A 106,067-nucleotide genomic window follows, 5' to 3' on the forward strand; every position below is an offset into this window, starting at 1 on the left:
CATCTACCTGACGGAGTAATGTTACTGGTTACGTTGCAGATTCAGATTTGACTCAAAATATAAGCTTTAAAATATGATGCGTTATTATGCGTCTCCAGATAACTTCTGTTATGATTTGACACTATATAAAAATAAATTGAATTGAATTATTCATTAAACTATCCAGCATCATGTTAGAACAGATGTGGTACAATGTCACAGAAGGCCTACTCATAAAATGCACCAACTTCACAGATACCCAATCCAAACTAAATTGAAGAGACAACCACTAAACAGGCTAAAGGGGTCACATTAAATACAAATAAAACTGTTTAATTATTATTAAAAATACTCAAAAAAGTTCACAAAAATCCAACTTTGTTACAGTAACGAGAGTAAATTTAATACTTCCACCTCTGGGTATATGAAGGCAAAAACAAAGGTGCAAGCAGTCAGCAGACGTGTAGGGACTCTGGCTTAACCATCAGCATCAAAAACACAAAGATGATGACAGTCCTCCTCACATCAGCAGAGAATCCTACAAGTAGCCTCCACGTACCTCGGTTGGGTTCTCTCAGACACCGTCTGAATACTTGGGAAGCCTCAGCGAAAGGCTCGGACACCTGGAGGTCGGAAACCCAGAGAGGGTCGCAGAGCTTCGAAGGTCAATAGCTGCTTCGCTGGGACGAGAAGAGGAAGCCCGTTTGAAGGACCTGCCTCTCACCATGTGCTGCTTTACAGTCACAGGAGACGTTGCTCCGGCACCACAGTGGGCAACCAAGAGTTCTGATCCAATGGCCCGCAGGACTTCAGGGTGCCTTCTAATATATTACAGTATAGTAGTGTATAATATAGAATGGTGTAAACTACAGTATACTTACTAGTATAAACTAGCGTATAGTATATGTATATTACTGATACAGTGTGAGCTCCAGGCACAGAGTAAGAACATGTTATGTCCTCTTAATGAAAGTCTTCTTCATTCTCTACTAGGAGCTACATGAAGAGTTACTACCGGGGCCACTGAATGAGCTCACTGGGTATTTAAAGATCCAGGAGCCATGGGTACATCATCACATAGTGTAGAGTATACCAGCATGAAAGGGAATAGGATGTATGAGTGGGTGTGAGAGATATCACAAGTCTCCATAGAGACATATCAGGTGAGAAGATGAGGAGAGAGAGAGCTATGGAGGCCATCCAGGGCAGAGAGATGTGAATAATAAGTAGAGCAGATCCAGGAATAATGAAGACACCAGAACATGCTCTCACACAGCAACAACAGCCTCCTCTCTGATGGCTTCTGATTAACAGGCACACCAAGGCATCCCATTCACAGCTCACACATTAACTCCTTTATATCAAACACTCAGCAGACTATGAGCTCTGTGCATTGTGATAGTAACATGTAATAAAACCCTCCAGGCACTCAAAGGCTGACACCAGCACATAAAAGAGTTATTACTGTCTCCATTAGTAGAACATCATCATAACTCAGCTGCTACCAGAACATGATGATGAGGAGATGGAGAGTTTTCTACTGACTTTACCATCTTAATTCTCTGTCTCTGTCTCTATCTCTGTCTCTGTCTCTGTCTCTCTCTCTGTCTGTCTCTGTCTCTGTCTCTGTCTCTGTCTCTGTCTCTCTCTCTGTCTGTCTCTGTCTCTGTCTCTGTCTCTCTCTCTCTCTCTGTCTGTCTCTGTCTCTGTCTCTGTCTCTGTCTCTGTCTCTCTCTCTGTCTCTGTCTCTGTCTCTGTCTCTGTCTCTGTCTCTGTCTCTGTCTGTCACGGCTGTCAGCGTTCGTTACCGACGTGCAAGGCACCCTTCAGAGTTGGTATGAGGTTCACCGGGCATTCCATTACCTACAGTGTAACTCCGTCCACGTCAACAGTAAACGCTCAGAGAATGTTCAGTGGTGACGTAGTTTAGCGTTTAGTTGGGAGTGGAGGTGGATGGGTCCAACAAACAAAGGGCTTTCATCCAGCAGACCGCTGTTCATGTCCCGTGTGTTAAGTTTCACTTTCACGTTACAATCAGCTGTTGGTTCGTGTCCCCTTGTTGCCTGATACTAAGCAAATGTTTTAGTTTTATTCACATTGACATTAAGTATGTGTTTAAAGTGACACCGAGGGGTCTGACAAAGAGTCAGTATGTGACGAGTTCAGATGAGAACGTGTTGCAGAATCTTCCCCTGACTTAAACCCAGGACAAGAACTGCTAAATCAAGCGTTACCGGACCAAGCCAAGCACATCCAATTTAAATATGCAAATGTTATCGCAGGGAAGAGGACGGAGAAACAAGGTAGCAATGAGGGAGAATAATGTTATTAAATGTTTACTATTGTTGACTTGCATGATCGAGAAATCAAATTAGAAATGATAGAAAACGGGAACATTGTCTCTCGTCAAGAAAGATCAGAGATTAGTAGACATTAAAATGTGAAGTGACATGCTGTGAAAAGGTTAATTTGTTCATATCAGATAGGAAACATCAGCAGTCTCAGGAGCTGCTAGAACACAACCAGCCAGCTTCATGTAAAGCAGCTCATTTCCGGTGTCTGCTATGAAGAAATGTGGAGTTAAAGGAAGCAGATCTATCTGCGTTCCCCTCTGAAGTCAAGCAGAGACATGGACTAGTGTGCACGGCTCAGATATGAGCAACAGCACTGGTGTTAGAATGTAAATCTGTCAGAGGGCACGTTACATGGATTTGTTAAGCTCTCAGGAGCTTGTTTTGACCCCTTCCCCAATCAGGAACAAAGAGACTCAACGGTAATCCAGCGTTTCATATCAGTCAAAGCAAATCATCCCTGAAATGAGTTCATCCAGGCGGAGGCCACGACTGCAACCAGCCTGCAGACTCATCCCCTGCTCTCCATTGTCTTCCGCTTCATTGGCTCAGAGCCGGTAACCAGATTGAGGGAACAAAGCAGGGGGGACCAAGCTTTTAGCCCCCAAGAGTCCCCCCAAAACAGAGGATTTAACTGGGTTACTACACACAACATGAGAGCATCAGAGCAACCTCTGAGGAACCACACTAACAAATACACAACATCATAGCAACCTCTGAGGAACCACACTAACAAACACACAACATCACAGCAACCTCTGAGGAACCACACTAACAAACACACAACATCAGAGCAACCTCTGAGGAACCACACTAACAAACACACAACATCACAGCAACCTCTGAGGAACCACACTAACAAACACACAATATCACAGCAACCTCTGAGGAACCACACTAACAAACACACAATATCACAGCAACCTCTGAGGAACCACACTAACAAACACACAACATCACAGCAACCTCTGAGGAACCACACTAACAAACACACAACATCACAGCAACCTCTGAGGAACCACACTAACAAACACACAACATCACAGCAACCTCTGAGGAACCACACTAACAAACACACAACATCAGAGCAACCTCTGAGGAACCACACTAACAAACACACAATATCACAGCAACCTCTGAGGAACCACACTAACAAACACACAACATCAGAGCAACCTCTGAGGAACCACACTAACAAACACACAACATCAGAGCAACCTCTGAGGAACCACACTAACAAACACACAACATCAGAGCTAAAGGGATAGTTTCTCTAAAGGGTCGTATGAGCTACTGATCTATAGCAGGTGTGTTACTGACAGTAGATGACCGTCAGCGTCAGGAGCACCGACACCACAGCAAAGCAACACAGTGACAGACAGAGCATCACATTCTCACTCCCAACCCATCAGATATCACCGCTCGGTCAGAGCCCCTCGGACCAGGACGGCGTGTCAGAATACGCTCGTTACATCCATAGTGTCCTATCAAAATAAAGGTCTAGGCAACACAACCACGTAGGTAGGGTTAGGAAACGGTCGGAGTTAGCTTCACTGACTAGCAACTCACGGGACTCACGGGGCTGACGATACCGACGAGTCACGTGACTCACGGGGCTGACGATACCGACGAGTCACGTGACTAAAGAACTGACGTGACAAAAAAAGTCGACATTACTTTTAGTTTCACACGGGACACGGAAAGCGGTCTCCTGGTTGAAAGTCTTGTGTTTGTTTGACCCGTCCACCTCCCCTTCTGCCCGCCCGTAGCGGATTCTCACGCTTTAAACGCTACCTCACTACTCTGACCGTTAAATTACCCCGCGGGTGGGTTTACGTTGGAGTTAGTTGAAAGCCCAGTTTGTCTCATCCTGTCGGTAAACGGGGCCTCCGTGCATCGTCTCCAATGCCGAGGGGCGCTGACCAAACGGCGGTATTTGGCGAGTTGGGAGTGAGACCGGGTTGGACAGAGCTAACATTGTTTACCTGGGGGGGGGGGGGGGGGGGGGGGGGGGGGGGCAGAAGGTGGTTGCTACTCCCTCTCACAGGTAACGCTGCTCTCGAAGTTGAATCCTGCTCGCACCAATCAACCTGACTTCTGACAGTTTGGGGGCGGAAACCAAAGGAGACACTGGCCCTCGTATGATATGTTCAATTTCTCATGTTTATAAAAAACTCATTTCATGAAAAAGGGTTCAGAATCAGTCGATCTTCCCTCTCCAACATGGCGGACTCGAGGTCAGGACAGGGTGATTCTGTCTTGATTTATAAGCTCCTTTCATACCCTGATTAGGATCATTAGGATCAGGGTTCAGGTTATAGGGTACAGGGTTCATGCTATATCATTCAATGAAACTCTAGTGTGCTGCCAACGTTCATTCCAGCATCATTAAAAGCACACAAGGAACTGTACACTCATTTTCTGTATCTCATCTTCCACATGCTGCGGTTGATTGATTGATTTGTAATTGCACAAACAGCGATTACAGCCAAAGCAGCGTGGGTGAAGAGGCCGTCCATCACGGCCTGCTGCGTGCACTAATTCAATTCTTACCAAGCTAATTAACACCATTACCAGGACGGTTTGCAACTGAACATGAAGCGCCGGCATCCGGCCTCAGATCCCCAGTGGGTTCTGGAGAGATGCTGATGTTGTAAAGACAAAGATGGACATGTCTGTGACGCAGCAGCTGTCAGTCAGCTCTCTGGGACCCTCGGTGATGACTACTACAACAGGGCAGCGTTAATTACGGCTGATGGGTTACTAGCTGTAACGAGGTTGGAGGAACCACGCAGGCTTGTTTTTTTTTATCTTTCCCTACCCCCCCTCCTTTCCCCATCCCCCAACACCCGAACCCCCCCCATCGCTGCACTTCCCGCGACCCCCCAGGATCTTCAGGGCTCTACCAATGAGAGCTCTACAGCGGCATTCCTTCCCAGAGACAAGAACCTTCGGGTCTGGTGCAGTCCTTCCCTCTGCCTGTCATGCCTCTTAACACCAATCACATGTTTCCACATCACAGAGGTACCCAACTGGCAAAGTGCACAATATGTGGTGTTCATGGTTCCTACCTCTGGGCATGACTACTGCCTGCCTGGTGAAGCCATGTACACAGAGAAAAACACATCTACCATATTTATTCTTAATTCTACAGAGATGAGATTTTAAATCTCAAACCAAAGACGGCGTCAACCCCGACGGCGTCAACCCCGACTGGTCAACGCCGACGGCGACTGGTCAACCCCGACTGGTCAACCCCGACTGGTCAACCCCGACCGGTCAACGCCGACCGGTCAACGCCGACCAGTCAACGCCGACAGGTCAACGCCGACAGGTCAACGCCGACAGGTCAACGCCGACTGGTCAACGCCGACTGGTCAACCCCGAATGGTCAGCGCCAACCCCGACTGGTCAACGCCGACTGGTCAACGCCGACAGGTCAACGCCGACAGGTCAACGCCGACAGGTCAACGTCGACAGGTCAACGCCGACTGGTCAACCCCGAATGGTCAACGCTGACCCCGACTGGTCAACGCCGACCCCGACAGGTCAACGCCGACTGGTCAACGCCGACAGGTCAACGCCGACAGGTCAACGCCAACAGGTCAACCCCGACTGGTCAACGTCGACTGGTCAACGCCGACTGGTCAATGCCGACTGGTCTCACATCTCCAGTCCTCACCGTGGGAATCAGAGTGAGGATGAGGCCGGGGTGGATTTGCAGAGGAACTTCAGCTCAGCATAATGTCCATATCAGTGTCACAATATGCCGGTTTGTGGAGCTCAGATTATATTAATATTAATATTTACAGCCTCAGTCAATCCAATTTCTCCAAATGATGTTGATGTGCAAACCCAGAATAAATCTGCTAATGAAAAAACATTCTAGGGTTTTTAAGCTGTAAAATCATGTCCATGTCCTCTTTCCAAAGCATATTGACACGTGGACATCTACATATATATATGTATATTGTAAACACAGCTGTTCTTCCATGGCCTATTACAACCTGAATAATAATGTAAGGACTAGTCCATAAATAAATGGGTCATCAGATTCTGCAGGTTTTATTTGGGCTCTTTATACAGTAAGATGAAGAATCCAGGTCATGAAAAGGAAGAAGTGGCCCAAGTTGTTCATTTCTGGAATTGTACCTCACCAGAGACCAGAGACCGAGGGGGGGGGGGGGCTGTTTGTAACTGAAAGAAGGCCAACTCCAAAATGGGGGCAACCGAACCATTTTCCTGACTTGAAGTTCGAGGGTAAAAAGGATCTGTTGTTTTGATGCGAAGGATTAAATGATGAATTACAGGCACTGAAATCTGGCCTTTAATTTCACTCACTCTTCTTCTACCTCTTATCCGGGTCGGGTCGGGGGGGCAACAGCTCCAGCAACGAACCCTAAACTTCCCTTTAACCAGCTCTGACTGGGGGATCCCGAGGCGTTCCCAGGCCAGTGTGGAGATATCATCTCTCCACCTAGTCCTGGGTCTTCCCCGTGGCCTCCTCCCTAGGGAAGGAACCCATCCTGACTGGGTTCTCAGAGGTTTAATAACCTCCCGGGGAGGGAATGAGTCCTCAGCCCAAGTGAAGGAGTTCAAGTACCTCGGGGTCTTGTTGGCGAGGCCAACAGCTCCAGCAGCGTTGGACAAGTTCTGGACAGAAATGAGCAGAAAGTAGGAGTAGCTTTTTAAATCTGTATATTACGGACCACTTCTCCTTTAAGCTTCAGCACACTTCTTCTTCTCCGGGATACGAGGCGTGTGATGAGGTGGAATCGATAAAGACAAAAGGAATTATCCATTTCCTGAGTGTCTGACTCCTGCCAGGTACGCGGCTTTAACAACGAATTACCTCTCAATCTCAGAGAGGATGCTGGGAAATGGGAGAGCACAGCGGGGTTAATAGGAGTCGCCTGTTTCTGCGTGCTGTAAACCAGTAAGTGATGTCCCCGGTTGGTCGGCTGCTGGATTGGAAATGTCACGCTCTTAACTAGCGCTACCGTGGAGGACTGGTGGAGGACTGGTGGAGGACTGGTAGAGGACTGGTAGAGGACTGGTGGAGAACTGGTAGAGGACTGATAGAGGACTGGTGGAGAACTGGTAGAGGACTGGTAGAGGACTGGTGGAGGACTGGGACTGATAGAGGACTGGTGGAGAACTGATGGAGGACTGGTGGAGGACTGCTGGAGGACTGGTGGAGGACTGGGACTGATAGAGGACTGGTGGAGAACTGGTGGAGGACTGGTAGAGGACTGGAGGAGGACTGGTGGAGGACTGGCAGAGGACTGGTGGAGGACTGGTGGAGGACTGGTGTCAGGGGAAAAGAGGCTGAAGAGACGAGGAAGAAAGTGTTAAAGAGGCGATACGAGATAAAAAGTGCCGATCTGAATCTCTTCAGGCTGATCTCTGACCTGCCCCCCCCCCCCTACCTGAACAGCGTCTCATGTGTGAACGGCGTCTCGTGTGTGAACGGCGTCTCGTGTGTGGACGGCGTCTCGTGTGTGAACGGCGTCTCGTGTGTGGACGGCGTCTCGTGTGGACGGCGTCTCGTGTGAACAGCGTCTCGTGTGAACGGCATCTCATGTGTGAACGGCGTCTCGTGTGAACAGCATCTCGTGTGGACGGCGTCTTGTGTGAACGGCGTCTCGTGTGAACGGCGTCTCGTGTGTGAACGGCGTCTCATGTGTGAACGGCGTCTCGTGTGAACGGCGTCTCGTGTGAACGGCATCTCATGTGTGTCTGTGACGTTATTCATTATTCAGGTTCTGAAGGGTGATATTCACAGAATGTGGGTCAGATATGTTTTTCTTCTGCAGCTGAAGCAGTGAAGCCGTGGACCACTCCCACTTCTACAGACTGTACGGAGGCTCAGTGGAGACATCCAATAACAACAGACTGTACGGAGGCTCAGTGGAGACATCCAATAACAACAGACTGTACGGAGGCTGAGTGGAGACATCCAATAACAACAGACCATACGGAGGCTGAGTGGAGACATCCAATAACAACAGACCATACGGAGGCTGAGTGGAGACATCCAATAACAACAGACCATACGGAGGCTGAGTGGAGACATCCAATAACAACAGACCATACGGAGGCTGAGTGGAGACATCCAATAACAACAGACTGTATGGAGGTTGAGTGGAGACATCCAATAACAACAGAACATACGGAGGCTGAGTGGAGACATCCAATAACAACAGACTGTATGGAGGCTGAGTGGAGACATCCAATAACAACAGACTGTATGGAGGCTGAGTGGAGACATCCAATAACAACAGACCATACGGAGGCTGAGTGGAGACATCCAATAACAACAGACCATACGGAGGCTGAGTGGAGACATCCAATAACAACAGACTGTACGGAGGCTGAGTGGAGACATCATATGGCCTATGTGTCCTCATGAGGAAAGGACAATGAGACACTACTTGATGAAAATATTCAGTGGTTAAGTTCAGTTTCTGAAATTGTTTAATTAAAGTTCAGAATTATTCTATAAATGTTACTTTAACAGCTGCACCCCACGGTGCACCCAGCGGTACACTCCTGCGGTACACCCCGAGGTACACCCCGCGGTACACCCGGCGGTACACCCGGCGGTACACCCCGCGGTACACACCGCGGTACACCCGGTGGTACACCCCGCGGTACACCCCGCGGTACACCCGGCGGTACACCCGGCGGTACACCCGGCGGTACACCCCGCGGTACACACCGCGGTACACCCGGTGGTACACCCCGCGGTACACCCGGCGGTACACCCCGCGGTACACCCCGTGATACACTCTGTGTATAATTGTGACCTAAATGTGAGGGGAGGATCTCAGGGAGCTATTGGGACTGATTAGGACAGTTCACCATCTCACTCTGCTAGTAGAGTCACTCCGTCACCGAGCTTCTAGAAGACAGGAGAGCTGAAGACATGAGAGCTGAAGACAGGAGAGCTGAAGACAGGAGAGCTGAAGACAGGAGAGCTGAAGACAGGAGAGCTGAGGACAGGAGAGCTGAAGACAGGAGAGCTGAAGACAGGAGAGCTGAGGACAGGAGAGCTGAGGACAGGAGAGAAGGATTATCTGTTAATAACAGCATGTCTGAGTGACAGTTATCATCACAGCTCATTAGAATCACTGGAAACTTCCATATATACTACAGTCCTTTATATTCCACCTTCAGTGTGGGACATGTAGGAGACAGTAAGCGTCTCTGTCCTCATGTAGGAGACAGTGAGCGTCTCTGTCCTCATGTAGGAGACAGTAAGCGTCTCTGTCCTCATGTAGGAGACAGTGAGCATCTCTGTCCTCATGTAGGAGACAGTAAGTGTCTCTGTCCTCATGTAGGAGACAGTGAGCGTCTCTGTCCTCATGTAGGAGACAGTAAGTGTCTCTGTCCTCATGTAGGAGACAGTGAGCGTCTCTGTCCTCATGTAGGAGACAGTAAGTGTCTCTGTCCTCATATAGGAGACAGTGAGCGTCTCTGTCCTCATGTAGGAGACAGTAAGTGTCTCCGTCCTCATGTAGTAGACAGTGAGCGTCTCTGTCCTCATGTAGGAGACAGTAAGTGTCTCTGTCCTCCTCCCTGAGGAATCCATCCAGACGCTGATGATGCAGTTTGCTGGTGAGCAGCAGTGTTTAACATTTCATTCCGTGTTTGCAGAGCTGTAATTGTGTCTTTACCTCGTCTAATAGATGGTAATTACCTCCAGCGTTGTTCAGGTGAAGCTAACAGCATTAAAGACGCTTCTCTAACTGTGATTAATGATGAAATAAAGCTCTTACAGCATGGTAACAATAACTCATAAAGACATGTAGATCATAATGTCAGCAGTATAAATGAAGAGATATTCAGTTTAATCGACACGACACATCACATCTTAAACAATACCATGACCAGCAAAGGATCATGGGAATCAATAGGACCATGGGAATCAATAGGACCATGGGAATCAATGGGCATTAATAATGGAGCCAGCAGTGTCTCTTGTTCCAGCGCCGTGGGGATGCTGGGACGCACGCCGCTTCTCAGGAATCCCACGTGGAACGATGTCAGAGCTGCACAAGAAGAAAAGTCATTACTGTCCACCGGTGTGTGTGTGTGTGTGCGTGTGCGTGTGCGTGTGTGTGTGTGTGTGTGTGTGTGTGTGTGTGTGTGTGTGTGTGTGTGCGTGTGTGTGTGCGTGTGTGTGTGTGTGTGCGTGTGTGCGCGTGTGTGTGTGTGTGTGTGTGTGTGTTCAGACATGCTGTAGATCAGATTAACACGGCAGACACCTCTGATGAAATGACATCATTTTATATCTCAATTGATCTGGCTCCATCTGAGCAGAACGTAATTAACACAGTTAGTTGTGCAGCACACTGTTAACCATGTTGTTACTACTCTATGTAACATTAGACTGGATGTAATAGATTACATCCACGTCTGCCTCTGTCCTCCCCCCTGTCTCATCCTTTATTACGGTGGGTCTTAGAAACAGAAGGGGGCTCCATGTCCCTACTAGAGGTCTAGACCTCTACAGGGAACTTGTATGTAGTTACTTAACTTGTACTCTGTACATCCATTCCTCTCCTTCCAACATCTGTATCAGTCTGTATATGACATGCCAGGTGACAGCCAATCACGTGTGAGCAGCGCAGCAACAGATACGCTGCTGGTGTGGACGCCACACGTGAGACGCAGCAGTTCAGCGAAGCGGCCGCCACGTGCTGCTGACGTGCCCAGTCTGTTTTGATTAATTATTCTACACAGTTCCTTCTGTGCATCAACAGGCATTTCACTCCTCTTAGAACTCCCTCAGGACCGTCTGTTCCTGTCCGTCTTTCACCCGGTGTCTCCATCCTGGACAAAATATCCTCTGAGCTCCACATTTTAATTCTAATAGCCTACAGGTAGATGTGTGGCTGTGGCGAGTAACATGAGGTGATAGAGATTGTTCGGGGTTAAAACTAAAGTTGAAGAAAAATTTCCGTAGTCCCAGACAACAATAAGTGTCCTCTGAGGAAAACTCTCTACAGGACTCCCAAACTGTGCGTCATGACGGGGACAGCTCTCTGATTAAAGGAGAAAGTAGTGAATGAGATGAGTCATGATTCTCACAGCCTCTAATGCACCCCCCTATAATAATAATATAATAATACCTTCTTTCTGATCCCACCCCGTGATCAAATGCACCACAGGTGTGCCGAGTTAGCCATCCTGATGAAAACAGCTATGGTGCGTGCATATTAGCGCATGCCCGTGTGAGCGTGGATTCATTTTGTTTAATATGACCTGTATGGAAACATCTGGATTCATGATGTTTAATATGACCTGTATGGAAACATCTGGATTCACTTTGTTTTATATGACCTGTATGGAAACATCTGGATTCATTATGTTTAATATGACCTGTATGGAAACATCTGGATTCACTTTGTTTAATATGACCTGTATGGAAACATCTGGATTCATTATGTTTAATGTGACCTGTATGGAAACATCTGGATTCATGATGTTTAATGTGACCTGTATGGAAAATCTGGATTCATGATGTTTAATGTGACCTGTATGGAAACATCTGGATTCATGATGTTTAATATGACCTGTATGGAAACATCTGGATTCACTTTGTTTTATATGACCTGTATGGAAACATCTGGATTCATGATGTTTTATATGACCTGTATGGAAACATCTGGATTCATCATGGTTAATATGACCTGTATACGGAAACATCTGGATTTATCATGGTTAATATGACCTGTATATGGAAACATCTGGATTCATCATGGTTAATATGACCTGTATATGGAAACATCTGGATTCGTGATGTTTAATGTGACCTGTATAGAAACATCTGGATTCATCATGGTTAATATGACCTGTATATGGAAACATCTGGATTCATCATGGTTAATATGACCTGTATGGATACATCTGGATTCATCATGGTTAATATGACCTGTATATGGAAACATCTGGATTCATCATGGTTAATATGACCTGTATGGAAACATCTGGATTCATCATGGTTAATATGATCTGTATATGGAAACATCTGGATTCATGATGTTTAATGTGACCTGTATATGGAAACATCTGGATTCATGATGTTTAACCAGGTGTTTATTGAGGGAGACACCAGGTGACGTGTTCCTCAGTATGATCATTCACTACGAGGTGTCTCCTGTAGAGCTGACAGCAGCTAACAGGACCAACACCAGGTTTTGTGTTTCAGAGCGTTTCATCACTATTCTTAGTGATCACGGGATCTCATCCTCTTTATCTCAGTAGCTGATTATGAAATCTGGTTGTGTAAACGACAAGCAGCTTGAAGACTGAGCAGGAGTGATGTCACTAGTGGGCATCCTAGTGGCATGGCAGTGTAATCAGTAGCAGATACTATGAGAACTAATGTCTCTCTCTATATATCTAAGTCAAAATGATCTCAGTGAGAATGTCCCCAGCTGCATTTCCAGTACAAGGTTGTCTTGTAGAACAGTATGTGCCTTGTTCTACCTCTATGAAGCATATAGGCCTAAATATATATCTTATTATTACTGACTAGAGATCACACTTTAGAAAAACCTCAATTATTACTTCCTCAACACTGCCACCAAGTGGATGAATCCTCAAACCGCAAATTAACAGCTTCACATTAAATGTTAGAAGACACTGATTGTTCTCTTATTGTACTAATATCTTGATTCTTACAAAATGTATATAAATATATACATATACACAAATATACTCCACCACCTATATATACATATATCATCATCATCATCATCATCATCATCATCATCATTTCTCTGTATAAGTGTAAACTTTTAAACCATTTGGATTGATTGATGCTTTCTGTTGTGTTTGCACCATCATCATCTTATTATGTTTTACAGAAGACTAAACATGTCCATGAAACTGTCCTCCAGCCAGAAGTCATAAAGACACGTGTGTTCACAAACACTGCATAATGTTTGTGTTGGTTATATTAGAAATAATTGCGTGTTTGAAATTGTATCCTTTAATTGTTTTTCCTAATCCTTACTTTTACTCTGCTATTTTTTATTATTATTATTGCACATTAGCCTGTTAGCACCTCCAAACTCTAGATTATAACTCACCTGCATATCACTGAACATACATGAAAGATTTATAAGATTTATATTTATTTATAGAGTCTTTATTGCACATTAAGTATTTTCAGTGCTTACAAAATCAGCTACATCGACTTTGTAATACAATTACAATCCTGAACGCATCATCTCTCCCATGCTGCTGAACGCATCATGCCCCTGAACGCATCATCTCTCCCATCATGCCCCTGAACGCATCATCTCTCCCATGTTCCTGAACGCATCATCGCTCACATGCTCCTGAACGCATCATGCCCCTGAACGCATCATCTCTCCCATCATGGTCTTGAACACTTCATCTCTCCCATGTTCCTGAACGCATCATCTCTCCAATGTTCCTGAACACATCATCTCTCCCATGTTCCTGAACGCATCATCGCTCACATGCTCCTGAACGCATCATGTCTCCCATGCTCCTGAACGCATCATCTTCTCCATGCTCCTGAATGCATCATCTCTCCCATCATGGTCTTGAACGCATCATCTCTCCCATGCTGCTGAACGCATCATGCCCCTGAACGCATCATCTCTCCCATCATGCTCCTGAACGCATCATCTCTCCCATCATGCTCCTGAACGCATCATCTCTCCCATCATGCTCCTGAACGCATCATCTCTCCCATGTTCCTGAACGCATCATCTCTCCCATGTTCCTGAACGCATCATGCTCCTGAACGCATCATCTCTCCCATGTTCCTGAACACATCATCTCTCCCATGTTCCTGAACACATCATCTCTCCCTTGCTCCTGAACGCATCATCTCTCCCATGCTCCTGAACGCATCATCTCTCCCATGCTCCTGAACGCATCATCTCTCCCATGCTCCTGAACGCATCATGCTCCTGAACGCATCATCTTTCCCATCATGGTCTTGAACGCATCATCTCTCCCATGTTCCTGAATGCATCATGTCTCCCATGCTCCTGAACGCACCATGGTCTTGAGCGCTTCATCTCTCCCATGCTCCTGAACGCATCATGCTCCTGAACGCATCATGCTCCTGAACGCATCATCTCTCCCATGGTCCTGAACGCATCATCTCTCCCATCATGGTCTTGAACGCATCATCTCTCCCATGGTCCTGAATGCATCATCTCTCCCATCATGCTCCTGAACGCACCATCTCTCCCATGCTCCTGAACGCACCATCTCTCCCATGCTCCTGAACGCACCATCTCTCCCATGCTCCTGAACGCATCATGTGGTGCGCATGTGTGTGTGTTTCAGCAGATCAACAACATCAGCTGTTAGAGGACCAGCAGAGGACCCATCAGAGGACCCAGCAGAGGACCCAGCAGAGGACCCATCAGAGGACCCAGCAGAGGACCCAGCAGAGGACCCAGCAGAGGACCCTGCAGCAGTAATCTGAAGATAATCAGCAGTAGTAATCAGTACTCAGGTGAACTGAGAGTCTCATTCAGGTAATTGTCTTGTTGTTATCTCTCACTAATGTCTGATGGACTCGGTTGATGTTAAACTAGCTGGTGAAGCTACTGCAGTACTGCTGCTAGCTGTTAGCTGTTAGCTGCTAGCTGTTAGCTGTTAGCTGCTAGCTGTTAGCTGTTAGCTGCTAGGTGTTAGCTGTTAGCTCCTAGCTGCTAGCTGTTAGCTGATAGCTCCTAGCTCCTAGCTGCTAGCTGTTAGCTGCTAGCTGTTAGCTGATAGCTCCTAGCTGCTAGCTGTTAGCTGTTAGCTGCTAGCTGTTAGCTGTTAGCTGTTAGCTGCTAGCTGCTAGCTGTTAGCTGATAGCTGCTAGGTGTTAGCTGTTAGCTCCTAGCTGCTAGCTGTTAGCTGTTAGCTGCTAGCTGTTAGCTGTTAGCTGCTAGCTGTTAGCTGATAGCTCCTAGCTGCTAGCTGTTAGCTGCTAGCTGTTAGCTGCTAGCTGCTAGATGTTAGCTGATAGCTCCTAGCTGCTAGCTGTTAGCTCCTAGCTGCTAGCTGTTAGCTGTTAGCTGATAGCTCCTAGCTGCTAGCTGTTAGCTGTTAGCTCCTAGCTGCTAGCTGTTAGATGTTAGCTGCTAGATACATCCTGTTGATATGTTACTAATGTTAATAATGTAGTCAGTTACATCCTGTTGATATATTACTAATGTTACTAATGTTAATAATGTAGTCAGTTACATTCTGTTGATATATTACTAATGTTAATAATGTTACTAATGTTACTAATGTTAATAATGTAGTCAGTTACATCCTGTTGATACGTTACTAATGTTAATAATGTAGTTAGTTACATCCTGTTGATATGTTACTAATGTTAATAATGTAGTTAGTTACATCCTGTTGATATATTACTAATGTTACTAATGTTACTAATGTTAATAATGTAGTCAGTTACATCCTGTTGATATATTACTAATGTTACTAATGTTAATAATGTAGTTAGTTACATCCTGTTGATATATTACTAATGTTACTAATGTAGTTAGTTACATCCTGTTGATATATTACTAATGTTAATAATGTTAATAATGTTAATAATGTATACAGTTACATCCTGTTGATATATTACTAATGTTAATAATGTTACTAATGTTACTAATGTTAATAATGTAGTCAGTTACATCCTGTTGATATATTACTAATGTTAATAATGTTAATAATGTTAATAATGTTAATAATGTAGTCAGTTACATCCTGTTGATATATTACTAATGTTAATAATGTTAATAATGTTACTAATGTTAATAATGTTAATAATGTTACTAATGTTACTAATGTTAATAATGTAGTCAGTTACATCCTGTTGATATATTACTAATGTTAATAATGTTAATAATGTTAATAATGTTAATAATGTTAATAATGTAGTTAGTTACATCCTGTTGGTATGAATGTTAATAATGTTAATAATGTAGTCAGTTACATCCTGTTGATATATTACTAATGTTAATAATGTTACTAATGTTAATAATGTAGTCAGTTACATCCTGTTGATATATTACTAATGTTACTAATGTTAATAATGTTACTAATGTTAATAATGTTACTAATGTTAATAATGTTAATAATGTTACTAATGTTAATAATGTTAATAATGTTAATAATGTTAATAATGTTACTAATGTTAATAATGTTAATAATGTTAATAATGTAGTTAGTTACATCCTGTTGGTATGTTAATAATGTTACTAATGTTAATAATGTTAATAATGTAGTCAGTTACATCCTGTTGGTATATTACTAATGTTACTAATGTTACTAATGTTAATAATGTTAATAATGTTAATAATGTAGTCAGTTACATCCTGTTGGTATATTACTAATGTTACTAATGTTACTAATGTTAATAATGTTAGTAATGTTACTAATGTTACTAATGTTAATAATGTTACTAATGTTAATAATGTTAATAATGTTAATAATGTTACTAATGTTAATAATGTTAATAATGTTAATAATGTTAATAATGTTACTAATGTTAATAATGTAGTCAGTTACATCCTGTTGATATATTACTAATGTTAATAATGTAGTCAGTTACATCCTGCATGAAACAGCAAAGCCCAAACTTATTTTAAATTCCATTTCAATGATCTCATGGTTAAGGTATCTTCATTTGTAGTAGTATTTTGATAGTATTATATGTTTTAAAATACATTTTATTTAATTTCTCTTTTCAATATTTCAGAGATTCTTCCGCATACCACCAGTGGTACACGTACCATAGTTTGAGAACCACTGCTTTATATTAATAGAAGATTCTCAAAACCAGCAAAATTCACATTTGAGAAGCTGGACCAGAGAACGTTGTTGCTGATTAACTTACTATCGATCAATTAATCGATTAGTCGACTTGTCATAGCAGCTCGGGTCTCGTCTCCTACCGTTTCCTCTTCATGGTTGAACTCCGGTACAGATTATGGACAGACCCGGCTGACCGTGTGAATCAGTCATAGCAGCTCGTCCCTCGTCTCCTACCGTTTCCTCTTCATGGTTGAACTCCGGTACAGATTATGGACAGACCCGGCTGACCGTGTGAATCACAGACTGGTCTTTTCTAGTCATAGCAGCTCGTCCCTCGTCTCCTACCGTTTCCTCTTCATGGTTGAACTCCGGTACAGATTATGGACAGACCCGGCTGACCGTGTGAATCACAGACTGGTCTTTTCTAGTCATAGCAGCTCGTCCCTCGTCTCCTACCGTTTCCTCCTTCATGGTTGAACTCCGGTACAGATTATGGACGGACCCGGCTGACCTTGTGAATCAGTCATAGCAGCTCGTCTCTCGTCTCCTACCGTTTCCTCTTCATGGTTGAACTCCGGTGCAGATTATGGACGGACCCGGCTGACCGTGTGAATAACTGACCTGTCTTGTGTTTTCCAGGTGTGACTATGGGGAAGTTCTTTTCTCTTCTCCCTAAGCAGACGGGCCACGATGAGGGTCAGGATAGCCTGACCTCTCCTCTGGAGGACACCCAGACCGAGGACGGAAAGGGTGGAGACGTCTCCCAGTTTCCTTATGTGGAGTTCACAGGACGGGACAGTGTGACGTGTCCCACGTGTCAGGGCACTGGGAGGATCCCCAGAGGTAACACCACTGTGTTCATAGTCAACATGTTAGATAAGCATGCTGAAGACTCAACAGTTAGCCATCTGTCCTCCACAATATCCACTGATAGTGTGTATATATATATATATATATATATAATATAGTGATAATAATCCTTCAGTAAAGCAGGGGGATGATTAGACACACTTAGTTTAAAGAACAGCTGACAGTGACTCATCATTGATTTGTTTCAGGACAAGAGAATCAACTGGTGGCTTTGATTCCATACAGCGACCAGAGGCTGCGACCCAGGAGGACGTACGTACTTCTGTCTTTGTGTGTTCTTTCAGAGCCACTGACGTCGTTTAAGGTCTTAATAATGACAGCTTTACAGCTTTACATCAGTATTTGCATGTATATGTGTAGTTATACAAGTTTAGCAAACCCACTCAGAAATGATTGTTTGTGTTTAGAAAAGTGATAGTGACGGCTGGACTGTGTGCATTATTCTCATATAACTGTCCAGCTCTGAAGGACTGTAGCATTATACTGCTATTCTAAATTAAAATGCTTTGTCTTTATTAGATAATCTATTTAAACTACCAGCTATTAAAACCATTACATGGATTTTAACAAACATAAAACATCTATTAGAGGGAGGAGAGTAACGGAAAATAAAAGATTGATGGAAAATGAAACAAGAAAACTCAAGAAGAAGGTAATTGATTTTGTCAGAAGGGTTCTAATATATGAACTGACAACAGTTTCCTCATGAGGAGTTACGTGCTGAACTATCTCTCTGCAGTTATTTATTATCTGCCCAGTATTTCTGTGCCGTGTCTCTGGCTGTAGTGCACGTTACCAGTTATGGTTGGTGAGCACAGGGTCTGGTGTCGGTCTCCGTACCATCCTGGCTCATCATTTGCTGCAACGCAAAGTGACATCATCAAGCAAAGCACTGCATTGGTCAATCAAATACATTCCTGTAGATTCCTATTCATGTGGATTCCACTGTTCACCTGGTAGTTGTCAAGATGGAGGATAGAGGTGACACACGGTGATTTATGTTGCTGTAAATGAATATGTTTCATCTATAGAGTGATGTGACAACGTTGATACCGGCATAAAATACTGAGCGCCAACATTCTTCTATTCATTTAGAATATGACAGTCTGGTTAAAGCTCTGTAGCAGTTAGTAGTTTACAGTTTAGTAAAGAAATGATGTGGTTGTCTTGTTTCCTCCTCAGGAAGTTGTATGTCTCAGCGTCAGTGGCGCTCTGCCTGTTGCTGTCCAGTCTGGCTGTCTTTTTCCTCTTCCCTCGCTCCATCGATGTGTCCTACGTCGGGGTGAAGTCTGTTTTTGTCAGCTACGACCAAGACAAACGCAGCGTCTACCTCAACATCACGGTGAGCTCCAGCTTCAGTCAAAAATAGGACTGAATGATTGGATTTAAGGGCTTCAGTAAGGTTTCAATAGGACTAAATGATTGGATTTAAGGGCTTCAGTAAGGGTTCAATAGGACTGAATGATTGGATTTAAGGGCTTCAGTAAGGGTTCAATAGGACTGAATGATTGGATTTAAGGGCTTCAGTAAGGGTTCAATAGGACTGAATGTTTAGATTTAAGGGCTTCAGTAAGGGTTCAATAGGACTGAATGATTAGATTTAAGGGCTTCAGTAAGGGTTCAATAGGACTGAATGTTTAGATTTAAGGGCTTCAGTAAGGGTTCAATAGGACTGAATGTTTAGATTTAAGGGCTTCAGTAAGGGTTCAATAGGACTGAATGTTTAGATTTAAGGGCTTCAGTAAGGGTTCAATAGGACTGAATGTTTAGATTTAAGGGCTTCAGTAAGGGTTCAATAGGACTGAATGATTGGATTTAAGGGCTTCAGTAAGGGTTCAATAGGACTGAATGATTACAGAATGTATCTGAAAAAACAACGGATCACATCCAACCCAAACTGAGCCAGTAGGTGGGTTAATTCATAACAGCAGAGGTGAAATCAGCGTCTTTATGACATATGATATATGATATGATAACCCTAACCCTATTTATGATATTTATGATGGGGCACGATAGAGAAATGTCACTTGGGGGTGCAGATGACATATATAGTAGCTAATAATACAGACTTTTTTCATTGTCTATGTTCAGTTAGTTGTAAGAGAGGTAAAACAGACGGATTTAACTTAAAGCTTCTATTTTAATCATGCTTTTAATTAATTGTGATATTAAATCAGGTTAATTCACTCAGCACTAGTTGTCAAGCCTTTGGATTATATGACATACTTAATCAAATCAGTGGTTGAGATCGTACGTTAATACCGATCAGCTTCTGATTTAGAGGTTAAATGGTGACACCCCTCCCCCCCTTTAATATGTAGTGAAAGGGAAGCTGTAGCGTCCGCATCTTCTGTGATGTGACACATTTCAGAGTAAACCAAGATATAAACCCAGATATATCAGAAATCAACATGACATAACCTAGTAAACACAGCGTTTTGGTGGTATCATGAGTTAAAGAAACATGTGTCCTCCGTACTAATACTGATGAACTCTACTCCAGAACACTCTGAACATCACCAACAACAACTACTACTCCGTGGAGGTGGCCAACATCACAGCTCAGGTGCAGTTTGCCAAGACGGTGATCGGTAAATCTCGCATCAGTAACATGACTGCCATCAGTCCGCTGGACATGAAACAGGTAGAGTTCACCGTCTGTTCTCCAGTCAACCGTATATTTTTATATATATATATGTATATATATATATATACAGTATATATGTTTCTGAGCGGGGACAACTCTGACTCTTTGTTTCTGTTTCAGATTGATTATATGGTCCCCACCATCATCGCAGATGAGATGAACTACATGTAGTAAGTTACACAGTTATTGGTCATTTAACAACAATGGAAGTTGTTGCTCCTTCACGCCACACAAACATAGAACATATATACAAATATAGAATAGAATATATACAGTAATTTATATGCAAATCTGTATACACATACAGTATATACCTATAGAGAGACTTTGGTTTATAGTGGGAATGAGATTAAAAGGTAGAGGTATGGTAATGTGCACAACCAGCCCAACCGAACGTTGTATGTCTTATCTTAATGGACCCACATTCCACGTTTACTATCACTTGTTTTATTTTCCAGTGACTACTGCACTCTGCAAACCATCAAGGTCCACAACATCGTCGTCATGATGCAGTGAGTCCTGTTCCTTTATTCTAACCTTAATCTGAGAGTAGTGAGTGTTAATCTGAGAGTAGTGTGTGTTAACCTGAGAGTAGAGAGTGTTAATCTGTGAGTAGAGAGTGTTAATCTGAGAGTAGAGAGTTAATCTGAGAGTAGTGTGTGTTAATCTGTGAGTGTTAATCTGTGAGTAGAGAGTGTTAATCTGAGAGTAGTGTGTGTTAATCTGAGAGTAGAGAGTGTTAATCTGTGAGTAGTGTGTGTTAACCTGAGAGTAGTGAGTGTTAATCTGAGAGTAGTGTGTGTTAATCTGTGAGTAGAGAGTGTTAATCTGAGAGTAGAGAGTGTTGGTGGCTTCACCTCGGTCCTCTCCATCCTCTGCAGAGTGACCGTCACCACCACCTACTTTGGTCATGCGGAGCAGGTGTCTCAGGAGATGTACCAGTACGTGGACTGTGGAGGGAACACCACCTCTATCAGAGGGATGACCCAACCGTTCAGTCTCCCACATCCTGCTGAGTAACTGTCCTCTGTCCTCTGTCCTCCTGACCCTGGGAGCTAAAGCCTTCCATGGTTCACTGTGTTCCTCTTCTCCTCCACCTACAGTGTCTAACAACCAGAGTTTACTTCAGTTCCCACACTGAGATCAAATCGTGATGTTTCTTATGGAAGCACGTTGCATTCAGCAAAGAAAAAAAAACTATCTAGTAATAATTATAGCTTCTCATGTCCTCATTTTAAGATGCTAAACAATTATCTCACAGTTACAAGATTTATATCTTCTTACCACGATAAACAGTATGTGAGATGAGATCCATATCTCATCATTAGAACAGAAAACTCCTAAAATCTGCATCTTCTAGTTACAGTAAAACTGTTTACTGCAACCAGAAGAGACACCAGAGGGCGGAGCTAAGTACACTGAACACTTAAAGGGACTGTTTGTAACTTCTTCCGTGTCTCATGGTCTCTCGTGTGTCTCCGCTGTTCAGACTCAGACTCCAACACAAACTCCAGTGAAGCACCAAAACCTCTTGGTTGTATCTAGTGAAGCTGTTAAACAGTGTTGGTCGCGGTCGGAGGACGCGGGGGAGACCGTAGCTTTGGTCTCCAGAACCGGAGTCTCTGCTCCTCTGCTCCTCTGCCTGTCTTCACTCACACACCACGCTCCTTCTCTCTCTCTCTCTCCACCTCTCACGTGCATGCTGCTCACTCCACACTGCAGAAGAGTTAGTTTAGCTCTGAGAATATCTAGTGAATGTTCAGTGGACGTTTGTGCAGAAATAACTGCTGCAGCTCCTCCAGACCAACAGAGGTTTCCCGTGTCTTGTGAAGTGACGGGGCTCCGCAGAGAGAAACGTTATCGTCTCCGACCAAAACTCCGGCGTCTCCCCCGTTCCCTCCGGCCGCGGTCGGGAGGCTGAGGCGGGAAAAGCCAACACTAGGATCAGCATTGATTCATGGAGAGACCTTGGTCTGGTCAGCTAACATTACTGCCAAGCAGCTGAAATATAGAGTGATATTGTGCTTTTAGCTGACGTGTGTCTCCTCACTGTGTTGAGTGATGCTCCTTCATGTCTATGTAGAGCGAGCACAAGCGCCAGCAACCGGACGCCGACTTTAGTTGACCTAACGGACACAGGTGAAGCTGTTAACAAGACATTTCTGATTCTTACAAACAGGCCCTTTAAGTTATGTTCCAAAGATAACTAATTTGAAACTGATCAGGACTGATGAACATGATGAAAGTATAATTTATATAATTTAGTTTTGGTCCAACAGTGTTGAAGTGGCATCATCATTTCACTGTGACAGGATACTGTGTTATAACACCATAGATGATGGTTTATAACACAGTATTGTGTTATAAACCATCATCTATGGTTAATGCAAGAGGAGGGAACAGGAAGGCTATTTGTTAAAATAATAAATGTAGAGTTGAAAACTTGATGAATATTTTCCTACCAGACCATAATGCACTTTATGAGTATATTTAAATAGCAGCTTTATTAGCAGCTCCCAGGTCTCCACCATGGTGTTGGGCTCTATGGAGATAGAAGAGGTGTTGTTCCATTACAGGATTTAACTACTGCTGATCAGAGAGATAAACTCATGTTGTTCAGAATGTTTCTCTCTGACTGAACTCTGCTTTCAGTTGGTTTGATCGTTCATTACTATAGTTTATACATTTCAACTCTTTCTCTTTAACTTTGTAATGAAATGAAGGAACCAGCGTCTCATTTTAAAGATACGAGTGGAACATTGTTCTCTGCTTGCCAGCTAGGGTTAGGGTTAGGGTTAGGCCTAGGCCTGAACTCCTCTTTAGACTGAGGATCATATAGATCACTACATTAATGCTGCACAGGGTGTGGACAGAGCAGGAAGGCACCACTCGTTCTCACCACCGGGGGCGCTACTCTTTCATTAAAGAGGATTCATCACTTCAGAGGAGTCACATCTCTGACCGTCTCTGTAATTTTCAAATTGTTGGTGATGACTTTCCTGAAACATCGGTTCCTCTCCAGCCCGCTGTATTAACTCTTTAGGTTCTCAATATTTTAAAAGCTGTACAAAACTGGAGATCAAATTTCAAAGTATTTATTGTATTCAACACACGTTGCAGACCACTGAAGCCTTTTGGTGGCTAAATCATGAAGGGCCGTTTTGTTTTTTAAATTATTATCATAAGTAGTAGTATTTTTGCTATCATGTAGTATGTCCAACATTTCTTGAGTAAATCCTCATATCCTGCTGATACGTGTTTATCTGACGTCATCCTGTGGTTTAATGATCTTTATGACTTCACATGTTGATTTGCATATTAATTGTATTAATCATTACCTGTTCTACCTTACATGAAAATAAGCGCGCACTATTTTGTCCAGCATTTCACCTCATAATATATTTTGATGATGAAACATGTATATTTTTTCATCTTTGACCAGAAATCGGAGAGTTGTGTATTCACAGCATTCATGTCAAAATCCTGTAAATACTTTTGGGATTTAAAGAGAAGCACCTTGTTTTTATCCTCACATGCTCCATCAACAGTCCCTAAATACCTTTCAGTTTTAGACTCCTACCTCTAATATCATTCTATTCTGTTGGTCTCTAATATCATTCTATTCTGTTGGTCTCTAATATCATTCTATTCTGTTGGTCTCTAATATCATTCTATTCTGTTGGTCTCTAATGTCATTCTATTCTGTTGGTCTGTAATATCATTCTATTCTGTTGGTCTCTAATGTCATTCTATTCTGTTGGTCTCTAATATCATTCTATTCTGTTGGTCTCTAATATCATTCTATTCTGTTGGTCTCTAATGTCATTCTATTCTGTTGGTCTCTAATATCATTCTATTCTGTTGGTCTCTAATGTCATTCTATTCTGTTGGTCTGTAATATCATTCTATTCTGTTGGTCTCTAATGTCATTCTATTCTGTTGGTCTCTAATATCATTCTATTCTGTTGGTCTCTAATGTCATTCTATTCTGTTGGTTTCTAATGTCATTCTATTCTGTTGGTCTGTAATATCATTCTATTCTGTTGGTCTGTAATATCATTCTATTCTGTTGGTCTCTAATGTCATTCTATTCTGTTGGTCTCTAATGTCATTCTATTCTGTTGGTTTCTAATGTCATTCTATTCTGTTGGTCTCTAATATCATTCTATTCTGTTGGTTTCTAATATCATTCTATTCTGTTGGTTTCTAATGTCATTCTATTCTGTTGGTCTCTAATGTCATTCTATTCTGTTGGTCTCTAATATCATTCTATTCTGTTGGTCTCTAATGTCATTCTATTCTGTTGGTCTCTAATGTCATTCTATTCTGTTGGTCTCTAATGTCATTCTATTCTGTTGGTTTCTAATGTCATTCTATTCTGTTGGTTTCTAATGTCATTCTATTCTGTTGGTCTCTAATGTCATTCTATTCTGTTGGTCTCTAATGTCATTCTATTCTGTTGTTTTCTAATGTCATTCTATTCTGTTGGTCTCTAATATCATTCTATTCTGTTGGTCTCTAATGTCATTCTATTCTGTTGGTTTCTAATGTCATTCTATTCTGTTGGTCTCTAATGTCATTCTATTCTGTTGGTCTCTAATGTCATTCTATTCTGTTGTTTTCTAATGTCATTCTATTCTGTTGGTCTCTAATGTCATTCTATTCTGTTGGTCTCTAATGTCATTCTATTCTGTTGGTCATTATTGACAGTAACTGTTTATTGTGGGAGCATGAATAAAGTTTTAAAACAGGATTATCTGCTATCTGAGTTTTATTACATTTTACATTAGATTCTAAAAATGATCCAACCTAAAAACCTAAAACCGGCCCAGTGTTGACAACTCTTCTCCAGTGAAAGCAACTAGCAGCACCAGCTGCTAACCAGCTGCTAACTAGCTGCTAACTAGTTGCTAACTAGCTAATACCTAGCTGCTAACCAGCTGCTAACTAGCTAATAACTAGCTGCTAACTAGCTGCTAACCAGCTGCTAACTAGCTAATAACTAGCTGCTAACTAGCTAATACCTAGCTGCTAACTAGCTAATACCTAGCTAATAACTAGCTGCTAACTAGTTAATACCTAGCTAATAACTAGCTGCTAACTAGCTAATAACAGCTGCTAACCAGCTGCTAACTAGCTAATACCTAGCTAATAACTAGGTGCTAACTAGCTAATAACCAGCTGCTAACTAGCTAATACCTAGCTGCTAACCAGCTGCTAACTAGCTAATAACTAGCTGCTAACTAGCTGTTAACCAGCTGCTAACTAGCTAATAACTAGCTGCTAACTAGCTAATAACTAGCTGCTAACTAGCTAATACCTAGCTGCTAACCAGCTGCTAACCAGCTGCTAACTAGCTAATACCTAGCTAATAACTAGCTGCTAACTAGCTAATAACCAGCTGCTAACCAGCTGCTAACTAGCTAATACCTAGCTAATAACTAGGTGCTAACTAGCTAATACCTAGCTGTTAACCAGCTGCTAACTAGCTGCTAACTAGCTAATACCTAGCTGCTAACCAGCTGCTAACTAGCTAATACCTAGCTGCTAACCAGCTGCTAACTAGCTAATAACTAGCTAATAACTAGCTAATAACTAGCTGCTAACCAGCTGCTAACTAGCTAATACCTAGCTGCTAACCAGCTGCTAACTAGCTGCTAACTAGCTAATACCTAGCTGCTAACCAGCTGCTAACTAGCTAATACCTAGCTGCTAACCAGCTGCTAACTAGCTGCTAACTAGCTAATACCTAGCTGCTAACCAGCTGCTAACTAGCTAATACCTAGCTGCTAACCAGCTGCTAACTAGCTAATACCTAGCTGCTAACTAGCTAATAACTAGCTGCTAACCAGCTGCTAACTAGCTAATACCTAGCTAATAACTAGCTGCTAACTAGCTAATAACTAGCTGCTAACTAGCTAATACCTAGCTGCTAACCAGCTGCTAACTAGCTGCTAACTAGCTAATACCTAGCTAATAACTAGCTGCTAACTAGCTAATAACTAGCTGCTAACCAGCTGCTAACTAGCTGCTAACTAGCTAATACCTAGCTAATAACTAGGTGCTAACTAGCTGCTAACTAGCTAATACCTAGCTAATAACTAGGTGCTAACTAGCTGCTAACTAGCTGCTGCAGGGATTTGGCAGGAACAGGTTTGGTTATTAGCAAATTAATAATAAATAATATAATTATTAATATTAATAAAAATGATCAATAAACATTAATAATAAATGGGGCACCACCCTGGAATCAGGGACCAATAACCAAAACGTTTATATAGTCTCATTAAATATACTAAACTATCAATTTGGAACGTTGATTAATAATTAAATTAATAACTATAACCAAAATAGATAGTAAAGGTTGAAGGATATCGGAGTTCTTGACATAGCAGAGGTTGGCATTATTCACTCTTGTGCAACATTAAACAGACCAGCATGTATATTCCACAAACATTTATTTACAAGATTATAAAGGTTTAAAACACAATATTAACCTAACTAAATAACTAAACTAAACAAACAAAGTGTGTGTGAGAGAGAGAGAGAGAGAGAGAGAGAGAGAGAGAGAAGATAGCTTCTTGTCTCAAGATGTCTGCCTACAGACAAAATGGCCAGCACTGTAAAACTACAAAGATGGCGGGATCAAAGATGGCCGCCAACATGTCACCACATGGCCTCTTTGTTCTTCGGAGCACATGTGCTCAGGAAGGACAGAGAGGGGGGGTGATGTGGGGGTTAAGATTATCTGAAGTTGTATGTTTATGTTTAACTAATTCACAGATTATGTATGTGATTTTAATGTGTGTTAGATAATGCAGTGGGTTAGAAAAGATGGTTAGTTTGCATGCAAGACCTTGTCTATGTGAAGCATAAACTAAACACATCAGATGTGGCGAAGCCAGCTACCCAGATATCTTAACTACAAATAATATCACACAGTCAAACTCAATGAATAACATTAAACCAAATCAATACAAGTACATTCTAGAAATCAAAGTTGAACAGTCTTGCTCAGCCATGTGTAATTGCTACTGCTAAGGTAAGCCCAGTACGTTACTAATCCATGGAAGAAAAGGGTTTGTAATTCCATGTGTTGAAGTTGTGGTTCCAAGTCAAAGATGTCGTCTTTGCTGTGCTCAAATCAAGTTATGCAGATTGGAGGAGGCTGATCGCTCCAATACTTTCTTCCCAACAGCTTGATAGCTTGGTGCTAACTTCCTTGCAGTTGTGGCTTGAAGTTAGTAGGTAAAAAGGCAGGCTCTCGCGTCTTCTGCCTTAGAAGTTCCTTGTGTTCCTATGGCTGTTTCCTAACAGGCCATAGATCAGAGCAGCAGCTCACCTCCACAGGTCAGGAGGTGAGGAGAAGGAGCAGAAAGAGAAGGAACAAAGAGATTCCTCTGGTTTTGTCCTGAGTGAATTTCACACCTATGTGTGAATGCTACAGTAGCCAATGGCTACTGAGCTGAGTCCACAGTCTGAATATACCTGTATTCACCTGTCTGTCTGTCTGAATATACCTGTATTCACCTGTCATTCTGTCTGAATATACCTGTATTCACCTGTCTGTCTGAATATACCTGTATTCACCTGTCTGTCTGTCTGAATATACCTGTATTCACCTGTCATTCTGTCTGAATATACCTGTATTCACCTGTCTGTCTGAATATACCTGTATTCACCTGTCTGTCTGTCTGAATATACCTGTATTCACCCTCTGACTGAAACAACAGGTAACAGTTTGGGTCCATGTTTACTTCCTGTCAGCTGATGTTATTCACATCCACTGCAACAGGAAATAAACTGGGAAACATTTAGAATGTTTATGTTTAAATCTGTGTAATGATCTATATAATATATATATATTGTATATTTGTGACATCACAAATGGACAGAAATCCTGACGGCTTGTTTCAAACGCACAGTTTCTGAATACGGGCTGTGCGTATTTCTCCGTATGTTGAGCGATTTGATAGTTTAACAGTATTTATATAAAGCACTTAAACCTGCTTTATAATATAAAAGACATGAAAATCTCACTTTTTACAATCTGGGAGCTTTAATATTAGTTATTATTATATCAGTGCTGTGTAATGTGAAAGTCTCTCGTGATGAACCTTCAACACATTATCACAGTGAGTTCTCCTCTCTCACCAACCTCCAACAGAGAGGTAGGCAAACCACATCATTGTTGGTGTGTATAATTGATTTTAATATATTGTAAAAAACATAAATAAACAATATATTCATTAATTCAACAGTTATTTTTATATGTGTATGTTTGTGTGTGTTTATGTATTGAAATGTAATTATTTTTATATTTAGCTCTTTGTTTTCTTTCTTTCACCATGTGAGCTGAAAAGCTCAATTCATTTGAGTTCATGAGTATTTGAGGATCCTGATGTGTGTTACATGTGGACACACCCAGTTTGTGTGTGTGTGTGTGTGTGTGTGTGTACAGCAGCTACACACAGGAACAGAGCAGTAGTGTGTTCTAGCTCTCAGCCGCTCCACCCTCATCCTCCTCCAGCAGACATGGTGCTCCACCCTCATCCTCCGAGCCTAACAGCAGCCTGACAGCAGCCTAACAGCAGCCTAACAACAGCCTGGCAGCAGCCTGACAGCAGCCTAACAACAGCCTGACAGCAGCCTGACAGCAGCCTGACAGCAGCCTAACAGCAGACATGGTGCTCCACCACCAAGAGTTCACCAACGCAGGGAAGACGGCCGGCCTGCAGATCTGGAGGGTCGAGAGTCTGGAGCTGGTTCCTGTTCCAGAGAGCTTGTGTGGGAACTTTTACACTGGAGATGCTTACGTGATTCTCTCCACTGTCAGACAGAAGAACAGCTTCTTCTACCACCTGCACTACTGGCTGGGTAAGTGAGGGAAGACATGAAGTCAACTTCTCACTCAGATGAAGGGAAACGATGTTAACTGGATGTAATAAGAGTCAGGAGATGGTCATTAAGAGATATGTAGAACATCAGACTCTAAACAACCACTCAGGAGCTTCCTCAGACTCGTCTTAAGGAAACAATAGAGACGGATATAGTTATTATCTTTATGTTATCATGCTAGAGTCAAACTCAGTGGTGTTATAACTGTTTTTTCAGATTTAAATATTAAAGAGGTAGATTCAAGAGTTTTATTTGTCACGTACTCAGCGACCACTCAGTGGCAGTGCTCACGAGATTGTGCAAAACATCAACTATACAAATATTTTTAAAATGTAATAAAGATTGTAGGGACAATGGCAATATTCACAGTGAGAGGGGTCTATATACAATATGGAATATAAATATTTAGGTGCTGCACACGTCGACGTGTTTGAGCTGTAAACTAAATGATATGACTGAACTGTGATGAAACACATCAGTGTTTGGCTGCTAAGAGAGTCGACTGTTCGGGACGAATCTACATCATGAAGTCGATGTTAAAGGTGCTAAATACGGGATCGGGAGCATTTCTATTGCCTCTCAACGGCTCTCAACGTGGCGACGGTGCTAACCGTGCTAACCGTGCTAACGGTGCTAACAACGTAGTGCTGACAGAGATAACAGTGTTTACCTGTCAGGACGGCGTTATCACCTGGAACCGCCGTATGAGAGCGGTACAGAGCGGTGGCCGTGAGCTAGCCAGTGGGGCACGCTCACGTGCACTAACATGCATTAAAAGCACGAGCGGCCGACCCGGCGATGTCAACAAAGCACAGAGAAGCTCTGATTACAACACACACACAGAGGGAGCGAGACTTCATTCTCTGCTCAGGTAGAGCCCCCCCGTCCCTCTTTAACATTGTTCAGATGTTTCAGAGTTCTGCAGCGGGTGGAGTCTGGCTCGGGGCTCGGGGCTCGGGGCTCACACCTGGAGATGAAATTACACTTTAACAGGTGAACTTTTCCAGTCTGACTGGTCCTTCAGCCAGAGACTCCTCCTGGCATGCAGTCAGTCAGAGTGACACAACAACAGCCTGACGACGACCCTACAACACTATATATACAGTATATATACTACAACACTATACTGTATATACTACAACACTACAGATACATATATATACTACAACACTATATTCATTAGTTTGTTTTTTAAAATGATTCTGTTGAACCACAATCCAAAAGCAATGTCTGATTTACATTAGTTAATTTTCAGTACATTTTTATTTATTATTACTTTTGTCAGTTTCCAGTTATTTCAGTGACCATTGTGGGTTTTTCTTTCTTTAACGGAAGGGTACCAACAATTTTGTCCACGTCTGTATATGTATATACTACAATACTATATATGTATATACTACAATACTATATATATATACTACAACACTATATATACTGTATATATATACTACAACACTATATATATATATACTACAACACTATAGATACAGTATATACTACAACACTATATATATATATATACTACAACACTATAGATAAAGTATATACTACAACACTATATAGATATATATTCTACAGCACTATATATATATATACTACAACACTATATATATATGTATATATATATACATATATATATATATACTACAACACTATAGATACAGTATATACTACAACACTATGTATATACTACAACACTATAGATATATATATACTACAACACTATATATATATATATACTACAACACTATATATATATATATATATATATACTACAACACTATATATACAGTATATACTACAACACTATAGATATACACTCACCAGCCACTTTATTAGGTACACCTTGCTAGTACCGGGTGGTCTTCATCAGCTTCCAGGTTGGATGTGTTGTGCGTTCAGAGATGGTATTCTGCATACCTTGGTTGTAACGAGTGATTATTTGAGTTACTGTTGCCTTTCTATCATCTCCAACCACTCTGCCCATTCTCCTCTGACCTCTGACATCAACAAGGCATTTCCGTCCACACAACTGCCGCTCACTGGATCTGTTCTCTTGTTGGGACCATTCTCTGTAAACCCTAGAGATGGTTGTGGTGAAAATCCCAGTAGATCAGCAGTTTTTGAAATACTCAGACCAGCCCGTCTGGCACCAACAACCATGCCACGTTCAAAGTCACTTAAATCCCCTTTCTTCCCCATTCTGATGCTCGGTTTGAACTTCAGCAAGTCGTCTTCACCACGTCTAGATGATGTAATGCATTGAGCTGCTGCCATGTGATTGGCTGATTAGCTATTTGTGTTAACAAGCAATCGAACAGGTGTGCCTAATAAAGTGGCCGGTGAGTGTATATACTACAACACTATACTGTATATATATACTACAACACTATAGATGGAAAAATACATCCCCAGAATGAAACCTTTTAGATGAAGTAAATGCATTCTATTGTAACCCATAGCCGTACATTAATTTATGTATTTATACTAATGTTGCCTGAATTGATAAAAAGATTAGTATCAAGTATCAAGTCTGACAACTACCAGTAATTATTATTAAGTAAAACTTTGGTTCACCCAAACCTCCCCGGTAGTATCTAATCATTATTATTTAATATCTGTCTCTGATATTTGTATTACAACTACTTTGGTTGTGTTGAATTTAAAATGTAATGTGTCGACGCTGTGAGCAGCGTGAACGTGGTTAAAGCTTACTGAAGCTCAGAGAGTCCTGGAGCTGAACGTGAAACGAGGGATGTTGATATCGATGTTCTCTAACTTTGTTTTAGCCGTCAGGGTCGGACAGGAAGTCGTTATTAATACTGAATGACTTCAGGGCATGCTATAACCTGTGTGTACACCAGAGCACCTAAAGGGTCCTGAGACCTCGTTCAGAAAATGAGATGTGATTACGCAGCACGTAAGAGAAAACACTGAAGAGGCTCATGGAGAACATATTTATAATTACTGTTGTTATATTCAGAGCGTTTTCTGTGGCGTCAGCAAACCTCTTTACTTGTGCTCAGGAAATACCACAGAGTGCTGCTGGTTTTATAAGATCATGTGTTGTAACCTTCTAATGGACAGCAGCTTTAACGTGGATAGTCACAGTCAGGATTTACCACCTGCCCAGAGGAGCTTTAGTAGAACTGGTTCTGGTTCTGGTTCTGGTTCTGGTTCTGGTTCTGGTTCAGGGAGATCTGGGCTCTTTTTAAGGGCTGCTCCTGTCATGTTCCTGGGTTTTTGTAGTTTGTTTCCTGTTTTATTTTGAAAATTCACCCCTCTTGTGTCTCTTCCTGCCTTTTTTTGTTTCCCGCCTTTTTGTGAGGCTGTATTCGAAACCGCATACTATACTAGTAGTACGTACTGATTTGGCCAAAATGTAGTATGTAGTATGCAGTATGCGAACAAAAGCAAAATCTACAGTATGCCAAAAATACCCGGATGACGTACTGATTTGGAAAAATTCTCCAGTATGCATCGGACCAGTTTATCTCGCCTACTGTATCCCACAATGCAAAGCGCCGGAACAGCACAGGCTACGGGTACAAAAACAGCAGCCAAAAGCTGCTCGTTTTTTACGTTTTTTGTAGCCATTTCATCACTAAACTCACTTCTGAAAGTTTTTGAGGCGAGAAATCAACTGTGTAGATTATTAGTATCGGCAGTTTTACGAAGTTAGATGGCGAATCGAACATTTGTTCCACCGTTGTCGGAGTTTAGAAGCTTCACAGAATACCGTGACAGCCAGTGAGCGCCTGCCCGGGTCGCTGCCAGCAAGCCGGGTAGTCACGCTCAGAGACCGCTATGAGCTGCTGGAGCTCACTCCGGTCTCGTAGACAAGAGGCTTTTATTTCCTTGTTGACGGATAGTTTGTTTAAATATCACAACACAGATGTCCATTATAAATTAACAGGAACCTGTGTTTATTTGCCTTTTTTCGAGTGAAAAAGTTCCACAATCGCCCGCGGGCGTAGCTTGCTGGAGAGCCGGCCAGTGACGCTCACAGAGCGGCTGCAGAGCAGCAGAGTGGCGAGGGAAAGAGCAGCTTCTGACGGGGCAGAGAGATTCCTGATGAGACAACATGACACTTTTTTAACATTTCTCTAATATCTGGAGGGAGATCAGTCCTTTTGCTGCAACTGAAAAAGCAGTTTGAGTAAAGTAAATGTTGTGGATGAATGTTTTATATTTCCCGTCTCTCCTCGTTGATGATCCTGTTTGTCGGACTTCTTTATGAGCTGTCAGAATAAATAGTTTAAACCTGCAGTATCTTATAAAGTAAACAAGCATAACATAAACAACAAAATCAAAGTTGTATTTTTTGATAATATTGTAATAGTGGTACAAGTTTGTTTTTTTGTCCTGTGCTTTAAGAGCTGGTTTGAAGGTTTAAGCCTCGTCTAGCATACTGCTAAATACATCACTTTAACTGTCACATACTGCATACTACTGAGGAACGCAGTATACATTATGTACTGCATACTGCGCTCCTCAGTAGTATGCAGTATGCGGTTTCGAAAACAGCCTGAGTATCTGCCTCGCCCTGATTAGTTCCACCTGTGTCTAATCAGCCAGGTGTGTTTAGTCCCTCAGTGTCAGCTTGTGTTCCTCGTGTGTCTCCTGTAATCCTGCCAGTGTTCCTCGTGTCTTCCGTGACCAGTTTAAAAATTAAAGCTCGCTCTTTGTTATATTTATCTGTCTGCCAGAGGTCTGTAGTACGAAGCCAGTTCATCATCTCCAGGGTATCTTCATCATCTCCAGGGTATCTCCTGGTTATCTGGCTTCACTAACTCTAACAACAGAGATGAAACTAAGCGGTCCTACGAAGCTGGTTATCAACTCAGTGAATCAACCCAGAGGTTCTCAGTCTGGCTGTGAGCGCGTTCACATGAACGGAGCGAAGTTAGCAGCATCTGACCAATCACAGACATGGACAGGTCTACAGACCAATCACAGACATGGACAGGTCTACAGACCAATCACAGACATGGACAGGTCTACAGACCAATCACAGACATGGACTGGTCTACAGACCAATCACAGACATGGACTAGTCTACAGACCAATCACAGACATGGACTAGTCTACAGACAAATCACAGACATGGACTAGTCTACAGACCAATCACAGACATGGACAAGTATACAGACCAATCACAGACATGGACTAGTCTACTGACCAATCACAGACATGGACATGTCTACAGACCAATCACAGACATGGACTAGTCTACTGACCAATCACAGACATGGACTAGTCTACTGACCAATCACAGACATGGACTAGTCTACAGACCAATCACAGACATGGACTAGTCTACTGACCAATCACAGACATGGACTAGTCTATTGACCAATCACAGACATGGACAGGTCTACTGACCAATCACAGACACGGACAAGTCTACAGACTAATCACAGACATGGACCAGTCTACAGACCAATCACAGACATGGACTAGTCTACTGACCAATCACAGACATGGACTAGTCTACAGACCAATCACAGACATGGACTAGTCTACTGTCAGCAGACAGACAGGCAGAGAGACGTTTAACAGAGGAAGAGTGAACTATATTAGACAGATATGAAGAAGTTAAACTCTTAATCAGACTAACAGTAACAGTTGAAGCTGCCAGATGCAGGAAAGTGATGGTGAAAGAAAAATCTCCAGATGTGTGAATGCGTAAATTAACAGATTTATTAATTTAACGGAACACTCAACAGTCAAATATAGTCGTCTAGATATAAATAGCTTTTAAATGTATAACGGATGACTATTACACCTAATCATACCCAGTAACAATGAGATGGCGTGTTTGACTATTTCAACCTTCTTTCAGCTGCGTCCTCGTCTCCGGCGGTGTGAAACGGACTCAAGAGGAAGTGAAAATAATAAATATAAAAATATATTTCAAAGCAGTAAACACCCACAGCATAAATCCAGCTGTCCTTCCTGCATCTGTCAGTTTAAACTGAGTTGTGTTTAGTCTGATTATGACGGTAACTTATTCATATGTGTGTAATATTATCTTACGATCACCACACTGAGCTCTGATTGGTCAGTAGGAGGTGCTTTTATACGAGTTGATCTCTGATCTGGAACATAACCTTCTCCGGAGCAGGTCAGCTGTTCAGCATCAGTTACCATGGCGATCTACCCAGCATCAGTTACCATGGTGATCTACCCCGGTAAGAAGTGATCCATCTTCGTAGGACGGAGAACCCTGAAGGGTTAACCCTGAAGTTACCTCACTAACCCCAAATCCTGCTTCGTAGTACAGACCTCTGGTCTTTCTGCGTTTGGGTCCTCCTCTTAAACAAAAACCTCACAACTCCATCAGTTTTAAACATGGAAATAAATTTACCTGTCATAATGAGCCCTACTCGGGCTGTGACAACAGTTCTATTATTATATATATTTATATCTCCTGACTGAGACTCATTAGCTTTAGTTAGAAAGTTAGAAATAAATAAAGTCAGAGATTCTTCAACAACAACAAAAGAAGCTATTTCATACATTTATATATTTATATCAATCTAGCAAATAACATTATATTGGAATTAGTTATCAGGCTTTTCAAATTCCCAGTGGCTTGACAGAGACCTAAAGATGAACGTATCAATATTTTGTCTCCTCTGGATTTTGGCAGCTGGACTGTGAGAAATAATAGTGTCCACATTTTACTCACAACACTGTAAAAGGTTAGAAGTGTTTCGGTCAGTGAGTGCTTCCTTCCTTCAGTACTGAAACGCTCTCCGTTTCCTCTGAGAGGAGAAAGTCAGTATGACTAAGATGTTTTCTTGCTCTTTCTCTCCGTCTGAGAACCCATCAGCATGAATCATTAACCATCACACACTTCCTTCCTGTCACACTGGACCGCAAAAACATCAAGCAGAGTGGCTGTCAAAACCTGTTCTCATATCTGCCAACGTGCACTACAGCCTGAAACACTACAGGCTGAAACACTACAGCCTGAAACACTACAGGCTGAAACACTACAGCCTGAAACACTACAGGCTGAAACACTACAGCCTGAAACACTACAGCCTGAAACACTACAGGCTGAAACACTACAGCCTGAAACACTACAGGCTGAAACACTACAGCCTGAAACACTACAGGCTGAAACACTACAGGCTGAAACCCTACAGGCTGAAACACTACAGGCTGAAACACTACAAACTGAAACACTACAGCCTGAAACTATACAGGCTGAAACACTACAGCCTGAAACACTACAGGCTGAAACACTACAGGCTGAAACACTACAGCCTGAAACACTACAGGCTGTAACACTACAGCCTGAAACACTACAGGCTGAAACACTACAGGCTGAAACACTACAGCCTGAAACACTACAGTCTGAAACACTACAGCCTGAAACACTACAGGCTGTAACACTACAGCCTGAAACACTACAGCCTGAAACACTACTATTTTGTTAAGGTTTACCTACAGCAATATAATTGTAATGATATAAATCTGAAACATGGTAGTGGCAGGAAATCAGAGAATGAACTGTAGTGACCTGATTAGAAGGCAGCCATGTGATACACACAGTGTCTGACGCTGCAGCCTGAAGACTGTTCTGTGGTCAGACCGACGTCTCACAGAGGACATCCAGTTGTTCCTCATGTCTGAAGTAGAGTCAGGATCTGAAGACTGTTCTGTGGTCAGACCGACGTCTCAGAGAGGAAATCCAGTTGTTCCTCATGTCTGAAGTAGAGTCAGGATCTGAAGACTGTTCTGTGGTCAGACCGACGTCTCAGAGAGGACAACCGGTTGTTCCTCATGTCTGAAGTAGAGTCAGGATCTGAAGACTGTTCTGTGGTCAGACCGACGTCTCACAGAGGACATCCAGTTGTTCCTCATGTCTGAAGTAGAGTCAGGATCTGAAGACTGTTCTGTGGTCAGACCGACGTCTCAGAGAGGACATCCGGTTGTTCCTCATGTCTGAAGTAGAGTCAGGATCTGAAGACTGTTCTGTGGTCAGACCGACGTCTCACAGAGGACATCCGGTTGTTCCTCATGTCTGAAGTAGAGTCAGGATCTGAAGACTGTTCTGTGGTCAGACCGACGTCTCAGAGAGGACATCCGGTTGTTCCTCATGTCTGAAGTAGAGTCAGGGTTTCTCTTCTTCCAGCACGGAGGAGGGAAACAGTCTGAAGAGGTCAAAACTCCAGCAACACTTTTGACCTGTTATGTTTTAGTATTCAGCTGTGGAAACTTCTTCATTTAGACATATTTATTATTTGAAGCTTTTAGTCCTACTTTAGTTGTATTTTGGACGCAGCTATGAGTGATGTTTCAGGGAAAACTCTGTCCTGGGCTTCAGGTATCTAACTTGTGTCTGATCCCTGTCCTAAATAAGGAAGCTTTGTTTCTTGTAAAAACTTCAATCAGGTGCATGAACTCTAAATGAACTTAACCTAATTACTGATGTGCACGTACATGCAGTGAATGGACATGTGATTCCATGAACATTCAGTGGTGTCGCTCAGCAAATGCACTAATGAAGAATGGATTGTCGTAAATTGATAAATCCATAATTCCCCATTGCCTGTCTTTTGAGCCTGTGCTTGTTCTTTAAAGGAAAGGAGTGCAGCCAGGATGAGAGCACCGCCGCGGCCATCTTTACTGTGCAGTTGGACGACCACCTGGGAGGAAAGCCGGTCCAGTACCGAGAACTGCAGGGAATCGAGTCAACAGCCTTCAGCAGCTACTTCAAGGGAGGGATCACCTACAAGGTACAGATCATATTCAGGTCATGGTGCTACTCCCTAACCCTGAGGGTAGTGCTGGAGGAAAGGTCATGGTGCTACACCCTAACCCTAACCCGGACTCAGCGTGGCACAAAGTACCTGACGGGCCAGATGGTTTGTTACTCAGAACCATCCGAGAAGCCGTTATGGGAAACTGTTTGGAAAAGAGCGGGCTCTTTCAGAAAATACTTGACAGGTCATTGGATGAACCATCTGCCAATCAAACTCTTGCCTGGAGAGTGCCTAGAGTATCATGAATGTTATATTTTAGTGTATTTATAGTTACGATGGAAGTCCAAGAGTAGTAGAAGACATCCAGCTGCATCACTGTCTGTGGGTTCTTGGTTTTAATGCTGATATTGACTTTGAAATTAAAATTTTATTCTAGACAAGGATGATTATCTTATTCTTTCTTTTTATTGTATCTCCATTGTATACTCCATGATAAAATAGTTTAGTTTACTTATAATTTATTCATATTCCTTAGCTTCTTACCTTTCAAAAGAGACCAGATATATACATATAAGCTTTATGGTTGAGGAGCTAGTCCCGATTCATTTTGGGTCGTTATTTTAGTTTTTCTTTCCGAGGAATAGGGCGGGATACTGTTTCAGTTGGTGTTCCAATCTGACAAGTGAAACTCTGGAAAAACACTTGATTATGTTCTTACAATTACAATTACTTTCTTGCCATTTTAAGGAAAAAGATGAACCAATTAACTAATGTTATATTAGCGATCTGAGAGCTCCAATGGAAGAAATATTGACATTAGGATTGTTTTTTCAACTGGAGCATCACGACTTAATCACAGCAGCGTGATAGTTGGCTACAGGGAACAGAACGACAGGTTCGAGGGGTTGACGGTTGACGGTGTTCTCTGCCCCTCAGACAGGAGGTGTGGCCTCAGGTTTCCACCATGTGGTCACCAATGAGCTTTCAGCACAGAGACTCCTCCACATCAAGGGCCGGCGGGTCGTCAGGGCCACCCAGGTCCGTCTCAACTGGACGAGCTTCAACAGCGGAGACTGCTTCATCGTTGACCTCGGAGACGTAAGGACACGGTGTTTCATGGCCGTATGTTTGCAGAAGAAGGGTTGATTTATATGTCTGCTTGTGTGTTTACCATCTTCAGAAGATCTATCAATGGTGTGGATCCAAGTCTAACAAGTTTGAGCGCCTGAAGGCAACACAAGTGGCCAGAGGTATCCGTGACAACGAGAGAAACGCCCGCGCCAAACTGGAGGTGGTAGAAGAGGGAAGTGAACCATCCCAGTTTACTGACGTGAGTCTCACGTCTTTTGTTGTGTCTCATGACTGACAGAAAAAAAGAATAATCACAGCCATAATAATAATAATAATAATAATCCTAACAATAAAGGACTCAGAATATTTGATGTGAACTCAAGGTCAACTCACTAAATCTTTTCAGGGCTTTCAACCGCATCTCAACAGATGGAGTGTAGTTCAACAAATCAAGGTCCACTTAGCAAACTCATCCACCGAGGAAGACCATGGTATTTGTTTTATTTCTGAAAGTGGGACGTTCAGATGGATATCAAACTCATGCCTGTGTGTTAAGTACAGAGCTGAAATCAGGACAAGGTTAGCCTAGCTTAGCATAAAGACTGGAGGCAGGGGGAAATGAAATAAACCTATCAATATCTCTTAGGCTCACTGAACATGTCTGTATCACAGAAATCACACAATGCTCCTGGCTGTTAATTGATCCATACATTTCTGTGAGTGTACAGCGTGTTAACTGGTGAGCTTTACAGATGTCTCTCTTTGGACAGAGGCAGGCCAGCTGTTATACTAAACTAGGCTAACCACATCCTGATGACAGCTAATCTTCTCATGAGTGTTGAATTATTCCTTTAAAAGCCTGCAGTAATCCATTTTACCAAGGAAAGGCAGGTGACAGCTGACCTAGTTACTGAATATTTACCATGATTATTATATTATGCTGCTGATTGAAATGGATGCTGTTGTGTTGTTCTGTTTAGTTGTGGTTTAACTCGTTAGCCTGAATTACTGACTTGTAATATCTTTCAGGTCCTTGGAGTGAAGCCAGAGCTGTCAGAGGGAGGTGATGATGACGATACCGAGGCAGACGTGTACAACAGGAAGATGGCTAAACTCTACATGGTACAGGATTCACACGTACACAATACCAGTAATTCAATTCAACTTGTGTCGGACTTAAAATGAAACTCAAACAGAAACAAGAGAAACTGGACACTCGTTGAACAGGAAGGACTTAACAGGAAGTGATAATTAGATAAATACCATAATTACCGGTATACTTGTGAGGGAAGATTTATTGATTCATCCTATCACATCAAAAGAGGCTCTGAGGGATCTTATCTCATGCATTTTATCACACGGGGTGCTGTTCTGCATATGTCGATATCTAGAATCAGCTCAACACACCGACTCTCTCTCTTCTTCACTGTCTCCTCCTGGCGAGGCGGCCGTCTGGCTGGCCGAGGAGCCGCACCGCCGCACGCCGGTCGCAGCGCGCCAGAGGACGGGTAGACATGTTGTCTTGGTCCTCCGTTTGAAATGCAGTTTCGGGACGTTTTGGAGGTTCACCGTCCACCAGCACCGGCCGCTCTCTCCTCAGCTTCCAGCACCGACACCGCACCGAGCTGCTCTGAGATCCGTTTATTTCTCTGACGGGACTTTTCTCTGGTTTCCTATTGGGCTGAGAGTTGTGTGCTCCCCGTTGTTCAGACCTCCGGTGTCGCTGCTTTGTGTTCATTTATCTCCAGCAGGAGGAGACGGTAAAGTAGAGAGCGAGTGAGAGAGACAGTCAGTGTGTTGGGTTCATTCTGATGGTGGGATTTAGTGTAATTCACTGTGTTGATTTCACCCGTTCACCACACACACAAATACCATTATGAAAATAAACACCACACTAGGAAACTAAAACATGAAATGAAAACCCTTCATAACCCTCAGTTAGCTAATGCAACAAGTTGGGCTAGCTAACTATACCTAACTAAGTTAGCTAACTAACTAGAAAGACAAACTGACAGACAGATACACGGATTTATTGGTTTGCTGCTCAGACTCAAACGAGCAGCCTTTTGTATTCATTCTCTCTTTGTAGCAGGCGCCAGCTGATTAACCCTGACTAACCCTAACCCTAACCCTGACTAACCCTAACCCTAACCCGCCAGCTGATTAACGCTGACTAACCCTAACCCTAACCCTGACTAACCCTAACCCTAACCCGCCAGCTGATTAACGCTGACTAACCCTAACCCACCAGCTGATTAACCCTGACTAACCCTAACCCACCAGCTGATTAACCCTGACTAACCCTAACCCTAACCCTGACTAACCCTAACCCTAACCCGCCAGCTGATTAACGCTGACTAACCCTAACCCTAACCCGCCAGCTGATTAACGCTGACTAACCCTAACCCTAACCCGCCAGCTGATTAACCCTGACTAACCCTAACCCAGCTGATTATCCCTGACTAACCCTAACCCACCAGCTGATTAACCCTGACTAACCCTAACCCTAACCCTGACTAACCCTAACCCAGCAGCTGATTAACCCTGACTAACCCTAACCCTAACCCTGACTAACCCTAACCCACCAGCTGATTAACCCTGACTAACCCTAACCCAGCAGCTGATTAACCCTGACTAACCCTGACCCTAACCCTGACTAACCCTAACCCAGCAGCTGATTAACCCTGACTAACCCTAACCCTAACCCTGACTAACCCTAACCCACCAGCTGATTAACCCTGACTAACCCTAACCCTAACCCTCACTAACCCTAACCCAGCTGATTATCCCTGACTAACCCTAACCCTAACCCTGACTAACCCTAACCCACCAGCTGATTAACCCTGACTAACCCTAACCCTAACCCGCCAGCTGATTAACCCTGACTAACCCTAACCCTAACCCTGACTAACCCTAACCTTAACCCACCAGCTGATTAACCCTGACTAACCCTAACCCTAACCCTGACTAACCTTAACCCACCAGCTGATTAACCCTGACTAACCCTAACCTTAACCCACCAGCTGATTAACCCTGACTAACCCTAACCCTGACCCTGACTAACCCTAACCCACCAGCTGATTAACCCTGACTAACCCTAACCCTGACCCTGACTAACCCTAACCCACCAGCTGATTAACCCTGGCTAACCCTAATCCTAACCCTGACTAACCCTAACCCTGACCCTGACTAACCCTAACCCGCCAGCTGATTAACCCTGACTAACCCTAACCCTAACCCTGACTAACCCTAACCCTGACCCTGACTAACCCTAACCCACCAGCTGATTAACCCTGGCTAACCCTAACCCTAACCCTGACCCTGACTAACCCTAACCCGCCAGCTGATTATCCCCGACTAACCCTAACCCTAACCCGCCATCTGATTAGTGTGTTTGTATGTTACCAGGTATCTGATGCGTCAGGGTCCATGAAAGTGAGCGTTGTGAAGGAGGAGAACCCGTTCCTCCAGAGTGACCTGCTCTCAGAGGAATGCTTCATTCTGGATCACGGCAGAAACAAGATGATATTTGTATGGAAAGGTAATCAGACAGAGTTTCAGCATACAGTATGCGTTGAATGGAGTATTGTCTTTGTGACAAGTGCAGCAGGCTGTGTGGGTTTTTTCTCATTGAACTTCTCTGAAATAGGACATACTGCCAACCCCAGTGAAAGAAAGGAAGCCATGAAAACAGCTGAGGGCTTCATTAAACAGATGGGCTACCCGGCAAACACACAGGTTTATTTTCATGTTCACTTGTCTATTGTATTATTGTTATTTAAGAAGAGCTTTATTTTCAGGTTCTGGGGGGGAGGAACCTGAAAACTGATTTTATTCTTTCAATGAGCAAAATTAATGTTCCTAATGTACCAATGGAGCGTTGCTACTGATGGTCCTGCAGATCCAGGTGTTGCCAGAGGGAGGAGAGACTCCCATGTTCAAGCAGTTCTTCCTGGGCTGGAAGGACAGAGACCAGAGCGAGGGTTTTGGAAAGGTATTTGTCACTGAAAGGATTGCGAGGATCCAGCAGAGGGAGTTTGATGCCTCCAAGCTCCATGAGTCCCATCACATGGCAGCCCAGTACAACATGGTGGATGATGGGAGTGGAGACACACAGGTGACTGAATATACAGTATAAGTAGTCGACATGCTAATGTTGTGCTAATGCTAATGTTGTGTTGTTGCCATGGTTACATTTAATGATGTAGTAGTGAATAAATATCTGAGCAGCCATGACTTCCAGTCCATTTGGGGCATGAAACAAGCATTTCCTACTGCCCATTTCATAAAAAAGGTGTTGTCCATTAAGAGGTGACGGCGTAGTTACAGAGCCCACGCACAGAGCTGCTGCAGCTAACGTACACCTTTTCATAATGTAACTACAGGTATACCGGGTGTTTCTCCTATGAGCACATCTAGAGCCAGCGGAGATTGTTGAGACAAGTCGAAACAGAGGTTACCTAGATGTAACTGCAGTTTTAAGGCCGTACTCCGTCATTGTATTTATAATGATACATATATAATATATATATATATACATATATATATATTATAATGTTATCACGGTTACTGTGGGGAATATACTCAAACCACAATATAGCCTGATTGTGTACACTACATCCATCTGATGCGGTGGTGATATCAACGGGAGAAATCTGATACTGAACTATAAATCAAAACCCTTTATGTTATCAATTTTGCTGTAAATTTTGTATTTGGAGTTGGTGGAGACCAAACCAGAGCTAAAAGGAGAGCAAAACTTGAATTCATCAGGTGGACATGAACACGACTCCAATGGGATGATAATGTTGGTCTTTGCCTGCTGGATGTGCAAACAGGCAACTGTTTGCTAAGACAGCCAAAACAACGTTCTACGGTTTATGTCAGATTTTGTTTGTTTCTGTGAAATGCCTTACAAGTCAATATTTCCAATTAGTTCCAAACTATTTTCTTGGTAGTTTCCTGGAAAGAACTATGCAGAGATTCTTTGGATTGTGCTTGCAATTAATTGGAATAACATTATTGGCAGTGTACCAACTGAACGCTATTTCCCCAAACATTTGTACAAAGTTACACAATTCATTCCAGGAAATTACATTCCTGTAAAACAACATGTTATCAAAAGTTTTTAGAAAACAGCAGAAGATGAAACTGACAGAGAACACACATACAGTATAATTAAAGCTGCAAGCAGCAATGAACGGGTCCTCGCACCTTCATGCACGTCGGGGAAACTGGACGCCCGTTGACACAGCTGTGCATTTTCAGGAGGGCCACACGCGAGCGCAATCACTGCAGAACTTGTTGCCCGTTCTGAAATGTGTGCCTGTTTTCGTCAGTTTTCGACCATCCCTAGCCCCTCAAAAATGCGACTGCGCATCAGTGAAATACTGATCTCTACTAAAACAACAGGTTCCTCGCATCTGCTCGGGCCCTTATCAGCTTCTTTGGTGGGCCCTGGTGTCCATGGGGAGGGTGGGGAGTGGGCTTTTCCCTTGAACTATAACTTCATCTGTGATCATTATAATCACAATCTGGAGATTGTCTTGGGATTAAAAAGGGAAGACAGTATAGCCCAAGGAGAAAGAAATGATGCATCTTCCAGCAGTGAAATGTTGCCAGAATTCGTTATCATTATATCGTTATTATAATACATTCTCCTTACATGTGGTCCTTGAAGTAGAGCATTTTGTTTCCCTCCTTCAGATCTGGAGGGTGGAGAGCAGTGGCAGAGTTCCTGTCGACCCAAAGAGCTATGGTCAGTTCTACGGCGGGGACTGTTACATCATCCTGTACACTTATGGGAGGAGGCATGTCATCTACACCTGGTATGACACCGTTCAGTCACTCAGCTGACTTTGCATAAACCACAGAGTGTGATTTCCTCTATGATATGCTCTAATGCTCTGCACCAAGCTTCCTGATTTATCGTCCGTCACATCTGTGGTTTATTTCCGCTCTGTAGAGCTGAGGGGAGCTGCAGGCTTGGTGATGATTCTCTGTGGGTTTGTCACCAAGATGACACCTCTCACGTCACACATATTCCCTGGACTAACTGTTCAAGCTACAGTTGGTAACGTTGAGCAACTATGATAAAATAGTTATCCTCACCCTGGACACCCTGGACAGGTCTCCAGACTATCACAGGGCTGACACATAGAGACAGACAACCATTAACACTCACATTCACACCTACGGGACATTTAGAGTCAACAACCTAACCTGCATGTCTTTGGACTGCGGGAGGAAACCTGAGCACCCGGAGAAAACCCACACTAACCTGCATGTCTTTGAACTGTGGGAGGAAACCTGAGCACCTGGAGAAAACCCACACTAACACAGGGAGAACATGGTAACTCCACACAGAAGGTGTGATTTGTATTGTATTGATTAGCCGGATTCAACCCTGCGACCCTCTTGCTATAAGGCGACCAGTGCTAACCACTGCACCATCGTGCAGCCCGGATATAGTGACAAATATAAATATTATTTTTATCATATTTGATAAACATTACCAGCTGAAGCTTTAATATAAAAATATTGATGAGTTCAGCATTAAGGTTGACGCAGAATTGTTCCATGTCTCCTTCTGGCCTGTAGGCAAGGAGCCAGCTGCTCTCTGGATGAGCTAACAGCTTCGGCCTTCCTGACTGTCGAACTGGATCGATCACTGGGAGGACATGCAGTTCAGGTACAGCCAGTCTGACACCAACATGAACAGCACATGCAATGGATGCCTGAAACTGCTCCTGAATCTGTCTCTCTGCGACACACTCTCACATTCTCACCGAGGCATGGTCAGTGGTCTTAAGCTCTCACATTCATACCGAGGCGTGGTCAGTGGCCCTAAACTCTCACATTCTCACTAAGGCGTGGTCAGTGGTCCTAAACTCTCACATTCTCACTGAGGCATGGTCAGTGGCCCTAAACTCTCACATTCTCACCGAGGCGTGGTCAGTGGCCCTAAACTCTCACATTCTCACCGAGGCGTGGTCAGTGGCCCTAAACTCTCACATTCTCACTAAGGCGTGGTCAGTGGTCCTTAACTCTCACATTCTCACTAAGGCATGGTCAGTCATCCTAAACTCTCACATTCTCACGAGGCGTGGTCAGTGGTCCTAAACTCTCACATTCTCACCGAGGCGTGGTCAGTGGCCCTAAACTCTCACATTCTCACCAAGGCGTGGTCAGTGGTCCTAAACTCTCACATTCTCACCGAGGCATGTCAGTGGTCCTAAACTCTCACATTCTCACTAAGGCGTGGTCAGTGGTCCTAAACTCTCACATTCTCACTAAGGCGTGGTCAGTGGTCCTAAACTCTCACATTCTCACGAGGCGTGGTCAGTGGTCCTAAACTCTCACATTCTCACTAAGGCGTGGTCAGTTGTCCTAAACTCTCACATTCTCACTAAGGCGTGGTCAGTTGTCCTAAACTCTCACATTCTCACCGAAGCATGTCAGTGGCCCTAAACTCTCACATTCTCACCGAGGCGTGGTCAGTGGTCCTAAACTCTCACATTCTCACTAAGGCGTGGTCAGTTGTCCTAAACTCTCACATTCTCACGAGGCGTGGTCAGTGGTCCTAAACTCTCACATTCTCACCGAGGCGTGGTCAGTGGTCCTAAACTCTCACATTCTCACTAAGGCGTGGTCAGTTGTCCTAAACTCTCACATTCTCACCGAGGCGTGGTCAGTGGTCCTAAACTCTCACATTCTCACCGAGGCGTGGTCAGTGGCCCTAAACTCTCACATTCTCACCGAGGCGTGGTCAGTTGTCCTAAACTCTCACATTCTCACTAAGGCGTGGTCAGTGGTCCTAAACTCTCACATTCTCACTAAGGCGTGGTCAGTGGCCCTAAACTCTCACATTCTCACCGAGGCGTGGTCAGTGGTCCTAAACTCTCACATTCTCACCGAGGCGTGGTCAGGGGTCCTAAACTCTCACATTCTCACTAAGGCGTGGTCAGTGGTCCTAAACTCTCACATTCTCACTAAGGCGTGGTCAGTGGTCCTAAACTCTCACATTCTCACTAAGGCGTGGTCAGTGGTCCTAAACTCTCACATTCTCACCGAGGCATGTCAGTGGCCCTAAACTCTCACATTCTCACCGAGGCGTGGTCAGTGGTCCTAAACTCTCACATTCTCACCGAGGCATGTCAGTGGCCCTAAACTCTCACATTCTCACCGAGGCATGTCAGTGGCCCTAAACTCTCACATTCTCACCTAGGCGTGGTCAGTGGTCCTAAACTCTCACATTCTCACTAAGGCGTGGTCAGTTGTCCTAAACTCTCACATTCTCACTAAGCCGTGGTCAGTGGTCCTAAACTCTCACATTCTCACTAAGGCGTGGTCAGTTGTCCTAAACTCTCACATTCTCACTAAGCCGTGGTCAGTGGCCCTAAACTCTCACATTCTCACCGAGGCGTGGTCAGTGGTCCTAAACTCTCACATTCTCACTAAGCCGTGGTCAGTGGTCCTAAACTCTCACATTCTCACTAAGGCGTGGTCAGTGGTCCTAAACTCTCACATTCTCACTAAGGCGTGGTCAGTTGTCCTAAACTCTCACATTCTCACCGAGGCGTGGTCAGTGGTCCTAAACTCTCACATTCTCACCGAGGCGTGGTCAGTGGTCCTAAACTCTCACATTCTCACTAAGGCGTGGTCAGTGGTCCTAAACTCTCACATTCTCACGAGGCGTGGTCAGTGCTCCTAAACTCTCACATTCTCACCGAGGCGTGGTCAGTGCTCCTAAACTCTCACATTCTCACCGAGGCGTGGTCAGTTGTCCTAAACTCTCACATTCTCACCGAGGCGTGGTCAGTGCTCCTAAACTCTCACATTCTCACCGAGGCGTGGTCAGTGCTCCTAAACTCTCACATTCTCACCGAGGCGTGGTCAGTGGTCCTAAACTCTCACATTCTCACTAAGGCGTGGTCAGTTGTCCTAAACTCTCACATTCTCACTAAGCCGTGGTCAGTGGTCCTAAACTCTCACATTCTCACTAAGGCGTGGTCAGTTGTCCTAAACTCTCACATTCTCACTAAGCCGTGGTCAGTGGTCCTAAACTCTCACATTCTCACCGAGGCGTGGTCAGTGGTCCTAAACTCTCACATTCTCACTAAGCCGTGGTCAGTGGTCCTAAACTCTCACATTCTCACGAGGCGTGGTCAGTGCTCCTAAACTCTCACATTCTCACCGAGGCGTGGTCAGTTGTCCTAAACTCTCACATTCTCACCGAGGCGTGGTCAGTGCTCCTAAACTCTCACATTCTCACCGAGGCATGTCAGTGGTCCTAAACTCTCACATTCTCACTAAGGCGTGGTCAGTGGTCCTAAACTCTCACATTCTCACCGAGGCGTGGTCAGTGGCCCTAAACTCTCACATTCTCACTAAGGCGTGGTCAGTGGCCCTAAACTCTCACATTCTCACTGAGGCATGGTCAGTGGCCCTAAACTCTCACATTCTCACCGAGGCGTGGTCAGTGGCCCTAAACTCTCACATTCTCACCGAGGCGTGGTCAGTGGCCCTAAACTCTCACATTCTCACTGAGGCATGGTCAGTGGCCCTAAACTCTCACATTCTCACCGAGGCGTGGTCAGGGGTCCTAAACTCTCACATTCTCACCGAGGCGTGGTCAGTGGTCCTAAACTCTCACATTCTCACCGAGGCGTGGTCAGTGGTCCTAAACTCTCACATTCTCACCGAGGCGTGGTCAGTGCTCCTAAACTCTCACATTCTCACCGAGGCATGTCAGTGGTCCTAAACTCTCACATTCTCACTAAGGCGTGGTCAGTGGTCCTAAACTCTCACATTCTCACCGAGGCGTGGTCAGTGGCCCTAAACTCTCACATTCTCACTAAGGCGTGGTCAGTGGCCCTAAACTCTCACATTCTCACTGAGGCATGGTCAGTGGCCCTAAACTCTCACATTCTCACCGAGGCGTGGTCAGTGGCCCTAAACTCTCACATTCTCACCGAGGCGTGGTCAGTGGCCCTAAACTCTCACATTCTCACTGAGGCATGGTCAGTGGCCCTAAACTCTCACATTCTCACCGAGGCGTGGTCAGTGGTCCTAAACTCTCACATTCTCACTAAGGCGTGGTCAGTTGTCCTAAACTCTCACATTCTCACTAAGGCGTGGTCAGTTGTCCTAAACTCTCACATTCTCACTAAGGCGTGGTCAGTGGCCCTAAACTCTCACATTCTCACCGAGGCGTGGTCAGTGGTCCTAAACTCTCACATTCTCACTAAGGCGTGGTCAGTGGTCCTAAACTCTCACATTCTCACTAAGGCGTGGTCAGTGGTCCTAAACTCTCACATTCTCACCGAGGCGTGGTCAGTGGTCCTAAACTCTCACATTCTCACCGAGGCGTGGTCAGTGGTCCTAAACTCTCACATTCTCACCGAGGCGTGGTCAGTGGTCCTAAACTCTCACATTCTCACTAAGGCGTGGTCAGTGGTCCTAAACTCTCACATTCTCACGAGGCGTGGTCAGTGCTCCTAAACTCTCACATTCTCACCGATGCGTGGTCAGTGGCCCTAAACTCTCACATTCTCACCGAGGCGTGGTCAGTGGTCCTAAACTCTCACATTCTCACCGAGGCGTGGTCAGTGGTCCTAAACTCTCACATTCTCACTAAGGCGTGGTCAGTGGTCCTAAACTCTCACATTCTCACTAAGGCGTGGTCAGTGGTCCTAAACTCTCACATTCTCACTAAGGCGTGGTCAGTGGTCCTAAACTCTCACATTCTCACCGAGGCATGTCAGTGGCCCTAAACTCTCACATTCTCACCGAGGCGTGGTCAGTGGCCCTAAACTCTCACATTCTCACTAAGGCGTGGTCAGTGGTCCTATACTCTCACATTCTCACCGAGGCATGTCAGTGGCCCTAAACTCTCACATTCTCACCTAGGCGTGGTCAGTGGTCCTAAACTCTCACATTCTCACTAAGGCGTGGTCAGTTGTCCTAAACTCTCACATTCTCACTAAGCCGTGGTCAGTGGTCCTAAACTCTCACATTCTCACTAAGGCGTGGTCAGTTGTCCTAAACTCTCACATTCTCACTAAGCCGTGGTCAGTGGCCCTAAACTCTCACATTCTCACCGAGGCGTGGTCAGTGGTCCTAAACTCTCACATTCTCACTAAGCCGTGGTCAGTGGTCCTAAACTCTCACATTCTCACTAAGGCGTGGTCAGTGGTCCTAAACTCTCACATTCTCACTAAGGCGTGGTCAGTTGTCCTAAACTCTCACATTCTCACCGAGGCGTGGTCAGTGGTCCTAAACTCTCACATTCTCACCGAGGCGTGGTCAGTGGTCCTAAACTCTCACATTCTCACTAAGGCGTGGTCAGTGGTCCTAAACTCTCACATTCTCACGAGGCGTGGTCAGTGCTCCTAAACTCTCACATTCTCACCGAGGCGTGGTCAGTGCTCCTAAACTCTCACATTCTCACCGAGGCGTGGTCAGTTGTCCTAAACTCTCACATTCTCACCGAGGCGTGGTCAGTGCTCCTAAACTCTCACATTCTCACCGAGGCGTGGTCAGTGCTCCTAAACTCTCACATTCTCACCGAGGCGTGGTCAGTGGTCCTAAACTCTCACATTCTCACTAAGGCGTGGTCAGTTGTCCTAAACTCTCACATTCTCACTAAGCCGTGGTCAGTGGTCCTAAACTCTCACATTCTCACTAAGGCGTGGTCAGTTGTCCTAAACTCTCACATTCTCACTAAGCCGTGGTCAGTGGTCCTAAACTCTCACATTCTCACCGAGGCGTGGTCAGTGGTCCTAAACTCTCACATTCTCACTAAGCCGTGGTCAGTGGTCCTAAACTCTCACATTCTCACGAGGCGTGGTCAGTGGCCCTAAACTCTCACATTCTCACCGAGGCGTGGTCAGTTGTCCTAAACTCTCACATTCTCACCGAGGCGTGGTCAGTGCTCCTAAACTCTCACATTCTCACCGAGGCATGTCAGTGGTCCTAAACTCTCACATTCTCACTAAGGCGTGGTCAGTGGTCCTAAACTCTCACATTCTCACCGAGGCGTGGTCAGTGGCCCTAAACTCTCACATTCTCACTAAGGCGTGGTCAGTGGCCCTAAACTCTCACATTCTCACTGAGGCATGGTCAGTGGCCCTAAACTCTCACATTCTCACCGAGGCGTGGTCAGTGGCCCTAAACTCTCACATTCTCACCGAGGCGTGGTCAGTGGCCCTAAACTCTCACATTCTCACTGAGGCATGGTCAGTGGCCCTAAACTCTCACATTCTCACCGAGGCGTGGTCAGGGGTCCTAAACTCTCACATTCTCACCGAGGCGTGGTCAGTGGTCCTAAACTCTCACATTCTCACCGAGGCGTGGTCAGTGGTCCTAAACTCTCACATTCTCACCGAGGCATGTCAGTGGCCCTAAACTCTCACATTCTCACCGAGGCGTGGTCAGTGGTCCTAAACTCTCACATTCTCACTAAGGCGTGGTCAGTTGTCCTAAACTCTCACATTCTCACTAAGGCGTGGTCAGTTGTCCTAAACTCTCACATTCTCACTAAGGCGTGGTCAGTGGCCCTAAACTCTCACATTCTCACCGAGGCGTGGTCAGTGGTCCTAAACTCTCACATTCTCACTAAGGCGTGGTCAGTGGTCCTAAACTCTCACATTCTCACTAAGGCGTGGTCAGTGGTCCTAAACTCTCACATTCTCACCGAGGCGTGGTCAGTGGTCCTAAACTCTCACATTCTCACCGAGGCGTGGTCAGTGGTCCTAAACTCTCACATTCTCACCGAGGCGTGGTCAGTGGTCCTAAACTCTCACATTCTCACCGAGGCGTGGTCAGTGGTCCTAAACTCTCACATTCTCACGAGGCGTGGTCAGTGCTCCTAAACTCTCACATTCTCACCGATGCGTGGTCAGTGGCCCTAAACTCTCACATTCTCACCGAGGCGTGGTCAGTGGTCCTAAACTCTCACATTCTCACCGAGGCGTGGTCAGTGGTCCTAAACTCTCACATTCTCACTAAGGCGTGGTCAGTTGTCCTAAACTCTCACATTCTCACTAAGCCGTGGTCAGTGGTCCTAAACTCTCACATTCTCACTAAGGCGTGGTCAGTGGTCCTAAACTCTCACATTCTCACCGAGGCGTGGTCAGTTGTCCTAAACTCTCACATTCTCACCGAGGCGTGGTCAGTGGTCCTAAACTCTCACATTCTCACTAAGCCGTGGTCAGTGGTCCTAAACTCTCACATTCTCACTAAGGCGTGGTCAGTGGTCCTAAACTCTCACATTCTCACTAAGGCGTGGTCAGTTGTCCTAAACTCTCACATTCTCACCGAGGCGTGGTCAGTGGTCCTAAACTCTCACATTCTCACCGAGGCATGTCAGTGGTCCTAAACTCTCACATTCTCACTAAGGCGTGGTCAGTTTTCCTAAACTCTCACATTCTCACGAGGCGTGGTCAGTGGTCCTAAACTCTCACATTCTCACTAAGGCGTGGTCAGTGGTCCTAAACTCTCATATTCTCACCGAGGCGTGGTCAGTGGTCCTAAACTCTCACATTCTCACTAAGGCGTGGTCAGTGGTCCTAAACTCTCACATTCTCACCGAGGCGTGGTCAGTGGCCCTAAACTCTCACATTCTCACTGAGGCGTGGTCAGTGGCCCTAAACTCTCACATTCTCACTGAGGCGTGGTCAGTGGCCCTAAACTCTCACATTCTCACCGAGGCGTGGTCAGTGGTCCTAAACTCTCACATTCTCACCGAGGCGTGGTCAGTGGTCCTAAACTCTCACATTCTCACTAAGGCGTGGTCAGTGGTCCTAAACTCTCACATTCTCACCGAGGCATGTCAGTGGCCCTAAACTCTCACATTCTCACCGAGGCGTGGTCAGTGGCCCTAAACTCTCACATTCTCACTAAGGCATGGTCAGTGGTCCTAAACTCTCACATTCTCACCGAGGCGTGGTCAGTGGTCCTAAACTCTCACATTCTCACTAAGGCGTGGTCAGTGGTCCTAAACTCTCACATTCTCACTAAGGCGTGGTCAGTGGTCCTAAACTCTCACATTCTCACGAGGCGTGGTCAGTTGTCCTAAACTCTCACATTCTCACCGAGGCGTGGTCAGTGGTCCTAAACTCTCACATTCTCACCAAGGCGTGGTCAGTGGTCCTAAACTCTCACATTCTTACTAAGGCGTGGTCAGTGGTCCTAAACTCTCACATTCTCACTAAGGCGTGGTCAGTGGTCCTAAACTCTCACATTCTCACGAGGCGTGGTCAGTTGTCCTAAACTCTCACATTCTCACCGAGGCGTGGTCAGTGGTCCTAAACTCTCACATTCTCACCGAGGCGTGGTCAGTGGTCCTAAACTCTCACATTCTCACCGAGGCGTGGTCAGTGGTCCTAAACTCTCACATTCTCACTAAGGCGTGGTCAGTGGTCCTAAACTCTCACATTCTCACCGAGGCGTGGTCAGTGGTCCTAAACTCTCACATTCTCACTAAGGCGTGGTCAGTGGTCCTAAACTCTCACATTCTCACCGAGGCATGTCAGTGGCCCTAAACTCTCACATTCTCACCGAGGCGTGGTCAGTGGTCCTAAACTCTCACATTCAAGAGGAGTAAACAGGAAGTTCTACAGACTGAGGGGGAACTCACTGACTGACATCCTGCATCATCAGGACCAACGTGGGGAAATTCTGGTGACTGACAGACGTTTATGCAGCACTTTTATGCTTCTGATGTGTATATTTATGTTCTTTGATTAATAAGTGATTAAGCATCATTAGCATTATTAGACTACAAATCAACCACGTTATGAATAACAATGACTAAAAGGTAGACAATCCTAACCTAGGAGACAGGACTGTACAAAAGCTCCTTTGCACGCTGCCAGATGACTAGTTGATGACTGGTCGACAGATGTCTCGTTTCAGTTGTTTGGTCCTCACCAGAGTTCGATAGACAACTTTCACACCTGCCCAAACGAACCGTACTAATCGGACCAATGGACCTGAGCTGTTTTAACCGAACCAAAGACGTTAGCTGTGAAAGCAGCCTTAGGTAGGGTTAGGAAAAGAATATGGTTGACGTTAACTTGACCAGCTAACCACTCATGTGACTAATGATATGAACGAGTCACGTGACTAATGACATGAACGAGTCACGTGACTAATGACATGAACGAGTCACGTGACTAATGACATGAACGAGTCACGTGACTAATGATATGAACGAGTCACGTGACTAATGACATGAACGAATCACGTGACTGTGTGAGTGTTGCCATCTCCCCCCTGCCCTAAGCAGACTACCACGCACTGACCACGCTGCTGTGTTTTATGCATTGGGAGTGAGAATGGGTTGCTCTCTGCCTAAATAAGTCAAACGGGGTTTGCAATGCTTCGTCACACTAGACGGTAAACCAGTAGGCGAAGTACATTTCTTAGTTTGTCACAACAAGCAGTTCTGGCATGGTTTGGGTTAATATGTTGATGAGCAGGCTTTAGAAGTGCTGCTAGGTGGATTGTGTTACCTTTGTTCAGAGCCAGGCGAGCCGTTTTCTCCTCTTTCCAGTCTTTATGCTAAGCTAAGCTAACCATCTCCCGGCTGGAGCTTCAAAGCTAATAAGTGTATTTCCCAAAAGGTCACAACAGTAACCAACCATGACAATACAAAGACACTGCTAAAAGTTTAACTTAATATTGAAAAAAAAGACTTCGAGGCTGTATAGAATTAGATTATTAAAGCAATATAAAGATAAAGGTTTTGGTATCACAGTGGCCAAGCTTTAAGAATATATTTTATATTTCATATAGCACTCATCTAATCTATCCATACTGTAGTAAAAGGATACCTGTTCATACAGTATGGAGGATAAATGAAATGAAAATGAAAGGATACCTGTTCATACAGTATGCGCTGCTCTGGAGTAAATAAACAAAGATTATATGGTAAATGGTAAATGAACTTTCCTTTATACACAGTAGCTCCTTTCTAGTCTTCTGACCACTCACTGTACATTAGTACGTTAGATCTGAGGGCAGACTCAGTGAGTTAGAGAAGGACAACTTGTTATTATAAATATTATATATATTAAATATTATAGAATAGATATTTTAAAATGTTGTCTAATGGATGCTCTAGCAGAGATGTGTGTGTGTGTGTGTGTGTGTGTGTGTGTGTGTGTGTGTGTGTGCGTGTGCGCGCGTGTGTGTGTGTGTGTCACCAGGTTAGAGTGTGCCAGGGTAAAGAACCCCCACATCTGCTGAGTCTCTTCACATCCAAACCCCTCGTTGTATATAAGAGTGGTACGTCCCGCTTCAGAGGCCAGACTCCCCCACCACCTCCAACCCGACTCTTTCAGGTACGGAGGAACCTGGGCGCCATCACCAGGATCGCTGAGGTGAGCTGATTGTCCTGCTGCACGGGAGGAGATCTGTTGAATGTGCATTTAGTCCGTATTGTTGAATGTCACCTGTGTTTCAGGTCGATGCCAGCGCGTCCAGTCTGAACTCTAATGACGCCTTCCTGCTGAAGACGGCTGATGGCCGGAGCTATCTGTGGATGGGCAAAGGGGCCAGTGAAGAAGAGCAGAAAGGAGCTGAGTACATGAGTAGAGAGCTGAACTGCAGCAGCAAACACACCATGGAAGGAAAAGAACCAGGTCATCATCTACATTTCAGTTACATTAAGATGATGTGTTGTCTATCTATTAGTACACACATACCTTATGCTGAGGGGGGAGTTTAGATGGTGGAGAAATTCAAAAGAAACATGACAACATGAGTGAAGGCTGTGACTCACATTCAGTTAAACCTGTAATACTGGCGTTTGTCTCTGCAGGGTTAGCAGCATATTTTTGGCTGTGAGTTACTGTAGCAGGACGTAATGCTTCAACACAGGAAGTGTGTCAGATAGCTGGCCCAGTCCGGCCTGCTCTGTGCACTTACACTGATTGTTGAAGCATAATTGGGCTATTTTTTAATAATACTTTATACTATAATAGTATTTTTAATTCTGTCATTTCATCTTTTTTTTCTACTGGAAACGGGCAGAAAACGGATCAAGTCTCAAACTAAAGCTTAAATCGGTCACGTTTCAAGTGATAAAAGGTTCAAGTCAGATCTTACAGCCTCACTTCTGCAACTCACGTCCAACTTGAGCACAGTTCTGATCACATACAGGTCTGTTCCACTGAAGCCATGCTTATTGATGGCTTTCCTGCTGCAGGTCAACCTGAGTACACCGTACATCTGTGTATGTGTTTTGTGTTGTAGATGACTTCTGGGCAGCTTTAGGGGGGAAGACTGAGTACCACACCTCAGAACGACTGGAGAGTCAGACCATGACTCACCCTCCTCGTCTGTTTGGATGCTCCAACAAGACCGGCAGGTTCACAGTAAGTATTTGACCCACGTCATTAAAACCTCATTGTGATGGCATCTGATTTATGTTTATACCATTAGAACTGGATTAGGTGAAATGCTTTGTGCTGCTGTGTTACTTTGTGTATTTAGAGACCTGGTAGAACATTTGATAAACTATATTATGTGTGTATGTGAGTCAGCCCTTCTTTCATCATTCCCTCATCTAAATGATGCTTCTATAAAGCCTTTATTCCACTATTTTATTTGATTACCTGCTTTAATTAAATGCTTTTAATGCTTTAAAGTTTTTTATAACACTTAACTGGTATATCCCTCATGAGATCTTAGTGGAATGAGATGTTGTGGAGCAGTATTCTGCTAGCAATGCATCATGAGGTCTTAGTGGATTGAGATGTTGTGGAGCAGTATTCTGCTAGCAATGCATCATGAGGTCTTAGTGGGATGAGATGTTGTGGAGTAGTATTCTGATAGCAGTGCCATCATGAGATCTTAGTGGATTGAGATGTTGTGGAGCAGTATTCTGCTAGCAATGCATCATGAGGTCTTAGTGGGATGAGATGTTATGGAGTAGTATTCTGCTAGCAGTGCCATCATGAGATCTTAGTGGATTGAGATGTTGTGGAGCAGTATTCTGCTAGCCATGCATCATGAGATCTTAGTGGGATGAGATGTTGTGGAGTAGTATTCTGCTTCCAGTGCCATCATGAGATCTTAGTGGAATGAGATGTTGTGGAGCAGTATTCTGCTAGCAGTGCCATCATGAGATCTTAGTGGAATGAGATGTTGTGGAGCAGTATTCTGCTTCCAGTGCCATCATGAGATCTTAGTGGAATGAGATGTTGTGGAGCAGTATTCTGCTTCCAGTGCCATCATGAGATCTTAGTGGAATGAGATGTTGTGGAGCAGAAATCTGCTAGCCATGCATCATGAGATCTTAGTGGAATGAGATGTTGTGGAGTAGTATTCTGCTTCCAGTGCCATCATGAGATCTTGGTGGAATGAGATGTTGTGGAGCAGTATTCTGCTAGCAGTGCCATCATGTGTGCAGATTGAGGAGGTTCCAGGAGGGTTCATCCAGGACGACTTGGCTGAAGACGATGTGATGCTGCTGGATGTGTGGGACCAGGTACAAAGCTGTAGCAAATATTCACATCATCTCTGGACAAACTCCACAGACAGCTAACACACAATCTTCTGCTGCAGGTGTTTGTTTGGATCGGAAAGGATGCCAACGAAGTGGAGAGGTCCGAATCTGTCAGATCTGGTGAGCTTCATCTCCAGAAGTGTGTTGCTGTTTTAGTTCTGACTGAATATAAAGAATATAACATGCATTATGGCCTCTTCAGCCAGAGACACAATGAACAGATGATAAGGAGGTAACCACTAGAACAACATGACACCAGGCTCAGCTGCTAACTGCTCCACTAGTCTATGTCCAAACCAAAGTCCTTTTCCTTTTAGAGGACGCGTTGTGTCCTGTACAGGAGGATAATTTGTGATTTGTGATGGGGGTTGTAACTCCCTTTGGTGTAACTTTGGGTTTGTAACTTTGCAGACCTTTAACATGCACAAAAAACTGTATAACACACTAAAGCAAAAGGGACTGGCACTGCCAAATTTTCTGCATTATTACTGGGCTTCCAACATTCATAAAGTTATTCACTGGGTATCAAATTTCTATGAGGGCACAGGACTATTATGGGCTGAGATGGAACAATTTGTTTGCAATCCAGTATCCTTACCATCAATGCTTTGTGCACCACTACCTCTCAGCAAAAAAAGGCAGACAGTCAATCCCATTGTAAATGGCTCACTGAAAATACGGTCCCAGTTTAGGTCACATTTTAAACATAAACAGGCGCTCACTTTGCTACCTATCGTATCTAATGGGCTATTTCCACCTTCATTAATAGACTCTGCATTCCAGTTATGGTTCAGGAAGGGGCTACGATGTATAAGGGATCTTTTTCAAAATAATAACTTTATGTCTTTTGAGCACATTGTTAGAGAATATGACATACCTAAATCTCATTTTTTCAGGTATTTGCAAGTGCGCAGTCTGGTCAGAAAGCTTTTTGTCTCCTTCCCATCTCGCCCGACAGATGTTTGGATTGAGGAATTTTTAGATTTGGATCCTCTTGAACGTGGTCTGATATCTAGACTGTACAGTGAAATTCAAAGGGTGGCATCGCCTTCACTGAACCATCTCAGGGAACAATGGGGTAAAGACTTCGGAGCGGTTATTTCAGATAAAGTTTGGCGGTTTGCAATTGAACGGATCCATTCAACATATATCTGTGTAAAACATAGATTATTACAATTTAAGATTATTTACAGACTCCACCTCTCAAAAAGCAAACTCGCAAAGATGTTCCCAGGAACAGATCCAACCTGCTCCCGTTACCATCAAGACGATGCCACCCTTTATCACATGTTTTGGACTTGCCCAGCCCTGGTTCCACTCTGGACCGCTATCTTTGAAACCTTTTCATACATTTGTGATAAAGAAACACAGCCAGACCCAACAATTGCGATATTTGGGGTAGCTCCTCCAGAAGTCTCACTGTCATTGGTTCAAGCTGATGCAGTGGCTTTTTCCTCACTGCTAGCGCGAAGGCTAATACTATTACAGTGGAAATCCAACAATCCACCGACGCATTCTCAATGGATAGAAAGTGTAATGACATATTTAAAGCTAGAGAAACTTAGATACTCAACAAGAGGCTCATCTAAGAGGTTTTTCAAAGTGTGGCGGCCTTTTCTCTTTTACTTTGAACATGAATATGTATCTAAACAGCAGATGTAGGCTCCCCTGATCCCCCCCCCCACTCCCCTTCCCCCACCCACACGTGCACGCGCGCACACACACACACATACACACACACACACACACACACACACACACACACGCACACACACACGCACACGCGCACACACACACACACACGCTCTCCAAATCCACATTCACACAAGTATGGATGTATAATGGATGTTATTTTAGTAGTGTTCCTTAGTTGCATTTACATTTTTTTTTTTTTTCTTTAGTATTTTAGTTACGTATGTACTTGTCTGATATGTTGTGCACCTTATATTGTTTGGTATGTTGTTTTGACTATGTACTTTGAAAAATTTAATAAAAAGATTTACACTAAAAGGGAAAAAGCACAATAGGTCCCCTTTATATAAAAATGCTATGGACACATACAGTATATAAATCACTTATCCGAACATTTCTCAAAGAATCAACAGCAGAATAAAATAAAATACTATGGCAGACAACAAATAATTGTACATTAGGATTACAGGATTACAGGATTACAACACACAGACATTACTCCACTCTATATTTACTTTACATATAGTTGTTTGCTGCTATATCAATGCTCTGAATAACGTATATACAACCTTTAAGGTAGATGCAACCCTTTTTAAATCTATGCCGAACATGCCAGACATTTATTAATGTCCCCCTTCACCCTGGGCCTGTGTGCACCCCCTGACACGCCAGTCTATTGAACAAATCACCTAAATGTTTAATGTTCCCATTTTGAATGTTATCAGCCGATTTAATGGTTGTTATCAGTGGTTATCACCACCATTCTAATGCCTTAAATGTGCCAAACTGCACCTATTACATTGTGAAAGTGAAACTTAGCGTGAATTGAAACAAAACAACTTCAGGTTTAGGAAAAGATCGAGGTTCGGGTTAAAATAAGTAATAATAACTCAACTTACGTATGTGGCGTTAGTGAAGTATGTAAGTTACTTAACAAAAGTTTAGTAAAATATGTCAGTGTCAGTTTTTGGTTTCACACAGGACACGTAGAGCGGTCCAGCGTTCTCCTGGTGAAAGTCGAGTGTTTCTTTGACTCATCGACCCCCCCGACCTCCTCCTCCCTACACAGACCATGTTGCTCTGTCTACGACGTCACCTGCCTTCCTCCTTTACTCCCGTCATAATTATTACGGCCACTAGAGGTCGACGTCGTCCTCTTGTATCCGTATCGGTGATCACCCATATGAATAGATGATAACAGCCTTCTGAACCTACTAGTAGAAGGCCCTTGTAACCCATATCTATGAAGACGATAATGCCCATTCAATCAGCTGATAACGTCCGAAGCGGGTGACATATTCCTATCTTCCTATAACTCAAAACTCTTAACGGTTAACGTTGAGGAAAGATGATGGTCTTAGTTAAATATTAAATATGTCCGTCTACCTGTTTCTATGTATGTGACTTAAACATCACTGGAGATCAGACTGTAACATTCCTCAAACCATCAACATAAATGTCATATTTCCGTCATGTTTTCCATCATTTAAGCTTTGACTGCCGCTCTTTTAATTATGTCGTCTTGTTGCTCCCTGGTTTATATTCAACGGTTTAACCTGGTTTATATTCAACGGTTTAATGTTACCTGACTGGAGAATTAACTCCACCAGCTGTTTATCGTGATGCAACCAACTCCCAATATTTACAGAACAGTAGTGGATGAACATTTTCTCCCATACCAGTGAACGTATGTTTCCTCCAAAACATATTTGGTATTATTTATGAAGCAAATTAGCAGTATATCAGCTTATTTAGTAGGGAGACACTGAAAACTACTGAACCACCCTGCTGCCTGCACTGATGGCTTTAAAATATATATAATATACTGCATTACAGTCAGCTGTCAGTAACATGGGTTTATAAGAGATCACCATTGTTAGATCTTTATCCTCTCTCATCCCTTTCATTTCTGTTAGTTGAACATCAGCACAGAATGAATAAAACAGTTCCCTCTTACTGCCACATGAGGTCAGTGCAGCAGCCAGATGTCTGTTTGCTGTGTTGTAACAGAGACTCTTGGTCTCCTCTTTGCAGCCAAACAGTACATCGAGACGGACCCGAGTGGCCGGGATCAGCAGACTCCCGTAGTGGTGGTGAAACAAGGCCATGAACCTCCTACCTTCACAGGCTGGTTCCTGGCCTGGGACCCCTCCCACTGGGACTCTGTCACCAGGAGCATGAGGTCCATGCATGTTTAGATCACGATTATACAAATATATTGTTCTGTGCAGGAAAACTGGAATAGTCTCTTTTATATAATCAGTATGATCAAATAAATAAATTTACTATCTTTGATCAATGTGTTTCCTGTGACTTTTTGTTGAAAGTTGTGTTTGTACTTTTCTTTTACCACAGTGTTGTTCAACCCACATGCAGACACAACATTCACACTAACATGGAGTCAATATTCTCTTTGTTTTCTATCTGAAATAACGTATCTATTCATGTGTGTTAGTCTTTGACGATGGTTACCAAGCTGCAAAATGTTTGGCATCCGAATGGAGGCGTGACAGAAAAGCTTTGGGAATCACTGGTCTTTGATTTGCTGAAAGATTTTATTTGTCAGTGTTTTGTATCCAAAAATACTTTAAATGTTAAAAATATGAGACTGATATTGATCTTCTAACTTCTTCTACTCCTTTAGTGCAGTCTGTCAAACAGTCATTCTGTGTTCACATTGTGTGAGAACTTGTTTAATCTGATCATTGAAGTAGTTTCTCTACTGACAGCATCTGTTGTTCAGTGTCATTTCAACAATACAGGAATGGATCAACACATTATGCACCGATACCGATACTGGATCGGATATCGGGCCAATAGCGGTGACAGTGGGGTCAATCTATTAAATTCTATTCTATGTTTATATACTATATACATTATATACTGGAATTTTAATTCCTGTTTAAGTTTTGACCAGTTTGTTGCTGCATTCAAAAGGTTTACACTAGATTTGGAATTTATGTTAATTTTGAAGATTCTTTTTCAGACAGATTCACTAACTTTATGTATGTAATGTTAGTATTTATTATACCCCCCCGACAACGTAGTCAGGGGTATATAGCGCTCCGCGTGTCCGTCCTTCCGTCCGTCCGCGTGTCACACTTTAGTTTCCAGAGCAGAACTCTGAAACTAATTAAATTTGGAGCATCTTGCCGAAACCTCACTGCGGACATCCGCGTGCCATACAAATGACACACAAAAAGGCTAAAGTGGTTCTCATGACACACAGAATGTCTGTGTAATGTTGCTCTGGAAGTGTGTACATCAAAATATGGTGACCTCCAATCACATCATGGCCTGACTTTGGTCTTATTTGATCTTATCTTGTGTAAATTCCAGGTTGTCATAACCTCATGAAGTTCATCTTGCATAAAAACAAAATATCAGAAAACAACACGTTTTATTACAACCAGAGATACAGTATAGGCTGTGTTTTATTTGTTGGAGGAATGTCAGGTCATGTACATTTAGGCTGAAAACTGTTGTATACCTACTCATTATTTTTCACTATTTGTCTTTGTGGAGTTGGGCATGGTTGGTATTCAGCTGCAGGAGAGAGAGGGAGGTGTGGAGAAGGCCCATGAGAGCAGCTGCCAGGTGAGTTGATTGACACAGCTGATGTGCATCGTCTAATCATCGCCCTTTAAATGCAGCAGTGTGCTGGACCTCTGATGGCTGAGAAACACTGAGAAAGGAGACGTAGGCTGGCGGTGCCATGGAGTGGGAAAAGAGTTGTGTTTGAACTGTAAGTTAGAAGCAGCTGGACCTCGTGTACTGGAGAACTGGGCGGCCTGAAGCGCAGGCTGTAAATCTGTGTTAAAGTAGCGTGTGATCAGTCATAAATCTAAAAGCTGCTCAACGTTTGCAGCAGTTTGTCCTGTCTGTGTTTATGCTGAGAACCTGCGGTTGGTAGGATTAGAGCCAAATCAATAGATAATGTGTCTGTCCACACTGAAGCTCCCAAAATGACCCAAACATAACCCTTTTCATAAGAATTCAGAATGTTTTCCAGTCTGATAATGGCCACCAGAAAAGGTTGTGTATTTATTTTAGGGCTGTCAAAGTTGACGCGATAATACCGTGTTTACTCAAAATCGTTTTAACGCCACAAATTTATTTAACACAGTAAATTGATCGATGTTTCTGTGGTTGTAGCGACTCAGTTTTAAAGCTAGAGTGAAGATACTGGCATCATATAAAACTATAAAATCTAATGAATCCATTAGCATATCATGCTAGCTTGTCGTGAAGGAAGGTAACTAACACTCCAAACGTATATATGCTAAACTTTGGTGAGGACCTCTGACTTCCAGATATATGGGTTCTATGGGTACCCACGAGTCTTCCCTTTACAGACATGCCCACTTTATGATAATCACATGCAGTTTGGGGCAAGTCATAGTCCAGTCAGCACACTGACACACTGACAGCTGTTGTTGCCTGTTGGGCTGCAGTTTGCCATGTTATGATTGGAGCATATTGTTTTTTGCTAAATGCAGTACCTGTGAGGGTTTCTGGATCAATATCTGTCATTGTTTTGTGTTGTTCATTGATTTACAATAATAAAAATATACATACATTTGCATAAAGCAGCATGTTAGTCCACTCCCATGTTGATAAGAGGTTAAATACTTGACTAATCTCCCTTTAAGGTTCATTTAGAACAGATAAAAAAAGTGTGATTAATCATGGACAATCATGCGATTAATGGTGATTAAATATTTGAATGAATTGACAGCCCGACTTTATTTGAGTAAAAGCTGCTTGGACTCGGCCTGTGCTCCTTTAGCCTCCTTCAGCCTGGCTGGGAGGAGCAGCGTGTCCAGCCCAGGAGGCAGAGGGCAGAGTGGACGGCCATCAGCTCTCTGTTTAAATGAATATCAATCATACCTCGGAGGCTGACCGCCCCCAGTCACCACAGAGCTGCCATTGGTTGATACCAGACCAACCTGGAGCAGCATCAGTGTCCATTCACTGACAACAATGAGGCTGAATGAGCTCCGTCCAGGCTGAAGGGTCTTCCTCCACTATTCTCGGAGTAGCTTTGGACATGACCAGCAGCCTCCCGTGGGCCAAACGATGGACCAGGGAATCTAACAGCAATGCTTTAATAGAAATAACAATAAAAACTGAAGCTTTATCACCAAAGAAGATTCACAGTAGGAGGACAAACACACCTTTCCATGTGGATTACTTTTTTATATTTTTGATTTTTGAGGGTTCTACGAGTAAGAAGCTCTTCGTCAAGAAGGTTGGAGTGAAGAAAACCAAAAATGAAACTGAGAGTCGTTCTCACCTGTCTGGTGACTTTCTACAGTTTGAGTAAGTACAGTTGAGCTTTAGATTCAGTGCTGTAGTTGTGTTGAGCTGTTGGAGAGGGCTAGGGTTAGAGATAGAGAGGAGACAGAGGAGAGGGTTAGGGATAGAGAGGAGATATAGGAGAGGGTTAGGATTAGGGATAGAGAGGAGATATAGCAGCCCTAACCCATAGGGTTAGAGATAGAGAGGAGACAGAGGAGAGCAGAGGATGCTGCTGCAGCTCCTCCTGTTCTGTTGCTGCTTTGACTTTGACTCCAGTAAACTGGAACTCAAATCTGTGGTTATTAAGTTATTAATCATCCAGTTTGTATACTGAAAACCATAATAATCCTCATGACAGCTTCATTGTTGAAGATCCAGTTGTTCCCCATAGAATCAGTAAACTTAACCAGATCTATTTACCAGCAGCGTTGTTCTGTTGTCTCTGTATTTAAAGTTACTTAAATTGTTGTAAATTGGAGAAACGGGCTTCTGCTCTGTCCTCGTTGACTAATCCAGGTATTATTATTAATAATATTATTATTGATAAGGACTGAATGATCAGTTGTTCAGATGACTGGAAGCTCTTGTCTTGTCAATATCTGTTTGGATGTGAATTGATTTTGACTGATCCCTTGCGCAAATATGTACAATATGCAAAGTCAAAGTCACTGTAAATGTCTGCATATAAATGCAGGTATTTGATCAAAGAAAGTGGTATTACTACATCCACTTGGTCTTTTCTCCACTTTCCTCCACATGTTGTGGCCTTATGGCGAGCTTCAGAAACACCAAGTCAAACAGCTATTTCTAAGACCAAGAATGACCCAACACAAATGTACAATTCGGTATATCACACATAAAGTTGTTGTATAATTTATAATATTGAAACATTGAATAACCTCTTTTAATCTTGAGAACATTAAGCAAATTAAATGGCCATTGTGTCACTTCTTTCCCACTAAACAGTGTAAGCAGCATTAAAACAAATATTAAAAAGCATTACAAATATTAATATACATGAATGATAAGATTTAATTATCAATCTTGAATAAACGTTAAAAGATTCAAATGAAAGGCCAGCAAACACTGTTTGTCGACGCAAGAAAGTTCATTTTTGAACTTGGAAACAGTTTTACAGTTAAATAAATGAAGGTCCACTCAGAACCTTTTTTCTCTAGATTTTAACTGAGATTTTAACTCCACCGCTGAAGAAGACGGGGAAGAGCAGTTAAAGACTCTCGACAAAGCTAGACTAGAGTTAGGGTTTAACTTTAACACCACCGCTGAAGAAGACGGTGAAGAGCAGTCAAAGACTTTAGACGAAGCTAGACTAGAGTTAGGGTTTAACTTTAACTCCACCCGCTGAAGAAGTTCAGTTAAAGACTCTAGACAAAGCTAGACTAGAGTAAGGGTTTAACTTTAACTCCACCCGCTGAAGAAGTTCAGTTAAAGACTCTAGACAAAGCTAGACTAGAGTAAGGGTTTCATTTTTAACTGCTTTACTTGATCTGTTTGCATCAGGGTATCTTTTTTTGAGGTGACAGAAAAAAGACTTTTCTGTACCCAGAATTCCTTTCTGTACCCAATAATAAGTTATATTCATATTTCAAAAACAATTGAAAACATGAAGGTCAGGTATCCTAATTATCCAGTTGTATTTCAGGCACATAATACATCTTTAAAATAACCCAAAATGTTGTAGATGGGAACAAAATGTGTTTTATTGGAGAGAAAACAGCGAGCAGCTTTGCATGAGAAGGGGAGCAGTGCAGACGGTCTTTAGCTCAGACCACAGTATGGGGTCAGAGTCAGTGACCTCTGACCTTTGGGTCGTCCTGGTCAGTGGAGCGGTCTGTGAGGGGGGGAGGGGGGTCCACAGACACAATAGCCACCCCCCCCCAAGTCCTCAGTCTTCAATGAGCTGACCTTCACACCCTCATCTCCATAACACTGCCCCCAGTCTGCACTCAGATTGAGACCTTATTAAAAATATGTGTGTCGAAGGTAATCCCCCTCCAGCTGCCCATGACCATGTCCTCGACACCCCCCCATCAGACTCTCTCACACAGTGTCCACGATGGAGCCGGCCGGCAGAAACACCCCGTAGTTTAATCCACCGAGGGGGCACAAAGAGCCTGTGGTGGCCGGCGTGTGACAGAAAGAGGCAAACATGTCAATCTGTGGAGAGTTGAGGCTACAGCTAAAGCTAACAGGATCTGAACCATGTAAAGGTTGTAATGGTTATAAGGCTGATGGGACTGTCTGTAGAGGGCCATCATCCAGTACTGACCGGACTATATGAGGCGTTAACAAGCACACAACGCATTGTGAACTTTAATGCAATACACCTTTTATGAGTCGATCTAACTTCTTTTATTATTGGTTATTATTGGTCTATTTGTTTTACTTTAACAAACTGTCTGTGTCTGATGATAATTCATAATGGGTACTACTTAATGGTTCTGATTCAACAACCATTGTTGCCTTATTGCCTCGTTAATTATCCTTTTTTTAATTCTACAAGCAACACAAGAGTTCTAGACCACATTTCGTGGGGTAACTGGTGTTTTTCAACCTGGACCCTATTTTCCATGTTTGGTGTCTAACTGACTGGTGGGGACGGCAGTTTCTGGAACTGGTCCAGTGTCCAGTCCTTAATGCTTTATATTTCCAGGTATAACCTGTTCTAATGTCTAGCTACAGGTATATACAGCATATCCATATATATATATATATATGGATATGTATATACAGCATATCCAGTACCACTGGGTGGAAACATGACTTGAGAATAAATATGTGCTAAATATAAATCCAGAGCTGGTCATCAGCTTCACCAGTAGTTCCAGTACGACCATGACCTGTTACGGTTATTAACTTTATAACTGTGTAAACTTTCCATGATAAGCTGTTAGTAATTTTGATTTGGTGGTCCCATATAATTCATAGTAATTGCATAAGAGCCTATAATTATAATTACTAGTTGTTTTACATTTATTGTCCCATTAGATTAGTGTCATCTGTCCAGTAGTGCTTCCAGTGATCTTGCAGTAGCAGCTCTCTGGCACAGCGATGCGTCTCTGAGTGTCTTATTAGCTCGTGTTTTGTCAGGTGTCCTGCCAGGCTTTTTGTTTTTAATGAGATTTCTCTAATAAGAGTTGCTGCAGCGACTCTGTGAGCCGACACCTCACTGATTAAAACTGCAGGACAGACAAAGAGGCCTCCTCTTCATCACATTACAGATTATTGCTTATTGATCCACCTGGCTGGTGGGGACCATGTTTTTGGCCAGGCTTTTTAAATCTGCACTGACCATTAGAAATCAACCCCCACATGCAGATGGGACCTCCAGGACCTCCAAGACCTCCAGGACCCGGGGGCCCGGGGGGGGGGAAACAGAGGGCCAATATGGGTTTATGCATAGGTAGGCTTGTTATCAATAGATCATAAAAAAAGACCAAGCCTGATGCAACACTAACTTTGAACTTAATACCATTTTATTGTCAGTCTTCATATGATATGATAGAAATGTTTAAAGGTTTTACATTCAGGATATTTACATATTGAAGTTCAGTTCATGTGAGATCACGTTGAATAGAGCTTGTTACCAAACCTCAACATATCTCTTGTTCTGTTTCCAAAGCAGCTTCACTGCTTCCAGTTTGATCAGATAGTTCCTGAGTTCAATCAAAACTCTGACAATTTTATCGAGTTTTGGTTTCTTTTGTTAAAAAGGTGAACATTTTTTTTTGTAGAAAGCAGGCTATATACTACATTATTTTATATATGGTATTGCCACAAATCTATATATATATATATATATATATATAAACTTAATGTTGGAAGACCAATTTTGCCCACACTGAGCTTAATATAGTAGTTGAATGAAGAAATTGCTTTTTATAGTACAAGTTGTCTTAAACTATACCTGTTATCTCTGAGTCATGGAGACAAGCAGGTTTGTATTGTTCATTTCTCATAAACACTCTGTGTTTAGACATTGAACTTGACATCGGACACCCAGTAAATGACCATTAGTTGGCTTAAACAAAAGACCTACGCAGACCCCCTACATCTGAGAGAACTCACCGTCTCCAAACAAGGAGACTTTTACTCCCATTAGGAGGACAAAGGAGGAAGCCCCAGGCCAATGGGCTTCATGCCGGCCAGGCCATTCCCATCTTCCAGCTCAGACCTTCAGCTGCACACTCTCCCTCTTCTGAAACAGATATAATAGAGGAAGAAGTCAGGGGGCAGAGGGGGATAACAAAGAGGAATATTAAAACATAACCCAAACTCTTAAGGCTTTAACCTAACTCTAACCCGAACTCTTAGAGCTTCAACCTGACTGTAACCCAAACTCTTAAAGCTTCAACCTTACTGTAACCTGAACTCTTAAAGCTTCAACCTTACTGTAACTCAAACTCTTAAAGCTTCAACCTTACTGTAACCCGAACTCTTAAAGCTTCAACCTTACTGTAACCCGAAATCTTAAAGCTTCAACCTTACTGTAACCCAAACTCTTAAAACTTCAACCTAACTCTAACCCGAACTCTTAGAGCTTCAATCTTACTCTAACCCGAAATCTTAAAGCTTCAACTTTACTGTAACCCAAACTCTTAAAGCTTCAACCTAACTCTAACCCGAACTCTTAGAGCTTCAATCTTACTCTAACCCGAACTCTTAAAGCTTCAACCTTACTCTAACCCGAACTCTTAGAGCTTCAACCTTACTCTAACCCAAACTCTTAGAGCTTCAACCTAACTCTAACCCAAACTCTTAGAGCTTCAACCTAAAATGTCTAAGTTTAGTTCTACTTGTCATTCCTAGCTCAGATCCATGCAGCCCTCCAGAGCTGCCTTTCACACAGATGTCGGAGAGAAGATAAAGGAACTTAAACTGATGAAAGGATTTGTATCTGGTGCTCACCCCCTCTTTCCCTGTCCCTTTTTTTACGGGGGTTTGACAGAAATCTGTGAACTTCAGGAACTTCGGTCCCACTAAACAATAGCAGTGGTGGGCTAAGAGAGTAGCTCAGGCTGGACATAAGCTGCCCCCCGCCCCCCAACCTCATCTACACATCCATCCTCCTCAACTCTGACTCTCTCATGACCCCTGAGGGGCTTGGGGTTACAAGCACAGGGTGCTAGTGTGGGGGTTGCTGGACAACCCCCTCTCTTCGAAACATCTCATTATAGTCCTGCCGTTATATTGAAAATAGCCCAATTTCTAATGCACTTAATCACACCTCATGTAGTTTCAGCTTTTTGGATTACATTTAACTCCTCCAGTCTGGATTTGCCTTAAAGCTTGTTGTTTAACATCATATTACCACCCTTCATTCATCTTGATGCAAAGACTCTCCCTGGATTTGAGGCTTCAAACTGGAACCAAGACGAGGGGTTGATCCCACGTCAATGCCAATGTGTCGAGGCACAAATCTCAGAAATTAGCTCACAACTGCTATAGAGTTACAGCTGATTTTAGAGTGATGCACCTTTAAGCAATCCAATACAAAGCCCTTCAATGAACCCTCCCAAACCGGGACATTTGCATGTAGGTTAATTTAATTAATTTACTGCATATGGGTACTGCTGCTGCTGTCCTTGGATGATGACTGAACGTTCACTGTACTATGATTCTGTTCTTCTTTTCCTTTATTACAGACAAAATAATGTACAAATTTCAAAATTGTTATTCTCTTGTTTTTATTTATACATTTGTCATTGAGGTAATTCAAAAGTAACAAAAAGTAATCAAGTTATGACACTTTAATATTGTGATACTTGGGTTAGGTTATTGACTACATCTTTTAACAGGTAATTAGTCATTTTATCAGAATACATTTTTAAAGTTCCCTCCCAACCCTGGTGATGTTGGTTATCAGAAGAGGAAATCAGGACCAGAAATTAAATGTTAAATTACATTAATGTTTTATAACCCGAATCCCTCAAAGAGTCCTGCTATGACATAACCTTGTTTATGTACACATTACTTACCATAACTCTGGCATTTTAGGTCTCACAGTTTGCAACCCCATGTGGTCGATAACCGTGGCCACAGAATACGATGCTAGCCCCCCCCACACACCCCTTGGGAGCCCTGAATTTCATTACCAGTCCTGAGGGATGGGAAGCTCAGGGGGGGGTTGCAGGTTTCTATCAGCCCAAACTAACAATCATCTGCTGGGTGGGAGATCTCTTCAGGAGGAGGGCAGATGCTCGTTTCTTGATGTGACATATCAGTGAAGCCAACAGCAGAGATCATGAGGAGGAGGAACATGGTCAGGCTGAGGGTTAGCTATATATATATATATATATATATATATATATATAAAATATGATGAGCCATTTCATCAGCTACCATGTCAACAAGGAGTCATTAACCTGATTGTATGCAGAGAAATTACAGCTGAACAGTGTAATGTCAACTCTACTATACTCTGTGGTATTTGTATATGCTGTGATACCTCCGTCCATAGCGTTTATCAGGTTCAGCCAACAGAGAGCAGTAATGCTAAATGTCACTGCTGTGGAGGATATCTTATCTATGCTTACTCTGATTTATTCAAATTACAGGTGTGGATGTAAGACAAGGAGGGGAGTAGTGAGACTGTTAAAGGGTCAATTGAACCAAATCTCAAGAAGTCATATTTTCTCACACTGTCTCTATCCATACAGATCGTTTGGGTTTTATTTATCCAGGTTTTACAATGGAGGTGATCATTTATTTTAGGGATGCAGCGATACGACTTTTTCAGTCCCGATACCAAAGTGATACCTGGGCTTTGGGTATCGGCCGATACCGAGTACTGATCCGATACCAGCGTTTAATTATTCAGCTGTAGGCCTCACTGTGTGGAAGTGACTGAGATCAATCTTTTATATGTAAGACAACATCAAGCATTATTGAAAAATTTATTTCAATTTTCAATTTATTTATTAATTTACTACCACTACTATTTATACCTGATCCACCTATTTGAGTCATCATCGGACCGATTTTTGATATCAGTATCGGTATTGGTGCTTCCCTAATTTATTTTATCTGTGGGGTTCACAGCATTAAAGAAAGACCCAACCAACACAACAATGGCATCTGTTTCCAGATCCTGTGTCCCTGTTACTGTGGATTATGTTGAGTAACCATGTTGTTATTGAAATGTTTGATCAAATCTGTCAATGCTGCGAGCACCACAGGCCAAAGTCCACTGCATTGGGATAGAGGCATATAAACTGTATTTATGAACTTGGTGGCATCTGCATTGCTAGTTACAACTAAAGGTAAGAGAGAAAAGGTTTATTTTTGGTTTTTAATTAAAAATAAAAATCAATGGGAACAGAATGTGTACTGATAATAGCAAACAGCATCAGCTGGCCTTCAGAGCAGAAATGCACAAAACGACTGAAGCCAATCTAAACACAAATTCAGCTGCAAGCCACTGTGTGTGGGTTGTGACGCTTGATGGTGGCTGGACAACAATAAATGTTGTTGTACGGCCTGTGGCTCAGTTGACGGAGAGGGTATCTTTGGTTGAAAAGATGCAAGACTCCATAGTGACATTGATAAGGCCTTGTGCAGGTTCAAGTGCAGCTGCGATTGTTACTGCTTCACAGCTGGGAAGGAAGGCGGCTATTAGGGTTCAAGGTTCTTTGCATATGAGGACATTAACACCAAAAAAGGCTAAAAGAAAATGGGGAAGACTGGGAGTGTCACCAAGGTCACGCAGGGGAGGGGACAAGGGTGAGGAAGAGAGCTCTGGTGGCATGGGAAAGTCACCCCAGAGATGGATCTGAAAGGCCGGGAAGAGACGGGGGGGTTGGAGGGGATGCATAAGAAGGGGCAGATGGTGCCCTTGGGTGCGTGGTGGCTGTTTTTACAGAGGTTACTGTGGGTGAGGTGCAAATAAGCATAGACACAACACTATTGTCACAATTGGCCCCTGCTTCAAAGGAGGGTCTCCTAACTTGACCCCAGCAACCCTTGCTAGTGTTCTCCTCCCCAGCTCGGGTATTGTTGTTGCCCTCTCTGGCTGGATGGCTCACTGGCATTCAGCCTCCAGCCTCCATTGTGGCTCGCCTTCATTTAAAGCGTTATAGGCCGCAAAACCAAATGCACTATCAATCAACTGAGGTGGTTTCTGGTGTTGAGTGAGGTTTTGGTGTAGGGTTCTCTGAGACTGGGTGTCAGACAGAGAAGCCTCCCCTTGTGCTATTGTCTCTGGAACTATGGGATGTTTGTGGGCTTGAGATGAAAAATAGGTAGAATTTTCTATAACCCACCGAAATCTGTTAATGTCTTTATACAAAAAACTCCTGCAGCTCAAGGTCCATGTACAGCTCAGTCCATGTTAATGCAAAAATGATTCTAGATGACAGTTTCAGTTTTCATTGATTATTTGACTGGTTTCTTAAGGTGTGGACTGAATGAGAAGGGCAGCTGGACTGTTTGTGCAGTTCAGATTTATTTGCAACAACCAGCCAGTGTACTTAGTGATCTCAAGACATTCCCAGAACTCCAGGTCTTTCCAGTATTTTTCTATCAATGAAAATGCATTTCAGTTTGTAGGTATATAGACATTTTGTCTTGACTTTCAAGCCTTGGACACACTTTCCACGTGTGCAGTGTAGAACGAAACTGGAGCATGTGCAGTCGGTGCGCTTGCTATATGTACAGTCCGCACAGTCACACATTTTGGGCTGCACGTCCACTCAGGGTCTGCGTGGTCCCTTGTGGACGTAGGCGGATGACCACATTTCAGTCACAGAAACTGTCATACTTCGCAGAAAGTATGGAACGGCCTTTATCATCACTTCCCCAATGTACAGGATGGTTTAATGGGATAACATAAACCTGATTCAATGTCAGTTTGAACACTCCTCTGGATTATACAACAAATTATCACTTATAAGCACATTTGTAGTCATACAGCCTTTCTCTCTCTGATAACCTCTCTTTCTCTTTCTCTTGTCTGCAGGTTGCTGTTCGGCCTCAGAGCTGTCTTTCCTGCTGGAGCCGAGTGATGTGATCGCAGTGAGGGAACGCCCGCTCATGCTGGACTGTCGGGTGCAGGGTGAGGAGCCAATCATGGTTACATGGCGTAAAAACGGGGTACCTTTACCCACCAGCCCGAGGGTTCAGGTGCTGGTGAATGGCACGCTGTTCATCCACAGCTTCCAGAAACGTAGAGAGGGGAGCGACGCGGATATGGGCGAGTACGACTGCGCAGCCCAAAATCGCTACGGCATGCTGGTCAGCCGCAAGGCCAAAGTCCATTTGGCATGTAAGTGTTTGATGACTGTTACATTCTATATACTTGTTATGACGTACAATTACAGGTGCTTTGGAAACATGACTCAGGGAGGGGAAGACATAATGTCACTGGTTATCTTATTCTCTGATGAGCAGAACATGTTTTTGACTTGGACAGGTAAAGAGGAAGTGCATCGCATTCACTATCACAACAACCGCACATCATCAGTTCACCTACAGCTGCATTACAAGATCCTTATCTCATAATTATGGAAACTATCTCATCTGATAGTGTTATTATGAGATGCTTTTGTGTAATTAGGAAACGCTAATTACAAGGACAAAATAATCATTTTCTTAACTTAATTTTTGATTAATGCACTTTCTTTCCATAGAGCTCTATTCTAAATATGAATTCAAGTTCAGAGTAATTACTTCTTTTCCATGAATTAATGCTCATTGTAATTATGGGTCATTTACAGGATTTTACATTGCAGATTGTAGAATGTAAAATAATTCAGAGGACATGACCTCTATGTCCTCAAAGGTAGTTATGGCCCCTATTGTAATGATCTTGGAAATCAGAAACCAAGCTAAGCAGCTTACTTCATTATATAAGATAAGATAAGATATTCTGTTATTAGTCCCACAGTGGGTAAATTTGCTGTTCTGGCTAGTTACATGAAGAACAGCAGGCAGACTAGTCACTAGCTTATTTGTCATTTTGGTTAAACTGCAAGTTTTCAAGAGCTTTAAGTTTAATAAATGCTTTGATTTTACATAACCTGCCCCCTGCATTTAATATCCCTGCATTATCCACCAGCCATAAACCTGTACAGGGAGCAGAGGATGACCCACAGATAGTCACCACATGTTGCCTTTTCTCTGTCAAAACATCCCATAGACTCTGTTATAAATGATGCTTCATATGGTGAACACCTCTGCATCAGACATGGCAACCCGAGCCCCCCCAGGACTCTTTCATCAGTTGTTGTCAGACGGATCAGACGCCCACATTTAAAACCATCACCAACATACCAGCTCCTCGCTATGGAAAACCTGTAAATGATGTCAGCGTGTACATTACTGTACATGTTTACACACACACACACACGCACACACACACACACACACACACACACACACACACACACACCCACCTGCACTACTTGTACAACCTCCTCCTCCCCACCCCCACCCATCAGGGGGTTCTGGGTAATCCAGGAGAGTTATGGCTATCTCGAGGTGGTCTTACTGCAATGCAATGAGTTGCCATGGTGATGCTCTCTCATCTGCAGGTCCCTCCTCTACGGTATACACCCGTATTGATTATAGCCACCAGGTCATTAGATATCCTGTGTGTGTGTGTGTGTGTGTGTGTGTGCGTGTGCGTGTGCGTGTGCGTGTGCGTGTGCGCATGTGTACATGAACGTGAGTGTGTGTGTGCGCGTGTGTACATGAACGTGAGTGTGTGTGTGTGTGTGTGCGCGTGTGTACATGAACGTGAGTGTGTCTGTGTGTGTATGTGTGTGTGTGTGTGTGTGTGTACATGAATGTGAGTTTAAACCCTGGAAGTGATAATGATTAATATAAAAATAATGATGTTTTAGTCTGTTCCGGCACCTTCAGCCTTTGGGAGTACAGGACATGGCAAAACTGTGGGTGTAGCAAAAATGTCCTGATTTACAGAAACAAAATCATAAAATGGCTCAAATAATTCTAATCCAACCCAAAACTCAGCACTATGTAAGTCTTTAATTTACTGAGCCCCCTGGAGGTCACATGGTAGAAAGGAAAATACTGATGTGGGAAATGTGTGTGCACAGATTGCTAAATGATCACATGGATTATTAAATCTATCTGACAATAAACTAATATTTATAGCTGTACCATCCCAATGCTTTATAGCAATGGCAGATGCTGTATGAACAAAAGGCTGATGGGAAATATTGTTCCATGTCCTCTTCAGCAAAGTTGGAAACAGGAAAGAGAAGTGGGGAAATAGAAAATGCGACTTCAAATTTGACAACCTGGTATGAGATACAAGCTACTAATCATCTCTACTAGGGTTAGGGTTAGGGTGAGATACAAGCCACTAATCATCTCTACTAGGGTTAGGGTTAGGGTGAGATACAAGCCACTAATCATCTCTACTAGGGTTAGGGTTAAGGTGAGATACAAGCCACTAATCATCTCTACTAGGGTTATGGTTAGGGTGAGATAGAAGCCACTAATCATCTCTACTAGGGTTAGGGTTAGGGTGAGATAGAAGCCACTAATCATCTCTACTAGGGTTAGGGTTAGGGTGAGATACAAGCCACTAATCATCTCTACTAGGGTTATGGTTAGGGTGAGATAGAAGCCACTAATCATCTCTACTAGGGTTAGGGTTAGGGTGAGATACAAGCCACTAATCATCTCTACTAGGGTTATGGTTAGGGTGAGATACAAGCCACTAATCATCTCTACTAGGGTTAGGGTGAGATACAAGCCACTAATCATCTCTACTAGGGTTATGGTTAGGGTGAGATAGAAGCCACTAATCATCTCTACTAGGGTTATGGTTAGGGTGAGATACAAGCCACTAATCATCTCTACTAGGGTTATGGTTAGGGTGAGATAGAAGCCACTAATCATCTCCACTAGGGTTATGGTTAGGGTGAGATAATTCAATTCAATTCAGTTTATTTTTAGATGACAGAGATCTGATATTTAAGAGTCCACATTTAATTCTCCTGTTTTGTTGCTTTATTGCAGTGCTAGTGTTAGATGTTATTAAATTATTATGTTTAACTCCTCTTCTGTTTACTTTTGATTTAATTAAATTAGGTGGGGCAGTCTCAGTTAGGTTTGGGGTTAAGTTATGGGTGGGTAACTGCTCTAGTGGAAGCGCAGAGAAGTGTGCAAGACTACAGCTCTGCTTCCTGGACTGACCTCTTGGTTGTCATGGATTTGGTCCACTAACAATCTTGGTCAGATTTCTGGATAAGAGATCCGCTCCATCCAAAGTAGGATGAATGCCATCTCTCCTAATCAGACCAGGAATTTCCCAGAAAGAGTTCCAATTATCAATGAAACCCACATTGTTTACTGGACACCACCTCAATTGAATTGAATTGAATTGAATTGATTTGAATCTCCGCTAGGGTTAGGGCTAGGGTTAGGGTTAAAGGGTTAGGGTTAGGGTTAAAGCCTATTGAAATAAGTGAAGGAGAGGGTTAGGGATAGGGTGAGATAAAAGCCACTAATCATCTCCACTGATCTCCTGTATGCTCCCTAAACACTGGATCATACATCCCATAATGTAACCAACAGCATCTCTTTGTTAGACCTCACCTGTCGACAGGTAAACAGACATCATTCTGACGTCAGCAGAGCCACAGAAGACATTAAATATTGAGAAGTGGTCACCACGTTAACTCATCTTCATGTGAATAACATCCATATCCAGTATTCTCCTTCTTAAAGCGGCTTATTAAAGCTGCTCTCTGTATGGTTTCTCTCTTCAGCTCTTCCTAAGTTCCACACCCACCCGCTGTCCATGTCGGTGGATGAGGGAAGCGTAGCTCGCTTCCAGTGTCAGATAAACGGAGTACCTGAGGCCAACATCACCTGGGAGAGAGACAGAGCACCACTCAACACCACCGACAACAGGTAACACAGACACACACACACACACACACACACACACACACACACTCAACACCACCGACAACAGGTAACACACACGCACACACACACACTGTGTTACTGATAGAGAGTTCAATCATCTAATCCACCAAACAAATCAAAACAACAGTCAATACCAACAGGAGAATACACTGTTTAGCACTGGTAGAGAATTTTGTCAAATTTTACTTGGGCGCTACCCACATAATCAGCTGTGCTGCTCATCTGAAAAATGCATGATCCTTACAAGTTGGACATCATTGTGAAGGTAAATAAACAGGCTTTCCAACCATGTAAAATACAATGACCATTAGCATTGTATCAACAGAGAAATAATCCAACAAACACAAGTTTATGAACTTTTTTTTCCGAGTTTAGATGGACGACGCGTCTCCACGTCCTCCCACTTTACAAAAGTGAAGCCAAAGTATCCGGATACGGGTCTGTGCAGTGGTGATCGGGGGACTGGAGCCGCAGTATCGAGGTCTGGCCCATACACCTGCCCCTAGCCAATCATGAGCCGAGCACCACCTAGCCACCTAGCTTCTACGTTTGCACCGCGGTAGCTGTTTGGCTAGAAAGACACAACAACTAACCACAATACAGGGTTCCTATTCCGTATGGAAAAGCATGGAATTGGATTTTAGTCATTTCTAATTATGGAAAAAAGATAAGAGAGATTCCAGATTATTGCCACACATGCATATTTGTAAGTTTTTGGTGCCTCACCTGCATCCGTACCTCTCCTCTCTGTCCAGATATACTCTCCTGCCAATGGGTATTCTCCAGGTGACGGGCGTGAGGCCGGCCGATGCAGGTGTTTTCCGCTGTGTCGCAACCAACACCGCCAACACTCGCTGCAGCCATGAGGCCATGCTCAACATCACTGGTAGGTGGACACACATGTAGCATGTAATATACGAGTAGTTAGAGAAGGACCTCTGTGGAGTGAACAAGAGTTAGGACTTCTATTGTCTCTGGCTCCAGCTAGGTTATTGATTCCTGCATGTATTCAGTGATATATGGAGTGGACGTACCATTAGACATCCTTAGATGTTCCCGTTCAACGGTCCTGAACTGAAACAGAAAAGCTTCATCATCTCTCTCATTCATTCTTCTAGGTGGAGCTCCCAGAACCTACAAGGAGCCGGTCATCCTGTCAGGACCCCAGAATCTGACCATCACTGTCCATCAGACGGCCATCTTAGAGTGCATCGCCACAGGAAACCCCAGGCCCATTGTTTCTTGGAGCCGGCTAGGTACCACTAGAGATTTCTAACAGCATGTGCCTGATTGGAGGAGGATTAGTTAATAACATGCAGTGTTAAGCATGTTTTATTTCACAAGCTTGTCTCTGTGTGTCTCTGTGTCTGTGTGTCCATCAGACGGACGCTCCATCGGGGTGGAGGGTATCCAGGTTCTGGGGACGGGGAACCTGATGATCTCAGATGTTTCCCTGCAGCACTCAGGCGTGTACGTGTGTGCTGCCAATCGTCCCGGCACCAGGATGAGACGTACTGCTCTCGGACGACTCGTGGTACAAGGTGAGACATACTGCTGGAAACTCTCCTGGCCCAGTAAAGCTTCTCACTAGCCATCATGGCAACTAATCTTTTACTGACTAACTATACAGACCAGGACCATGTTTGTTAATAAGGAACAGTCCAACAGTTGTTGGGAAATACTCCTCTTTGGTATCATACCTGCATCAGGTGAGGAGATCTCTCTGTGTCCTGTAGCCTGCAGATAGGACCACAACCAGTATCCGTACAAATACTGAGTCCAAGTTTCCCTTCTCAGAAATGTATGACTCCTATTATCATCATATGTCAAACACGGTAATATTGTATTTTCTGTAGATCTCGAAGGCTGTTTCAAAGCCCTCTTCATACAGACAGGGTTAGAGTTCATACAAACAAGGTTAGGGTTCATACAGACAGGAATATAATTCTGGTGGAGAAATGCTGAATCATTTTATTTTGCTCAAAGGTGTATGTATATATATATATATATGTATATATATATATATATATATAGTATAATATGGAACAGTTGTAAACACACGACATTCAAAGTTGAGCGAGCGGACGTCGGTGAGAACGAAGCAGTGAATCAGAGAAATCATCGGGGTTATTATCTCAGACTTTAGGTCCTTCAGATATACAGAATATTAAAACTATTAATAATATAATATTTTCAGTAGTATAGCCGACTACTCCCCATGACAGTTCTAATATGTTCCTGCTCGTCTTCAGTCTGTGAGGTAAATCTCCTCAGTACAACTCTCCAGTCCGTCATCAGTTTAAGCTTAATGCTGCCGTTATACAACTATGTACTACTATTACTACTACTAGTACAACTATAGAGTGTGTTTATAATGTATTTATGTATTTTAAATCAATGACTGAGAAAATATAGAATAGTATACTATAACTTCAAACAAAGACTAGCATTTTAAAAATAAGACAAAAGAAAGAGCTGAAGCACATTTCATCAGATTTCTTGTAATCTCAATTACAATCAATCTATATTCATACAGTTTACTTTGCCTTCATCCATCCGTCTCTCTGTGTTCGACTCTCTGACCGGATCAATCAATACTTTCATTCTCTCTCAGTGATCGGCAGCTGATCTCTAATATATTCATTAATTTATTGATCAGTTTGAGAGAGAACAAACAGCTTCAGGCTTAGGTCATCTGGTAGCATGACCACCCACAGACTGGTTCACAGACTGGTTTAAAGACTGGATCACAGACTGGTTTACAGACTGGTTTACTGACTGGTTTACAGACTGGTTCACAGACTGGTTTAAAGACTGGATCACAGACTGGTTTAAAGACTGGTTTACAGACTGGATCACAGACTGGTTTACAGACTGGTTCACAGACTGGTTTACAGACTGGTTTACAGACTGGTTTACTGACTGGTTTACAGACTGGATCACAGACTGGTTTACAGACTGGTTTACAGACTGGTTTACAGACTGGTTCACAGACTGGTTTAAAGACTGGATCACAGACTGGTTTACAGACTGGTTTACTGACTGGTTTACAGACTGGTTTAAAGACTGGTTTACAGACTGGTTCACAGACTGGTTTAAAGACTGGATCACAGACTGGTTTACAGACTGGTTTACTGACTGGTTTACAGACTGGATCACAGACTGGTTTACAGACTGGTTCACAGACTGGTTCACAGACTGGTTTAAAGACTGGATCACAGACTGGTTTAAAGACTGGTTCACAGACTGGTTTAAAGACTGGATCACAGACTGGTTTACAGACTGGTTTACAGACTGGTTTAAAGACTGGATCACAGACTGGATCACAGACTGGTTTACAGACTGGTTTAAAGACTGGATCACAGACTGGTTCACAGACTGGTTTAAAGACTGGTTCACAGACTGGTTCACAGACTGGTTTAAAGACTGGTTCACAGACTGGTTTACAGACTGGTTCACAGACTGGTTCACAGACTGGTTTACAGACTGGTTTAAAGACTGGTTCACAGACTGGTTCACAGACTGGTTTAAAGACTGGTTCACAGACTGGTTTAAAGACTGGATCACAGACTGGTTCACAGACTGGTTTAAAGACTGGTTTACAGACTGGTTCACAGACTGGTTCACAGACTGGTTTAAAGACTGGATCACAGACTGGTTTAAAGACTGGTTTAAAGACTGGTTCACAGACTGGTTCACAGACTGGTTCACAGACTGGTTCACAGACTGGTTTAAAGACTGGATTACAGACTGGATCACAGACTGGTTTACAGACTGGTTCACAGACTGGTTCACAGACTGGATCACAGACTGGTTTAAAGACTGGTTCACAGACTGGTTTAAAGACTGGATCACAGACTGGTTTACAGACTGGTTCACAGACTGGTTTAAAGACTGGATCACAGACTGGTTTACAGACTGGTTCACAGACTGGTTTAAAGACTGGATCACAGACTGGTTTAAAGACTGGTTTAAAGACTGGTTTACAGACTGGTTCACAGACTGGTTCACAGACTGGTTCACAGACTGGTTTAAAGACTGGATCACAGACTGGTTTACAGACTGGATCACAGACTGGTTTACAGACTGGTTCACAGACTGGTTCACAGACTGGATCACAGACTGGTTTAAAGACTGGTTCACAGACTGGTTTAAAGACTGGTTCACAGACTGGTTTAAAGACTGGATCACAGACTGGTTTACAGACTGGTTTAAAGACTGGTTTAAAGACTGGATCACAGACTGGATCACAGACTGGTTCACAGACTGGTTTAAAGACTGGTTCACAGACTGGTTCACAGACTGGTTTAAAGACTGGTTCACAGACTGGTTTACAGACTGGTTCACAGACTGGTTCACAGACTGGTTTAAAGACTGGTTTACAGACTGGTTTAAAGACTGGTTCACAGACTGGTTCACAGACTGGTTTAAAGACTGGTTTACAGACTGGTTCACAGACTGGTTTAAAGACTGGATCACAGACTGGTTCACAGACTGGTTTAAAGACTGGTTTAAAGACTGGTTCACAGACTGGTTCACAGACTGGTTTAAAGACTGGATCACAGACTGGTTTAAAGACTGGTTTAAAGACTGGTTTACAGACTGGTTCACAGAGTGGTTCACAGACTGGTTTAAAGACTGGATCACAGACTGGTTCACAGACTGGTTCACAGACTGGTTTAAAGACTGGTTTACAGACTGGTTCACAGACTGGTTTAAAGACTGGATCACAGACTGGTTCACAGACTGGTTCACAGACTGGTTTAAAGACTGGTTTACAGACTGGTTCACAGACTGGTTTAAAGACTGGATCACAGACTGGTTTAAAGACTGGTTCACAGACTGGTTCACAGACTGGTTTAAAGACTGGTTCACAGACTGGTTCACAGACTGGTTTAAAGACTGGTTCACAGACTGGTTTACAGACTGGTTCACAGACTGGTTCACAGACTGGTTTACAGACTGGTTTAAAGACTGGTTCACAGACTGGTTCACAGACTGGTTTAAAGACTGGTTCACAGACTGGTTTAAAGACTGGATCACAGACTGGTTCACAGACTGGTTTAAAGACTGGTTTACAGACTGGTTCACAGACTGGTTCACAGACTGGTTTAAAGACTGGATCACAGACTGGTTTACAGACTGGTTTAAAGACTGGATCACAGACTGGTTTAAAGACTGGATCACAGACTGGTTTACAGACTGGTTTAAAGACTGGTTCACAGACTGGTTCACAGACTGGTTCACAGACTGGTTTAACGACTGGATCACAGACTGGTTTACAGACTGGTTTACAGACTGGTTCACAGACTGGTTTAAAGACTGGATCACAGACTGGTTTAAAGACTGGTTCACAGACTGGTTCACAGACTGGTTTAAAGACTGGTTTACAGACTGGTTCACAGACTGGTTCACAGACTGGTTCAAAGACTGGATCACAGACTGGTTTACAGATTGGTTCACAGACTGGTTTAAAGACTGGATCGCAGACTGGTTTAAAGACTGGATCACAGACTGGTTCACAGACTGGTTCACAGACTGGTTCACAGACTGGTTTAACGACTGGATCACAGACTGGTTTAAAGACTGGTTCACAGACTGGTTCACAGAGTAAACAGTGTGAAGGTTAGTAGGAATCAGTGAGGCTGCTGGTGTCTGTAGTGTGAAGGTTAGTAGAGGCTGTTGGTGTCTGTAGTGTGAAGGTTAGTAGGAATCAGTGAGGCTGCTGGAGTCTGTAGTGTGAAGGTTAGTAGAGGCTGCTGGAGTCTGTAGTGTGAAGGTTAGTAGAGGCTGCTGGAGTCTGTAGTGTGAAGGTTAGTAGAGGCTGCTGGAGTCTGTAGTGTGAAGGTTAGTAGAGGCTGCTGGAGTATGTAGTGTGAAGGTTAGTAGAGGCTGCTGGAGTCTGTAGTGTGAAGGTTAGTAGAGGCTGCTGGAGTCTGTAGTGTGAATTTTAGTAGAGGCTGCTGGAGTATGTAGTGTGAAGGTTAGTAGAGGCTGCTGGAGTCTGTAGTGTGAAGGTTAGTAGAGGCTGCTGGAGTCTGTAGTGTGAAGGTTAATAGGAATCAGTGAGGCTGCTGGAGTCTGTAGTGTGAAGGTTAGTAGAGGCTGTTGGTGTCTGTAGTGTGAAGGTTAGTAGAGGCTACTGGAGTCTGTAGTGTGAAGGTTAGTAGAGGCTGTTGGAGTCTGTAGTGTGAAGGTTAGTAGAGGCTGCTGGAGTATGTAGTGTGAAGGTTAGTAGAGGCTACTGGAGTCTGTAGTGTGAAGGTTAGTAGAGGCTGTTGGAGTCTGTAGTGTGAAGGTTAGTAGAGGCTGCTGGAGTATGTAGTGTGAAGGTTAGTAGAGGCTACTGGAGTCTGTAGTGTGAAGGTTAGTAGAGGCTACTGGAGTCTGTAGTGTGAAGGTTAGTAGAGGCTACTGGAGTCTGTAGTGTGAAGGTTAGTAGAGGCTGTTGGAGTCTGTAGTGTGAAGGTTAGTAGAGGCTGTTGGTGTCTGTAGTGTGAAGGTTAGTAGAGGCTGCTGGAGTATGTAGTGTGAAGGTTAGTAGAGGCTACTGGAGTCTGTAGTGTGAAGGTTAGTAGAGGCTGTTGGTGTCTGTAGTGTGAAGGTTAGTAGAGGCTACTGGAGTCTGTAGTGTGAAGGTTAGTAGAGGCTACTGGAGTCTGTAGTGTGAAGGTTAGTAGAGGCTGTTGGTGTCTGTAGTGTGAAGGTTAGTAGAGGCTACTGGAGTCTGTAGTGTGAAGGTTAGTAGAGGCTGTTGGTGTCTGTAGTGTGAAGGTTAGTAGAGGCTACTGGAGTCTGTAGTGTGAAGGTTAGTAGAGGCTACTGGAGTCTGTAGTGTGAAGGTTAGTAGAGGCTACTGGAGTATGTAGTGTGAAGTTTAGTAGAGGCTGCATGTGTACAGTCTAACACAGTCTGTGTGTGTGTGTGTGTGTGTGTTTGTGTGTGTGTGTCCACGGTCATGGTCAGGACGAAGGGACAAAGAACACACCATACAAAGAGACAGGAAGTGGAGGACAGCTAGACGGTCAATGCGGGGTGCAAGGTGCAGGAGGGGGGTCCAAGGGGAATTAATGACCTGTGACCTCTGACCCCTGACCTCGACAGGAGGATTCAGGCTCATGTGTGTGAAAACGGTTAGAGTGAGGGAGGAGGCGGTGGAGTCAGGACGGACAGATATGGAGGTAGGGGGAGAAAGGAGGTGGAGTCAGGACGGACAGATAGGGAGGTAGGGGGAGAAACGAGGTGTGGTCTCAGGGTTAATTAGGGAGAGCTGGAAGATGAATAGCATCACGGCGGAGGGGTCAGGGCACCCAGGCTGTCACCACGGTGACGGAGACACAAAGGATGGACAGCCATTTGGGAGAATTGTGCATTAAATACAGCCATCCCTCCATCCCTCCATCCATCCATCCATCCCTCCCTTCCTTCCCTCCCAAGTAGAAATATATATATATATATATATATATTTCTACTTGTGATAATTTAAGTGGATTTTGCTGATAAATGCTGGACATGTACTTTTAATTGTATTTGTACTCTGTGGTATACTCATACTTTAACTAAAGTATAGTAAATACTTCAATGCTTCTTCTTCCTCTGGCCTTATTTAAATACACATGAAGTGATTGAACCTAACTAATAATGTACAAGTTCCTCTTTAATATAACTCTTAAGTTCCAGCTCAAAATTACAGTATATATATATATGTGTATATATATATATATATATATATATATATATATATATATATATACATATGTACGTTGTAGTAGCAGCTGGTGTCTGAATGAAGGTTCCATGTGAGACTATTTGGTATTAATTCCATCTGCAGAGTCTCAGTCAGCAGCAGGTCAGCTGAACAGTGTCAACTACTGTACGTCTTAAATTATACGTGAACACACAAATCAACATATATGCAGACTTCAGTTGTCAATAATGGATTAATATGTACTTGGGTTTAAATGATCTGTTTCATTCATTCTACTGCTTATAAACTCTTACTTTACTCTCTATTATACAACTGAGCAACTATCTCATTTAATTCTTTCTGAGAAACCTAAATCCAGTCGGTACTTTGTTCTGGTTCCAGATTACAGACTATTTGTTTCCAGGTAACTAACCTAACCTAACCTAACCTAAAGTAAACTAAACTAAACTAAACCTAATTATTAAGGAATCAGAGGACCTATAAAAATAAATATTAGCCATAAAAATATTCTTTGCAGCTTATTGTCATAATATTTAGAACCTCATGTTCCTCAGAGAACCTTTATATGCTAGTATTTAAATAGATCCCCCCCCCCCCCACACACACACACACAAAGACTGCAAACAAAAGGGACTAAAGGTAATCAGAAGATGTATGAGGTGAAACTCAAGGTCAACAGAATCACAGATCAATACACAGTATAGATCGACTGATCAACGGTCAGCTGGAGATGTGACACTCTGGAACATGATGGTGGGACAGATGGGGGGTTGGAGGGGTGGACAGGTCCCCCCCCTCCAGCTGATAGGTGGATGGGGGGGTGGACAGATCCCCCTCCAGCTGATAGGTGGATGGGGGGGTGGAGGGGTGGACAGATCCCCCCCTCCAGCTGATAGGTGGATGGGGGGGTGGAGGGGTGGACAGATCCCCCCCCAGCTGATAGGTGGATGGGGGGTTGGACAGATCCCCCCCAGCTGATAGGTGGATGGGGGGGTGGACAGATCCTGCATGGCTGCAGTGATGAATGTGTCCTTATTGAAATGGTCATTTTGTGGGGGGGCGGGGTCACAGTGGGTGTTGAGGTCAGTAGATCAATGAGATGCTGAGCGTGGGCTGACGTGGGGGGGGGGGGGGGGGGGGGCTTTAGGGCTCAGTGCTGCCTATATCTCATCATATATATGCATGTCCATTGTGCCTCTGATATTGAACCTGGTGTCAGAAGGACCAGTCAACCCATCTGGACCGCCGAGGACTGGCTAGGGTCAGCAGGCTGTGTGTGTGTGTGTGTGTGTGTGTCACCTTTTGGAGACACAGCCTGGACGTATGAAGTTCAACCACAGACTCAGATGTGTTAAGTAATGAAACCGTCTCTGTGTGTCTGAACGGCTCGATGAAGTTTTCAGAGGACGGGTTCTGTAGATGTTTATTTATTCTCGTCTAAGTCTCACCTCAGTGAGCTTGGTCTGTTCTATACTCTATCATGCTTTTAAGGACATTGTTATCCAATTAATAAATGTAAACAAAGTCCAAATTTAAAGCTGCAGTAGTCAGTATATGTTTGGCGTCATTGGGCAGACATCCCATAATAACCTTTCATCATATTGTAATTCAAGTGTTCTGAGAGAAACTAGACTTCTGCTCCTCCTCATGGCTCTGTTTTCAGGCTTTAGAACATCTAGCCCATGACGGGAGACTTTGACCAATCACAGGTCATTTCAGAGAGAGAGAGCGTTCCTATTGGCTGAGCGCCGGCTGGTGGGTGGTGCTTGGTATTTCCTCAACTGATCTCAACATGGCTGCCGGGTCACAAACTTTCTCATGTTACAGCTAAACTGTGCACTACAAGATGATTCTGAGGAGGGAAATAGACATTAACGTAACAGAATATTGATTCATATCTGATCAGCACTGACTAGTTTGATCGATTGATCAGAGTTGGTGAGTGATTGACAGCTGCTCAGAGACGGCAGCTGGACAGCAGACTCCAGATCAGCTCTGATTGGTTGTTTTCCTCCGGTCTGTGAAATCTTGCAGATGCCGTTAGGAGCACCGGAGGACACCAGAGAACACAGAGGAACATGATTTCATTCAGATTACCTGTCTCATGTACTACTGTCAGGATATAGTGACCTGAGTACTGTTTGTACTTGCTGCCGCTTTAATCAGATTTTCTGAAAGATACCAGTCCTGCAGTCAGCAGGACGTGATGATGTTTTATTCTTGATCAGATACAGAACTGTTCATAACTTCACCTGTAGCCGACAGTTGGATGTATTGTTAGTGGAGATTATGAGGATACAAGAAGTATTACAGAAGAATTGTCTCTACCAGGCCTCTTTGAAACTATAAATCTTAAATATATTAGTTCAATAAAGGTATCATTGACATTAGTGCTGCGTGTTGTCTGTCTGTCTCTAGAAGCAGGCCATGGGGGGGCAGCAGGGTTTATGAGGAACATGAGCCTGTTACGTACTTTAGTTTTATATTGTAAAATCCTTCTTTGGTTGTCTGCTCCTTGTCTTATCTTGTCTCATCTTGTCTCACCTTGTCTCATCTTGTCTCACCTTGTCTCACCTTGTCTCATCTCGTCTCACCTTGCCTCATCTTGTCTCATCTTGTCTCACCTTGCCTCTTCTTGCCTCATCTTGTCTCATCTTGTCTCACCTTGCCTCTTCTTGCCTCATCTTATCTCATCTTGTCTCACCTTGCCTCTTCTTGCCTCATCTTATCTCATCTTGTCTCACCTTGTCTCATCTTGTCTCACCTTGTCTCACCTTGTCTCACCTTGTCTCATCTTGTCTCATCTCCCAATCTGTCTGTCCTCAGCTCCTCCTGAGTTCCTGCAGTGGCCACAGTCTGTGTCCAAACCAGCAGGGGGGAGTGCCGTGTTCACCTGTGTGGCCCAGGGCGTCCCCGAGCCTCACCTCATCTGGCTGAAGAATGGCAAGGTCCTGATGCCCGGACACAACATCAAGCTGACTAATAACAACAGGTAGATGATGGCAGCGATGTACTGTGATGTTAGTATATCACTTTTTCAATGACTTGGCTCTGCACTAACAGTATGGACACATTAACATTAAAACAAATACCGCTCATAGAAACCCAGTAAAGCCCAAACTGACATGATTAATTCAGTGTGATCCTGATGGACCAGTTACTGATAAAGTTACTAAAACATTTATATGTTATTGTTAATATTGACTCAGGGTCTCTCAATAAGACACTGCTTCAACTACCTTCATTAGGTCCTCGTCATTTTCAGTCATGCTTTGTTTTGGAGCATATTACCAAACTCATTTTGACTTTTTGAATTTCCCTGCTGGGACGGGATGAAGTTATTGAATTTAATTAAAGTAAAGCAAATTTCCACAAAGCAGACCTGATGATCTGGGATCAGTGAATTGATGCAGCTGTGTGTTCTCTGCGCAGCACTCTGGCTCTGACCCGTATCAGCTCAGAGGATGAGGCCATCTACCAGTGCATCGCAGAGAACAGTGCCGGTACCAACCAAGCCAGCGCCCGTCTAGCCGTGGCCCAGGCTAAAGACCTGCCAGCCGCCCCCCAGGGCCTCATAGCCAGTGTGCTGTCCACCGATGCCCTGCAGATCACATGGAGCCAGCCCCCCCCAAACGTCACCGACGGCATCATCGGATACGTACTTCACATCCGCAAGATAGGAGGTAAGAGTCAGTGCATGCACACACACACACACACACACACACACACACACACACACACACACACACACAGACACACACACACACAGCGAGGGTCTACTAAGATAACATCTGGACTTCACATTCAAACATGTGTAGTTACAATAATAAATGAGTGTGTGTGATTCAGAGCCTGATAGTCTGGAGCTGCAGGAAGCCATCAGTAAAGGAACCTTCCAGCATGATGTGACCAACCTGGAGCCGGCCACCACCTACTCCCTCTACCTGAAGGCCTATTCTCCTCTAGGAGCCAGCCAGCAGTCCCCCACTGTGGTGACTACAACACTAGGGGGCGGTAAGAACATGAAATACTCTCAAAACCACTGCTCTGTCTCCTGATTCATGTTGTTTATTCATCATATTTTACATCACAGTGAATCATATTGGTCATCGTGGTAATTTATATACACAGTATATATACAGTATATTGTATATATGTACACACATACTGTATATACAGTATATTGTGTGTGTATATATATATATATATATACAACATTGTAATATTGCAACATTTTGTAATAGTGAAACGATTCAAAAGTTAGACATTAGACAACCTGGAGATGGTGAATATGGTAAATATAAGAAAGACTTAAATATCCTTATATGCTGACAGTACATACTCTATGTACATGTATATACGTGTACATGTACATGTACACATATGTACATGTATGTAAATGTATGTACATGCACGTACATGTATACACAGATGACTCTTGCATCACATGATGTTGTAGAACAGTCACATTAGTCTCAGTGCATCAACTTTTCTGCCTTCTTGTCGGTTAAAAAGACGTTAACTTAGAAGACATTTTCATAAAGAAAATTGGTGCATTCAGAGATGTAAAATTATTTTTGAACAAAACAAATGTAATGAACACTATTGGAAGTCTTTTGTGAGTTCCATCTGATGGTTAAAGAGCACATTATGTAACGAGAGATGCCACAAAAATAATAGACATTCAAGACTCAAGTGCCTCCATATATACAGAATATGTATGTATATATATATATATGTATATATATAGATGTATATATATAATATATTTATACACATATATATTCCATATATACAGTAAAAAGAACATGATATCAAGTTTGAGTCTTGATATATTTCTATAACTTTGAAAGATATATGTTATGCAATAGCATCACTAAATTGTAAAATTTAATTGCTTTGGTATTTTGGTATGACATTAAAAACATCCTCCTTCAACAGGTTCTTTTATTAGTTTAGTGAATGTGTCTTAAGATGGTTGCCTGTACTGAGCTTCTTATATTCTGTTATCTTTTCTACTTCCTGTCAGCTGCAGTGACCACATTCCTCAACCTGCTCTGTTCTCATTAGTGGACAGTTAATGGACAGTAAGAACTGTTTTTATCAGCTTGTCTCTCATCACTCTCTGTCCAGTGCCGACTCCTCCCACCTTCTTCACCAAGGTGGTGAACTCCAGCGCCGTGCAAGTCCTCTGGGAGCTGCCCAGTAAGGCCGGCAGGGCTGAGGGCTTCAGGCTGTCCTACCGCAGGGTCCCTCACGCAGACTTCCAGAGGCCAGTCCAGCTGCCCTGTCACATCAATGCCCACACCGTCTCTAAGCTGGGTGAGTCTGTGCATGTGTGTGTGTGTGAGAGGGTAAGATCTTCAGTTATGTCTCTCAGAGCTTTCTCTCATAATACTGCCTCCTTTACTCCTGCTGACACGTTCTAATCCCAACCATCACCCTGACACTCACCTGAGTCATGTTTTACTATGACGCTGGCTGTTGTCATAGTTACACCAGCATGCATCAGTGAATTGACTGAACTGACTACAACAGGTCAGTATTATCAAAGGATGAGAGTTGAATGAAAAAGAAATAATAAAATAATAGATTAAAACCGCCACGCTGTCACTCACTCCTCGTCTTCATGTGTGAACAGCAGCATCCGTCCCTCCTACTTTACATAGTGACGCCTTCGGGCTTAATGCCTGCAACCATGACAACACATCTTGGTCACCTACAAAACAATATGATTGGATCAGAATATAAGACCTATAAGACATCAGCATAGCAAATATACAACTCAGTAAATATAATAAATAAATATAAAATGCTTTGGTTTAAAGCTGCAATCGGTAACTTTAATGGAAATATCGTATACTATATCACTATATCCTGACAGTAGTACATGAGACAGATAATCTGTGAGAAAGTGATGTGCCGCTGCCTCTTTTTAGTGCTCCTAATGCCAAACGTTCTCATTTTACAGCTAAACAGTAACTACAAGATGTTCCTGAGAACATCTGAGGAGAGAAATAGACATTACAGTAACAGAATATTGTCGCTACCGACATAATCAGCTATGCTGCTCATCCCACAAATGCATGATCCTTACAAGTTGGACATCATTGTGAAGGTAAATAAACAGGCTTTCCAGCGATGTAAAATACAATGACCATTAGCATTGTAACAACAGAGAAATAATCCACCAAACACAAATTTCCAAACCTTTTTTTCTGAGTTTATTATATATATATATATATATATATAATGAGACCACTGATGGAGCTGAATAAGTCTATTATCAGTCAACCTTTACTCTTCAAAGCATCTCTATTGTTTCATGTGTCACATGACAATGACCTCATGAGTTCATCATCTAACCGCAGTGGGAAGTGTGGCCCCACGGCTCAACTTACACATAGCTGAGTCACAACAGGCAGCGTACAGTTGGCGTTTGAAGAAATGGATGCTAAAGACCATTTCTAAATAATGGGTGGTGCCCCTTACTGATTGAGCCATGGAAGACAGTCAAAAGGATATTTTCATATAATAGGAGATCGTAAGATCCAGAAAGCCAAGAGGACGAGAGAAGAACAAGATAATATGGTATGGTATATAACAAAGTCACAGTTGTCACAGTGAGAGATGGTTTGATAATTGTCTCTATTCAAGTTGATCCAATATTCTCTCTGTTCTTTAGGGTGTGCACTTGCAGTCTGTACACCAACAATGCAACAGCCACTGTGGAGGTTTTGTTGGAAATGGTAACTGAGTATGATTGTGTTAAGACACAACGCCCTCCCCTCCTGACTGACTCTGTATCGGGCCCTCTGTTTCAGAATCCGGTGCAGTGTATGAAGTCAAACTGGTGGCCTACAATGGAAACGGGGAGAGTGACTGCTCCAAGAGACTGGTGTCGCTGGCAGAGGAAGGCGTGACGGACCAAACCACTGGTAAGTGTGATCACACCGTGTCCTGGAACAGGTTTCAGTGGCTCCTCTGTTCACACCTCTGAATGCTGTGGACGAGTGCAAAATACTTGGAAGGTCATATTTGAATAATTACCCAAATGTATTAACTAGTTCTCAAGCTATGGTTAAACTTTATAAAGAGTGGTTGCAGACATGTTCTGATAATGCTTTAAATTAGACTTCATCATCATCAGGTTAAAGAATAAAGACATCACACAAGTGAAGGATAATAAACCTCATTTAGTTAATATATTATTAGATGCATACAAGATATAAGTAAACAAATGTCTGATATCCCAATTATGAAATAGAATACAAAACTCCAAAAATGATTTGACAGTCTATATCAAAAGTAAATGAGAAAGAAGATCAGACACGACATAACTGAGGAAGATTGTTATAATATTTGGGTAAGTCAGAAGACACCGACTCAGGCTTCAAGTGAGAGGTTGTTTGACTCCAAAGTAGAAATTTAGACAGAGGCTGTTGGGACATTGCTGGAGGTGTTGTGGTAAAAACAAAAATGGCTGATCATTTTCATATTTCTGGGCTCATCTATAGAAGTTGATTTGTCACATTCTACCTAGGCAAAATCCAAAATAAAGTCATGGCACAAGATGTATATCTCTTTGAAACTCTTTTGGCTGCTCTCACAGTGAAATGGCTGCAAACATCCAGAAAAGGACCACCAGAATGAAATGGACCATTAAGTTACTTGTACGGAGTGTCCCACCTTTGCTTTAAGACTATAATATGAGCAATATGTAAAACACTGGGGAAAAAAGGACCTTTTATATGTGCCAAATGCCATTTTGTCTGAAGCTGAGGTTTTTTTCCATCATGAGGATGTTGTTCATTAGTGCTGGGTTTGTTCCAGGAGAGAAAAGTCTGTGTCAGTGCAGAGATGGAGAGGCATCTCTTGGCAGCATCGTCATCGGCATCCATATCGGCACCGCCTGTATCATCTTCTGTGTTCTCTTCCTCATGTTTGGATACCGTCGCAGGTAAGTGCCAAAACACTGTATATCCTCTTTACTATGTATTTATACACTATTAATCATTCTTATTAAATTATAATCCAATGAATTATGTATCATGTTGACTGTAATATAGAAACCTGGACCAGACTACTGTTTGGATCAATAGGGCTGGCTTCTCTGCACCTTCATGAAGTACTCTTTCATGTTCATGTGAAGTTATGCAGATTCTATACTCATAGCTGGAACCTGTTTGCAGTCTGTTTTGCAGTAAAGGGACTCAGGACAGCTGGTCTGTACCGAGGAACAACACAGGACACAATGGCATTGCTAAAGATGGAGCAAGCCACCCGAGAGTGGACTCAGTACCTCAGGTAGTCACTCACAATATGCTGGTCACAGCCTTTTCCGCTTTATTTAACCACTTCATGTATTACGTATGTGTTTTTATGTAAGTATTGTATTTAAACATTGTATTTAAGTCTTGTGCATCCCTTTTAAAAATGATCTGTTGTCCTCAGAGAACAAAAACTGCCATAAAATTATATATTATTATTTTCTACTTTCCTTGAGTTAAATCTTTCAACCAACATCAGACCTGATCATAACTACCAAATATTCATTAAAATTAAAAAGTCAAAAATGTCCATAGTGATGCATAAGGGTTAAAAACGTATCATAAAATCTCAGGAAGATTGAGTTAAAGTGACCTAGGTTCCTTCAAGATCAGGAATAGCTTCAGGTAGGTGCCTTTTTAAATGACCATCCACAGATGGTGGCTTGGAATGATGTTAGCTCTTTACAGTCAGTAAAAGTAGTCTTCACAGCTAAATAGTACAACAGTCCCATGGTGAATTAGTGGATAAGCAAGGGTAACTTTATGCTTGTGCATGTCATAAATAATGCCATATTTGAATTGTATCTGATTCCTTGTCTTTGTTCTCTCTTGTCTCTTTCATGTCCTGCTGTGGTGACTCTTCTTGTGAGCAGGTGGTCTGTCCAGCTCAGTACCAGGTTGTCATTGAGCAGCACTTGTCAGGTTTGCCTGGCACGGACACCGGCTAACACTGGTCAATGATATCACCACCCATATCCCTGTCCTCCCCTCCAACAGTCTGCTATTCACTTAGGAAACCCATGTCTCCCACCAATGGGCACCTTCTGTGCCCTTTGGTAGGGGTCAGACATCGATTTATTCTCCCCCAAACCTGCTATTAATAACCTGAAAGTAGCCTCCACAAAACTACGACAGAATGCTTACAGAGCTACGAGACATCCTGGTCCTTTGCCACCCCACCCCAATCCTCCACCCCTACCTCAAACCAAAGCTTATTGCCTTTATTGCCTGTGCACATGCACATGTGCATGTAGAAAAAGCCTTCAAAGCATTGCCACTCCAGACGAGGTCCTGTCACATTCTTTTTGTGTGTGCTTTTCCAGTGGGAGTCTGTTCCATAACCAAAATATTCTATTCCTCAGATCTCCTCTGGTAAGCTGACATGTGAAGATGTGCACTATGGTCTTAAAACCACAAATGAAGCCATTATTAGTCTTTTGTGACAGAACTCTTGACTTTGCCTTCAGTTCCTCTGCAATAAGAAATGGAAGAAACACAGTGGCCTTTGTGAACGCCTTATGAAGGTGATAAGAAATGATTGTCTATCACCATATAAGCCATTTAGAGGAACCATGTAAACAGGCATTCTTTACTAAACTTTTCCTCACCCAAAAGCTGCACACCTCCAAAGAAAGCTACCTCAGTCTGACATGTATATCTGAGCCATAGTTGAGGCCAATTTTAGCCTGATTACGCTGCTTGTGCTAGCCTACCTCAACCAAAAAATTCTGAAACCCTTTCCCTTGAGTAACTATTTCTTCGACCAGTGCCAGTGTACTGTGCCGGTGACCAACAAGGCCGGTCCAGAGAGTGCTCACCAGGATGACTAACCAGGAGAGCATGAACATGGCAGAGCCTGATTCCACTGCCACAAGCCTAAGCCTTACTGTACCAGAGATCGACAAGAGCCTTAACAACCTCCCGTTCAAGCCAGGTCACCTTTTGTTCAACATGTCCAGTTTTGGTGGAAATCTTCAACTTTTCTGATCTGACATCAGAAGACAACAAGGAGACCACATAGTGTTGCCTTGATTACTGTTGCTCCATTATGTGGCTATCCATGGCTTTCAAATACCCACAAGTGTCCATCTCCAAAGACATATTTGTGCAGAGGATGTAGCTCATGGAAAATATGAATCTCAAAGAGTGCTTCATGAACTTTTTAAGCGATGCATTTGATTTCTTTTCTATGAAGTCCATCAAAGAAAACAAGTTCCAACTAACAGGATGCTTGTTTGATCTGCACAAACCTGATGGCATACTGATGATAAGCCAAAAAATGACTGTTTAAAGGCCAAGCTGCCAAGTTAACTCTCCAGATGCCAAATTGGTCACCCTGGGACCTCGATGACACTGAGTTGGCGGCGAAAGAAGTTTTAAGGTGATACTTGCCTGAATGCACGAACAAGGCTCGTGTTTCACCCTGTCAGCCTATCCAAAAAGTTCTTGTGTGAAAACCAAGCTGAATGATACCCAAAGATGTAAACATTTTCATGGTTTTCTTTATTTTGCTTTAAAGAATTGTTTTATTTTGGATTGTTCCTGTTTGAAAGGGGTTGCCTGTGTGTGAAGTGCTTTAACTGAACCCAAACCAAAAAAAATTCTCATGATTTCATTATCTTTTTTTGTCCTTTAGTTTGGTCATTCCAGGCGCACCCCTTCAACACGAAACTCTTTATTTTGTTGATCCTAACATTTAAATTTTAAAGAGTAACCAAATGAAGATGTCAGATATTTTGAAAGGCTTTCTATGTCAATACTATAAGGAATACTTGCTTTCTTTTTTAAAGTAGTTGAATTCTTGCCAAATATTTAGCTATCTTAAAGAAATATGTAACCAAATACCTCTAAATCTTTAACATTCAGAGTCTACCTTTACACTTCCTAACATAACCAAAGCACAGCAACATCCTTGTGAGCATGATAATATACATGTGTGTGAATGACTAACAAAAGGTGAACCTTGAGGGCAGCAGCTTTCAGAAGACACCAAACATTTTGATTCATAAAGTTATTTTTGATCCAAGTTGTTTATAGATATCTCCACAACCCATATTAGCTTACTTCTTATCTAAAAATGAGGACAGATATCATATGTTGCTCCTTGGCTTGCTGAACAAACAACAGACTACCGAGGAAAAGTGAACCGCCAACATCAGTATGCAGGCTGGATCGTTGTAGCTGTAGAACATTAAATAGCTTAAAAAATTGCCTGTGAATGTCAGCAACAGTTAGTTTAGATGCTAAATGGTGTGATCCTCATTATAAATAATCCTCTTGACTGAAGAAACTAATATATCATTAACCAAAAGTCTGTGTCGCTTCAAGCTTTTCTGGTCCTCAAGGTTCACCTGAATAATGATAACCCTAAAGTGTTTTAGGTTTACTCAAAGAACAGTATAAAACATCATCTCCTTTCTGACGCAACTGAAAGCTGTTAAACCGATGCGATACCAAAAAGTGTATTTGACATGGAAGACCTGAAGATGTGTTTTCTGTAGTGTGATGTGTGTTAAAGCTTTTGTTGCTTCTGTTTGTAATGATTCATTTCTCTTTTCATTTGAGTCTTCTGTTGTTCCTGCTGTGCACAGGAAAAGTTGCCAAAGCAAATGTTTGCTTTTTTAAAAAGTTTATTATTATTATTATTATTATTAGATCTGATAACATTAATTATGATCATTTCAAATATTTTGTTTTTTTGACATGTGTAAGGATGATATGAAAATGATTGTTAGGATTACTTTGTGATGGTCTTAGAGCAAGTGATGTGAGTTTTCCAGAGATTTAAGAAGCCAAACTCACATTCTGCCCTGAAGAACCAGCAACTAGAAAATGTAAGAAAGTAGAAACTGGCTGCTAGTCGCAGCGAGAAACAATGCTTTAATGATTCTAGTGCTTCTCTGTTTGCCAAGCTTTCCACTGCTGTATAGCCAACTGAAAACCTAAAGCTTTAACCTGCTGTGACTGAGGTCCTATCCTTGGTCTGTGGAGGTCGAGGACTGACTGTAGATCAGCTGCAGCTAGAAACAGAGACCAAGCTGTATCTCAGTACATTTACTTTAACGTAATACATTCACACTAAAATGGTTTCAGTTCACACAAAAGACAAAAAACCTCATAGTTTGTGTTTTATTTACCACGATGTGTCTGTGATAAACCCAGTAGTGGAAGTCAATGGAACCTTTTTAGCTTAAAATGAGACTGTGACTTTTGAAAGACGAAATAATAATAATTGTTTCCCATTGCAAATTAATTCATAAAGAATAAAACATTTGCTTAATTCATGACACATCTGCTGCCAGTAGTTGAACGTAACTTTAGATAGTTATTGGTGTGTTACTGGCGTCACTAATCTCTTCTTGTGCTTCTGTTACACCATGTTGGAGCATTTTATCACATACTTACTACTGTAATCAGCAAACGTTACACTTTAAAACATTTAAAGATATATTTGAATAACTCAGCAGCAGTTGTACTTCCTACTTTGGTTGCACCACTCGAATGGCTAGACACCTCAAGGGGTAAGAGGGAATATGTGTTGTTTGAACTGACCTTTTAGTTTTATTTATTTATTTATTCATGACAAAATCCTAATAAATGGCATATTTATGGTCAGTCAATATCCTGATGGAACTCAGTGTCCATAAGCTGTTTCTGTTGATCGCTGCATATTAACCAAATTAAAACGTAGGATAATGAACACAGCACAAACAACATTTGGTGTAAATCTGACCTTACTACCTATTAAAGTGTGATAGTTAAAGCTAAGAAATATTTAAGAGAAGAGCTAAACGTATCTGCTGACTATGATAGCAGCATTTTCAACAGCTTGGTCTCTGTGTGACTGCAGACAACTCGATCTGAAGGCCTGGACCGACCTCTGCTCTTTGTCCCTCCTTGATCACATTCTCACATGCCTGAACCAAATAAAGACATTTTGCTGAATTAATGTTTCCCTATCTATTTTGCTTTTGTTAGTATAACCCACATGATATAATGGGTTGCATTAAAAAGAAAGAAAAACACTCAAATTATGAATTACTGTGCTTCTGCAATGTCTCAAGCAAAAATAACTAAGCTAGTGTGAAGTGTCAAGTTGTGGTTTCTATCCAATGAATACAGTTGTGAAGCTGTTATCTCAGCCAATCAGCAGCACGCTGTGGCGACTAGTCCCGCCCCCCTGCTCCCGTCAGGTAGCAGATGTTTTCCAGCGGGAGCTGCAGAGAGAGGAGAGCTGCTGCTAGAGAGGGTTGATATCAAGGTCATGAAACAGAAGACAACTAGGAGCTACAACTACAACGGGTCGGACTGGAGACTATAAAACGGCCGTGGGCGTTAGGGTTAGGGTTAGGGTTAGGGTTAGGGTTAGGGTCAGGGTCAGGGTCAGGGTCAGGGTCAGGGTCAGGGTTAGGGTTAGGGTTAGGGTTAGGTAAGGGCATGATAACCACGATGATCAAATTGATCATCCTTGATCATCCTCATTAACTCTTTGTGTGAACATGACAGAGCGATGAGACCTTGACGTACCCCCCCATTTTCGGGTTCGTTCTTTCCACTGATAGCACTGACAAGTCTGTGCGACTTTCGGTTGCGAAGTTACGCAACTTTTTTATATCAAAAAATTGATATCTCTGGAACGGAAGGTCGTAGAGACTCACAACCACGACAGGCGTGTTCAGCGTGGTCGAATTATGTCAGACAGAGCACGTTTCCAAGTGTCTACGACGTTCGGTTCGGGAGATATTCGAGAAAAACGTTCGGCTAGGGTTAGGGTTAGGGTTAGGCTTAGGTAAGGGCATGATAACCACGATGGGTTAAGGGTTAGGGTTAGGGTTTAGGGTTAGGGTTAGGGTTAGGGTTAGGGTTAGGGTTAGGTAAGGGCATGATAACCACGATGATCAAATTGATCATCCTTGATCATCCTCATTAACTCTTTGTGTGAACATGACAGAGCGATGAGACCTTGACGTACCCCCCCATTTTCGGGGTCGTTCTTTCCACTGATAGCACTGACAAGTCTGTCCGACTTTCGGTTGCGGAGTTACGCGACTTTTTTATATCAAAAAATTGATATAGGTCGTAGAGACTCACAAGCATGACAGGCATGTTCAGCGTGGTCGAATTATGTCAGACAGAGCACGTTTCCAAGTGTCTATGACGTTCGGTTCGGGAGATATTCGAGAAAAACGTTCGGCTAGGGTTAGGGTTAGGGTTAGGGTTAAGGGTTAGGGTTAGGGTTAGGGTTAGGGTTTAGGGTTAGGGTTAGGGTTTTGGTTAGGGTAACCTAATGTTAATGTGTTAGTCCTAATGTTAATGTATTAGTCCTAATGTTAATGTGTTAGTCCTAATGTTAATGTATTAGTACTAATGTTAATGTATTAGTACTAATGTTAATGTATTAGTACTAATGTTAATGTATTAGTACTAATGTTAATGTGTTAGTCCTAATGTTAATGTATTAGTACTAATGTTAATGTATTAGTCCTAATGTTAATGTATTAGTACTAATGTTAATGTATTAGTACTAATGTTAATGTATTAGTCCTAATGTTAATGTATTAGTACTAATGTTAATGTGTTAGTACTAATGTTAATGTGTTAGTACTAATGTTAATGTGTTAGTACTAATGTTAATGTATTAGTCCTAATGTTAATGTATTAGTACTAATGTTAATGTGTTAGTACTAATGTTAATGTGTTAGTACTAATGTTAATGTATTAGTCCTAATGTTAATGTATTAGTCCTAATGTTAATGTGTTAGTACTAATGTTAATGTGTTAGTACTAATGTTAATGTGTTAGTACTAATGTTAATGTGTTAGTACTAATGTTGACGCCATTTCTCACTATTTTTACAAACAATCGATTAATGGAGCAAAATAATCATCGGATTAATCCATAATGAAAATAATCATTAGTTAATAGTTCAACAGTAGCTCTAGCTCAACGAACTACATCAGTAAAATCCTGATTTGACATGAATGCAAGAGTAATAATAATCTAATGCTAGAATATATAAGAGTACAACAGTTTAATACTTTCACTACATTTTACTGATTATACTGACAGACTTTTACTTTTACTATAGTATTGATATTACTGTGTGGGATTAGTACTTTAACTGTAAGAGAGTATTTTCACACTGTGGGATTAGTACTTTAACTATAAGAGAGTATTTTCACACTGTGGGATTAGTACTTTAACTGTAAGAGAGTATTTTCACACTGTTGGATTAGTACTTTAACTGTAAGAGAGTATTTTCATACTATGGTATTAGTACTTTAACTGTAAGAGAGTATTTTCACACTGTGGTATTAGTACTTTAACTGTAAGAGAGTATTTTCACACTGTTGGATTAGTACTTTAACTTCCTCCACCACTACACACAATTATGCTTCAAACACACATGTACAGCTTCTTTATGATTTTCTAACAGATATTACTAAATGTGTGAGGGTGCAGGTTAATTAATTATTGACTTACTGTAGAATAATTGAAAAGTAGAGCTAGTTCTGATGGTACTACTTGTTGTTTCTGATCGAATTTACACTATAAAGATTGTAATGTGTCGGGTCCGTTGAGTTAGAATTATTATTAGTTTTAATCGAGCCTTTAAAGTCTTCTGTAATATTTTCTATGCTTAATTAAGCTGTGGTGAGATTATAAGAATATATAATTATTGTAGTCTTGAAGATCATTTTGGGGATATCCTGTTAGAGGTGCATTTTATATCCATAATATAGATTATATCCATATAGATAAACTACAAGTCTTCATCTACAGATGTCGTCGTTGGGTTTAACTTTCTTTATTTCTTTACTGCTTTCACAAATAAAATTAACTTGAACAAAAAGACTCTGAAGTGTTTTTTCTTTCTGCTTCTTTAAAACTTTTTGGTAACACTTCATTTTACGGGTTCGCAAATTTCATGGTAATTAGGACTATTTGAAATGTCTTTGGAATTACTGCCAAATTACTCCAATATTTACCTCCAAAAGTATCGAAAATTACTTTATTATAAACTTTATTTAATAATTATATGCTGAAATAGCATATAATGGTTAAAATATGGCCCTGAGGCTTGAAACCTAACCCTAGCCCGATCTTCATCGGAGCTGGAAAATCAAAACTAATTGTTGCCCCAGGGCAAGTTGTCCTGCCCCTGATTTCCATGTTGGCTGATTTCCTGGTCTACTACCAGTTTCCTGCTGGTTCTGCTCAGAATAAATATGTTTTGGTTAATATTTACACGTTCAGATCAATATAAACACACAGTATGTTGATATTTACATGTTCAGATCAATATAAACACACAGTATGTTGATATTTACATGTTCAGATCAATATAAACACACAGTATGTTAATATTTACATGTTCAGATCAATATAAACACACAGTATGTTAATATTTACATGTTCAGATCAATATAAACACACAGTATGTTAATATTTACATGTTTAGATCAATATAAACACACAGTATGTTGATATTTACATGTTCAGATCAATATAAACACACAGTATGTTAATATTTACATGTTCAGATCAATATAAACACACAGTATGTTGATATTTACATGTTTAGATCAATATAAACACACAGTATGTTGATATTTACATGTTTAGATCAATATAAACACACAGTATGTTGATATTTACATGTTTAGATCAATATAAACACACAGTATGTTGTGTAACTTTAAATAGGTTGGTTGCAGTGTACTTGGTGAGCAGGTGGTTTACTTTGAGTACAACCTTTATTGGTTAATTTAATTGTCTGTAATTGGTTGTTTATGTGTCATGTCACTTTCCCTGGTTGTGATTGGCTGAGGGGCTGTGGGGGCGGGATTGGTGAGGAGCGGCGGGACGGAGGAGATGGAGAAAAGCTAGTGGAACAGAAATAGATGTAGTAATTAGAGATGTAGTAATCAGAGATGTAGTAATCAGAGATGTAGTAATTAGAGATGTAGTAATCAGAGATGTAGTAATCAGAGATGTAGTAATTAGAGATGTAGTAATCAGAGATGTAGTAATCAGAGATGTAGTAATTAGAGATGTAGTAATCAGAGATGTAGTAATTAGAGATGTAGTAATCAGAGATGTAATCAGAGATGTAGTAATCAGAGATGTAGTAATTAGAGATGTAGTAATCAGAGATGTAGTAATCAGAGATGTAGTAATCAGAGATGTAGTAATTAGAGATGTAGTAATCAGAGATGTAGTAATTAGAGATGTAGTAATCAGAGATGTAGTAATTAGAGATGTAGTAATCAGAGATGTAGTAATCAGAGATGTAGTAATTAGAGATGTAGTAATTAGAGATGTAGTAATCAGAGATGTAGTAATTAGAGATGTAGTAATCAGAGATGTAGTAATTAGAGATGTAGTAATCAGAGATGTAGTAATTAGAGATGTAGTAATCAGAGATGTAGTAATCAGAGATGTAGTAATCAGAGATGTAGTAATCAGAGATGTAGTAATTAGAGATGTAGTAATCAGAGATGTAGTAATCAGAGATGTAGTAATCAGAGATGTAATCAGAGATGTAGTAATCAGAGATGTAGTAATCAGAGATGTAGTAATCAGAGATGTAGTAATTAGAGATGTAGTAATTAGAGATGTAGTAATCAGAGATGTAGTAATTAGTCTAACCGGGTGCAGTGTCACATTATAATTAACATTACAGCTGGCAAAAACAAACATGGGGTTGTGATTATAAAATGAAACTGAAAAAGAAGAAGATGAAGAAGAAAGCGACAGGTTGATGGCGATATGTGATGCAGCGTGTTGCCTGTATGTGTGAACATGTGTTTAGCATGTCATTATGGTATAATTCCCCGTCTCTGCTTTCTAATCTTGTTCTCCCTGCAGTCTTAAGAGATCACCGTGGAGTCGGGGATGTGAGTGTATATATAGATTGTTGACTGGAGGAAAATGTGGTTTTCATGTCTGTCTGCTCTTTTTTTTTCATCAGCGCTTGTTGCTGTAACTGCAGGAGTGGAAATAATAAATTACATTTCATCTTTTTTTTGTGTGTGTGTATTTATGTATAATTTATTTTTACTTAAGTTTTTTTTTTATCCCGAGTATTGTACTTTGCTGCATTTCAAGTTGCATCCTGAATAAAAAAAAAAGTTTATAAAACCTGCCATAGTTTAGGTAAAAAGAAAAGAAAAGTGTCATCTTAATTAATCAGAGTAATGTACCACCCAGGGCGGCTGTGGCTCAGAGGGTAGAGCAGGTCGATCCCCGTCTCCTCCGGGTCACATGTCGACGTGTCCTTGAGCAAGACACTTAACCCCAAAATTGCTCCCGAAGGCATAGCCATCGGCGTGTGAATGAGTATTTAGATAACATCCTGATGGGCAATGAATGTGTGTGTGAATGCTGAGTGACACAAATCAAACACACCCATGATGTCATGTGATCTTCAGGTGCATGCTGGATCTTTCTAACATGCTCAATGCTAAAATGCTGGATCCTCCAGGTGGCTTCTGCTTTCACTGGCACATGGGAGAAGTTTGCAAGAAAGGGTTTATTTGAACCCAAACCATGATCATTTCCTTAACATAACAAAGTAGGTTTGTTGTTTAAATCGAAAGAGGATTTCTGGAAGAAACTTCTCCCAGAACTTTTAACTTCAATGAGGTGTTTGAGGCCTTTCTGCTGTTTATGATTGCAGAGCCTCATTCAGCTCAAAGTGTTTGAACACTTTGAGGAGCATGCAGTGGGACAGAGACACTGGGACTGGTTATACTGGAACATAGAGGTTGTGTGGATATTATGGACTGAGAATGAAGGAGCAGAGTAGTTGAACCTGCAGCAGATTGAGGAGGACTTCGCTCTGCACAAGACTCACAGAATGACATTCAGACAGGTGAGTGCAACAAAAAGTTATTTATCAGAGGAGCACGTCAATCATAGTGCTTGTGTCTGCACATGTGCAAGAACTGCTGCTGCTGCTTTTTGCTTTAATGTGTGTTCGTGGCTGCAGCTGCTGTGGAGTTTATATTGTTCATATACATGTCTATGTTGTTTGCTTTGGTGATGTTATATTCTGCTGTTGATTCTACAAGAAGTGACATGCTATTTGATTTCTGCAGCTTAATATTGCTTATGGCACCTGCTGCGGTGTCTTTTTATTTGTTTCATTTTTATTTAATTGTCTGGGTTTTGTCTCTTTTCTGGTTAATTCTAGGAAAACTCACACTGAGGAAGGCAGTTGTATAATTGGTCATCAGTTGTGTTCAAGGAATATATTGTTGGTGTGGACGTAAGGGCTTTGTGGTGTGATGTGTATACGTTGACAAGTTATTGCACTATTTTGTAGCCTAAACAGGTTCTTTAATTTAATACGTCTATCATATAACATCATCATATACACTTTTTTATTTACCCTCCCTCCACTAATACCTTTCTCAAAATGTAACGCAGTGACATTTACTCAGAGTACATTTTAACTGACTTTTTACTTGTATCTACTACTACTAGTACTTTTACTTGAGTTAAGTATTCTCTCTCCATCCCTGTGTAAGTGTCACACAGGCTTAGTCCAATAATGATCCATAGAAAATTTGGTAGAAATCGGACCAACGGCTTAGGAGGAGATGTCAAAAAAGTGTTTTTCAAAAAATCCAATGTGGCGGAAAATCTAGTTAGGCGGACTTTAGTGGTCCCAGAGGCTTTATTGTAGATCACACGGAGCTGCACATGTGTGTCAAGTTTCAAGTCTGTCGGACTTACCGTGTGCGGGGTGTGGCCTTTCCAAAATCGCATGTTTGGGCGTTAATTACAGCGCCACCATGTGGCCGATTGGGGTCATAGTTCTTGAGAAGCACATGCACATCATTTGCAGTTATTGTGCCAAGTTTCATTTTTCTCGCTCATTCCAGCTCACGGCAAATTGAGCCGCGGCATAAGACAACAAAGAATAATAAACCAGCACAAACTCTTTGAGAGTTTTGGCGCCCCCTATGGGTCAAACGGAAAATGCTTTGGTACGCCTATTCCCAAACACGTACTGAAGATATCTACCAAGATTTATGATGATTTGACTAATGGTCCATGAATTATGGCCAATTTCCTGCTAAGCTCCGACCATTGAAAAGTTTGTTGGTCAACAGATTCATAACGCAATGAGGTATCAACACGTTTTATGCAACTTTAGATGACATTAGTCCAATAATGATCCACAGAAAATTTGGTAGCAATCGGACCAACGGTGATGTCAAAAATGCGTTTTTTCAAAATATCGCATTTTTGAATCTATCTATCTATCTATCTATCTGTCTATCTGTCTATCTATCTATCTGTCTATATATCTATCTATCTATATATCTATCTATGTATCTATCTGTCTATCTATCTATCTGTCTATATATCTATCTATCTATCTATCTATCTATCTATATATCTATATATCTATCTATCTATCTATATATCTATCTATATATCTCTCTATCTATCTATCTATCTGTCTATATATCTATCTATCTATATATCTGTCTATATATCTCTCTATCTATCTATCTATCTAT

General features: G+C 42.6%; 3 protein-coding genes across 4 annotated transcripts; all 3 read left to right on the forward strand.

The window, feature by feature from the left end:
• The first annotated feature begins 14,625 nt into the window (after positions 1–14,625).
• tmem106bb (transmembrane protein 106Bb) lies at positions 14,626–21,916 on the forward strand. 2 transcript variants are annotated; one of them, XM_037795195.1, is made up of 8 exons: positions 14,626–14,844; positions 17,772–17,975; positions 18,191–18,254; positions 19,185–19,344; positions 20,506–20,646; positions 20,770–20,819; positions 21,108–21,161; positions 21,531–21,916. In XM_037795195.1, the coding sequence occupies exons 2-8, from the start codon at positions 17,780–17,782 to the stop codon at positions 21,667–21,669; spliced, it is 804 nt and encodes a 267-aa protein (XP_037651123.1). In that variant the 5' UTR covers positions 14,626–14,844; positions 17,772–17,779; the 3' UTR covers positions 21,670–21,916. The 2 variants fall into 2 exon arrangements, with proteins under 2 accessions (XP_037651123.1, XP_037651122.1); XM_037795194.1 differs by having other exon boundaries at positions 14,628–14,866.
• A 7,221-nt stretch (positions 21,917–29,137) lies between these two features.
• On the forward strand, positions 29,138–61,846 carry scin (scinderin). The gene is made up of 16 exons (XM_037795887.1): positions 29,138–29,526; positions 38,146–38,300; positions 39,204–39,365; positions 39,448–39,597; positions 40,368–40,460; positions 42,747–42,879; positions 42,988–43,076; positions 43,240–43,455; positions 45,045–45,166; positions 45,939–46,029; positions 55,553–55,726; positions 55,810–55,987; positions 56,601–56,722; positions 57,760–57,837; positions 57,915–57,975; positions 61,582–61,846. The coding sequence occupies exons 1-16, from the start codon at positions 29,334–29,336 to the stop codon at positions 61,743–61,745; spliced, it is 2,181 nt and encodes a 726-aa protein (XP_037651815.1). The 5' UTR covers positions 29,138–29,333; the 3' UTR covers positions 61,746–61,846.
• Positions 61,847–63,078: 1,232 nt separating this feature from the next.
• LOC119503574 (immunoglobulin superfamily DCC subclass member 3-like) lies at positions 63,079–98,479 on the forward strand. The gene is made up of 15 exons (XM_037795419.1): positions 63,079–63,144; positions 63,220–63,292; positions 73,826–74,131; positions 77,610–77,754; positions 78,528–78,658; positions 78,891–79,028; positions 79,155–79,313; positions 88,307–88,472; positions 88,913–89,163; positions 89,330–89,494; positions 90,614–90,802; positions 92,305–92,418; positions 93,314–93,440; positions 93,673–93,787; positions 94,404–98,479. The coding sequence occupies exons 1-15, from the start codon at positions 63,079–63,081 to the stop codon at positions 94,476–94,478; spliced, it is 2,220 nt and encodes a 739-aa protein (XP_037651347.1). The 3' UTR covers positions 94,479–98,479.
• Positions 98,480–106,067: the final 7,588 nt, after the last annotated feature.

Source organism: Sebastes umbrosus, chromosome 15 (genome assembly GCF_015220745.1).
Source record: "Sebastes umbrosus isolate fSebUmb1 chromosome 15, fSebUmb1.pri, whole genome shotgun sequence".
In the NCBI taxonomy this organism is placed as follows: domain Eukaryota; kingdom Metazoa; phylum Chordata; class Actinopteri; order Perciformes; family Sebastidae; genus Sebastes; species Sebastes umbrosus.

Coding starts and splice junctions, on each gene's coding strand:
- tmem106bb (XM_037795195.1), top strand. CDS start 17,780: ATGGGGAAGTTCTTTTCTCTTCTCCCTAAGCAGACGGGCCACGATGAG. Junction 17,976..18,190: donor CACTGGGAGGATCCCCAGAG/GTAACACCACTG, acceptor GATTTGTTTCAG/GACAAGAGAATCAACTGGTG. Junction 20,647..20,769: donor GTCCGCTGGACATGAAACAG/GTAGAGTTCACC, acceptor TTTCTGTTTCAG/ATTGATTATATGGTCCCCAC.
- scin (XM_037795887.1), top strand. CDS start 29,334: ATGGTGCTCCACCACCAAGAGTTCACCAACGCAGGGAAGACGGCCGGC. Junction 46,030..55,552: donor TGGGAGGACATGCAGTTCAG/GTACAGCCAGTC, acceptor GTGTGTCACCAG/GTTAGAGTGTGCCAGGGTAA. Junction 56,723..57,759: donor ACAAGACCGGCAGGTTCACA/GTAAGTATTTGA, acceptor TCATGTGTGCAG/ATTGAGGAGGTTCCAGGAGG.
- LOC119503574 (XM_037795419.1), top strand. CDS start 63,079: ATGGTTGGTATTCAGCTGCAGGAGAGAGAGGGAGGTGTGGAGAAGGCC. Junction 79,029..79,154: donor TGTTTCTTGGAGCCGGCTAG/GTACCACTAGAG, acceptor TGTGTCCATCAG/ACGGACGCTCCATCGGGGTG. Junction 88,473..88,912: donor AAGCTGACTAATAACAACAG/GTAGATGATGGC, acceptor TTCTCTGCGCAG/CACTCTGGCTCTGACCCGTA.